General features: G+C 40.2%; 2 protein-coding genes across 4 annotated transcripts in view; both read left to right on the forward strand.

The window, feature by feature from the left end:
• Positions 1–11,233: 11,233 nt before the first annotated feature.
• Positions 11,234–113,801, forward strand: TMEM45A (transmembrane protein 45A). 3 transcript variants are annotated; one of them, XM_029214873.1, is made up of 6 exons: positions 11,234–11,546; positions 75,383–75,574; positions 76,733–76,945; positions 78,300–78,484; positions 98,115–98,260; positions 113,379–113,801. In XM_029214873.1, the coding sequence occupies exons 2-6, from the start codon at positions 75,385–75,387 to the stop codon at positions 113,470–113,472; spliced, it is 828 nt and encodes a 275-aa protein (XP_029070706.1). In that variant the 5' UTR covers positions 11,234–11,546; positions 75,383–75,384; the 3' UTR covers positions 113,473–113,801. The 3 variants fall into 3 exon arrangements, with proteins under 3 accessions (XP_029070706.1, XP_029070708.1, XP_029070707.1); XM_029214875.1 differs by lacking the exon at positions 113,379–113,801 and adding an exon at positions 112,823–113,044 and having other exon boundaries at positions 11,368–11,546; XM_029214874.1 differs by lacking the exon at positions 11,234–11,546 and having other exon boundaries at positions 75,381–75,574.
• A 13,927-nt stretch (positions 113,802–127,728) lies between these two features.
• The window catches only part of ADGRG7 (adhesion G protein-coupled receptor G7), an 88,017-nt gene continuing 86,610 nt past the window's right edge, over positions 127,729–129,135 (forward strand). Inside the window, 1 exon segment of the mRNA XM_029213702.1 lies at positions 127,729–127,859. Coding sequence (XP_029069535.1) covers positions 127,729–127,859 — 131 coding nt within the window.

Genomic DNA, 129,135 nt, shown 5'->3' on the forward strand with positions numbered 1-129,135 from the left:
GTCCTGTGAAAAATGCCCATGGTAGTTTGACAGGGATTGCATTGAATCTGTAGATTGCTTTGGGTAGTAGAGTCATTTTCACAATGTTGATTCTTCCAATCCAAGAACATGGTATATCTCTCCATCTATTCGTATCATCTTTAATTTCTTTCATCAGTGTCTTATAATTTTCTGCATACAGGTCTTTTGTCTTCTTAGGTAGGTTTATTCCTAGATATTTTATTCTTTTTGTTGCAATGGTAAATGGGAGTGTTTTCTTGATTTCACTTTCAGATTTTTCATCATTAGTGTATAGGAATGCCAGAGATTTCTGTGCATTAATTTTGTATCCTGCTACTTTACCAAATTCATTGATTAGCTCTAGCAGTTTTCTGGTAGCATCTTTAGGATTCTCTATGTATAGTATCATGTCATCTGCAAACAGTGACAGCTTTACTTCTTCTTTCCCAATTTGGATTCCTTTTATTTCCTTTTCTTCTCTGATTGCTGTGGCTAAAACTTCCAAAACTATGTTGAATAAGAGTGGTGAGAGTGGGCAACCTTGTCTTGTTCCTGATCTTAGTGGAAATGCTTTCAGTTTTTCACCATTGAGGACGATGTTGGCTGTGGGTTTGTCATATATGGCCTTTATTATGTTGAGGAAAGTTCTCTCTATGCCTACTTTCTGCAGGGTTTTTATCATAAATGGGTGTTGAATTTTGTCAAAAGCTTTCTCTGCACCTATTGAGATGATCATACGGTTTTTCTCCTTCAGTTTGTTAAAATAGTGTATGACGTTGATTGATTTGCGTATATTGAAGAATCCTTTCATTCCTGGAATAAACCCCACTTGATCATGGTGTATGATCCTTTTAATGTGCTGTTGGATTCTGTTTGCTAGTATTTTGTTGAGGATTTTTGCATCTATGTTCATTAATGATATTGGCCTGTAATTTTTTCTTGTGACATCCTTGTCTGGTTTTGGTATCAGGGTGATGGTGGCCACATAGAATGAGTTTAGGGGTGTTCCTCCCTCTGCTATATTTTGGAAGAGTTTTAGAAGGATAGGTGTTAGCTATTCTCTAAATGTTTATAGAATTCGCCTGTGAAGCCATCTGGTCCTGGGCTTCTGTTTGCTGGAAGATTTTAAATCACAGTTTCAATTTCAGTGCTTGTGATTGGTCTGTTCATATTTTCTATTTCTTCCTGATTCAGTCTTGGCAGGTTGTGTATTTCTAAGAATTTGTCCATTTCTTCCAGGTTGTCCATTTTATTGGCATAGAGTTGCTTGTAGTAATCTCTCATGATCTTTTGTATTTCTGCAGTGTCAGTTGTTATTTCTCCTTTTTCATTTCTAATTCTATTGATTTGAGTCTTCTCCCTTTTTTTCTTGATGAGTCTGGCTAATGGTTTATCAATTTTGTTTATCTTCTCAAAGAACCAGCTTTCAGTTTTATTGATCTTTGCTATCGTTTGCTTCATTTCTTTTTCATGTATTTCTGATCTGATTTTTATGATTTCTTTACTTCTGCTAACTTTGGGGGTTTTTTTGTTCTTCTTTCTCTAATTGCTTTAGGTGCAAAGCTAGGTTGTTTATTCGAGATGTTTCCTGTTTCTTAAGGTAGGATTGTATTGCTATATACTTCCCTCTTAGAACTGCTTTTGCTGCATGCCATAGATTTTGGGTCATCGTGTCTCCATTGTCATTTGTTTCTAGGTATTTTTTCATTTCCTCTTTGATTTCTTCAGTGATTACTTCGTTATTAAGTAGTGTATTGTTTAGCCTCCATGTGTTTGTATTTTTTACAGATCTTTTCCTGTAATTGATATCTAGTCTCATAGTGTTGTGGTCAGAAAAGATAATTGATATGATTTCAATTTTCTTAAATTTACCAAGGCTTGATTTGTGACCCAAGATATGATCTATCCTGGAGAATGTTCCACGAGCATTAGAGAAAAATGTGTATTCTGTTGTTTTTGGATGGAATGTCTTATAAATATCAATTAAGTCCATCTTGTTTAATGTATCATTTAAAGCTTGTGTTTCCTTATTTATTTTCATTTTGGATGATCTGTCCATTGGCGAAAGTGGGGTGTTAAAGTCCCCTACTATGAATGTGTTACTGTCGATTTCCCCTTTTATGGCTGTTAGTATTTGCCGTATGTATTGAGGTGCTCCTATGTTGGGTGCATAAATATTTACAATTGTTATATCTTCTTCTTGGATCGATCCCTTGATCATTATGTAGTGTCCTTTTTTGTCTCTTCTAATAGTCTTTATTTTAAAGTCTATTTTGTCTGATATGAGAATTGCTACTCCAGCTTTCTTTTGCTTTCCATTTGCATGAAATATCTTTTTCCATCCCCTTACTTTCAGTCTGTATGTGTCTCTAGGTCTGAAGTGGGTCTCTTGTAGACAGCATGGGTCTTGTTTTTGTATCCATCCAGCCAAACTCTGTCTTTTGGTGGGAGCATTTAGTCCATTTACATTTAAGGTAATTATCGATATGTATGTTCCTATTCCCATTTTATTAATTGTTTTGGGTTCGTTATTGTAGGTCTTTTCCTTCTCTTGTGTTTCTTGCCTAGAGAAGTTCCTTTAGCAGTTGTTATAGAGCTGGTTTGGTAGTGCTGAACTCTCTCAACTTTTGCTTGTCTGTAAAGGTTTTAATTTCTCCAAGAAATCTGAATGAGATCCTTGCTGGGTAGAGTAATGTTGGTTCCAGGTTTTTCTCCTTCATCACTTTAAATACGTCCTGCCAGTCCCTTCTGGCTGGCAGAGTTTTCTCTGAAAGATCAGCCATTACCCTTATGGGGATTCCCTTGTGTGTTATTTGTTGTTTTTCCCTTGCTGCTTTTAATATGTTTTCTTTGTATTTAATTTTTGACAGTTTGATTAATATGTGTCTTGGGGTATTTCTCCTTGGATTTATCCTGTATGGGACTCTCTGTGATTCCTGGACTTGATCAACTATTTCCTTTTCCATATTAGGGAAGTTGTCAACTATAATCTCTTCAAATAGTTTCTCAGTCCCTTTCTTTTTCTCTTCTTCTTCTGGAACCTCTACAATTTGAATGTTGGTGCGTTTAATATTGTCCCAGAGGTCTCTGAGACTGTCCTCAGTTCTTTTCATTCTTTTTTTCTTATTCTGCTCTGCAGTAGTTATTTCCACTATTTTATCTTCCAGGTCACTTATCCGTCCTTCTGCCTCAGTTATTCTGCTATTGATCCCATCTAGAGTATTTTTAATGTCATTTATTGTGTTGTTCATCATTGTTTGTTTCATCTTTAGTTCTTCTAGGTCCTTGTTAAATGTTTCTTGCATTTTGTCTATTCTATTTCCAAGATTTTGGATCATCTTTACTATCATTATTCTGAATTCTTTTACAGGTAGACTGCCTATTTCCTCTTCATTGTTAGGTCTGGTGGGGTTTTATCTTGCTCCTTCATCTGCTGTGTGTTTTTGTGTCTTCTCATTTTGATTATGTTACTGTGTTTGGGGTCTCCTTTTTGCAGGCTGCAGTTTTGTAGTTCCCATTGTTTTTGGTGTCTGTCCCCAGTGGCTAAGGTGGTTCAGTGGGTTGTGTAGGCTTCCTGGTGGAGGGGACTAGTGCCTGTGTTCTAGTGCATGAGGCTGGATCTTGTCTTTCTGGTGGGCAGGTCCACGCCTGGTGGTGTGTTTTGGGGTGTCTGTGGACTTATTATGATTTTAGGCAGCCTCTCTGCTAATGGGTGGGGTTGTGTTCCTGTCTTGCTAGTTGTTTGGCATAGGGTGTCCAGCACTGTAGCTTGCTGGTCGTTGAGTGAAGCTGGGTGCTGGTGTTGAGATGGAGATCTCTGGGAGATTTTCACCGTTTGATATTATGTGGAGCTGGGAGGTCTCTTGTGGACCAATGTCCTGAGGTTGGCTCTCCCACCTCAGAGGCACAGCACTAACTCCTGGCTGTAGCACCAAGAGCCTTTCATCCACACGGCTCAGAATAAAAGGGAGAAAAATTAGAAAGAAAGAATTAGTAGAAGTATAAAGAAAGAAAGAAAGAAAGGAGGGAGGGAAGGAGGGAGGGAGGGAGGGAGGAGGGAAGGAAGGAAAAAAGAAAGAAGATCAAGTAAAATAAAATAAAGTAAGATAGTATATAATAAAGTTATTAAAATAAAAAAATAATTATTAAGAGAAAAAAAAAACGGACGGATAGAGCGCTAGGACAAATGGTGGAAGCAAAGTTATACAGACAAAATCTCACATAGAAGCATACACATACACACTCAGAAAAAGAGGAAACGGGGAAAATATCATAAATCTTGCTCTCAAAGTCCACCTCCTCAATTTGTGATGATTCGTTGTCTAAAGGAGGGAAGGAAGGAAGGAAAGAACGAAGATAAAGTAAAATAAAATAATTAAAATAAAAAGTAATTATTAAGAAAAAAATTTAAAAAAAAACAAAAAACGGACAGAGAGAACCCTTGGACAAATGGTGGAAGCAAAGCTATACAGACACAATCTCACACAGAAGCATACACATACACACTCACAAAAAGAGGAAAAGGGGAAAAAATCGTAAATCTTGCTCTCAAAGTCCACCTCCTTAATTTGGGATGATTCGTTGTCTATTCATGTATTCCACAGATGCAGGGTACATCAAATTGATTGTGGAGCTTTAATCCGCTGTTTCTGAGGCCGCTGGGAGAGATTTCCCTTTCTCTTCCTTGTTCTCACAGCTCCAAGGGGCACAGCTTTGGATTTGGACCCGCCTCTGCGTGTAGGTCACCGGAGGGCGTCTGTTCTTCGCTCAGACAGGATGGGGTTAAAGGAGCAGCTGATTCGGGGGCTCTGGCTCACTCAGGCTGGCAGGGAGGGAGGGGCACGCGGGGCGAGCCTGCGGCGGAAGAGGCCGGAGTGACGTTGCACCTGCCTGAGGCGCGCCGTCCGTTTTCCCGGGGGAGTTGTCCCTGGATCCCGGGACCCTTGCCGAGGCGGGCTGCACAGGCTCTCCGGAAGGGGGGTGTGGATAGTGACCTGTGCTTGCACACAGGCTTCTTGGTGGCGGCAGCAGCAGCCTTAGCGTCTCATGCCTGTCTCTGGGGTCCGCGCTTTTAGCCGCGGCTCCCGCCCATCTGTGGAGCTCCTTTTAGCGGCGCTCTTAATCCCCTCTCCTCACGCACCAGGAAACAAACAGGGAAGAAAACGTCTCTTGCCTCTTCGGCAGGTCCAGACTTTTCCCTGGACTCCCTCCCGGCCAGCCGTGGCACACTAACCCCCTGCAGGCTGTGTTCACACCGCCAACCCCAGTCCTCTCCCTGCGCTCTGACTGAAGCCCGAGCCTCAGCTCGCAGCCCCGCCAGCCCCGGCGGGTGAGCAGACAAGCCTCTCGGCTGGTGAGTGCAGGTCGGCCCTGATCCTCTGTGCGGGAATCTCCCCGCTTTGCCCCTGCACCCCTGTTGCTGTGCTCTCCGCCACGGCTCCGAAGCTTTCCCCATCCGCCACCCGCAGTCTCCGCCCGCGAAGGGGCTTCCTAGTGTGTGGAAACCATTCCTCCTTCACAGCTCCCTCCCACTGGAGCAGGTCCCGTCCCTATCCTTTTGTCTCTGTTTATTCTTTTTTCTTTTGCCCTACGCAGGTACGTGGGGAGTTTCTTGTCTTTGGGGAGGTCTGAGGGCTTCTTCCAGCGTTCAGTAGGTGTTCTGTAGGAGTTGTTCCACTTGTATTTCTGGTGTATCTGTGGGGGGGAAGGTGATCTCTGCGTCTTACTCTTCCGCCATCTTCCCGGAAGCCCTCCATTTGTATTATTTTTTTATTCCACGTATAAGTGATATCATGTAGTATTTATCTTTCTCTGTCTGACATTTCACTAAGCATAATATTCTCTAGGTCCATCCACATTGCTGCAAATGACAATATTTCATTTTTTTATGGCTAATATTCCATTGTATATGTACATACCACGTCTTCTTAAGCCAGTCTTTTCTAGATGACTGCCAGGGCTGGGAAGGCAGCCGATTTCATTGTGTTAAAGCTCTCGTGACTGATGTTGTTAGCCTGCCTCCCCTCTCCTGCAAATAAGGTCCTTTCTCATACTGAGCTGCAATCTTCCTTTTGGAAGCTGCAATCTTCCACATGGAACTTGGTCTTTTTCTTTCGCTCTAGTCCCCTGCAGCATAGGTCTAGTCCCTCTCCTGAAGGGTGTCACTACAGTTCCTAGAGGAGAATGCTCATGACTTTCTCTGCCCCATGGTCCATCCCGTGGGGTTCCTCAGGTGAACTTTCTGTGTCATCCATTATTCCTCACAGAACCTGAGTTCCACAGCCACATCACCCTAAATGCCTTCACTTGAACCTCGCTAGGTTGTAAATTTTCTGTTTAAATTATGGTATCCATAGTAATAAAAATGTAAGTGAAAATAAGAGGCCATTTAAAACTCAGACTTGCAAATGTTTAAAAAAATTAATTCTCAGAGCTTGGGGAGGGTGAGATACCATATTAAAAGTAAAAACTTGTTCGATTTTTCTTGAAATCATTTGTGTCACAAGAACAATGAAACTATTAGTAATGTAATCTCTTGGTCCATTCATGTAGCTTCAAATGGCATTATTTCATTCTTTTTAATGGCTGAGTAATATTCCACTGTATATATGTACCACATCTTCTTTATCCATTCATCTGTCAATGGACATTTAGGTTGTTTCCATGTCTTGGGTATTGTAAATAATGCTGCTCTGAACATAGGAGTGCATGTATCTTTTCAGATTACAGTTTAATTATAATTATATTATATAATTATCATTTTGTAAGTATATAATTATATTATATATACTTATATAATTATATACTTATATAATATAATTTAATTATTATATTATATAATTACAAATATAATTATATTTAATTTAATTATAACCAGGAGTGGGGTTGCTGGATCATATGGCAACTCTATTTTTAGTTTTTTGAGGAATCTCCATACTGGTTTCTTTTTTGTTTGTTTGTTTTTGGTTTTTTAATTAAAAAAATTTTTTTGGCCATGCTGTGCAGCTTGTGGGATCCTGGTTCCCTGACCAAGGATTGAACCCAGACCCTGGCAGTGAAAATGCCGAGTCCTAACCACTGAACTACCAGGGAATTTCCCTGTTTTCCATAGTGGCTGCATGCACCAATTTACATTCCCACCAACAGTGTGAGAGAGTTCCCTTTTTCCACACCCTCTCCAGCATTTATTATTTGTAGACTTTTTAGTGATGGCCATTCTTACTGGCGTGAGGTGGTACCTCATTGTGGTTTTGATTTGCATTTCTCTAATAATTAGCGATGATGAGCATCTTTTCCTGTGCCTATTGGCCATCTTTATTCCTGACCACTGATTTAAAGCTGACTTGAATGCCTTTGAGGATCAAAGTGGAGTCACTGATCACTTCTTCTAAAGTAAGGGGTAAAATTTGCACCATCTTTTCTAATTGGATAACTCCTATTTTAGGGAAAAATATTAGTAATGAGTCATTTATACCTAGGGGAAGCTTCTCGAAGTAGGATAGGTAGTCTTGTTTTTGAGAGATGTACATGGTCTACAAGTAACACTATTGGCTTGGTGGTGTTTGGTTAAACACTTGTATGTCTCTTATGAGCATTCTTAAGATGCAAGTCACTGTGTTTTGGAGACAGAGGCAAGTTAATGCCTGGCTTCCTGTTCAAGAAGTACAGTCTTGGGGATGCACATAGTGTCCTTGGAAAGACCAGGGTTGTTGACAGCTGTTGGGAATGCTCAGGGGAGTCTGCATTTTTAATTAAAATTTTTATTTTGAGATAGTTATAGATTCATATACAGCTGTAAGAAATAAAACAGAGAGACCTGGACTCTTTAACCAGTTTCCCCCAATGGTAACATTTTGCATTATTATTTGCAAATATATTATAGTACAATATCCCAACTTTATCCCATGGATACAGTCAAACTACAGAACTCTTCCAACACAAGGATCCTCTATTTTGCCCTTTTATAGTCACACTCATTTCCCTTCCACCCCACCATCTCCATAACCCCTGGCAATCACTAATCTGTTTTCCATTCCCATAATTTTGTCATTTCAAGGATGTTATATAAATAGAATCACAAAGTATGTACGAAAGGCATCTAGTTTTTCACATTAAGTATAATGCTAGCTGTGGGTTTTTTGTACCTGCTCTTGTGGAAGTTCTCTTCTCTTTTTCTATTTTTCCGAGCATTTTTATGACGCTGAATTTTGTTGAATGTGCTTATTCTATGTTGATTTATATGTTTGTGTTTTTTCTTTAGTTTGTTAATGTCATGGTTTATATTGATTGATTTTTGAATATTAAACAAGGACTGCATCCCTGGGGAAAAAAAACCATTTGCTCATGGTGTATAACGATTTTTACATATTGCTGAATTCTATTTGCTGATATTTTTGCACCTATATTCATAAGGGATATTTGTTTGTAGTTTTCTTTTTTATTCTGTGTTTCTCTGGTTTTGCATCAGAGCAATACTGTCTTCACAAAGTCAATTGGAAAGTGTTCTCTCCTATTTTCTGGAAGAGATTATGTAGAATTGGTGTTAATTCTTCCTTAAACGTTTGGTAGAGCTCTCCAGTGAAACCATCTGGGCCTGGAGTTTTCTTTTTTAGGAGTATTTGAATTTGAATTAAATTTCCTTAATAGTTACAGGGCTATTCAAATTATTTATTTCCTATTGGGTGAGTTGTGGTAATTTGTGTTTTTCAAGGAACTTGTCCCTTTCATTTAAGGCAAATTTATGTGTGTAGAGTTGTTTGGAGTATTCCCTTACTTTCTCTTTGATGCCTGCAAGGTCTATAACGAGATCCCTTGTTTTGTACCTGACACTGGTAATTGGTGTCTTCTCTCTTTACTTTCTTTGTCAGTCATGCTAGCAGTTTGTCTATTATATTGATCTTTTCAAAGAACTAGCCCTTTGTTTTCACCTTATTATAGCAAGGGTGGAAGTCTAGGACCCCATTTGGCCTTTGCTGATGTGGATGTGGGGGAAGCCACAGTTTCTTCTGGGGTGTTTGGCTGGAGCATAGCCATTACTGTCTAAACTTATTTTGTCCTTCTAGGCTCCTGCTTCCTGGTTTTTTGGCTAACAACAAAAGACAACAGGCTTTTGCTGGGCTCCAAGTCTGGATCAGTGAGACAAAGAGAAAATCCAGGGAACTCACCATCATGGCATTCCTTGGGTCCCTAGATTCCTAGCCCATCTGCCTCTTCTTTCAACCTTTCAGAGTCTTCTTATGTTTGTTTATATGTAAAGTCAGGATTTTTGGTGGTATTATACTAGCAGGAGAAACAGGGAAAATTATATCTACTCCATATTCTTGAAAGCAGAAGTCTCCAGAAATCTTTTTTTAGTAGATTTTTGAGGAAGCAGTTCCAATGGTCAACAATATCAGATACTTGTCAATGGTAATGAATGTAGAAGCTTGATCATGTACCTTGACTATCAGCCCATTGTTGAGTAACTCTTGGGTTAAAAGTGTACCATTATCAGATTACGGATGTCCCAGAAAGCCAACCTCATGATTAATTTCAAGGGCCAAACTTCCTTTGTGGGTTTCCTTGACTGCCAGAGGGATTGAGTGTTGTGAATCCACTTACGTATTTTTTTACTTGGTGAGTGGGGCTCTGAATTTTTGGAGGGATTGTGGAGGTGAGATGACATGGATTCAGGGCTATAGAGACTGAGGTGTCTGACTAGCCCATTGTGGCAGACAGACTCTAAGGCGGACCCCCATGACCTCCACCTCCTGGTTTTCAGAAACTGCAGGAGAATGAGACTAGAATCTAGGAGGCAAGGGCAGCTGCTAGCTGATATCTAGAAAGAAACTGGGGACACAGACCTACAGCTGCAAAGAAATGAATCCTGCCAACAACCTGAGGGAGCTTGGAAGTAGATTCTTCCCCCTTCCAGCCTCCAGATGAGGATGCATCCTGACAGACACTGTGAGTGCAGCCTTGTGAGACCCTGAGCAGAGGATCCAGTTAAGCCATGCCTGGACTTCCGACCCTTAGAAACTGCAATAGTAAATGTGTGGTGTTTCAAGCTACTACATTTGTGGTAATCTGTTACATAGCAATAGATAACAAATAGACTGACCAAGAGGACATTATCTATGAAGTGAAAGCTTTGGACATCAGAAGGTAGAGGCACTCACAATAAACTCTGACTCACCTATTCCTGGCAAAGGGCAGGTACGTTTATGTACCCATGTTGCGAACAAATATTGGAAACCTCAGTGGCATGCTGGGAGAGGCTGCTCTGTGTCTTGGTAGCCTCATCTGAAAGTGGAGATAATTTTAATATGTACTTCATAAGGTGGTTGTAAGTATAGGGGCTGGCCTAGTTCATGGTGTGTGGCTCAATGAAGGTAGCTGTTGCTTTCTTAATGTTTCAATGAGCTCACATTTCTGTCAACACCCTCAAATTATAATGGTGATTGATTTGCAGACACTCTCCCAACTAATCAATCTTTCAAAGGTTTCCCCAGGATCAAAGCATCGTTTGGTCTACATTCTCACAGAACAAAGCAACATTTCTTGTTTTCCTACAGCCACCACCCAACAAAAATTCCAAACAAACCAAGTCTTCCAAGTCACTCCTCTAATCAGCCCTGGGCTTCTCTGCAGAAAGAACGACTTTTCTAGTTAATGAGGACTTCGGTGAAGGGTTTAAGTTTTTTCTTCCAACAAAAGAATACTGTCCCCATGAAACAGGCTCTTGAATTTCATTATTCGCTCCCTGGATAAAGAGGGGAGACTGAAGTTCTGAGACATGGCCTGAAGGCCCTTTGGGGGCGTGGGCATCCCTGAGCCCCAGTCCCTTTAACTCGGAAATGCTGGGGATTTAAGCCAGCGCGGGGCGCGCATTAATTTCAGCCCATGAACAGATTGAAATCATCCTGTTTAAACAAACCAGCCTAACTGCTGGAAAGGATCGGTATAACAGGGGCCAGGACAGGGGCAAGCCCTGGGTGAGGAGGACCTGTCTCCGGCCGGGCCGCTCCCACGCCCGCAGCGGCCGCCGAGTGCCACATCAGCGCCCTGGCTGTACTTCCAGGTTCCTCTTGAGGATGGAGCGAGATGGCCTGGCGGGCGGGGGGCGGGCCCAAGGACCGAGGGAGTGGCGGGCCGGCCGGCCAATAGGCGGCAAGCGAGGAGCCCCGGAGACCAATGAGCTGGAGCTTCTGCTAGCCGTGGCCGCCGAGGCTCGTGCCCCGCCGGGGAACCAGATGAGGCACATCTGGACAGCTGCGCTGAGGAACTGTGCGGCCCCTTCGCGGGCCCGACGTCAGCTGAGCACGTCCCCCACGTCCTCTCCTTTGAGCCACTTATTTATTCACTTTTCCAAAGAAGCAACCAGGAATCCAAGTTTAAAACTTTTTTCGCCCTAATGCGAGACGGGGCCAGATCCCATCCAACACACAGTTTAACTTTCATGGGGCTCTGGGATCAAAAGGACAGAAACAGCAACAGCAAAAGCCCAGCCGCTGTCTGATTTAAAACTGGCAAAGTGGGAAAAATAGCGTTGAGTAAGACCGATTTGGGTAAGTTTTGGGTACGTGCTGGGTATCTTATTTCTCCCGCTGTGATCTCTACCCTGCGTCTTTTTGCTGTTCTCACTAAGCCTTCTCATCAGGGAGAGAAAAATATCGCTTGCTGCCACAAACTGCACAGAACCTCGTTTCCTTTTCTTCTGCTTTGCTAACATTTTAATGTAATTTAATTAAATTTAATTTTGGGGTTATCTGTATGCTATTTAAAAATTTTCTGGGAACAGAAATAACTTATCCTGTAAAAAGCCTCTCCTAACTTCAAAGTTGAATCTATTGATACATTTATTTTTCTATTTTCTTTCTGTGAGAACAGGTATACATTTGTAAAGCTGGAATTTTTATCCATCCCCCCTCCCTGTTTTTTTTTAAAGTATTTATTTATTTATTTGGTTGCGCTTGGTCTTCGTTTCGGGAGGCTGGCTCCTTAGTTGCAGCATGTGAACTCTTAGTTATGGCATGCATGTGGGATCTAGTTCCCTGAGCAGGCATCGAACCCAGGCCCCCTGCATTGGGAGCATGGGGTCTTAACCACTGCACTACCACGGAAGTCCCCCCCCCCCCGTTTCGTCAGAAGATTGAAAAGTTATCTGGCTTATTCAGAATTAACAAAACTTTTGCTTCCTTTAATGGGATATTTAATATTAAATTATTTAAATCCTGAATTATATAGGTAATTACTGTTTCACTTACATGTGAATGTAGCTCAGTGTCTTTTCTATATTCTCCTGTCCTTAGTGGTAGGCCCAAATTCCTTGATGATTGTTAAAAAACCACACTAAACGTGATAGACCACTGTGTGCATCAATAAGCTTATAATTATATTATTACCCCCATAATTCTATCAGAGTAATATTCAGAATGCTGTTAGATGTTTGTGCTTGCACATAATTCTGGTATATATTTCAGGACTTTAAAATGGAAATGATGGCAAATACTGAGCTAGGTGAATGGCCAGAGGCCCATTCCATCCCAAACATCTATAATTGTCTCTGTTTAAGCAATGTTTTAGATTTGAGACTTTATCATATGTTATTTACTCTTGTGGCAGTTGTGGCCAGAATTGATCTTTAATTTTTGACTTAGAAAGCAGTAGGTGCCACAATTGCAAGTTGCAAAGTGTGTTTTTGATTCAGAAAGGCACTGCACACTGTGAGTGGAAGAGGTGAAGTGGTTTTCAGGGATGTAGGGTTAGAAGGAACAGTGTTGCAGAGAATCAGTATAAAGAGCCAGCTGGCCTGGTTCAATTTAAAACCCTGCCGTTTGACCTTGGGTATGTTACTCAGCCCATCATACCTCAGTTCCCTCCTTTGTACGTGCTGATAATAGCACCTATCTCATGGGATTGTCTTGAAAACTAGGTGAGTTAACGCGCGTTAAACCCTTGGTTCTGGCACAGAGTTAGTCTTTGCTGTTGTGCACACTCTCCATTGCCGTCCTTTTTGGCTTCCCCTGCTGCACTTGTTTTCCCAGCCAGCATTTTGACTTCTACACTAGCAACTAGTGTTTACTGAGTGCAGACCCCTTGTTAATTGGGCATTGTATATGGCTGTAAAGGAGAGAGAGTTTGGAGAGGGGAATGAGGTAGAATTTATCAAGTGCCTTAGAAAGACCTAGAGGGCTCTGAGAAAGAGGATCTTTCCCTCTGGGAAAGAGGATGGTTTCAAGAAAGGGTTGGCATTTCTGGAAGAGGATTTTGCCAAATGGCTTTGGTTGAGGGGAAAGGGATCATAGAACAGAAGGTGGCAGGCACTCCAGGAGGAAGGGAAAGCATGGGCAAAAATGCACTGAGGCTGAAAAGTGTGAATTTCTCCTGGGGGGATGTTGGGTTGTGATGCGGGATAATCTGTGAGAGCTTAGTAGGTAGAAAGGTTGGAAAAGTGGGAGGGGTAGGAGAGGGCGGCATGGAGAGCCTCTCTGTGGGGAAGGAGAGGCTTGGGAAGTAAGATTGGTAGGGGGTCACAAGCTGAACTTGCAGCAGTTACATAGTTGGAGGTGTTTCTGGAATGATCCATCTCTCAGTTTCTCCCCCTTGCCCAGCATACCCTTCCTGATCTGCTCCACTGCTTCAGTGACCCCCACCTCAGGGCCTTGCAGGACTGACCAGTGAGTCTCAGCTCCACTTTTTGGACTCACTCTGTGGTGGCTGTCTTGGAGCTCTGCTGAAGTGGTCTGGCATCCTGGACTATTACCGAGGCTACATTTCAGAAACAGGTCATGCCCTAAAGTCTTTGACATGGATGTGATTGTTGCACCTGCACCCCTCCCCAACCCCTACACACACACAGTGTGTGCCAAAAAGCTCTTTTTCATGCTGCTCAGAGAATCGAGCATTCACATGCTAATACTTATAACTTTAGGATGCACAAGTATTAAAGTAGATGAGACCTGTAGTATGCACCTAAGTGACAAGTCAGTTTGGAGAGCTCTGCTTTCTCTTCCTCGAGAGCACTGTGCTGTGTCAGAGAGAACCTGAGTCTGGCCCTGATGCTGCCGTGGACCACCTGCATGTCCTTGGGCAAGACATTGAGCCATTATGGCCCTCTCTGTGCCATCATCTGTAAAATGATCTCTAAGATCCCTCTTCCGTTGGATGATCTTTTATTTCTTTTCCCTGGGACAGTCTGTTGCTTCTAGAAGGTTATTTGATCCATCTGTGAGTAATGGATTTTCTGAACACTTAATATATGACAGACATTGTTCTGAGTGCTTTACCTGCCTTAACTCATATAGCCTCTCAGTAATCCTGTGAGGGTTGGTACCTATTAGTTGAGGTGACAGAGGCATGGGCGGATTAAGAAACTTGCCCAAGGTCACACTGTACAAATGACAGACACAGACCCAGACGGTGTAACTCCAGAGCCCAAGCCTTCACCACTAGCCTATGCTGCCTTGGGTGCAATACAGCAGGGCTGCTCTTCTTGTTTGTGGCGGTGGTAGTCAAGAAGTCCATGGAGGGAGAATCACTGGAGGGGGAGGGACCATTTGGAGGAGTGGGGTTGGTAAAAATTCCCTGTAGGGACCATAATACCAACTTGAGTCTTGTCTATGGGCTGCGTTGCACATGCAGACAGGAGATGTGTTACTTGTTTATTAGATGGAGCTCATTACAGATAATCATTCTGTCTTTTCATCTTGATTGAACAGAACCACCATAGACCCTGGACTTACGGTAGACATTCAGTAATGTCAGTTGAATGACTGAATCCTTTGAGAAACTGGAACAGAGTGTATGTGTCAAAAGTAATGGTTTCCCCTTTATTTACCTGCCTTCTTTCCATTTTACTACTTTCTCCAGAGGTAATCTTTGCTAATAGTTTGGTCTGTATCCTTCCAGTCCTTCTCCAAGAATCTACTCACAGGTGTAGATCTAAACGTAAATATAATTTAAAAATATAAATGGAACTACAGTAGTTTTATTTAAAAATAATAGAGAAACTATGAAATGTTCCAAGGCTTGTGGAAGAATGGGGCAGATGCCAGGTACACTTTCTATTCCTATTTCTTGGGCAGCCTGGTTTCTTGTCTTATTTCTGGAGATGCTGTGGTTTGGGGATAAGAATGTCTCATGGTGAAGGTTAACGAAGGACTATTTTAGGTGTCTTATTATTAGTCATACCCAGTCTGGATTCGATATTTTGGGGGGAATTCATTCTTAAAAATTTTAATATGTTTAATCAACTTTAACATATTACTTGAAAAACAGTTTAATTTGCTTTCTGTCTCCTTACCTTAAGGTAGTCACTCTTTTCAGTATAGCACACTGACTGAGCACATGGATTTTTGAGTCAGATGAAGGGTTTCAACCCTAGATCTGCTTCTTACTAGTGTGCCTTGAGCAAGTCACTTTCTCTAGGCTTTATTATTTATAAAATGGGAATATCAAAGGCATTAAATGAGAAAATCAATATAAGGCATTTAGCATGGTGTCTGCGTCATAGTAAAGCCTATACATGTAAGCAATTCATTTTTTTTTTACTGTGGTAAAATAAACATAACATAAAATTTGGCATTATAACCATTTCTAAGTGTATAGTTCAGTGACATCAAGTATATTCACATTATGGTGCAACCAGAACTTTAAAAAAAATTAATTATTTAATTAATTAGTTTGGCTGCCTTGGGTCTTCGTTGCTGCGCGGGGACTTTCTCTAGTTGCGGCGAGCGGGGGCTACTCTTCGTTGCGGTGTGTGGGCTTCTCATTGTGGTGGCTTTTCTTGTTGCCGAGCATGGGCTATAGACGCGTGGGCTTCAGTAGTTGTGGCATGCGGGCTGTACAGCGCAGGCTCAGTAGTTGTGGCGCACGGGCTTAGTTGCTCCGCAGCATGTGGGGTCTTCCCGGACCAGGGCTCGAACCCATGTCCCCTGCATTGGCAGGCGGATTCTTAACCACTGTGCCACCAGGGAAGTCCCTCCAGAACTTTTTCATCAAGCTGAAACTCTTTATTCATTAAACAATAACTCTCTGTTACCTTCCTCTCCCCTCCCCGCAGCCTCTGGGAACAACCGTTCTGTATTCTGTGTTTATGAATTTGACTACTCTAGTTACCTCTTATAAGTGGAATTATACAGTATTTGTCCTTTTATGACTGGCTTGTTTCACTTAGCATAATGTCTTCAAGGTTCATCCATATTGTAGTAAGTGTCATAATTTCATTGCTTTTTAAGGCTGAATAATTTTCCATTGTATGTATATACCACATTTTGTTTATCCCAAACAAAATGTTGATGGGTATTTGGGTTATTTCCCTCTGTGAAGTTAACCTTTTGTGTCCATTTGTCTAGGCCACAGTATCCAGATATTTGGTCAAACATTATTCTAGATATTTTTGTAAAGGTATTTTTAGATGAAATTAACATTTAGATTAGTAGACTTTGAGTAAAGCAGATTAGCTTCCATAATGTAGGTGGGTCTCATCCAGTCATTTGAAGGCCTTCATAGAACAAGACTGGTCTCCCTTGAAGCGGGAATTCTGTCAGTAGACTGCCTTAAGACTTGAACTGCAGCATCAACTCTTCCCTGGGTTTCCAGTTTGTTAGCTTATCCTGAAGCTTTTGGATTTACCAGCCTCCACAGTCATGTGAGCCAATTCCTGAAATAAATCTCTCTCTCTCTTTCTTCATATATATTTACCTATATATCTATATCCTATTGGTTATATTTCTCTGGAGAACCCTGACTAATACTACATCTTTTGCCTGTTGTGAATAATGCTGCTATGAACATTGGTGTAGAAATATCTATTGGGGTTCCTGCTTTCAATTATTTTGGGTATAAACCCAGAAGTGGAATTACTTCTGGATCATAAAGTAATTCAATTTTTTATTTTTTGAGGACCTGCCATACTGTTTTCCACAGCAGCTGCACCGTTTTATTTTATTTTTAAAAATAAATTTTATTTATTTATTTATGGCTGCGTTGGGTCTTTGTTGCTGTGCGTGGGCTTTCTCTAGTTGCGGCTAGTGGGGGCTACTCTTCGTTGCGATGTGTGGGCTTCTCATTGTCATGTCTTCTCTTGTTGCGGAGCACGGGCTCTAGGTACGCGGGCTTCAGTAGTTGTGGCTCACAGGCTCTATAGCGCAGGCTCAGTAGTTGTGGCGCACTGCTTAGTTGCTCCGCAGCATGTGGGATCTTCCTGGACCAGGGCTCGAATCCGTGTTCCCTGCATTGGCAGGCGGATTCTTAACCACTGCTCCACCAGGGAAGCCCTGCACCATTTTATATTCTTATCAGCAATGCACAAGGATTCCGATTTCTCTACATCCTTGCTAACACTTGTTGTTCTGGGTTTTTTTGTTTGTTTGTTTTTATTTTTAATAACAGCCATCCTCATGGATATGAAGTGATATCTTATTGTGTCTTTGATTTGTGTTTCTGATTAGTGATGTTGAGCACCCTTTCATGTGCTTATTGACCATTTGTATATCTTCTTTGGAGAAATGTCTGTTTAAGTTCTTTGCTCATTTTTAAGTCAGGTTTTGTTTTGTTATTGAGTTGTAGGTGTTCTTTATATATTCTTGATGTTATCTATTTATTGGGTATATGATTTACAGATATTTTCTCCCATTCCCTGGGATGCCTTTTCACTCTGTTGGTATTGTCCTTTGATGTAGTCCAATTAATGTATTTTTTCTTTTGTTGCCTGTGCTTTTGGTGTCATATCCAAGAATCATTGCCAAATCAAGTGTCATGAAGATTTTCTTCTATGTTTTCTTCTAAGAGATTTATAGTTTTAGTTCTGATGTTTGGGTCTTTGATACATTTTGAATTAATTTTTGTATATGATGGAGGTAAGGGTCCGACTTTATTGTTTTGTATGTGGCTATCTAAGCAGTTCACTTATTAATCATTATAATGTTCTCTATATAAACACCATTAGAATACATATAGACATAGTATTAAAATATTGATTCATCCTTGACTTATTTTTCAAACTATGTCTAAAGTGCTAATTTTTTCCTCATAGAATTACTCAAAATTTCTACTTCTTATAACTTTTACTCTCTCCAAGAAAGAAAGATTTTTGCTATGGTTAAAGGGCATTGATTGCTGATAGCTTTCCTTCCTCTCTTTCCACCTTCCTCCCTTTCTTCCTTCCTCCCTCCCTTTCTCTCTCTCTTCCCTTCTTTCTCTCTCTCTCTTCCTTCCTTCCTTCCTTTCTTCTTTCTTTCTTTCTTTCCTTCTTTCATTTTTTGTTTGTTTCTTTTTTCCTAACCCTTCTAATTTTTTTGGCTTTAGAATTAAAAAAGTAATCTATATGAGCTGAAATAATTGAAACAGTGTATAGAGTCAAAAGTAATGTTTTCCCCTTTTCTTACCTGCTTTCTTCCCATCTCGCTACTGTCCCCGAGGTACCTTTGTTAGTAGTTTGGCCTGTATCCTTCTAGACCTTCTCCAAGAATCCACTCACAGGTATAGATCTAAACATAAATATAATTTTAAAATATAAATGAGACCATATTATATTCATTGTTCTGCCTTTGTTTTTTTTTTTAGCTCCACACATACATAAGCATATACATGTATAATATACAATTCTCAACCTGTCACCTGAGATGTATAGATTTTTGTGGCATATCTTGTCATGGAGAACAGTAGGTGAAGCTCAAATGGAAGAATGTTCTTTTTCTATAGAAGACCAAGCCACTTAAAGTAAGAGTGGCATTGGGCTAAGCTTCTCAAATCAGACTGCTTGCACTGTTCCTTGTGGCCTCATTCCCATAAAAACTCACTTCTTTAAGCTGAAAGGTGAACTCTTTCTCACCAAATTATGTAGAGCTCCCATTAACTTCACTGTTTTCAGAGCCAAAATTCCCTCGTGGCTGTGTCATTTCCTGGTAGGAACTTAGGTGTTTAGGAGGCATTTGAATTCCCTCCTAATGACCTGAAATCCTACTTAGTCTGTTTTCTGACTTGAGTCAACAACTAGGAGGCCAAATAGACCCAGTTTCTTGTGTAGAGACACTGTGTTTATCTCTGGCCCAGAGTCTACCACCAAATACATTTTCAGCAAAAAGTATTATATTTCATTTGTCATAAATTTAATAGAAGAAAAAGAAACCAAAGTGAAATTTAGGCGATTTTTGAACTTTGGGTAAGTATTTCTTCAGAAAAAGATATATTAGTTCCTAAAATATTCTTCTACAGACAAAATGATAGATTAAAATATCAAAATATTGGGATTAATAACTACTCTCATAAAATTCAAATGGCATCCTTCATATCCAAGTAGCCCTATATTAAATTACTATCCTTACACTTTAAATTAAAAAAGTATAAAGTTCTGAATTTCACTTTGATATGTCTAGGTATGGATCTTAAAAAAAAATATTTTTTAACATCCTGTTTTCTCTTGATGTGTCCTTTCCATTTGAAGACCCAAGTCTTTCTTTAGCTCAGAGAGCTTTTCTCCAATTATTTGATTCTTGCTTCCTCTCTCTGTAAGCCAGGAATAATTCAGACTAATGATTGTCAAAAACTCTTAAAGGAAGAGAGGAAAAGCCAAAATAGAGAGAGGTATGGTAGTAAGGAGCATATTTAGGACAGTTTTAGTGACACTGTATGTTTAATAAATAATGAAAATTCAATAACATTAAAAATGTTAGTGAAGAAGAAAAAAATCATGAAAAATACTCACACCAAAATCATGTCACAGCTGAACCTTGGGGATAAAGGTCCGAGGAAGAGAGGGTAATAAGGGGGAGAGAGAAAGTTGAGTTGAGGAAGAATGGGGGAACTGGGGTCAGAGACCTAGATGCTCCTTACCTTTAAGCCGGCAGGAAGGAGAACTGAACCCCAGCTTCTCCATCTCTGGTGTTGCTTTTCCTCCTCCTGCTCTGCCTTCGGTTTGTATGCACTAAGGGCATGAAGACAGACTGTGGAAGAGCACAGTGATCTGGTTTTTTTTCTTGCTGCTTGTGTGACTTTTCGGACAGGTTGTTTCCACTGTGGGGAGAAGAGGGATGAATCAATACCTCATCCTCCTGGGGCAAGTTGGGAACCTCTGTATGGACACTAAGCCTCATTTTCCTCATCAGAAAATCAGGCCTGTCTCTCCCTACTTCTAAGAGAGGAGTCATGAAGTACTGTATGTGATAGGGTTTTGTGAACTTTACTGTGCTCCACGGAGGATAGAGATTATGTAACCGTCATCATGCTTTAAAGCTCTTTCTTCCCAGAAGAATACACAAAAAACTAATGGCTGAGTGACCATTTATGAGATGTCAGCCTCTTCTCGGGGTTCTTCTCATCTTATCTTCATGGACACCTTATGGGGTAGAGGCTCTTATTATTCCCATTTTATAGATGAGGTAACTGAGGCCCAGAGAGGTTAAGTAACTCTTCCAAGATCACACAGTGATGAAGTCAGGACTTAAACATAGGATAACCTCATTTCAGTGTCTGAACGCTTAACATTTATGCCATGTGTAATACACTCAGGAGTGAAGCAGCTGCTGTTGATGGCAACTTTTCAGAGGGTTGGTGAGTAGTCGAGTCTAGTGCTGGTCAGCAGAGGTAGAGGTCTTTCTGTGTGCACCAGATTCCTTGTCCTGATCTGCCAGATTCCTCTTACCATCCTTTGTAATCCTGGGAGGGTGAACACTTTGTATCCTCTGTGCCTGATACACCCTAGTTCCGGCATCCATCACCCCTGGCCTGAATTACTGCCACAGTGTATTAGACTATCTGTGGTAAAGGATCAGTTTGGTTTTGGTTTTATTTTTTTTCCCTCGGTCCAGTGAAGCTTGACATTTTTGTAAAAATATGAAAACTCCTATTTGGATGTTGCAGCAATGTCGTATTACTCTAAAATGTTTTAAAGTTTCTAAACGTTTACTGTCAGTTTCTGTGATTATCTTGTTGCAGATGGTAAACAGTTTGCTTACTAGTGTTGGTCCACAGACTGTGGCTTCACTAGCATTGTCCTAGGGTTCTCCTTGCTTTCACTCTTGCCCCCTGTAAAGCAACCAGGATGTGCCACAAAGCAACCAGGATGATTCTTTAAAAATACACATAAGGTCCCATCATTCCCCTGCTTAAACCCTGCAATGGCTTCCCACTGCATTTAACATAAAGTCCAGATATTTACCATGGGCTGAAAGGTAATCTGGCTCTGCCTACATTCTCCCATCTCCATCTCCGCCTTGCCCACTCTTCCCCCAATGCTAATGAAATGTAGTCAGACTTTGGATAAAAAAGTAGGTTCAGGTAGAGAACACATAATGATTTGAGATGTGAGATACGCTTTGTTTTGTTCTTTCGTCTACAAGCTCAAGCTTGCACTCGTGCTTCCCTCACTTCCTCCAGGAGCGAGAACTTTGCCACTAGCTTCAAAATGAGTGAGATGGCCTATACCAAGTCCCAGAGAAGATTTGTGAGGAACTCTGCTCGAGTAATGTAACCTACTGCTCCTCTGATAGACTCAGCCTCATGATATCCATATTCTGTTCACACCTTATACGAGCGTGTTAGGCTGTTTGTTTCCTTCCTCAGAACATGGGACTGATATGGGTCAGGATGGTACAGGGGTCATTCCAATTGCTCTTGAGATTGGAGAATAAAAGATTGATAGTGTGATTGTTGTTACTGTTGATGAAAATTCATTGGTGGGGAGCATGACTTTATTCAGTGAGCTGAGGGGAAGCACACATCCTGGCAAAACAGTTTCTTGGTTGGTTTGACTTTGGCCCTGAACACTGGCCATCCAGAGGCCCTCTGTGTGGAGGCAGTCAAGATTCTCTCCCCATCTCACCATTGCTTTCCAGTCTCCAAATGGAGCACTACTGTTTCAATGAATGAGTAGGAAGCAGCTCCAAAATTGCTCATGTAGCCATGGAGAGTCATGGTTTATACAGAGCATGCTTTTGTAGCTGAAAGCTATAACAGCTGTTGTGAACATCATTTCAAGCTGAACTCCCAATATTCTCCTTGCCTTTTTAACCCATTGCCAATTCTAATGATTTCCCAACTTTCAGAAGAGGAATTTTATTGTCTTTTGTTAATGAATTGTCATGGTAATGAAAACAACTGTCAAATTTTAGCGGCAAGAAATTTATATTCAGTAGATCTGGGGATGTGAAGTAGGAATGTTCATTTTATCAAGCATCCTGGGAGATTCTCAGGCAGGTGGCTCAAGGACCTTATTTTGAAAAACACGGGTTAAAGTATTGATAGTATCTTTTCTGTGTAATACTGGTATTTAGTGCTAAGTTGGCTGAATTTTAAAGAAGTTCTGTTTTTGCCCAAGATAGAATAACAGGGCCAGATTTATTCTTTTGCCTGAAATAACCTGAAATAATATCAGATAAAATATATGAAACAATATACGGTTTTTGAAACGCTGGACATCAGGCAGTGGGAAGGCAACGATCCCCAAGAAATCACAAACAAAAGAAGTGAGGGCTTGAGAATGAACCGATAGCTAGTGGAAAGCAGCCACATAGCACAGGGAGATCAGCTCAGTGCTTTGTGACCACTTAGAGGGGTGGGATAAGGGAGGGTGGGAGGGAGGGAGACACAAGAGGGAAGAGATATGGGGACATGTGTATATGTATAGCTGATTCACTTTGTTATACAGCAGAAACTAACCCACCATTGTAAAGCAATTATACGCCAATAAAGATGTTTAAAAAAAAAAAAGTGGTGAGTGCTTGGACTGCTCCAGCTGGCTGCCAGATAGAGGTTCCAGGCTGAGCCGCAGGTGGAACTCCTACTTCCTGAGGTGAGGAGGTGATGCTAAGAGCCCAGGGAAACCAAGGTGGCTGGAGTTCTCATGACAGAGCTCTAGAACCAAGAGAGCTGCACAGAGAGAGGGCACTGGAGGTCTGCAGAAAGGCCCCTCAAGGATTCATCAGAGCAAGTGAGGCAACTACAGGAGGCTGGAGGGAAGGGGGAAGGGGGAAGGGGTGCAAAGATGGGGGAGGGGACGGGGAGGGGGTGGAGAGCAGTGCCCTGCACTCACAGAAGTCTGGGAATATTGCTTATTCCCTCCAACCGGACTGGAAAACTCATAGTTCACGAAGTATTGGGCAGAACATTCAGGAAGATCTGGCCTCAGTAATGGGGAATAATTAACCCTACACTGAGCACTGCTCCAGGCGTGCCTAACAAATCATAAAAAAGCAATACCCGGGGTTCCCTGGTGGCGCAGTGGTTGAGAGTCCGCCTGCCGATGCAGGGGACGCAGTTTCGTGCCCCGGTTCGGGACGATCCCACATGCCGCGGAGCGCCTCGGCCCGTGAGCCATGGCTGCTGGGCCTGTGTGTCCGGAGCCTGTGCTCCGCAACAGGAGAGACCACAACAGTGAGAGGCCCGCGTACCACAAAAAAAAAAAAAAAAAAAAAAGTAAAGCAGTTGTGTTTAAAATGGAAATACACTGTCCTTGACTGTCCTGGAGGTGTATTTCCATACACATTTTTGTACCATTAAAAAGTCAAATAGTCGAGGCCTTCAGAGTAACATTTTGTACATAACAAGCCGGAGTCTGCCAAACCATTGTCTGTGTTGATATTTACCTTGGCTTCTGAGATAGCAGTTCCTCTTTGATGTCTATTATTGTTTTTTTGAAATACTTTTCCTGTGTTTGATAACTCCAGCTTCTGCATTGGATTATGGTAAGGTAAACTCAGCCAAGTGCATCATGTATCCATCCCAAGGGTTGGAGCTGGGAGTAGGGGACAGTGAATGGAGGGTGAGGTGGGGCTAATTCTCTGAGGCCAATGGATGACTCGGAATCAAATGCCTTAGAGAGCAGTAAGGGCCAAACCAGGGAGGCCAAGATCTGCTGACAGGTCTAAGGGGTGGGTTAAGCCAGGGTCTAGAACCAGAAGCCTTTGAAATTCAACAGGAGTGTACAGGGATTGAAGTCACCAATGTCATGTTAGGACTGTGAGCAAGGCTGAAGATTCAGACCTCTACTTCTCACCAGCAGTTTGAGGTTGGGTCAGAGAGGTTACTCTGGGGTCATGCATGAGCTTAATGCTCTGGGGGTCCATAACTGAGCTCCAAGCTTTGAGCCTGGGCTGTCTATTCTCCTCTGAGAATTAGATAGTTTTAAATTTGGTCACCAGGTGTGTTTCTCTGATTCGTCACTGCCCTGAAGTTCAGCCTGACACCATATCTTCTGGATATCTCTTCTTAGACGCTTTGCTGCTTGAAAAAACAAGTTATCTTCAGTTTGGCTGGTGCTAAGCACCTTGCAATCCTCTCCCATTCTGCTGGTGCTGATATATGGCTTTTCTTCATACAACTTATAAACCTCTTGGATGCTGGAAAAGTATATGTTTCTTAAAATGTTGTATCTCAGATCAATTTGTAGGAAAGCTCCTACTTGAAGATGACAACAAGATACCATTACTCTCATTTGATGGAAATGTTACTTTCTTTGAAGGATTGGGACTAAATGGTCAGTCTTTGAAAAAATTGGAAGTCAGTTTGTCTTTTTTAGATTTTTTTTGACATGGACCATTTTTAAAGTCTTTATTGAATTTGTTACCGTATTGCTTCTGTTTTTTGTTTGGGTTTTTTGGCCGCAAGGCATGTGGGACCTTAGCTCCCCGACCAAGGATTGAACCCACACCCCCTGCATTGGAAGGTGAAGTCCCAACCACTGGACCGCCAGGGAAGTCTCAAGTCAGTTTGTCTTTTAAAATTTTTATTTATTTATATATTTTTTACGCGGGCCTCTCACTGTCGCGGCCTCTCCCGTTGTGGAGCACAGGCTCCAGATGCACAGGCTCAGCAGTTGTGGCTCACGGGCCCAGCCACTCCGCGGCATGTGGGATCCTCCCAGACCAGGGCTCAAACCCGTGTCCCTCGCATTGGCAGGCAGATTCTCAACCACTGCGCCACCAGGGAAGCCCCACAGTTTGTCTTTTAAAGCAGGGGTCTTAAAAGTCACGTTTTCGCCTAGAAAAGAGGATTTTGATCAGAGGTCTTCAAAAACTTTACTTTTATTCCTAATGTCGACTGTACTATGGATTGGGTTACTGCAGCTGGGGTGCAGGGATGCATACTGGTAAGTATTCTCATAGTCACTATGATGGTTCTTGTGGCAGAAACGATTCACTTGCAGTATTCAATAATGAAAATAATAACAACAGCAGCAGCAGTGCTAGATGGAGTAAGTTTATCACTTTCAGTTCCTTCAAATCAGCATTGATTGGAGGAGGTTCTGTTCCTCTCTGGTGTTTTCCAGTGAGAGAGATAGGTATGAAAGACATTAAGAGAGCATGGGTGATGGGACTTCCCTGGTGGTCCAGTGGTAAAGAATCTGCCTTACAATGCAGGGGATGCAGGTTCGATCTCTGGTCAGGGAACTAAGATCCCACATGCCCCGGGGCAGCTAAGCCTGTGCCCCACAACTGCTGAGCCTGCGTACTGCAGACTACAGAGCCCATGAGCTCTGGAACCCGAGTGCCACAACTACAGAGCCCACCCACCCTGGAGCCTGTGCACCACAGCTAGAGAAGACAAAACCTGCTACCACAACTAGAGACAAGCCCGCGCGCCACAACGAAAGATCCTGCATGCCTCAATGAAGATCCCACATGCCGCAACTAAGACCTGATGCAGCCAAAAAAAAAGTAAAGTAAATAAATCTTAAAAAAAAAAAAAAAAGAGTATGGTTGAGGCTTTCTGCCTTTACCTGATGAGCTTAGGACCACATTCTGTATTCCTGCACGTATCTGGGACTTTCAGCCCACCAGGAAGATGCAATCAAGGACAAAGGTTATGGTTTCTGGTGAGAAATGCACAGAAAAGCTAGGTATAATATAACGATTGTTAATTGTGGTAGGCGGTGCTGGTTTTGTTTTGGCATTATTTTTAATTATTTTTGCTTGTGTGCTAATGAGTTAGAGAGGGTGGAATGAGTGGATGAAACAACTGAGCCCTGAAAAGCAGTTACATTCTGATTGGTTCTCAGATGGAAGTTTATTTTTCCATGAGAAGAGAATCAGCTTGACAATGGGAAACCCTTGAAGGGGGCAGGAGCCTTTGACTTTGCTTCAGTCTCAGTCCTGCTTCCATCTCCCCACTTTTGTCTCTGCCCTCTACTCTCATTCCTCTTCCCCCCAAACCCACGATGGCCCTTCTGTCGGCAACTTTCTCCTGAACCTCATTTTCCCAGAAATTGCACGGGATTCAGAAGAGGCTATGGTGGGATATTTTCCCTCCTCTTTTCTGTGGATCTTATTTTTTGGATTGGAAATCTAATTTACATGCCACTCTAGAGCTCCTTCTTCAAGATTATTTTATGAAATGAAGACAACCCATTCTTTTCCTGTCTTGAAAGGAGTTTTTAAAAAGTTAGAAATGGAGAAAGGTCAACTGAGGGGATGTTTGGATTTTGAAGTATCCTGACACTGGCATGAAACCAGTTCTTGTGAAAACAAAAGGTTTGGGCTGTCCTGAAAACACACCCACACCTATACTCAGACAGTACAGTGGTCCTACGTTTTATGGTATACAGTGTTGACTCTTAAACTGAGCACAGTGAAGCCTCTGGATTTTCCTTTTGGTGCAGTATCAGTCACTGATGGTGCTGAATCATGAAGCACACGGCCAGGCTTGGGGATGGAGTATTGTTAATGAGGGAACTTAGGCCTGAGAAAGTAAAATTTCATGAGAAGCTGCGGGAGTATCATCTCTCCTTCATTGTTTGGCACTTCATCACTTTACTTTTCCATGTTTTAGTTAACAAATGATATTGAGAAGTATCTTCTCCTTCACCATCTCCAAACCAAAGTCCATCTTTTTGTCTTTTTCCTGTGGGTATGATTTGAGAAGCAATCCATCAGGGACAATTCTGAGTCTATGTTGAATAAAAAAGCAAGAATAAAGGTGAATGATTATTTTTTCCTGGTGTTCTAAGTCATTGGAGAAATGATAAGCAAGTTAGCTTACATCACTGAGCATCTTACTCTTATAGAAAGGACCATTAGACTAGTGATTGGAGAAAGCAGTGGCATCCTTGGCAGAAAGACTCTGGTTTAAATGAGCTTCTCCACTGGCCTTCCTTTGGGCTCACTTCCACCTCTAGTCCATGTCATCAGTAACCACATTTCTAAAATTAATTTATTAGAGGGGCCATTTGGTTCACAGGATGAGTGGATTTTGATTGGGTGTGGTGGTGGTGGTAGATGGAAAGGGAAGGACCTGATTATTATTCCACTGAGGGCCTGAACAACATGAAGAGGGAAGGCCAGCTAAGAAGCAGAAAGAGAAAAGAGAAGCAACTGAGCCAATCTTCTAAAAACCTTTGTTGGAAATCTGCTTGAAGACTAATTTACTGCCCTTAGTCATATGGTTGAGTCATATTTTTTGTAACTAGTTCTTATAAAACCCAACCATTTCCAAGCTGATGACCAAAGAATTCTCTTCCAACTTGTTAGGGTAGAGAGATCTCTTCTTTAACCAAAATTACAGAAAATCTTCTGCCACCAAGCACTCAGATTTCTTACTGGGTCCACCCCTGCAAGATCAATTTTTCCAGATCAATCCAGTTGGTTAGGTTAACTGGGGCCCAGTCAATCTTAAATAAGTACCAATTACAGGGGCAGAAAGCTTTTTTTTTTTTAATTGAAGTAAAGTTGATTTACAATGTTGTGTTAGTTTCTGGTGTACAGCAAAGTGATTCAGTTTTATATATATATATATATATATATATATATATATATATATATATATACACACACACACACACCTATACAGGTATATCTCTATCTCTATATACCTATACAGTAGGACCTTGCTGTTTATCTATTTTATATATAGTAGTTTGTAGTTGGTATCTGCTAATCCCCAAGTCCTAATTTATCCCTCCTCTCCCTTTCCCCTTTGGTAACCATAAGTTTGTTTTCTATGTCTGTGAGTCTGTTTCTGTTTTGTAAATAAGTTCGTTTGTGTCATATTTTAGATTCCACATATAAGTAATATCATATGGTACTTATCTTTCTTTTTCTGACATTTCTTTTAGTATGATAATTTCTAGGTCCACCCATGTTGTGGCAAATGGCATTATTTCATTCTTTTTTATGGCTGAGTTATAGTCCATTGTGTATATATACCACATCTTCTTTATCCATTCGTCTGTTGATGGACATTTAGGCTGTGACTTAGCTATTGTAAATAGTGCTGCTATGAACATTGGAGTACATGTATCCTGTTGAACTATAGGTTTTTCCAGATATATGCTCAGGATTGGATTGCAGGATCACGTGGTAACTCTGTTTTTAGTTTTTTACGGAAGCTTCATACCATTCGCCATAGTGGCTGCACCAATTTACATTACCATCAACAATGTAGGAGGGTTCCCTTTTCTTCATATCCTCTCCAGCATTAGTTATTTGTAGACTTTTTAATGATGGCCATTCTGACCAGTATGAGGTGGTACTTCATTGTAGTTTTGATTTGCATTTCTCTAATAATTAGTGATGTTGAGCATCTTTTCTTGTGCCTATTGGCCATCTGAATGTCTTCTTTGGAGAAATGTCTATTTAGTCTCAGGGGCAGAAAGCTTTTTAATCTCCCAGGGGAACAGACACGTTTGTGGAAGTCCAGTTCAGGACTTTATCAGATGGCAGGAATTACTCTTCTCTCCAAGTGATACTAGAATAAAGTGACCCTTCATAGAGTCATAGAGCTTCCCAGGGCATTCTGCCCAGGATGAATGATGTCCAAGAGCATCTAATTCCACTGTAGCTTCCCTACAGGTCTCTCAACAACCAGAAGACAAATTCTTTATCTCAGGGTCAGCTTCATCGTTGTGCCTTGTATAATTGCATGGGGCCCAGTTTTATTTTTTTGAATTTTATTTAATTTAATTTTTTATACAGCAGGTTCTTATTAGTTATCCATTTTATACGTATTAGTGTATATATGTCAATCCCAATCTCCCAATTCATCCCACCACCACCCCTCCCCCTGCCACTTTCCCCCCTTGGTGTCCATACGTTTGTTCTCTACATCTATGTCTCTATTTCTGCCCTGCAAACTGGTTCATCTGTACCATGTTTCTAGGTTCCACACATATGCGTTAATATTCGATATTTGTATTTCTCTTTCTGACTTACTTCACTCTGTATGACAGTCTCTAGATCCATCCTCGTCTCTACAAATGACCCAATTTCGTTCCTCTTTACGGCTGAGTAATATTCCATCGTATATATGTACCACGTCTTCTTTATCCATTCGTCTGTCGATGGGCATTTAGGTTGCTTCCATGACCTGGCTGAAATGAACATTGGGGTGCATGCGTCTTTTTGAATTATGGTTTTCTCTGAGTATATGCCCAGTAGTGGAATTGCTGGGGCATATGGTAATTCTATTCTTAGTTTTTAAGGAACCTCCATACTGTTCTCCATAGTGGCTGTATCAATTTACATTCCCACCAACAGTGCAAGAGGGTTCCCTTTTCTCCACACCCTCTCCAGAATTTATTGTTTGTAGATTTTCTGATGATGCCCATTCTGACTCGTATGAGGTGATACCTCATTGTAGTTTTGATTTGCATTTCTCTAATAATTAGTGATGTTGAGCAGCTTTTCATGTGCTTCTTGGCCATCTGCATGTCTTCTTTGGAGAAATGTCTGTTTAGGTCTTCTACCCATTTTTTGATTGGGTTGTTTGTTTTTTCATATTGAGCTGCATGAGCTGTTTATATATTTTGGAAATTAATCCTTTGTCTGTTGATTCATTTGCAAATATTTTCTCCCCCTGCCCCATTCTGAAGGTTGTCTTTTCGTCTTGTTTGTATTTTCCTTTGCTGTGCAAAACCTTTTAAGTTACATTAGATCCCATTTGTTTATTTTTGTTTTTCCGTTACTCTAGGAGGTGGATCAAAAAAGATCTTGCTGTGATTTATGTCAAAGAGTGTTCTTCCTATGTTTTCCTCTAAGAGTTTTATAGTGTCCAGTCTTAACATTTAGGTCTCTGATCCATTTTGAGTTTATTTTTGTGTATGGTGTTAGGAAGTGTTCTAATTTCATTCTTCTACATGTAGCTGTCCAGTTTTCCCAGCACAACTTATTGAAGAGACTGTCTTTTCTCCATTATATATCTTTGCCTCCTTTGTCATAGATCAGTTGACCATAGGTGTGTGGGTTTATCTCTAGGCTTTCTATCCTGTTCCATTGATCTATATTTCTGTTTTTGTGCCAGTACCATATTGTTTTGATTACTGTAGTTTTGTAGTACAGTCTGAAGTCAGGGAGTCTGATTCCCCCAGCTCCGTTTCTTTCCCTCAAGACTGCTTTGGCTATTCAAGGTCTTTTGTGTCTCCATACAAATTTTAAGAGTTTTTGTTCTACTTCTGTAAAAAATGCCATTGGTGATTTGATAGGGATTGCATTGAATCTGTAGATTTCTTTGGGTAGTATAGTCATTTTCACAATATTGATTCTTCCAATCCAAGAATGTGGTATATCTCTCCATCTATTTGTATCATCTTTAATTTCTTTCATCAGTATGTTATAGTTTTCTGCATACATGTCTTTTGTCTCCCTAGTATTTTATTCTTTTTGTTGCAATGGTAAATGGGAGTGTTTCCTTAATTTCTTTCAGATTTTTCATCATTAGTGTATGATAATGCAAGAGAGTTCTGTGCATTAATTTTCTATCCTGCTACTTTACCAAATTCATTGATTAGCTCTTGTAGTTTTCTGGTGGCATCTTTAGGATTCTCTAAGTATAGTATCACGTCATCTGCAAACAGTGACAGTTTTACTTCCTCTTTTCCAATTTGAATTCCTTTTATTTCTTTTTCTTCTCTGAGTGCCGTGGCTAGGACTTACAAAACTATGTTGAATAATAGTGGTGAGAGTTGACATCCTTTTCTTGTTCATGATCTTAGAGGAAATGGCTTCAGTTTCTCACCATTGAGAATGATATTTGCTGTGGGTTTGTCATATATGGCCTTTATTATGTTGAGATAGGTTCCCTCTATGCTCACTTTCTGGAGCATTTTTGTCATAAATGGGTATTGAATTTTGTCAAAAGCTTTTTCTGCATCTATTGAGATGATCATATGGATTTTATTTTTCAATTTGTTAATATGGTGTATCACATTGATTGATTTGTATATACTGAAGAATCCTTGCCTCCCTGGGATAACCCCAATTGATCATGATATATGATCCTTTTAATGTGCTGTTGGATTCTGTTTGCTAGTATTTTGTTGAGGATTTTTGCATCTATATTCATCAGGGTTATTGGTCTGTCATTTTCTTTTTGTGTAGTATCTTTGTCTGGTTTTGGTATCAGGGTGATGGTGACCTCATAGAATGAGTTTGGGAGTGTTCCTTCCTCTGCAATTTTTTGGAAGAGTTTGAGAAGGATAGGTGTTAGCTCTTCTCTAACTGTTTGAGAATTCACCCATGAAGCCATGTGGTCCTAGACTTTTGTTTGTTGGAAGATTTTTAATCACAGTTTCAATTTCATTACTTGTGATTGGTCTGTTCATATTTTCTATTTCTTTCTGGTTCATTCTTGGAAGGTTATACTTTTCTAAGAATTTGTCCATTTCTTCCACGTTGTCCATTTTATTGGCATAGAGTTGCTTGTAGTAACCTCTTAGGATGCTTTGTATTTCAGCGGTGTCTGTTGTAACTTCTCGTTTCATTTCTAATTTTATTGATTTGAGCCCTCTCCCTCTTTTTCTTTATGAGCCTGGCTAATGGTTTATCAATTTTGGTTATCTTCTCAAAGAACCAGCTTTTAGTTTTATTGATCTTTTCTATTGTTTTCTTTGTTTCTATTTCATTTATTTCTGCTCTGATCTTTATGATTTCTTTCCTTCTACTAACTTTGGGTTTTGTTTGTTCTTCTTTCTCTAGTTGCTTTAGGTGTAAGTTAGATTGTTTAATAGAGATTTTTCTTGTTTCTTGAGGTAGGCTTGTATTGATATAAACTTCCCTCTTAGAACTGCTTTTGCTGCATCCCGTAGGTTTTGGATCATCGTGTTTTCATTGTAATTTGTCTCTAGGTATTTTTTGATTTCCTCTTTGATTTCTTCAGTGATCTCTTGACTATTTAGTAAAGTATTGTTTAGCCTCCATGTGTTTGTGTATTTTATGTTTTTCCCCCTGTAATTGATTTCTAATCTCATAGCGTTGTGGTCAGAAAAGATGCTTGATATGATTTCAATTATCTTAAATTTACTGAGGCTTGATTTGTGACCCAAGATGTGATGTATCCTGGAGAATGTTACGTGTACACTTGAGAAGAATGTTCCATGTACACTTGAGAAGAAAACAGTAATATGCTGTTTTTGGATGGAATGTCCTATAAATATCAATTAAATCTATCTGGTCTACTGTGTTCTTTAAAGTTTGTGTTTCCTTATTAATTTTCTGTTTGGACGATTTGTCCATTGGTGTAAGTGCGGTGTTAAAGTCCCCCACTATTTTTGTGTTACTGTTGATTTCTTCTTTTATAGCTGTTAGCAGTTGCCTTATGTACTGAGGTGCTCCTATGTTGGGTGCACATATATTTATAATTCTTATATCTTTTTCTTGGATTGATCCCTTGATCATTATGTATTGTCCTTCCTTGTCTCTTGTAACATTCTTTATTTTAAAGTCTATTTTATCTGATGTGAATATTGCTACTCCAGCCTTCTTTTGATTTCCATTTGCATGGAATATCTTTTTCCATCCCCTCATTCTCAGTCTGTAGTGTCCCTTGGTCGGAAGTGGGTCTCTTGTAGACAGCATATATATGGGTCCTGTTTTTTTATCCATTCAGCGGGCCTGTGTCTTTTGGTTGGAGAATTTAATCCATTCACGTTTAAGGTAATTATTGATATGTATGTTCCTATTACCATTTTCTTAGTTGTTTTGGGTTTGTTTTTGTAGGTCCTTTTCTTCTCTTGTGTTTCCCACTTAGAGAAGTTCCTTTAGCATTTGTTGTAGAGCTGGTTGGGTGGTGCTGTATTCTCTTAGTTTCTGCTGGTCTATAAAACTTTTGATTTCTCCATTGAATCTGAATGATATCCTTGCCAGGTAGAGTAGTCTTTGTTGTTGGTTCTTCCCTTTCATCACTTTAATTATATCATGCCACTCCCTTTTGTCTTGTAGACTTTCTGCTGAGAAATCAGCTGTTAACCTTATAGGAGTTCCCTTGTATGTTATTTGTCATTTTTCCCTTGCTGCTTTCAATAATTTTTCTTTGTCTTTAATTTTTGCCACTTTTATTTCTATGTGTCTCGGCATGTTTCTCCTTGGGTTTATCCTGCCTGGGACTCTCTGTGCTTCCTGGACTTGGGTGGCTATTTCCTTTCCCATATTAGGGAAGTTTTTGACTATAACCTCTTCAAATATTTTCTCAGGTCCTTTCTCTCTCTCTCTTCTTCTCTGGGCCCCTTATAATGCAAATGTTGTTGTGTTTAATGTTGCCCCAGAGGTCTCTTAGGCTGTCTTCATTTCTTTTCATTCTTTTTTCTTTATTCTGTTCCACAGCAGTGAATTCCACCTTTCTGTCTTCCAGGTCACTTATCTGTTCTTCTGCCTCAGTTATTCTGCTACTGATTTCTTGTAGTGTATTTTTCATTTCAGCTATTGTATTGTTCATTTCTGTTTGTTTGTTCTTTAATTCTTCTAGGTGTTTGTTCTTTAATTCTTCTAGGTCTTTGTTAAACATTTCTTGCATCTTTTCGATCTTTGCCTCCATTCTTTTTCCAAGGTCCTGGATCATCTTCACTATCATTATTCTGAATTCTTTTTCTGGAAGGTTGCCTATCACTACTTCATTTAGTTGTCTTTTGGGGGTTTTATTTTGTTCCTTCACTTGGTACATAGCCCTCTGCCTTTTCATCTTGTCTATCTTTCTCTGAATTTTGTTTTTGTTCCACAGGCTGCAGGATTGTAGTTTTTCTTGCTTCTGCTGTCTGCCCTCTGGTGGATTATGCTATCTAAGAGGTTTGTGCACGTTTCCTGATGGGAGGGACTGGTGGTGGGTAGAGCTGGATGTTACTATGAGAGCAGAGCTCAGTAAAACTTTAATCCGCTTCTCTGCTTATAGGTGGGGCTGGGTTCCCTCCCTGTTGTTTGTTTGGCCTGAGGCAGCCCAACACTGGATCCTAGCTGGCTCTTTGGTGGAGCTAATGGTGGACTCTGGGAGAGCCCACACCAAAGAGTACTTCCCAGAACTTCTGCTGCCAGTGTCCTTGTCCCCACAGTGAGCCACAGCCACCCCCCACTTCTGTAGGAGACCCTCCAACACTAGCAGGTAGGTCTGGTTCAACCTGCTATGGGGTCAGTGCTCCTCCCCCTGGGTCCTGATGTGCACAGTAGTTTGTGTGTGCCCTCCAAGAGTGGAATCTCTGTTTCCCCCAGTCCTGTCGAAGTCCTGCAGTCAAATACCACTAGACATCAAAGTCTGATTCTCTAGGAATTCCTCCTCCCACTGCCAGACCCCAGGTTGGGAAGCCTGATGTGGGGCTCAGAACCTTCATTCCAGTGGGTTCTGTGTTATAAGTGTTCTCCAGTTTGTAAGTCACCCACCCAGCAGTTATGGGATTTGATTTTATTGTGATTGTGCCCCTCCTACCGTCTCATTGTGGCTTCTCCTTTGTCTTTGCATGTGGGGTATCTTTTTTGGTGAGTTCCAGTGTCTTCCTGTCGTTGATTGTGCAGCAGTTAGTTGTGATTCCGGTGCCCTCACAAGAGGGAGTGAGCACACGTCCTTCTACTCCGCCATCTTGAACCAATCTCCAGGGCCCAGTTTAGATGGGAGGGCCTCATTCTTGGTTTAATGCTCTACTGTCACTGTTGTGGAAGTCCCAGCAATTTGTAAACAAGGGACCCCACATTTTCATTTTGCTCTTGGCCGTACAAATCGTGTAGCTGGTTCTGCCTGTATGCTCCAGGGTCACTCAAGTGTAACACAAGTGAGAAAATAAAATCAAGGACCCGTTTCACCACCTTTCTCCAAGCTTATGTATCCAGACGAGCACCTAATGAAACTGCTGCCCATTCTTTGATCTTAATTGATTGCATATTTAACCTCCTTTAAGAGGAGGTTCTCAGAGGTCTCTTTTCACCTTCTAGAACCATTTCCATACTGATTTAGAACCTCTCGTTAAAAGAATGATTCAGGTCTTTGCAACATGTGGTACTCTTGTCCTTTGAAAAGAAGCATTTTCTACATCTCCTTGGTTTACTTTGTGTTATGGCACTTAAATAGCACAACCTCAATTTCATGTGTGCTTTTTACATACAGTCCAGTATGTCTTATTTTTTTAGGTAAGAACTAAGAAACATTCTTATTGGCTGGTGGGCCCAAATACTGAACCCAGCAGCAATGGTTGTAAATATTCATTCCTAAGTTTTCTTAATCTTCATAGGTGCAGCTAAGCACAGGTAAGGGGTGCACACACACTGCAGCATTTATCTACTCCCCTTGGGTGGGAATGGGTGTGAGTGGGTTGGCTTGGTAGGTTGACCCAGGAGAGAGAAGCAGCGTCATGGGTGGACCTAATCCCCAAGGAAGCCTTCGACTTTTACTGTGCTTCCACCCTGGCCACCTAAGCTAGATGGTTGAACAGTTTCATAGAAATGATTAGTCAGGAGGCAGACTTGGTGAGAATGGGAATAAAAGGATGTGACTCGTCTCAGGTACTGGAGAAACACCTGCAGACAGTGCCTGGGGAGTGCCTCCATGATTGCAAAAGACAGTGTCTTCTGCTGAGCAGAGAGCATGCTTAGTGGGCTGACAGCCTTACATGTCTGATGACATTAATTACAGGGTATTATGGGCCAGGTTTCTGTAAGTTGGGTGGAGGTGGAGGCCACTGGCAATGTACACAATGCCCAGGGAGAAACATGTGAGTGGGAGGAATAAAAGGAATTTCTCTGGGGCTGTTGCAAGGCTGATGCTGGTGAAAGATGCTTAACTTTCTTGAGCATTAAAGCAGCATCTGCCCGTGTTGTCTGCTACTGAGCGGCATGTCTCTGATACTCATGAGCCATGGGGAATGCTGGTAAAGGTAAAAGTGTGGTAAATTTTAATATTGTGTTTTTCTACTAGTTGCTTTTGGTGTGCACATGGATGTGTGTATGTGTGTAAAACTGACTGAAAGGTGTCAGATTACAGCCTGTTGATTTTTTTATTCTGTTGGCAAATTTTCAGCATTAACTAAGACATGAAGGCTTCATTTTAGCTTCTTATTTCGTAACCCTTCTGCCTCAAATCTAAGGTGCTCGATCTACTCAGATCAAAGATGATGAGTGACTAGGAAAGGAGAATTGGTTTGAAACAGTCAAAGGTTAGTTCACCATTTCTAGAGTAACTTTTAGTGTGAAAGAGCAAGAACTTTTCATTCATATTGACCTAGTTTGACTGTACTGTGTATGTGTGATATTGTGCAAATAACTTAATCTTTCTAAACTTTGGTTTCCTTGTTTGTAAAATGGGGTTAATAATACCAGCTTCCTAGAGTGGTAAGGATTTAATGAAATAATGTTAGCAAAGAGCCTAGTGTAGTATCTGTCTCCCGGTAGAAACTCAATAATATTTAGTTACCTTTAGTTTATCAACTCTTCCTCTAACCCTCCTTCCCTAGCATTGGAGTCATGGCCTGCCATTCTTAACTCTCGTAGTCATAGTGTTTCCACAGCCTGCTTATTGTAGGTTGTGGCTGATTGAGACAAAGCTAAGACTAGCCTAATTCTAATGATTCTATGGACATTTCATTTCATTTTATGTTAGGATCTAGCATTGTAGTTAGATAGGCAGAGTAGATGTGTGAAAGAATGTGTCTTAAATGCTGAATTCTACTTCACTTGATTTGTGACATTTTCCCCTTTTGGGCTCTATAGGAATCTGGCAGCTAAAGCATAGGTCCTGGTATCCACTCTTTCCATCCATCCATCCATCCATCCATCTAGCCATCCATCTAGCCATTCATCCATCCATCCGTTCATTCATTTATCTATCCAACATTTAGGTACCAAACCACTATATGCCAAGCACAGTTCTAAGAGCCAGAGATTAAACAGTAAAGAAAAACAAAAAAATCCTGCATTCATGGAGCTTTTATTCTAGTGAGGGGCGATGCAATCAACAGAATAAGTCAGTAAAGTCTGTAGTATTTTAGATGGGGAATTATTATGGGGAAAGTAAAGCAAGAAAAGGGGATGGGGTGTTGAGGCACTTTGGGGTTTTCAATAGGGTGATCAGGGAAGGCCTCACTGAGAAAGTTTTTGAGCAAAGGCTTAGAGGAGATAAGGGGGAAGAGCATTTCAAACAGGAGAAGCAGCAATTGCAAAGGCTGGAAGGTGGAGGTAAGTCTGGTGTGCAAGGAGAAGCAGGGAGGCCAGTGTGGCTGGTGGAGGAGAGGATGAGGAGAGGAGGCTGGAGGAATGACAGGGTCTAAATCACGTAGGGCTACGAAGGCTCTTGTGAAGACTTGGGCCCAACCTACATTTCAACAGAATAACACTGGCTCCTATGTTGAGAACCATCTGAAAGGGCAAAGGTGGAAGCAGAGTCCAGTTAGACCACTGTAATAATCCAGACCTGTACCAGAGTGGCCACAGGGGAGGGGGTGAGGAGTGGACAGGTCCTGGGCATATTTTGGAGGTAGAGCCAACAGGATTTTCAAATGGTTTAGTTGTGAGAAGTGAGAGAACAAGTGGAATCAAGGATGACTCTACATTTTGGAGGGTGAGTAACCAGAAAGATGAAGTGGTCACTGAGTGAGGAAAACTAGAGCAGATCTGTTCAGGGATGTTAAGAGATCTGTTTTGGAAGGTTTTGGATTTGAGGTGTATATTAGACATCTGAGTGAAGATGCTGAGTGGGAAGCTGGATATAGGAGTCTAGAGTGAAGGTGGGAAGGCTGGGCTAAAGATAAAAATCTTGGAGTGGTGGACACGTGACATAATATTTAACACCATGAAGCAGAATGTGAGCCCCCAGTACTGAGGGTATATAGAAAAGAAAAGAGTTCTAAAAACTGAGCCCTAGGACATTCTAATTTTATGGAGCTGTGAGATTAGGAGAAAGCAGAAAAGACAGAGGGACCAGTGAAGAGGAAAAACAAGGGAAGAATATTTTCCAGCAGGGAGGCACTGATAGCTCTGTGAATTTCTGCTAGTGGCTCAAGTAAGTTGAGGACAGAATAAACTATTGGGGGTCTTTTGTGACCTTGACAAAAGAGCTAGAATCAGGTAGGACCAGTAAAGAAGGGACAGATTGAAGTGGGGAAAGGTGAAGTTAGAGACTATAAAATTGCTGCCAATCTTCCTCACTCCCAATCCAGAAGAACCAAACCCCTCAACTTCCCATTTTTCTCATTCATCTTTATTTATTTTTTTTGTCACCTCTATTAATCTTCGTAAGCGACCTTAAATTCTTTTGGAATGAGCTGGAAAGTAAGCAAGATGGCGTGCTCCCCCCAAATAGGTTTGTCTCCCGCCTCTGTTGGGGTACAGGGCTTGTTATTACTTCCCTTCACGTCTGATGGTAGAAGTGTGGCCACCTGCCTGGTCCTGAGAGAGGGCGTGCCCCCAGGCACAGCTGTGCACACTGCCTTACACAGGCCCTTCTAGGAGGATGCATCCGGGGCATGATCGTGGGGGGTACGTTGGAGCTTGCTCTCGTTGCCTGTTGGTGAGGCCCCAGGAGTAACTGTGTTTTTGCACCTGTCTTGTTACAGGCTCAGAGAAAGGCAAATAGAACTCTTGAATTTGGGATAAACTAGAGGGATTTCAGAGGAGAGCAACAGAGTGAGCAACATGATGGTGAAAGGAGGAAAGAAAATCGGTATACATGAGAAAGCTTCTCAGCTGTGGCTGTCGCCCTTTAGGGCTATGAAGATTCCTGTAGGCCTACATTTCAGAAGTGACTGTGGAATTTGGCAGGTGTTTCAGGGAGGCTCCTTTTCCGGGCCAGGGCCAGAGGATGACTCAGCTGGCTTGGACATAGTTGGCTTTTGTTGAGGTACCAGGAGAGTTCTCCTGCAGGGTACTGGACACAATTCCCAGTAAACAGGAGTGTCTGCTGACTCCTCCACTTCCCCCCTGTTGATTTGCTTCACCATTTTTGGCTTCACCATTTTTGGCTTATGAAAACAAGAATGCTTTGGGAGCACAGAATATGATTTTGGGGTTTTCCTTTAGGACTGTGTTAGGATGCTAGTAGATGCCAGACATGGGACAAATTGGTGGGGGCCCCTCTTTGCTGCCCCTGCTGGGTTCTGGAAAGTGATACTGTCTGTTCTGCTGTTTATGTGACCTTATACATTGGGCACCTACTGGCAGTTCCTTTTTTATAGATAGATTTATTTTTGTAGAGGAATTTTAGGTTCACAGCAAAATAGAGCAGAAAGTCCAGTGAGTTCCCATACACACCCACCCTCCATACATGCACAGCTTTCCCGCTGCAGAGAGGTGCAGTTTGACACACCTAAATTGACACATTATTATTGCTCAGAGTTCCTAGTTTATGTTGCAGTTCACTCTTGGTGGTGTACATTCTATGGGTTTTGGCAAATGTATAATGACATGTATCTACCATTATAGTATCATGTGTAATAGTTTCACTGCCCTAAAAATCCTTGGTGCTCTGCCTGTTCAACCTGTCCACCTTTTTAATCCCCGGCAACCACTGATCCTGTTACTGTCTCCATGGTTTTGTCTTTTCTAGAATATCACATAATATATATATCACCATATAGTAAGTATCCTCTTCAGATTGGCTTCTTTCACTTAGTAATATGGATTTAAGTTTGTTCCATGTCTTTTTGTGGCCTGATAGCTCATTTCTTTTTATCACTGAATAATATTCCATTATATGGATGTGTTACACTTAATTATCCATTCATCTACTGAAGGACATCTTGGTTGTTTCCAAGTTTTGACAATTATGAGTAAAGCTATTCTAAACATTCATGTGCAGGTTTTTGTGTGAACATGTTTTCAACTCCTTTGGGTAAATACCAAGGAGCATGATTGCTGGATCATATGGTGAGAGTATAATTAATTTTTGTGGGGTTTTTTTCATTTTTGGCCGTGTTGTGTGGCATGCGGGATCTTAGTTCCCTGACTAGGGATCAAACCCGTGTCCCCTGCATTGGGAGCACGGAGTCTTAACCACTGGACAACCAGGGAAGTCCCAAGAGTATGATTCATTTCTAAAGAAGCTGCCAGATGGTCTTCCAAAGTATCTGTACCATAGTGCTTTCCCATCAGCAATGAATAGGAGTTCCTGTTGCTCCACATTGTCACCAGCATTTGCTATTGTCAGTGTTCCAGAGATTAACCATTCTAATAGGTGTGTAGTGGTACCTCACTGTTGTTTTAATTTACAATTCGCTAACGACATGATATTGAGCTTCTTTTCATATGCTTATTTGCCATCTGTATATCTTCTTTGATGAGGTGTCTGTTCAGGTCTTCCATCCACCCACGTTTAAATTTGGTGTTTGTTTTGTTTTCCTTTCTTTTTTATTGAGATAAAATTGACATATAACATTGTATTAGTTTAAGTTGTACAAGATAATGATTATGTATATATATCGATATATGTATATATTGAGAAATGATTACCACAATAAGTTTCGTTAACATGAATCATCACACTCTGTTACGATTTTTGTGTGTGTGTGTAATGAGAACTTTTAAGATCCACTCTCTTAGCAACTTTCTAATACATGCTATAGTATTATTAACTATAGTCACCATGCAGAATATTACATCTCCAGGTCTTATTTATCTTATAACTGGAAATTTGTACCTTTTGACCACCTTTACTTATTTTATCCCTCCTCTCCCACCAGCCTGTGGCAACCACCAATCTGTTCTCTGTATCTATGAATGTGGGGTTTTTTAGATTGCACGTGTAATTGAAATCATATTTGTCTTTCTCTCTCTGACTTATGTCTCTTAGTATAATGCCCTCAAGGTCCATCCATATTGTCGCAAATGGCAGGATTTCCTTCTTTTTTATGGTTGAATAATATTCCATTGTGTGTGTGTGTGTGTGTGTGTGTGTGTGTGTGTGTATCACATTTTCTTTACCCATTCACCTGTCAGTTGTCACTTAGGATGTTTCCACATCTTGGCTACAGTAAATAATACTGCAGTGAATGTGGGAGTGTATATATTATTTTGAGATAGTGATCTTGTTTCCTTTGGATAAATGCCCAGAAGTGGAATTGCTGTATCATATGGTAATTTTATTTCTAAATTTTTGAGGAACCTCCATACTGTTTTCCATAGTAGCTGTACCAATTTATATTCCCAAGAACAGCGCACAAGAATTCCTGTACTTCACATCCTTGCTAACGCTTCTTATTTCTTGCCTTTTTGATAATAGCCATTCTAACAGGTGTAAGGTGTTATCTCATTACAGTTTTGATTTGCATTTTCCAGTGACTAATGATGTTGAGTACCTTTTCATGTAACTGTTGGCCATTTGTACGTTTTCTTTGGAGAAATGCCTATTTCAGTTCCTCTGCCCATTTTTAAATTGGATTGCTATTTTTTTGTTATTGAATTGTACAAGTTCTTTATATATTTTTGATGTTAACTCCTTTTCAGATATATGATTTGCATATATTTTCTCCCATTCCATAGGTTGCCTTTTTATTCTGTTAATGTTTTCATTTGCTGTACAGAAGTTTTTTAGTTTAATATAGTTCCAGTTACTTTTGCATATTAACTTTGTATCTTAAAATCTTGCTATAAATGCTTATTACTTCCAGTTTTTGTTGATTCTTTTTGGATTTTCTACATAGATGATCATATCACCTGTGAACAAAGACAGTTTTGTTTCTTCCTTTGCAATGTATATTCTTTTATTTTCCTTTCTCATCTTACTGTATTAGTTAAGATTTCCAGTACAGTGTTGAAAAGTAGAGGGAGTACCTTTGCCTTTTCCTGATCTTAGCAAGAGAGCTTCTCGTTTCTCATCATCAAGTATGATGTTAGCTATAGATTTTGGTAAATAGTCTTTGTCTAGTTGAGGAAGTCACCTCTATTCGTAGTTTGCTGAGAGATTTTTTTGTTTTTTAACATGAATCGGTGTTGGATTTTGTCAAATGCTATTTCTGTATCCATTGATATGATCATGTGAATTTTCCTCTGTAGCCTATTGTTGTGATGGATCACATTAATTGATTTTCAAATATTGAAACAGCTTTTCACACCTGGGATAAATCCCACTTGCTTGTGATGTATAATTATTTTTTATACATTGTTGGATTTGATTTGCTAATATTTTTGCTGAGGAGTTTTGCATCTATGTTTATAAGATATATTGGTCTGTAATTTTTGTTTTCCTGCCGTGTCTTTGTCACATTTTGATGTTAGGATACTGCTGGCCTCATAAAATAAGTTAGGAGCACTCCCTTTGCTTCTATCTCCTGGCAGAGATTATAGAGAATTGGTATGATTTCTTCCTTATATATTTCATAGAATTCATCAGTGAACCCACGTGGGCTTTCTGTTTTGAAAGATGACTAATTTTCTATTCAATTTCTTTAATAGATTTTGGGCTATTCAGATTGTCTATATCTTCTTATGTGAGTTTGGTAGATTGTGTCTTTCAAGGAATTGGTCCATTTCATATAGGTTATTCTAGAATTTGTGGGTATAGAGTTGTTCATAGTGTTCCTTTATTATCCTTTTAATGTTCATGGGATCTGTAATGATGTCCCCTCTTTCATACCTGATATTAGTTATTTGTGTCTTCTCTCTTTTCTCCTTAGTTAGCCTGGCTAGAGGCTTATCGATTTTATTGATCTTTTCAAAGAACAGGTTTTTGGTTTTGTTGATTTTCTGTATTGGTTTTGTTTTCAACTTTATTAATTTCTGTCCTAATTCTTATTATTTCTTTTCTTCTGCTTACTTTGGATTTAATTTGCTCTATTTTGTTTTTCTAGTTTTCTAAGGTGGAAGCTTGGGTTATTCATTTTAGATCTTTCTTCTTTTTAAATATAAGCGTTTAATGTTTTAAATTTCCCACTAAGCACTACTTTTGCTGCATCCTACAAATTTTCATAAGTTGTATTTTCACTTTCATTTCATTTTAATTTAATATTAAAAAATTCTTATGAGTTTTTTTCTTTGTCCCTTGTGTTATTTAGAAGAATGTTGTTTAATCTTCATGTATTTGGGTGTTTTCCAGTTATCTTTATGTTACTGATTTCTAGTTAAATTTCATTGTAGTCTGAGAGGATATATTGCATGATTTCTGTTGTTTTAAATTTGTTAAGGTGTGTTTTATGGCCCAGAATGTGATCTATCTTGGTTATTGTTTCATTTGAGTTTGAGAAGAATGTTGTTCGAGGAAGTAGTTTATTGATGTCAATTATATTCAGTTGGTTGATGGTGCTGTTGAGTTCAACTATGCCCTTACTGATATTTTGCCTGCTGAATCTGTCCATTTCTGGTAGACGGTGTTAAAGTCTCCAGATGGATTCATCTATTTCTTTTTGCAGTTCTATCAGTTTTTGCTCGTGTAATTTGATGCTCTGTTGTTAGGCGCATATTCATTAAACATTTTTATGTCTTCTTGGAGAATTGACCCCTTTATCATTATGCAATGCCCCTCCCTATTCCTGATAATTTTCCTTGCTCTGAAGTCTGCTATGTCTGAAATTAATATAACTACTCCTTCTCTCTCTCTCTCTCTTTTTGGCCACACCATGTGGCTTGTGGGATCTTAACTCCCTGAGCAAGGATCAAACTCTCCTGGTCTCTTTTGATTAGTGTTAACATAATATGACTTTCTCCATCCTTTTACTTTTACTCTGTATGTACCTTTATATTTAAAGTGAGTTTCTTGTAGACAACATATAGTTGCATCTTTTTAAAATTCCTGATCTACTCTGACAATTTTATCTTTTAATTGATACATTTTGATCATTGACATTTAAAGTGATTATTGATATAGTCAGATTAATATCCACCGTATTTGTTACTGTTTTCCATTCATTGCCCTTGTTCTCTGTCCCTACTTTTGTCTTTCTCTCTTTCTCTCCCTTTTGTGGTTTTACCTGTAATGGCTTTTTACATAACCACCTGTATTCCTCCCCCCACTTCGCCCCCGTGGCACACACACTCCAAAGGAACCTCCAACTCTGTGCAGCTTGATGTGAGCTGTTGCGGGGCCTCTCGTTCTAGTTTTTTCCCTGCATCCATTGGAGAAGCAAGCAGACACAGGCTGCCAACCTGGCTTCATCCTTTTGGATAACTGCAGCTTCTGCCTTCATCATTCCCTGTCTCTAAAAGAGTGGGAGCAGAGTATATCATCACTAAGAAAAATCTCTCACTTTTCCTGTCTTATTCTAAGAGGTGAAGGGATAAGTGGAAGTAAAAAAATTAAGGTCTTCAGGGTGGCACTTCCAGGCTGGGACGTGAAGCAACTTTTGCAGTATCAGGGTGGGATTCACATCAAGGAGATTTCCTGATTCTTCTTTGGCCCATGGTGGATGATGAGTGGGTGAACATTTTATTAGCTTTCAGGATGGAAGATATTTGTTTTCCAGTCATTTCCAAATGTTGAAGAACACCTTTAGAAGCTGGGGGCAAAGTTTAGAGAGTGGAACTCTGTGAAGGGCTTGGATGTCTTTTAACTTGGGATTTAGAAGAGCTTAAATTTCTCTGGCATGTGCTTAGTGCTCTACTGGCAATATTATGCAGATGGAGTACAGGTGACATCTGCATCTCTGGCTGAGGTTGGGTGTGGGGGGGATTAGCTTTAGTTTCCTCTTTTTGGTATCAGCCCCACCCTGGCATGATTTATTTGGATCTCAGATGTTAGCTGCTTCTTCTTCTCAATGGCGCGCTATTTTATTTATTTATTTATTTATCTTTTTGGCATTAGCTGCCTCTTGGCTAGAGCTGTTAGAATACCACACTCACTTCAGCACGTACACACAGACCCTTGGGGCTATTGACTCCATATCACTTTTTGCCAGCTGGGTCTGGCCTTCTCCTGCCCACTCAGGCCACAGCAAGGTGCTGCCAGCCAGAGCCACTCTGATAGGCGGGACTGGTGTGGCACCTGTTCGGAGTGACCAGAACCTCCTTGCCACAGTTAGCTCCTGCCTTGCCCCTGTACCCTGGCTCCAGGATACCCCTAAGCCCATTTACCATGACTATGAAGAGTATTTCTGACCAGCTTAGTAATGTGGGGAGAGGTGTTTGTTGTTGATTGTTTATTGTTTCTGGTTGAGTAGGAGTTCAATAGAAGCCATGCTTTGCTAACACCTCTAGTCCTCTCTCACGTAGCATTGTGGTTCTCTGGTTATATACCTGCCCAGCAATGTTCAACCTTGTGTTCAGATCTACCCTTGAAAAGACAAAGGCAGGGAGTTCCCTGGTGGCCTAGTGGTTAGGATTCCGGGCTTTCACTGCTGTGGCCCGGGTTCAACCCCTGGTGGGGGAACTGAGATCCTGCAGGCTGCGCGGTGCAGCCAAAAAAAAAAAAGGCAAACAGTGGCAGGTGAGTACACGAGATATTGCACCCAGCTCCTTGACAATCATGCCCTCTTCCCCCTCACATTCCAGCTTGTCCATGAGGCTATAATAATGGTATGCATGAGAAATTCCATGAGATTTTTGGTTCCTAAGAACTAATTTCTCCCTGGGCCATACCGTGCTAAGAGTGGAGGGGGTGGGTGCCAGGCAGTGGTTGTAGGGCTGACTCTGGCCCCTGACCTGCCTCTCAGGATTAGGAAATATGGGCTATTTGGGGGATAAAGGGTCACTTGCCTTGATTTGTTTGTTTTTCAGGAGTGTGCCTTTGCTGAGAACCTGGGCCTTACTCTTACGGGTTATTGTTATTTAGTTATTTTTAATGGTACAACACCCTAGTGTTCCGTCTTCCATCTGAACTCACAGAAACACTCACACAAATAGGATGATCTTGGTCTGTATGTTTGAGAGCTTGAAATTCTTGTCCTAGCTACTGTCGTGTCTTCAACCCTCTACCCACTTGGCCCTGTCACAATGAAATAGTTTTTAAACATCTTAAGTCTCCAGTGTTACTCATTCATCTCACACAGTCTAACTCAACGCTTCTCAACATTTATCATGGCACAGAACACCTAGAACATGACACCATGTAGGTGAAAGTGCTCATTCCTAGGCAACAGGCCAGAGGAGGTCTGGCTTCCATAGGCTTTGGCCCCTCTTACACTCACCTGGCTGCGCCTGGGCCTGAGTGCATTTATATTTTCCTCTGGCACAACTGTACCCACCAGGGGCACACCAGCATGCTGCATCAAAGGTTAGAGGCTCTGGCCCAAGACCTAGTGTAGACCACAGTCTCAGTGCAGTCAACATCTATAAACATCTTTCAAGGTATCCTCAGAGGGTGAACATTCTTGCCCAGGGTATTGTGAGTTAGGGAGAACTAAGTTCCTGTGGTCCTGCCCTTTGCTCAGTGCAGTTTGCCACCATCTGCCCTTCCGGGAGGTAGATGGATACCAACACTGCCTGTCCCCTGTCCCTTCCAGGTCAGTGGGCCTGGGCTCCTTGGCTCTGTGGCCACATTCTGGTGCTTAGCATGCTTCTTCCTACACTACATTCTTAAGTATTTTACAATTTCCACGTATTCCTGCCCCCTGGGAGCTAACATGGAGGCTAGTCCCAGGTGTGCTACATCTTCTGCACAGCTTAGAACATTGTTTCTTATGAAATGGTTGAAGGCATCCCAGGGTGCTCTGCTGATGCTGTCTGCTCCTGTCACTGTGACCCATATCCTGACAACTGGTCTGATGGGATGCGGATATTGCAAGAGCACACTAGCTCTCTTTTAGTTCTTTGGACTATGTGGTACCAGGTATTTCTTCTTACACTCAAAGAGGGCTATAAGCGTGCTCATCAATCCATCCATTCATTTATTTACTTATTTAACAATCCATTCAACAAATGCTGGGCAATGAGGATGTAAAGATAAGAGACATAGTTCTTGCTTTCCAGAAGCTCACAGTCCAGTGAGGGAGACCCTAGATGTGTAATGATGGTATACATGAAAAACTCCGTGACAGTGCCTTGGGAACACAGAAAAGGGGACCCTCACACTTGGAAAGTGGGTCAGGGAGTTTCCTTGGCCAAGGTGAGATGACGGCTGAGTTGAGTTTTTTTCTGTCTCTTTCTTCCTCCTTTTTTCTTGAATTGAGTCATGCAGGATATGTGTTATTGGTTGAAGGAAAAAAGGGTTCCAGGCAGCAGAAAAACTGTACAGAGCTAAGGAGGCATGTTAGAGAGCTTGACATATCTGGGGAACTTTAAATGCCACCATTTTGCTTGGTCATAGAGTTTAATGGAAGGCAACAATGGGATAAGAGTCCCTCTAAAGTACATCTGGAGGAGGAAGTGGACACTCCCATGTTAGCCTGCGATGGTCAGACTATACTTTAGAAATAAGAGTGTCTATGAGATTCAAAATAATATCTTATAGGAACCCTTGGATGTCGCACCTGGAGGAGAGAGAGGTTAGACAACCGTGTGGCATGACTAGACTTGTTAGGTATGGCTTCTGTGAGTGAGGCAGCACAGTTGCGTAAGGGAGATTGGCTCTCAATCTTGCTTCTTTCACTCAAAAGAGAAGATGATGTTGGGACAGTTATAAGACATCTCCAAACCAATGTCCTCATTTATGACTGTTCTCATAATATTTACCTCATCAGGGTTGATATGAGAATTAAATTATGTAATTTATTGATACATGAAAGAACTTAACGTAGTAAATACCCAAAAAGGTTCGTTTCTCTTCCCTTTCTTTTCCTCTCTCTTTTTTCTCCATCTTTCTGCCCTTCCCACACTCCCTTTTTCATGAATTGACTTTTTATTAAGTAAGGAGTACATGTCAAGCATCCTGCAAGGATCTATATTGTCCACTACAGCAGCCACTAGTCACACGTGGTTACAGAACACTTGGCATGTGGCTGGTCCCAACTGAGATGTGCTGTGAGTGTGAAATACAGAAGTTGAGGACTTAGTACAAAAAAGGGAATGTAAGCTATCTCATTAATAATTTTTTCTATAGATCATATGTTTAAATGATAGCATTTTGGATATATGTGGTTACATAAAAATATAATGAAAAATTAATTTCACCAGTTTCTTCTTACTTTGAAAAATGGGGCTACAGAAAACTTAAAATTACATATGTGGCTTACATTTTATTTCTATGGGACAGCACTGTGTGGGCTTTTGGGGACTCAATGGTGAAAAGAAAAACTGACTTTGCAGTACTTATAGTCTAGTGGGGGAAAGTAGAAAACCACCACCGACAACAAAAACAGTAAAAGGAAATAACTAAATGGAAAAACAACAAATAAAAAATTTCACATTGTAATAAATACGGTGAAGAAAAGTTTCTATGCAAGGAAAACTGAAGGACCCAATTTAGATTGACTGGTCACGGAGGCCTCTCTGAGGGAGAGATGTTTGTGCTGGGCCTCCAGGGAGGCCTTCCTACATGGCATTTCCAGGCAAAGGTGGGAACACGGCATTCCAGCCAGAGGAAACAGACTGCCAGTCAGTATTTACCGAGTCTACCAACCCCCCAGCATGTGGTCGGCAATGGGGAAAAACTGCGGGGCTACCAGACACAGGGTGACCCCATGACTCCTTTGAGCTTCTGGTCTGGAAAGGAGACAGAAGAGGCAGGTACATCAGTGTACAGGGCTGGGACAACTACCAGCTCTGGTAGTGTCTTTCCTCCTCTCTCTCCCAGCCTCAGACCATCGTGGACCACAGTCTTGGCTATGCAGGTCCGTAGGGCCGGTCAGTTCTTCCTTCTTGGTGGGGAACACTCACATTCGGCTCTTTTTCCCTGTTCCCACTGCCCTGTCCTGACTCAGACTCATCTCAGAAATGATGTCTGCAATAACCTCTTAACCAGTTTCCTTGCCTCCAGACTCTTTTTTTTTTTAAGAAGATGTTGGGGGTAGGAGTTTATTTATTTATTTATTTTTGCTGTGTTGGGTCTTTGTTTCTGTGCGAGGGCTTTCTCTAGTTGTGGCAAGCAGGGGCCACTCTTCATTGTGGTGCGCGGGCCTCTCACTATCGCGGCCTCTCCTGTTGCGGAGCACAGGCTCCAGACGTGCAGGCTCAGTAGTTGTGGCTCACGGGCCTAGTTGCTCCGCAGCATGTGGGATCCTCCCAGACCAGGGCTTGAACCCGGGTCCCCTGCATTAGCAGGCAGATTCTCAACCACTGCGCCACCAGGGAAGCCCCCAGCCTCTTGATTTAATATCTTTAATATCTTCTGTGCATTGGTGCCAAATTAATCTTCCTGAAATACTATTTACTATGCAACTTCCTTGCTTCAAAGCTTTTACTAGCTTCCTGATACTGGCAGAGGAGCAGCGTGACCAGAGCTGCGGCACCTCTCTCTCACTTTTAACCCTTTATCTTTCCTTCCCCGGGTAATGACAGTTCCCAGAGAAGCAGGGCCCACAGCAGGAAGAGCAGCCTCTTCAGATGGTCTTGAGTAAATTTTGAAGCCTCACCTCTGGCCATCTTCCATAATTCCATAAGGGCAGGAGCATATTAGTAAGAGCATGGGTTCCAGAGTCAGCCAGACCAGTTCAAATCCCAGCTCTGCCATTTAACTTGCTGTGAGAACCCTTTCAATAAGTTATTAATCTTTTCTAAGCCTTACTTTCCTCCTATTAATACTAGGAACCTAATAGTAATTTGTACCCCATTTGAAGCCGTGGATGTACTGATTAACAGTGATGTCTCCTTTCATCCTGTATCCCTAGCGCCAGTTAGCAGCCTCTTTTCACCTGGTAATGGACTGTGGTCCGACTTCTGTGCAGCTGTGATGTGGGCTGGAAACACTGGATGGAGACAGTGAATAGTGATGTCAAGAAGATGGATGGACCTCAAGAGACCATCCAGTGTGGGACCTCTGAGGTGCCCCAGTGTGTCCAAGTAGGTCCAGAGGAGTTAGTCAAAAAGCATATATATATATGCTTTTGGGGGTATTATCCACACAAGGAATCACTGAACAGAGACTTCACCTTCCTTTTCATTTATCTCTTTGGAAGATGTAGTATTTAGCAGGTAGCAGGTTGTCAACAAGAAAGGAATATAATATCTATTCCAGAATTAGTGCACCATAAATATTTGTAAAGTGAGAATACATGAAAGCTAATAAAGAAGTAAGTTTTCAACAACGCCTTTATGGAGATCAAAATGTCTATAAATTACCCCATCTAAATTACTGTAGTATTTGACTACAGGAAAAGAAACAAAACACCAAGAGAAATTCAGAAAATATCTTGTATATTAGGCCCTTAATCTATATTTGCTAAATCTGTTGAAAGGAACAACAAGAATAATATAGTGCCCATCACATATGACCACTTTTATGACAGTTTTTACTTTGGGTTCCAAGACTTTCCTCTCTTATTCTACTTGCTCAGAACCAATTTGCAGAAGAAACAGTGATTCAGTGGCTCTGATGTCAGAATGCTGGGAATCATGAAGTGGTTGGATGAAGCATTGGAAATCCTCCTCGACCAATGGTTCCAAACTTGTCATATGAGACTGACCCATTTTTAACATCATGGATTTCTAGCATTCCTCCCAACTGCATCCCACAATTTGATTGTGGCTATACTTTTACAATCTATTGATTGAGGAAAAAAAGATAGCCATACCAATTCAGGTGGCCTCTTATAATGGAACCTTGGCCCAGGGATCCTCAGCTTACTTGATGGGACCACCAACATTTTAGACCAAATTTCTCATCGTATAAATGAGGCATAGGGCATTTTTGATTAAGAAATAGAAAAGGTGTAATTCGGAAAAGCATAGGATGTTTAAAAAGAGATCTGGAAATATTCAGAAGTCACAACCGAATCAACTTGGGATCTCTTACTTAGAGAAACATGCTAAATGGATTTCATTCTTGGGGAGACAAAAACCCAGAAATTTCATTCTTGGGTTTTTTCCTCTTATTTTCATGTGGTGCTTCACCATTTCTTCATTAGCTTCATGGGTATTCCTTGAGAAATCTCCACACTGAGCTGTTGCAATATTCTTGACTCCATGGAAATACCTTCATGTGTTGCCAGATAAAACACAGGATACCCACTGAAATTTGAATTCCAAATAAGGATGCAATAGATGGAACATACTTAGGCTATAAAAATTGTTCATCTGGAATTCAAATTTCACTGGTATCCTGTACTTTATTGTTGTTGATGACTGTGGTAAGTAGACCTACCTACCTAGGTGCTGAAGGGCAGGAACTGAAAACCCGGGTGACAGTCTTGCAAAGCTGTCAACACTGGTTATTGACATGTTTTCTGGGGACCTTTCAGGTTTCTGTCCAAAGAAGGCTCGTGTATGGTTTTCTCAGGGAGGCTTACTGTACTACACAGACACGCAACCCAACTCAGACACCGGCAGTCCAGGCAGCAGCTGCTCGTTCCTCTTTATTCCCTTTGTTCATTCTCGTTTACCTTGAGATTTTGACATGAACTTGCATATCTGACCTTTTGGGAGGTGGGGGCAGAAGCAAAGACGGAGATTTTTTTTTTTTCCTGAAATAATGGCTTTAAGTGTAAGATCAGGGGACAGGGGAGGAGGCAGGAGGGTAGGCGACTTCAGCCACTCAGACCCTCCCATTTTCCTGTACAAGAGTCACAGCATTTCCCATGGAGCATAGCGAGCTACAAAACTCTGCTTTTTCTTGTCTGAACTTGAATTTACAGGAGGCTGGAGTTTAGATGCCTATTTCTGTCTCATTTTTCCCTCACACCATTTTTCTTTCCCTCTATAAAGTAGATGCAAAAGAAAAACTGGCATTGGACCATTTTTCTTTTCATTAATTTAATTTATAAAATGGGATATCCTACGGTTTTTCTTCACTCCAATTGTAAAATCAGTGAATTTATTCCAAAAACATGCAGAATACTATGATAAAGCCAAAGAAACAGTTCATTTGATGGTTATTCACATTGAAATCCTGTCACCTAAGGGCAGACCTGTGAAAAGAATGACTTTCACAACAGACCCTAATGGTCAGAGAGGTTTTCTTTTCTAGGAGGTTGGAAAGAAAGCTCTGCAAATCAGGCCACTTGTTGGATGAGATTTTGTTTTCTGCCCAGAAATGGGCTTTTGAAGGTTAATTTTACAAAGTTCTATGATGGTGAATGCCAGTGTCTGCCCCACCCATAAAGTGAGACCTCAAATGTTTGGTTGGTAGGAGGTAAATATTTGGAATCAGAGGGTATGAAGAAATAAAAAAACAGAGAAGTTAGTGGTAGGCTCTAACAGTTGACAGAAGAAATCAAGCACTAGAAGACAGTAGCACATGAGTTGGCTTAAAGGTTGGGCATTGCTTTAATTCATGCATCAAACATTTCTGAGTGCAAGCTTGGTGCTTGGATGAGTACGGATCTCCTGGCTAGTGAGAAGAGATTGAGAGTAAAAGTATAAGAAATGTGCTGTGGTAAAGGGATGTGCAGGTGCAGTGGGACCAGAAAGTGTGCAGTCTAAATCAGACTGGAAGTTCAAGGTCAAGGGAAGAGTCACCTCCAAGGCCAGCTCCTTCGAGCTTTAACTTCTCCCTTATGGATCACAGCCTCAGATTTCTCAGGATAGCCTTGATTTTCCATATGCTGTACTGTCATCAAGACCTGTGACAAAAAAAACAAAAACAAAAACAGGTCTCTTTCATTTCTTTTGGCTTGGCTCTTTCATTTCTTTTTATCTTTCCCAACTTTTAAGTAGAAAATGTCAAGACACAAAATAGTATGATATACCCATTAGCCAGTTTCAACAGTTACTAACTCATGGCCAATTTTGTTTTATCTGTTTCCTTACTCATTTCTCCTCTCTCCCAGATAATTTTGGTATTAGAATTCTCCAGAGAAAAAGAACAGAAAGGATGTGTGTGTGTGTGTGTGTATGAATATATGGAAAAAGAGAGAGACTGATTTAGTTTAAGGAGTTGATTCTTGAGATTATGGGGGCTGGCAAGTCTGAAATCTGTAGGGCAGGCCAGCAGGCTAAAGACTGAGGGAAGAGATGGTGTTGCAGTTTCTATTGGGAAGAAAATCTGGAAGCAGAATTACTTCTTCCTTGGAGAAACTCAGTCTTTCCTCTTGAGGCCCTCAGCTGACTGAGCACATCACCTCCCTGCCCCGTGCTCCCCCCACTGCCCACCCCCCCACTGGCCTGTGGAGGGTAATCTGCTTTTCTCCATGTTGACTAATTTAAATGTTGATCACATCTAAAAAATACCTTCACAGCAACCTCTAGACTGGTGTTTGACCAAAAACTGAGTAGCATGAGCTTAGCCAATTTGACACACAAAATTGACCATCACAATTTGGAAGCTAATCCTCATCATCATATTATTTGGTCCATAATATTTTAGTATATATCTTTTAAAAATAAAGATTAAGAAAAAAGCCTTAAATACAATACGATTTTCACCCCTATAAAATTAAAAGTCTTGAACTATTTTTGTGTGAATTAGGATCTAAATAAAGCTCATACATTGCAATTATAGATAGGACTCAGGAGTCTTTGTTAATACACAAGTTCTCTCTCTGTTTGTTTTCCTTACAGTTTATTTGTTGAGGAAGTCAGTTTGTCCTGTAGAATTTTGCATCATTTGGTTTTACTGGTTGCATCCCTATGATGTCATTTAACATGCTCCTCTGCCTCTACGTTTGCTGTAAATTAAGAATTACGTAGAGAGGTTGGATCACACCTAGGTTCACCTTTTTTTTGCAAGAATACTTCAGGTGCATCTTGTCGCGTTGTCTTTCTTTGTTATCAGTCGTCTTTGTTCATCATTGCCTGCATTTATTAGTTCATCAGGGCTTGTAAAATTCTAAACTCTATCATTTCTTCTGTATTTATTAGCTAAAATATTTATATAAAGAGGAATTTCCCCTCATGAACTATTTGGGTACAGTTCTTCCTAATTCTTTTTCCCAGTGTTTTCCCAGGTGGAGTTAATATACTTCTAGGAGTCTGCTGACATGTTCTTGAGGGGTGGGGAAGAAGGTCTGCAAGCTTTCTACTATAGTCATCTAACTGCATTTTCATCTCAGCAATTACTGAGAAATATTATAAGCCTATTCTACATCACCTGGGTGAGCAGCTTGCATCAGAATTCAGCCAAACATCTCAGTACTGAAGCTTACATTTTTGTACAATACTTAAGATCATGATGGGGCATGTAGCACTGATTTAATTATCAAGGGTTGATGAATAAAGAAGATGGGCTTAATATGCTAGACAACGTTCTGGTGGATTTTAGTTTGAATAGAGAGCTGAGTCAGTTTGTGGGGGGGACACAGTAATATACATCTTCTGGACCAAAAAGTGTATGTGCTGTAGCTGTCAGTTTCAGAGTTATGTGTGAAAGGCCACTTATTTTAAAAGAAATAATTGTCTATTTGATTTGCATTAATTTATTTGATTTGTGTTGGTTTTGCTTCTATTTAATTTGTAAATTTTTTTTATTTTTGTAGTTGTCCAAGTACATATTTTTACTATTTAAGAAAGTTCATAAAAGCAATTTGTCAACATACTGGCTCTAAAAGAATTTTTTTCCTTTTAAAATGTCTGTACCTTACAGACAGTTTGAGAAACAGTGCTTTATCCCATTCTGGCTTTCCTAGGGCTATTAGCTAATCCCACCTCTAGTGTAATTTGTCTTGTTAAGGAGTGAGTTCTTTTATGAGCTCTTCAGGGGTTCTCTCGTGCAGCCAGGAGTGAGAAGTAGACAACACTAAGCCCTTGAGTCTCCCTCAGTGACGGGACCTGAGAGTCTAAAGAGGCTTCTTTTGCTCCTGTTCCCTTCTCCCCCCCACCATCTGTTGGTGATTTTTAAAGTTTTTATTTTTATTACTGTTAGAGGCCCTCCTTCCGACTGGCACTCCTAAGGGGGTATGGCAGGCTGAATAACGCCCCCCTCTCAAAGATGTCCAGGTTCTAATCTCCAGAAACTGAGAATGTGTTGCCCTACATGTGTAGGGAAGGCAAAACTAGACTTCTACACATTTTATGTTTTCAGCTGGGATTTTTAAACAAAAAGGCAGATTAACAGGAGGAAAAACTAACAGTCTTTTTTTTTTTCTTTTTTTTTAAGCACATGCAACACCCATCATGTGGGAGAAACCTCAATGAAAAATAACTCAAAGCAGCAGCTTAGAATTCTGGCTTATAGAGCATCATCAACAAAGAACAATAAATTTATAGAGAAATGATAGGACAAAGGAAAGCAGTTTAGGTTTCCAAGGGCGGCGCACTGTGGGAAGATAAACATCTGGGAACTAATGACAAAGATTTGTTTGACAGATTCCTCTTGCCACCTCTGGGCTGATAAGAATAAGTCTCCAGTGAAAGAAGAATGTATATCCTGCCTCTAGGAAGTAATGAGGAGGGCAGAGAGCTTTTCCTACATTTGCTGCTTCTTAATTGCCTTCAGCTCAAAATTATTTTTATGTCAAAGAGGCATATTTTGGGGTGACGTATTCTGGTTTCCTTTAGTTCCCAATTTGAAATTTTATTTTTAGAAAGTGTCACATATTAGAAGGTGAGTTTGGTTAGAAGTTGTGAGATAGACCAGCAAAGGGGGAGAAAAACATAGATAGGAACAAGCAGAAAAGGATGAAACACCGTTTTTCTCTCTACAATCATCACCCCCATTTTTACCAAAGATAGTCATAATAAGACTAATTGGTTTGCCAAATAAGTCTAATTTCATTAAACTTGGTCTGATTATTTACATAAATGCAGCAAGAATAGAGATTGATCATGTAAGCTTTCTTCAGTCTGTTTTGCTAGAATTTTTGATAAAGAATATGAGATTATTCTGGAAGCCAAGCCAAGGACTCACTTGCAATGCCTATAGATTTAGGTAAATTCCTCTCTTCCTGAGGTCTAAGATGTCATGAGGTTCTGGATCTGCTAGCAAATGACTTTCCATACTCGTTGGTTAGGCTGGGAACCCTATAAACAAGATTTACCGGGTAGTTTTCTGAAGGGAGGTTTTATTGGCTCCATAAAGTCAACCTTAGTTTCTTAAAACCGTCTGGTTATGTCCGAGTCTATGAACATCATTCTCAAATGTAACATTCCAGTCAAAGTCTTGGTAACATAACCAATATTTCCCACTGTGTTCTGTTCTAAGGAAAACAGATTCTCACTGAGTCTATGCAAATAACTATATTGCCATGAAAATAAGAATACTCAATAAGAACTTCTGAATTCTTGAGAGATCCGGTAGTGAGAAAATTCTGTTTACAAAGATATAATTTACCAAGTTGCTGTTAAGTTATAAATAGTTTGATAGAAAAGAGAAAAAGTTTTTCTTAAATCTGGAAAAACAAAACATTAATGAACTGGCAATGTTTCAAAGAAAAAATTCAGAAAATTATAATTCTCATCAGTTCATTCAGTTCTATGTAATTGTTCTGCTTGACCTTGGGTTAGCAGTTTTATGAATCAATCAGTTTCTCCATAACAATTCTGGAAATTCTTACTTAGTTCAATGGTATGATCTTAGAGTTATCAGAAACCTGTATTCTAGAGTACTTGTCAAGGTCTTTTCCATAAATCTCTTTAAAGACACAGCAATTTTGGATCATAGCTGCGTGTTAAAGCTTTCAGGAAAGCATCAGAATAATACAGTAATTTTCTGTGAATGCCAGAAGACTTAAACATGGCCACGGTTAAAGTTCTGATGAGAATTCATTATAATTTAATTGACAAGGAAATTAGGTTATTTGTGAGACATACAACATTTTAAGATGATAGCTGGAATTACGACTGATAACATACTAGGAATGTCAGATTTTATATGATTTCTGGACTACTTATAATAGTAACATACACCCATATAATATATTATAGGTATATATTGTATAATATATTATACAATATAATCTAAAGAAGGTTTCGTATCACTTCTTATTTCCATGTAATTTAACATATCAAATAAGCCTAATTAGTTTAACACTTCTCTTTTGAGAGAACAAATCCTTCCAGATTTTACAGGGGGCCTCTGGAAAATCCCAAAGTTAGGTTCAAATCAAAAAGACTTCATTTAGAGTTTGGTTTTGAGAAGTTTGTAAAAAATGTCAAGATGTTTAGAACACTTGATTTAATAGGATCAGAGGTCACTGTAAAATAATAGTTACCCATTTAACCACAGTGACAATAAAAATATTTCAAAGGCAAATACAGAAAGTTACATGTTATAAAAAAACCTTAGCTCTCTTAATATTGACTCAGTTTTTCTTCAGTAATCGAACATCTGATAAAGACAACATGAAGCACAGAAAATATATATATTTTTAACATCTTTATTGGAGTATAATTGCTTTACAATGGTGTGTTAGTTTCTGCTTTATAACAAAGTGAACCAGCTATACATATACATATGTCCCCATATCTCTTCCCTCTTGCATCTCCCTCACTCCCACCCTCCCTATCCCACCCCTCTAGGTGATCACAAAGCACTGAGCTGATCTCCCTGTGCTATGCGGCTGCTTCCCACTAGCTATCTATTTTACATTTGGTACTGTATATATATGTCCACGCCATTCTCTAACTTCGTCCCAGCTTACCCTGCCCCCTCCCTGTGTCCTCAAGTCCATTCTCTATGTCTGCGTCTTTCTTCCTTTCTTGCCCCTAGGTTCTTCAGAACCTTTTTTTTTTTTTAGATTCCATATATATGTGTTAGCATATGGTATTTATTTTTCTTTCTGACTTACTTCACTCTGTATGACAGACTCTAGGTCCATCCACCTCACTACAGATATCGCAATTTTGTTTCTTTTTATGGCTGAGTAATATTCCATTATATATATGTGCCACATCTTCTTTATCCATTCATCTGTCGATGGACACTTAGATTGCTTCCATGTCCTGGCTATTGTAAATAGAGCTGCAATGAACATTGTGGTACATGACTCTTTTTGAATTACGGTTTTCTCAGGGTATATGCCCAGTAGTGGTGTTGCTGGGTCATATGGTAGTTCTACTTTTAGTTTTTTAAGGAACCTCCATACTGTTCTCTGTAGTGGCTGTATCAACTTACATTCCCACCGACAGTGCAAGAGGGTTCACTTTTCTCCACACCCTCTCCAGCATTTATTGTTTGTAGATTTTTTGATGATGGCCATTCTGACCTGTGTGAGGTGATACCTCATTGTAGTTTTGATTTGCATTTCTCTCATCATTAGTGATGTTGAGCATCCTTTCATGTGTTTGTTGGCAATCTGTATGTCTTCTTTGGAGAAATGTCTATTTAGATCTTCTGTCCATTTCTGGATTGGGTTGTTTGTTTTTTTGATATTGAGCTGCATAAGCTGCTTGTATATTTTGGAGATTAATCCTTTGTCAGTTGCTTTGTTTGCAAATATTTTCTCCCATTCTGAGGGTTATATTTTTGTCTTGTTTATGGTTTCCTTTCCTGCAAAAGCTTTGAAGTTTCATTAGGTCCCATTTGTTTATTTTTGTTTTTATTTCCATTTCTCTAGGAGGTGGGTCAGAAAGGATCTTGCTGTGATTTATGTCATAGAGTGTTCTGCCTATGTTTTCCTCTAAGAGTTTATAGTGTCTGGCCTTGCATTTAGGTCTTTAATCCATTTTGAATAGGTGCACATCATCTGTTTGGACTTGTTTTGATACGGTAGTTAACAGCTAAGCTTGTTACATTTCTCTTTTTCCCAAGAGAAAAGAAAAAAAAATCTTTTTATGTTAAGGGGTTTTGACCAAGGGTCTTGTAAACCAGTACTTCTTATTTGGAAAGGGGCTCTGATTTAGCCCCTCAGGGGATATTTATCAATATATGTAGATATCTTTGACTGTCACAACAGGTGGAAGAGTGCTGCCAGAATCTAGTAGGTAGAGGCCAGGGATGTTGCTAAACATTTTGGAAAGCACAGTCCAGCCTCACACAACAAAGAATTACGGGCATGAAATGTTAATAGTGCCGCTGTAGAGAAATTTTGCCCTAGACTAGTGTTTCTAGTTTTTAATGTGCATATGAATCACATGGGGATCTGGCTAAAATGATTCTGATTTGACCTCATGTCCCCAAAGGACAGAACTGGGCTACAGAGTGTTCTCTGTAGACAGACATCCAGATATCATTATGGATAGAGCTCTTGATAACAGCAACTCCTTCTGTAGAAGGTGTGATGCAAATGAACGTGTCAACACTATTGATTCAGGTGTGGTCACTGCATTTTGGCTGTACATTGCTTAGTAAGTGAACCTAGGCCACGGGGTGCCTGCACCTCTGCCCTGAAGCAGAGTGACATAGCTTTCTCTTCTGGGCAGGGAGTGGGTAGTAGAATACCGAGTTTGGAAGTCACATTTTTGTGGAAGCAGTTTGTCAAGACAGATGAATGTTCTGGATCTTCCCTGGGACATCCAAGAGATTCAAGTTGGCTATGAGGCAAGGCTAACGGAGAGTGAGATTTGAATGTCACCAGAATGAGGTATTGAAGGAGCTGGAGGAGTCCCCTTTGCTGGACATCTTTAAATAGAAATTAGGTTCTTATATTGTGGAAGGGTTTAAGGGGTCTGATGCATATCTCTGTTATATCCTTTTTTTTTTTCTCAAACCATTCAGTTGCTTCTTATTGTCCATGGAATAAAGTTTAAACGTATTAACCTGGCATTTAAGGTTCTCTATTTTCTGGCTTTAAAGACCCTCTTAGTTTTTTTGTTTGTTTTGTGTAGTTTTTTGGGGTTTTTTTGTGGTATGCGGGCCTCTCACTGTTGTGGCCTCTCCCGTTGCGGAGCACAGACTCCGGACGCGCAGGCTCAGCGGCCATAGCTCATGGGCCCAGCCGCTCCGCAGCATGTGGGAATCTTCCCGGACTGAGACACGAACCCGTGTCCCCTGCATTGGCAGGCAGACTCTCAACCACTGCGCCACCAGGGAAGCCCTGTTTTGTGTGTTTTTAAGAAAAGTTAAAAAAAAAAATCTCAAAAGTAACAACCTAGGAATAGAGGGGGAACTTCCTCAATTTGATTCAGAATATCTACACAAAACCTACAGTTAGCATCATACTTAATGATGAAAGACTGGATGCGATCTCATTAAGACTGGGAACAAGGCAAGGCTGTCCCCTTTCACCACTAGTATTCAACATTATACTGGAAGTTCTAACTAATGCAATAATATAAGAAAAAGAAATACAAAGTATACAGGTTGGGAAGGAAAAAAAAACTGTCTTTGTTAGCAGATGATATGATTGTCTACGTAGAAAATCCCAAAGAATCAACAACAACAACAAACTCCTGGAACTAGTAAGTGATTATAGTTGCAAGATATAAGGTTAATATATAGAAGTCAACTGTTCTCCTATATGCCAGCAATAAACACCTGGAGTTTGAAATTAAAAGCATAACACTTTTTACCTTACTACCAAAGAAAAAAGAAATACAAGTTTAAGAAAATATGTTCAGGACGGAGCCTGCGTTTCCACAGAGCTGAAACTCCCGGCTCGGGGTCTGTTCCCTCCGCTGTCATGGAACTGCCCCGGAGCCCGAGGGGAGGGCAGCCTCACTGAGGCTGCCGGCTCTGGAGGGGCCCCAGTGGTGAAGCCGCGACAGTCGTGCGGACGGCGGGCCGGGTTATGGAAGTTTTCAGTTCTTATGTCTTCAGGATAGAGACGAGGGGAAGATGGCGGAAGAGTAAGACGCGGAGATCACCTTACTCCTCACAGATACACCAGAAATACATCTACACGTGGAACAACTCCTACAGAACACCTACTGAACGCTGGCCGAAGACCTCAGACCTCCCAAAAGGCAAGAAACTCCCCACGTACCTGGGTAGGGCAAAAGAAAAAACCGAGACAAAGAATAGGGACGGGACCTGCACCAGTGGGAGGGAGCCGTGAAGGAGGAAAGGTTACCACACACTAGGAAGCCCCTTCACAGGCGGAGACTGCGGATGGCGGAGGAGGGGGAGCTCTGGAGCTGCGGAGGAGAGCACAGTAACAGGGGTGCGGAGGACAAAGCGGGGAGATTCTCGCACAGAGGATCAGTGCTAACCAGTACTCACCAGCCCGAGAGGCTTGTCTGCTCACTCGCCAGGGCGGGTGGGGCTGGGAGCTGAGGCTTGGGCTTCGGTCAGAGCGCAGGGAGAGGGCTGGGGTTGGCGGTGGGAACACAGCCTGAAGGGGGTTAGTGCACCACGGCTGGCCGGGAGGGAGTCCGGGGAAAAGTCTGGACCTGCCGAAGAGGCAAGAGATTTTTTCTTCCCTCTTTGTTTCCTGGTGCGCGAGGAGAGGGGATTAAGAGTGCTGCTTAAAGGAGCTCCAGAGACGGGCGCGAGCCGCAGCTAAAAGCGCGGACCACAGAGACGGGCAGGAAACGCTAAGGCTGCTGCTGCCGCCACCAAGAAGCCTGTGTGTGAGCACAGGTCACTACCCACACACCCCTTCCGGGGAGCCTGTGCAGCCCTCCACTGCCAGGGTCCTGGGATCCAGGGACAACTTCCCCGGGAGAACGCATGGCGCCCCTCAGGCTGGTGCAACGTCATGCTGGCCTCTGCCACTGCAGGCTCGCCCCGCATCTGCACCCCTCCCTCCCCCTGGCCTGAGTGAGCCAGAGCCCCCGAATTAGCGGTTTCTTTAACCCTTTCCTGTCTGAGCGAAGAACAGACGCCCTCCGGCGACCTACGCACAGAGGTGGGGCCAAATCCAAAGCTGAGCGCCTGGGAGCTGTGAGAACAAAGAAGAGAAAGGGAAATCTCTCCCAGCGGCCTCAGAAGCAGCGGATTAAATCTCCACAATCAACTTGATGTACCCTGCATCTGTGGAATACATGAATAGACAACGAATCATCCCAAATTGAGGAGGTGGACTTTGAGAGCAAGATTTATTAATTTTTCCCATTTTCCTCTTTTTGTAAGTGTGTATGTGTATGCTTCTGTGTGAGATTTTGTCTGTATAGCTTTGCTTCCACCATTTGTCCTACGATTCTATCCGTTTATTTTTTTTCTTTGAAAAAAAATTTTTTTCTTAATATTTTTTATTTTAATAACTTTATTTTATTTTATCTTACTTTATTTTATCTTCTTTCTCTCTTTCTTTCCTTCATTCCTCCCTCCCTCCCTCCTTTCTTTCTTTCTTTCTTTCTCTTTCTTTCTACTTTTTCTCCCTTTTATTCTGAGCTGTGTGGATGAAAGGCTCTTGGTGCTGCAGCCAGGAGTCAGTGCTGTGCCTCTGAGGTGGGAGAGCCAACTTCAAGACACTGGTCCACAAGAGACCTCCCAGCTCCACATAATATCAAATGGCGAAAATCTCCCAGAGATCTCCATTTCAACCAGCACCCAGCTTCACTCAACGACCAGCAAGCTACAGTGCTGGACACCCTATGCCAAACAACTAGCAAGACAGGAACACAACCCCACCCATTAGCAGAGAGGCTGCCTAAAATCATAATAAGTCCAGAGACACCCCAAAACACACCACCAGATGTGAAACTGCCCACCAGAAAAACAAGATCCAGCCTCATCCACCAGAACACAGGCACTAGTACCCTCCACCAGGAAGCCTACACAACCCACTGAAAAAGCTTTAGCCACTGGGGATAGACACCAAAAACAACGGGAACTACAAAACTGCAGCCTGCCAAAAGGAGACCCCAAACACAGTAAAATTAGCAAAATGAGAAGACAGAAAAACAACAGATGAAGGAGCAAGATAAAAACCCGCCAGACCTAACAAATGAAGAGGAAATAGGCAGTCTACCTGAAAAGGAATTTAGAATAATGATAGTAAAGATGATCCAAAATCTTGGAAATAGAATAGACAAAATGCAAGAAACATTTAACAAGGACCTAGAAGACCTAAAGATGAAACAAGCAATGATGAACAACACAATAAATGACATTAAAAATACTCTAGATGGGATCAATAGCAGAATAACTGAGGCAGAAGGACGGATAAGTGACCTGGAAGATAAAATAGTGGAAATAACTACTGCAGAGCAGAATAAAGAATGAAAAGAATTGAGGACAGTCTCAGAGACCTCTGGGACAACATTAAACGCACCAACATTTGAATTATAGGGGTTACAGAAGAAGAAGAGAAAAAGAAAGAGACTGAGAAAATATTTGAAGAGATTATAGTTGAAAACTTCCCTAATATGGGAAAGTAAATAGTTAATCAAGTTATGCCAAGACACATATTAATCAAACTCTCAAAAATTAAATACAAAGAAAACATATTAAAAGCATATTATTATATTCCTTTGTATTATAATAAAGAAAGAATAATAATATAATATAATATAATATAGTAATATTATATATATAAAATATAAAAAATATAAAAATAAATATAATAAATATAATAAATATATATATAAATATATAAATATAAAAATGAATAAAATGAATAAAATAAATATAAAAATAAATATAAAAATATAAAATATATATATTTTATATATATAAAAAAGACTGTTAATAAAAAAGTGTTACTTTTTAAAAATAAAAATATAAAAATAAATAAATAAATAAATAAATAAAATATATAATAAAGAAATAATATATATTATTTCTTTGTATTAAAATACAAAGAAAACATATTAAAAGCAGCAAGGGAAAAACAGCAAATAACACACAAGGGAATCCCCATAAGGTTAACGGCTGATCTTTCAGAGGAAACTCTGCCAGCCAGAAGGGACTGGCAGGACATATTTAAAGTGATGAAGGAGAAAAACCTGCAACCAACATTACTCTACCCAGCAAGGGTCACATTCAGATTTGTTGGAGAAATTAAAACCTTTAGAGACAAGCAAAAGCTGAGAGAGTTCAGCACCACCAAACCAGCTTTACAACAAATGCTAAAGGAACTTCTCTAGGCAAGCAACACAAGAGAAGGAAAAGACCTACAATAACGAACCCAAAACAATTAAGAAAATGGGAATAGGAACATACATATCGATAATTACCTTAAATGTAAATGGACTAAATGCTCCCACCAAAAGACACAGATTGGCTGAATGGATACAAAAACAAGACCCTTATATATGCTGTCTACAAGAGACCCACTTCAGACCTAGAGACACATACAGACTGAAAGTAAGGGGATGGAAAAAGATATTCCATGCAAATGGAAGCCAAAAGAAAGCTGGAGTAGCAATTCTCATATCAGACAAAATAGACTTTAAAATAAAGACTATTAGAAGAGACAAAAAAGGACACTACATAATGATCAAGGGATCGATCCAAGAAGAAGATATAACAATTGTAAATATTTATGCACCCAACATAGGAGCACCTCAATACATAAGGCAAATACAGCCATAAAAGGGGAAATCGACAGTAACACATTCATAGTAGGGGACTTTAACACCCCACTTTCACCAATGGACAGATCATCCAAAATGAAAATAAATAAGGAAACACAAGTTTTAAATGATGCATTACACAAGATGGACTTAATTGATATTTATAGGACATTCCATCCAAAAACAATAGAGTACACATTTTTCCCTAGTGCTCATGGAACATTCTCCAGGATAGATCATATCTTGGGTCACAAATCAAGCCTTGGTAAATTTAAGAAAATTGAAATTGTATCAAGTATCTTTTCCGACCACAACGCTATGAGACTAGATATCAATTACAGGAAAAGATCTGTAAAAAATACAAACACAATACACTACTTAATAACGAAGTGATCACTTAATATATCAAAGAGGAAATAAAAAATACCTAGAAACAAGTGACAATGGAGACACAATGACCCAAAACCTATGGGATGCAGCAAAAGCAGTTCTAAGAGGAAAGTTTATAGTAATACAATCCTACCTTAAGAAACAGGAAACATCTCGAATAAACAACCTAACCTTGCACCTAAAGCAATTAGAGAAAGAAGATCAAAAAATCCCCAAAGTTAGCAGAAGGAAAGAAATCATAAATATCAGATCAGAAATAAATGAAAAAGAAATGATGGAAATGATAGCAAAGATCAATAAAATTAAAAGCTGGTTCTTTGAGAAGATAAACAAAATTGATAAACCATTAGCCAGACTCATCAAGAAAAAAAGGGATAAGACTCAAATCAATAGAATTAGAAATGAAAAAGGAGAAGTAACAACTGACACTGCAGAAATACAAAAGATCATGAGAGATTACTACAAGCAACTCTATGCCAATAAAATGGACAACCTGGAAGAAATGGACAAATTCTTAGAAATGCACCACCTGCCAAGACTGAATCAGGAAGAAATAGAAAATATGAATGGACCAATCACATGCACTGAAATTGAAACTGTGATTAAAAATCTTCCATCAAACAAAAGCCCAGGACCAGATGGCTTCACAGGCGAATTCTATCAAACATTTAGAGAATGGCTAACACCTATCCTTCTAAAACTCTTCCAAAATATAGCAGAGGGAGGAACACTCCCAAACTCATTCTACGAGGCCACCATCACCCTGATACCAAAACCAGACAAGGATGTCACAAGGAAAGAAAACTACAGGCCAATATCACTGATGAACATAGATGCAAAAATCCTCAACAAAATGCTAGCAAACAGAATCCAACAGCACATTAAAAGGATTGTACACCATGATAAAGTGGGGTTTATTCCAGGAATGCAAGGATTCCTCAGTATGTGCAAAGCAATCAATGTGATAAACCATATTAACAAATTGAAGGATAAAAACCATATGATCATCTCAATAGATGCACAGAAAGCTTTTGACAAAATTCAACACCCATTTATGATAAAAACCCTGCAGAAAGTAGGCATAGAGGGAACTTTCCTCAACATAATAAAGGCCATATATGACAAACCCACAGCCAGCATTGTCCTCAATGGTGAAAAACTGAAAGCATTTCCACTAAGGTCCGGAACAAGACAAGGTTGCCTACTGTCACCACTCTTCTTCAACATAGTTTTGGAAGTTTTAGCCACAGCAATCAGAGACGAAAAAGAAATGAAAGGAATCCAAATCAGAAAAGAAGAAGTAAAGCTGTCACTGTTTGCAGATGACATGATACTATACATAGAGAATCCTAAATATGCTACCAGAAAACTACGAGAGCTAATCAATGAATTTGGTAAAGTAGCAGGATACAAAATTAATGCACAGAAATCTCTGGCATTCCTATACACTAATGATGAAGAATCTGAAAGTGAAATCAAGAAAACACTCCCATTTACCACTGCAACAAAACGAATAAATAATCTAGGAATAAACCTACCTAAGGAGACAAAAGACCTGTATGCAGAAAATTATAAGACACTGATGAAAGAAATTAAAGATGATACAAATAGATGGGGAGATATACCATGTTCTTGGATTGGAAGAATCAACATTGTGAAAATGACTCTACTACCCAAAGCAATCTACAGATTCAATGCAATCCTTATCAAACTACCACTGGCATTTTTAACAGAACCAGAACAAAAAATTTCACAATTTGTATGGAAACACAAAAGACCCCGAATAGCCAAAGCAATCTTGAGAACAAAAAATGGAGCTGGAGGTATCAGGCTCCCTGACTTCATACTATACTACAAAGCTACAGTAATCAAGACAGTATGGTACTGGCACAAAAACAGAAAGATAGATCAATGGAACAGGATAGAAAGCCCAGAGATAAACCCAGGCACATATGGTCACCTTATCTTTGATAAAGGAGGCAGGAATGTACAGTGGAGAAAGGACAGCCTCTTCAATAAGTGGTGCTGGGAAAACTGGACAGGTACATGTAAAAGTATGAGATTAGATCACTCCCTAACACCATACACAAAAATAAGCTCAAAATGGATTAAAGACCTAAATGTAAGACCAGAAACTTTGAAACTCTTAGAGGAAAACATAGGCAGGACACTCTATGACATAAATCACAGCAAGATCCTTTTTGACCCACCTCCTAGAGAAATGGAAATAAAAACAAAAATAAACAAATGGGACCTAATGAAACTTCAAAGCTTTTGCACAGCAAAGGAAACCATAAACAAGACCAAAAGACAGCCCTCAGAATGGGAGAAAATATTTGCAAATGAAGTAACTGAAAAAGGATTAATCTCCAAAATTTACAAGCAGCTCATGCAGCTCAATAACAATAAAACAAACAACCCAATCCAAAAATGGGCAGAATTCGTAAATAGACATTTCTCCAAAGAAGATATACAGACTGCCAACAAACACATGAGAGAATGCTCACATCATTAATCATTAGAGAAATGCAAATCAAAACTACAATGAGATATCATCTCACACCAGTCAGAATGGCCATCATCAAAAAATCTAGAAACAGTAAATGCTGGAGAGGGTGTGGAGAAAAGGATACACTCTTGCACTGCTGATGGGAATGTGAATTGGTACAGCCACTATGGAGAACAGTATGGAGGTTCCTTAAAAAACTACAAATAGAACTACCATATGACCCAGCAATCCCACTACTGGGCATATACCCTGAGAAAACCATAATTCAAAAAGTGTCATGTACCAAAATATCCATTGCAGCTCTATTTACAATAGCCCGGAGATGGAAACAACCTAAGTGTCATCATTGGATGAATGGATAAAGAAGATGTGGCACATATATACAATGGAATATTACTCAGCCATAAAAAGAAAGGAGATTGAGCTATTTGTAATGAGGTGGATAGACCTAGAGTCTGTCATACAGAGTGAAGTAAGTCAGAGAGAAAAAGACAAATACTGTATGCTAACACATATATATGGAATTTAAGAAGAAAAAAAATATCATGAAGAACCCAGGGGTAAGACAGGAATAAAGACACAGACCTACTAGAGAATGGACTTGAGGATGTGGGGAGGGTGAAGGGTAAGCTGTGACAAAGCGAGAGAGAGGCATGGACATATATATACTACCAAACGTAAGGTAGATAGCTAGTGGGAAGGAGCTGCATAGCACAGGGATATCAGCTCGGTGCTTTGTGACCGCCTGGAGGGGTGGGTTAGGGAGTGTGGGAGGGAGGGAGACGGAAGAGGGAAGAGATATGGGAACATATGTATGTGTATATCTGATTCACTTTGTTATGAAGCAGAAACTAACACACCATTATAAAGCAATTATACTCCAATAAAGATGTAAAAAAAAAGTTACAAACTGCTTTCCAATGGGGCTGTACCATTTTGTGTTCCCACCTGCATTGTATGAGGTCCAGTTGTCCACATTCTTGCCAACATGTGATATTGTCTTTTAAACTTTGGCTGTTCTAGTGGATATGTATTGGTATTTGTTATTTTAATTAGCATTTCTCAAATGAATAATGATATTGAACATCTTTTCCTGTGCTTCTTTGCCAGTTGCATATAAAAGTTTTAATTTTTGACAGATGACTAGACCTTTGTCAGATGAAGTCATTGCAGGCTACTCAGGCCAGCTTTCTTCTTTATTGGCAGCCCTGTGCATTCTGACTTTGACTACAGTAGTAGTAAATAAATAGCCTTGCTACGGGCAAAGCTTTACCTCCTTTACATGTGCTAAGAACTCAATGATAGACAGTCACAGAAGGAGGAACCCTTTCCCTGTAGTGTTTAACCTCCTCAAATGTACTTGATGAAGACTATTTGATGGGACTATTCAGAAATCTTTTCTAGTCTCTGCCCTTATCTATGAGGAGGCCACATTTAAACCTGAGCGTCTTAGTGCCCCTTTGCTTGTCTCCACATACTCTAAGCCTTTGGCTCTCAAAACTCAAGAATACATAAAAAATAACTTGTGAGTTCTTGTTAAAAATGCAGACTTCTGGGGCTTCCCTGGTGGCGCAGTGATTACGAATCTGCCTGCCAATGGAGGAGACACGGGTTCGAGCCCTGGTCCGGGAAGATCCCACATGCCGCGGAGCAAGTAAGCCTGTGCGCCACAACTACTGAGCCTGTGCTCTAGAGCCCGTGTGCCACCACTACTGAAACCCGTGCGCCTGGAGCCCGTGCTCCACAACAAGAGAAGCCACCGCAATGAGAAGCCCGCGCACCTCAGCGAAGAGTAGCCCCTGCTTGCCGAAACTAGAGAAAGCCTGCACGCAGCAACAAAGACCCAACACAGCCAAAAATAAAATAGTAAATAATAAAAATAAATACTGGGCCTCCCCCTGCCGATTGATTTAGTAGATATGAATGAGCCCAGGAATCTGCATTTAATTAGCCTCTCCAGCTATTTCTTTTCTTTCTTTTTTTTTTAAAATGAAAGCTTCTTTCTTTATTTATTTTTGGCTGTGTTGGGTCTTTGTTTCTGTGTGAGGGCTTTCTCTAGTTGTGGCGAGCGGGGGCCACTCTTCATCGCAGTGCGCGGGCCTCTCACTGTCACAGCCTCTCTTGTTGTGGAGCACAAGCTCCAGACGCGAAGGCTCAGTAGTTGTGGCTCATGGGCCTAGTTGCTCTGCGGCATGTGGGATCTTCCCAGACCAGGGCTCGAACCCGTGTCGCCTGCATTGGCAGGCAGATTCTCAACCACTGCGCCACCAGGGAAGCCCTCTCCACCTATTTCTGATCCTGGTTGCCACCGAGGCCAGGGTTTCAGGGAGGTGGGGTCCCAGGCAGGAGCTCATCATTTATTAGCTATTTATTGAGTGCTTACTAGGTGTGAAATATTATAGGGGATATGGCCCTTGTTCACCAAGAGTTTACATTGAGGGGGGAAATAAGACTTGAATGCAGATAAGGTAACAGCTGCTTGCTCTCCAGGTTAGAGTTAGACTGTTGTTTCTTTCTTGCTCACATTTCACTTTGTGCAAGCCTCACGTTGGTTTAGAATAATTTTTTCTAACTTATTTATTCACTTTTCTCTCTATCAGATTGTGTATTCCTTGAGGGCAAGTGAGCTTCACTGTTGACCTAAAGCATTTTTTTCAATCATCTTTTCTTATTCCTATAACTTTGATTTTGGCAATGACTTCAACCTTAGTACCTTGCTTGAGGCACTGTATGTTACAAAATGGTTTATCTTATCAATGATGCTTTATTATGTTACTGCTGCCGTAACCATTCCCTTTGTCGTCTATCCATCTTGATGGCCTGGAAGAGAGGTAGCAAAGATCAGACATGCTCCATTGGCTTTTGTTTTCACAGCAGGTGGGACATGACTGTGGTCATGTGGGTGAGATGTCAAGGTGAGTCTCGGGAAGTACTTTACGGCACAACATTTGGACTGGAAGTTAGGATGTTCAAAAGGGGGTGGTCCTTAGATTCACATTTATGCAGGCATTGTGACATTCTGAAGACTTATTTGCTCAAGTTCAAGCTGGAAAGATATGAGCACATAGGTTAAGTCTCCAAGGAGGAAGAGTGGGCAGTTTTAGATTTAGACCAGTCGGTATCTACTTTTCCTTCTTGAGACTGGAACGATTGTAAATTCTCTTCTGGGAGAAGAGAATTGCATTTGACTTGACACTGAGGAAAGTGTGACGGTAAGGATAATTTAACTAAGAATAGTCTTTCAAAACAGTTGAAATTTTGGAGAGAAAGAACTGGTATGGAATGATGGAGAATCAAAAAAATTTAAAGCTATATATGCTTGTATACACTTTGCTTTGAGAATTAAGGCAAATGGTAAAGTGAGCTCAAGAAATAGCTCTAATTTGTTTAATGTATTGGAATATATAAATGTCTTGAAATATGAGTCACCAATTAAGATTTAGGGATACTTTATTTTGGTACTGGCTCAAGACGAATTTTTAGTTTAAGTTTTTCTCCATGGTATTCATTTTATATTGAAGTTAGATATTTGGTTGAGATTCCAAGTAAATTGTAGGATTTCTTTCTCTGGGCTATTTTGAGTTCTCTCCTCTTTCTGTACACAGGTCTGGTTTTTGGTTTAAGTGGCTTTGGTTAATGGGAATTAACACCTAACACCTGATTTAGATCTTGAGATTTGCCCAATATTATCCCCAAGTGCTAGAGTTTAAAAATATTTTTGGGTGGTGAGTGAGTGTGTGTATATGGCAGTGGTCAGAAAAAAGGAGCCAATGAGGGTTTTAGGAGTTGCTTCTTGTCTTAGCCCAGAGGGTGATGGTTGGTGTCATTAGGAGCAGAGGGTTTTTTTAGATGGGGAGGAATAAACATTTTTAGGATGAATGGCAGCTGGAAGCCAGTGATTGAATCTTGAAGCCCACCATTTTAGGCCTGCCTGAACCTCTTTCCCCACGAGATTACAAATGGTGCGATTAAGCAGGGAGGATGTTGAGGAAGGACCTTTCGGTTTGCTATCCTGGTGATCTTCCCTCGGGTTTCTGCTAGCTGTCTGGCAGGTATGTTCTGCTTTGTGGAAGAGGAAAGCCCTGTGTTCTCCTTCCAAGGGCAATGTGTCTGCTTTTTTGATTGAGATCTAATTAAACTCTGGACTACTATTTTTTCATAAGCAGTGAGTTGTACCCGTAGGCAATAGAAAAACAGGTAACAAAAGACAAATATACAGAGAGTGGTGTTCTAGAAGTTGAGTGAAGTGATGTTTGAGGATTTGAGTGATTTTTTTCTCTCCACAGTGGAAGTGAAATCAAGTGAATGCCATTTTGTTGCCAGGAGCAACTGGGTCTGCTTGGTCCCTTAGCCAGGCAAATACAACAAGCTGCTTTGACTTCATTTTGTTTGGGTCTTTTAAACAGAGAAAGATTGGAAGCATCAGAGTGTTTCAGATTAAAAGGCTAAAGATACAGAAGTTCTATAACTGATATAAGAACAAGGAGTCATTTCTTTTTTTAAAAAAAATTTATTTACTTTTATTTGTTGCAGTGCATGGGCCTCTCATTGCAGTGGCTTCTCTTGTTGCAGAGCACGGGCTCTAGAGCGCAGGCTCAGCAGTTGTGGTGCATGGGCTTAGCTGCTCCATGGCATGTGGCATCCTCCCAGACCAGGGCTCAAACCCGTGTCCCCTGCACTGGCAGGCAGATTCTTAACCACTGCACCACCAGGGAAGCCCGAGGAGTCATTTCTTATCCCACTCTGCTCATCTCAGAATCTTTCAACTATTCCCCATTGCCTCCGTATCACATCCCAATGGGCTGTGTTGAGATATATTGGTCCATTCAGCCTTTGGGGCAGCAGGAACCTGTTAACTGGTCATAGAGGTGGATTTGGCCTAGAGCTGCACAATTCAGAAATTTTCATGTTATCTCCAAGACAGGTAATATGTTTCACGTGTGTGTTCAAAGTATTTATTAGGTAAAAGTAAACATTTAAAAGCAAGCACAGTTTTGGTAACTCTGTTTTGGAATTTTCTTCCTTTTTTTCATATACCAGAAGCCTTAAAAAACAAACAAACAAACAAACAAAAAACAGGACCAGGCTCCTAACCTCTGAGAAACCTCAAGTACCTGCTTCACAGGCTTTCACAATATAGTGAAATTTCACAGGCTAATGGAGAAGGCGGACTTCCAGTAACTAATCACACAAAGAATTCATTGAAGTAAGAACTGGGTGCTTTGAGAAGGTATGAGAGCGGTCCTCTCCTATCTGGGACATCAGGGAGGATTTCCCCAAGCAGATAAAACTGAAGAGGCTAGGGGAAGTCAGCCAAGTTTGGGGCAGGAGAGGGTTGACATAAGGAAGCAGAGGCAGTAAGTATCAATAACCAATTAGTTTTCAGGGACATAGGTGGACTTTAGGATGACTTTCACATTTTGGGTTTGGGCAAGTGGGTGAATGGTGGTAACTGGAGGAAAAATTATTTTCTGGTAATGGATGGGTAGTTGATTAGTTCAATGGAGGTGTTGTATAAATATCTGATCTTGTGTTATAAGAAGGGCTTAGTTACTCTTGTTACGTTAGAACTTCACAGTGTATAAGGCACTATATAGGTTCAGCGGGGAATAGAAGAATAGATTTATGGTTTCTGCTTTCAAGGAGCTTTTTTTTTTTTTTTTTTTTTTTGCGGTACGCAGGCCTCTCACTGTTGTGGCCTCTCCCATTGTGGAGCACAGGCTCCGGACGCGCAGGCTCAGCGGCCATGGCTCACGGGCCCAGTCGCTCTGCAGCACGTGGGATCCTCCTGTACTGGGGCACGAACCCATGTCCCCTGCATCGGCAGGCGGAGTCTCAACCACTGCGCCACCAGGGAAGCCCAAGGAGCTTATTCTTTAACTGCAGTCAAGGAGTTAAATAACCCCTGAAGATTCTAGTAACACTCTAAGACAACAGCAGGAGAAATGTTATAGGCAGCACACAAATGATTGCTAAGTGAATTGTATAGGTGCTTCTTGCTTTTCTGCAATTGGTATCCAAGTAGAATTGCTCATCTGGTTTTACTCTTGTTTTACTTTCATAGTTTGAGATGGGTTGAGGATAGCATGAGCTTGTTTAATAATACTGTGGGTTATTTGCTTTGGAATAACTCATTTTAACTTTAAATTTGTCTCATTTTACAGAAGAGGAAACTAAGGCATGAGAGGTTAAATAACTTTCCCAAAGTCATGTAGCTGGTAAATGGTAAAGTTGGGATTCAGATCTAGTCAACCTGAATCCAACGTCCCCTCTCCTCAGTTTTTAAAAAATCCTATTCTTTTTATTTTTGATTTTTACTAAATATATCCCCTATCTCCTAATTTTAGACATATATATTGTTTCTAATTTGGTGCCTGTATTTCTGGTTAGACCTTTAGGATAAAGTCCTGGAAGTGGATTTCCTGTACCAAGGAATGTAAAATTTTTAAGGTTCCTTAGAACGTATCAAATTCTTTTCCAGAAAAGTTCAAAAAATTTACAGTCGAGATGTACTTTTCAATCCCATGTAGAAGCATTTTTCAATTTCACGTGGTTGTCTAAGCCAAGACAAATAAGAGGACTCAGTAACACTATGATAAAGATGGTTAGGATAATGAATCACAGAATCTGTTAGAGCAGGAAGGAACTCCAGGTGTCATCTAGGCCACCTCTTTCTTTATTAATTAAGAGCCAAGGCTCAGAGAGCTTAAGGGACATAGTCCAAACCATACGTCTAACAGAGTCAGAGTTAGGATAAGAAGCTGCTCTTAGCACTGTGTGATACATTGAGTCAGAGTCTCTTGATGGTATGGATGATTCAGGGGTGTGCTGAAATGTCCATTTGGAGTCTCAATTGGAGATTTAACAGACTTCTAGTGTTTGAGTCAGCTTCATAGTTCCCCCTTGAAACTTCACAGTTGTGTCAGAGGGATATGGAAGTAACTCAGAGGGATCTGCCCCAAACTGAGAGGTCCAGTACCCACCCAAGGAGATAAAGAACTCTTCTGGGCCAGGGGGAACCCTGAAATCCCCTTTCATGAGTTCTCCTGCATCTGGCCTACTCTGATCCACAGGGATGATTCTGAACTCTCTTTTCGTTATTCTGTAGATGGTACAATATGTTTGAAGAAAGGGCTGCTCACATAATTCAAAACTCATATAATTCAAAACTGGTTTTCTATAGCACTGACCAAAAAAGAAGGAAGATATTTCTGTTTTTTATTGCTCGATCATGTAGCAATAGTGTAAACAGAATTTACAAATTGATTTGGCTTGGTATCCCTCTGGATAGGCTGGGTTAAGCTGTTAAACCTCAACATTTTAATGACTTAACACAATAAAGGGTTGCTTCTTGCAAAAATCTGATGCAGGCTGGTTGACTGTCTTCTATGTTGCCGATATGCCATGCCAAGGTTGCCAAAGCATGGGAAAAGAGAGTTAAAGGAGCCATATAGTCTCTTAACTGACTCAGCCTGGAAGTGACAAATGCCACAGTCCATTGGCCAGAACTAGAAGCGTGGTTCTGACTCAAATGGAGAAGGGGCTGGGAAAAGTGCATGGAAGAGTATACAAATACTTGATGAGCCCTAATGGTCTCTTCCACACACTTGATGCTTGATACTTTGAAATTACCTGCTTAAAATTTTTTGTAGGCAATTTCATATCATTTCAAGTTTTAAGCATAAAGGTAAAACTTTCCTGTTACTTTCTTTCAAATATGCTTAAAGTGTAAGTGTTCGTTGAGTACACACTATCATTTTTAATAGATCTTTTGAGCCCCCTGTTAAAAACAATGAAACGTTTCAAAAATAGTTGTGAGATTTAGGTAAGTCATTTCACTTCTCTAAACCTGAATCCCAATTGAAAATGTGACTTAGCCCCTCATTCATGGGTATGTTGTGAAAATTAGATTAGAGATCACATGTAAAACACTTGACACAGTGCCTAGAACAAGGTAAGTGTTCAACGAATGTGGATTTTTCCTCTTTTTGGTATTGTTGATATTGTAATGGATCTACCACTGTCGACAGTGATACTGGATCCTCTGACTCAGAGGTGTATCCATCATCATTAGAAGATAGTGTACTTTACAGGAATAAGCGATGTTTTGGCCACATTCTGGAAATGAAATGTCTTCATCTTCTATATGTTCTTATTTTGGTAGTCATGGGGAATTTCAAAGGCCATGCTCTCCCTGGAACCTTCTTCTTTATCTTGGGGATTTGGTGGACAACAAAGTGCATTCTGAAATATGCCTTCAAAAAGCACAAGAGGACTTCCTACCTTGATTCCAAAGTATTATTCCATCGAGTAGAAATTTTGGAGGGAATCATAATAGCTGGAATGGCTTTAACTGGTGAGTGACCCTTTTCTGTGTTCTGTCTGCTTTTTGGGGTATTTTCACATGCAAAGAGAAGATTCAATATCAAAACAAGAAATTGCTAAAATAAAATTTTTATTCAAAAACACCCAAATACATATTATAATTGTAATTTCCATCTGATATAATTTACTAGAAGGTGATACTTCATGTTTATACAAAGGGCTATTCCCTAATGAGTTAGTCATAGCAATTAACTTGCCTGCCCATTCAAGGTGAATTTCCTTTATAGAATTAGTTGGAGCCTTCAAAATAATTTTATATCAATTATTCTGATGCCTGAAAGAGTAAACTCTATCAGAAACCATTTTTCAAAATGACACCAAAATAATCAAATGATTATGGGAAGGCTTCAATAATAAATCATTGCCGATAGGCTGTCCAGACGGTCAGGCTGAAGAAAACTTATCTCCTGTGCTCATCCTCTTTGTGTGATTACTAAATTAGAGAGGGAGGTTGGGCCAGATGATTGTAAGGCCTTTCCATTGGCTCTATGATTCTGTAAAAATGTTCTGTGTTTTTAAAGTTTTAAAGAGAGGAATTTCGTTGCCAAATTCTATAGATTAATAAATAAAGCAGCATCTTCAAGAAAGCTTAAATGTTTGTGTAACTGACTGGACTCTATGCTGTATCTGTCTGTGCTTTCTCAGTTATCCTTAATTGGGGAGAAGCTGAACTCTAGCATTTTAATCCTGAACCAAGCACAACTCCCTACCCAAAGACATAGTGTGTAAGAAGGAAGTAATCAGATGCCATAGAACTAATCTCACAAATCTAAATCCAAAATTACTCAGGATTTATCTAGTCATTAAATTAAAATAGGAACTAAGTCCGTCAGTGGAACTGATCAGGGAACTCAGTGGAAATAAGATCATTAGCTTTGAAGATCTGAAATAGCTGTTTGACTAAATTGGCTATCTTTGACTAACAGTGATTATCCAAACCAGTATTTGATGCTCTAAAACCAGCCTAAAGAACCAGTGCTCAGCTGTTAGGGAACAGCCCCGAAAGATGAATCAATGTCATAAAAGGACACTATATTGGAGTAAGCAGTAGGCTGATCCTTCTGCATCTTCCTGCTTTCTCAATAAAGTTACGGAAAGATTGCTTAAAGTGTGATATGTCCCTCCGTAGGCATGCTTGGAGAACAGTTTATTCCTGGAGGACCGCACCTGACCTTATATGACTACAAAGAGGGCCAGTGGGTCCAACTCCTGGGCTGGCATCATTTTACCATGTACTTCTTCTTTGGGCTGCTGGGTGTGACAAACATCTTATGTTCCACCATCAGGTCACTTCCTGCCTCCTTTACCAAGTTAATGTTAGCAAATGCCTTATTTGTGGAGGGTAAGTATGAGTATTTTCATATACCTTTCACTATTATTGGACATTTATCTAGCCCTTTACAATAATACTCCTTTAGTGTCCTGGTGCAGCCTTGATCCACAGGGCCATCTGTTTGGGCCATGGTGAGCTATTGAGATGTCCTAGACAGGATGCCCAAGATTTTCCTTCCCTACTGACTCATTTAGTATAGCTGGACAAATGCAATCATTCAATGTGTTTTATTCACTTTTCACATCTGTCTTAAAGAACCACCTACCATGGTTATTTATCTCTGGTTTATCCTGGAGATTATTATTATTTCCATCTTTAACATGTGAAACTGAGCTCAGAGTAGTGAAGCATATATATCCTCAAACGAAGAGACCACTCACAGCAGAGTAGCTTCCATACCTACAAACTAGCCTTTTTAATATTGATATAGTAAAACTCCACCATTACATGATAAGCAGGGTCCAAAAAATTCAGTCACAGAAAAATGAGGTCCTAACATTTTTTTGTTCAGTTGGCCTCCCTGTTACTCTATAAGGAAACACTGAAAACAAGTATTTAATGATTTGTTTTCATTTATTTCATATGTAAAGTATAGATTGATCATAGAACTGAAAAAGCCCCCATTTATCAGGAGGCAGTCATTTCCTAACATCCACCTTGCCTCCCACGTCTAAAGGTAAGAGCTTTTGCCAAACGCTCTTTGAAAACAAGAGCTAGATAAAAGTTGGGCACCAACAATTAAGCATGATTCTCATTATCTCAGGATGTTACCATATTTTGAATGAACATCCTTTCCTCCTCATCCAAATGAAAAGAACGAAGCTGAAGCCGGAATCTGTCCATGGGATTAAAAAATGTAGCTAGCTACTACTTCCTGGAAGCTTCCAGAGAATCTTGTCATACCCATCAAAGTGCACTTTTATGATTTTTGTGTATATCTGCTGCCTCCAGTGGACTGAATTCCTTAAGGCGAGGCTTTGTCTCATTCCTCTGCCTATTCACCCTAACTCCTGCTGCCCTACCCTCATCATGCTTATTATTCATCCTTTTGCATAAAGGTGCTTTGAAATATAGTTGGTTGAAAATGTCATAACATATTGGAGGAGAGAATAAAGGTTGGGGAAGGGAAAAGGAGATTTCAAAGGTTCCATCCTAAAGAGGTAGTGGTGACTCCAAAAATGGTAGAGGTTTCCATTATTGTGGGAAGCAGTGGGCACCTGATATTTTGGACAAAGAAATGTGTGTGTTTGTAAAGTTGTGTGGAGAGAGAGAGAGAGAGAGAGAGAGAGAGAGAGAGAGAGAGAGAGAGAAACAGTAGGTAGTTTCATTAAAAAAGACAAACTATTTTTTCTCCCTGTATCAGGTTTTGTCTTCTACAATCACACTCATGGTCGGGAGATGCTGGACATCTTTGTGCACAAGCTTCTGGTCTTGGTCATCTTTTTGACAGGCCTGATTGCCTTCTTGGAGCTGTTCATACTGACCAATATAACTGTGGAACTTCTGCGGATAAGCTTTTTCCTACTTCAGGGAAGCTGGTTCTGGCAGGTGAGTTGGGCCTCCAATTAATGTACCTGGTATCGCCACTGATAACCTTCTCTCTTTGATTGGTGGGTGTTTTGCTCTAGAACCCAGAGGCTTCTTTCTGATGTGTTGCTGGTAGTGAGAATGTGGACCTTTGAGAGGTGATGTTTCTTTGAGTGGCCCGGTGGCCCTGGTGGGAGCGGTGATAGAGCAGCAGGGAAGGAGGTTGGGTGTGTACATTTTCGTCACACACCTGAGTATCCATTTTGTAGGAACTCTGAGCCAGTGCTTTTAGCTGGAAGCAGTTCCTGATGCTAAAGCAGCTTAAAGCCTAATGGGTAATAAGCTCAAGAAACATATGGAAGGCAGGAAAGGGAGGAAATTATTATGTATTGAGAAACAACTATGTGCCCGCCACTGTACGGGACTTTTACACGCACATTGTTTCATTTTGTCCTCATGATGACTTGGACGTTAGGTATTATCATCCCCAATTTACTGACAAAGAAGACTCAGAGAGACCAAGTTACTTTCCCAGGATCACGCAGTAATGGAGCTAGCACCTAAGTGTGGGTCTGTCTGGCTCCAAATCCCAGGCACTTTCCATTTTACTGTTGACTCCCTAACGTTGGAGTGTTGAAAACATGTATTCCAATCAGTGAACATATACTTTATAGAGACTGATAAATCATAATCCAACATACATATATAGATGTAAAGAAAGTCTGGGATGAAAGGTGAATGTGGTTTAATCAGGGAATATTTCTTAGAGATTTTTAGTCACTAAAGTGCAGGGATTTGGGATGAGGAGGTTGTTCCAAGGATGTGCATTTCAGCGAGGAGTGGTAAGAAAGCACTGGTAGGCAAGAGGATGAGAAACATCATGGTCAAAGCATCATGGCTAGGAAAGATGTGATATTTAAGCTTGTGGGGGAATAGAAAGGCTGTTGGAACAGAGGCTAGTAAAGAGAGGACTAGATTCAGGGCTTATTTTTAATTTAATTTAATTAACTTATTTATTTTTGGCTGTGTTGGGTCTCCGTTTCTGTGCGAGGGCTTTTTCTAGTTGTGGCTAGCGGGGGCCACTCTTCATTGCAGTGCGCGGGCCTCTCACTGTCGCGGCCTCTCTTGTTGCGGAGCACAGGCTCCAGACGCGCAGGCTCAGTAGTTGTGGCTCACGGGCCTAATTGCTCTGCAGCATGTGGGATCTTCCCAGACCAGGGCTCGAACCCGTGTCCCCTGTATTGGCAGGCAGATTCTCAACCACTGCGCCACCAGGGAAGCCCAGGGCTTATTTTGAAGGAAAAATGGTATAGAAAAAATAACAAATACCTTATCATGTGATAAAATTGATAATTGGTGAATTTAACCAGTTGGTATACAGAAGTTGTTCTGTGAGATTATTTATCATCCGCTGGGAATGGCATGTAAAACATGATTATGTATTCTATATCTCTTGATCGGAATGTTTTGCTATGTACATGTATTGCCAATTCAAAACTAAAAATAAATTTTAAAAAATTTAAAAGTGATAACTTCCGGTCAAGATGACACAGTGAGTTTATGCTTCCGTGTATCTCCTCTGCTTCAAACATATAACAATGACACATAAACTATCAAAAATACCTATAAAATAAAAAAGAAATCAAAAGAAGAGAAAAGTAAATGAAAGTAAGAGACTAAAAAATACATAGTTGCAATTAAACAACACAAGCAAAAATAGGGCAAGCCACCTGTGGTCCAGACACAGAATAGAAATGCAGAGCCAGAGTAGAGCTGGGCTGCAGGCCTGAGGGCTCCAGGTCTAGGGTAGACATGGCAGTTGGTTCTTTGGCTCCAGGGGAGCTAAAAGGAAATTGAAGGGTTCCTCTTGATGTGGGGATAAAACCAGGTTCTTGGAACTCTTTTTAGTTATATGTTTACATATTCTCTACTCCTAATTGCTTTCCATCCATTTGATCTTTCACTTTCTGATAAAGGTCTGTTAAAATTTTATCTTATAGTTATGGATTTGTTAACTTCTCCTTATTTTCAATTTTTTCTTTAATGTCATGAGGCTGTATTCTGCTTCTCCCCTTCTAGTTTTTTGAGTTGAATGTTCACTTATTTTCAGTTTTTCTTGTTTTTAAATAAATACACCTAAGGCTGTAGAATTTCTTCTATATACTACTGTAGCTACCTCCCGTGAGATTTGGTGTGTGGTAGCTTTCACTCTTGGGCAACTTGTTTTTTTTTTAACATCTTTATTGGAGTATAATTGCTTTACAATGGTGTGTTAGTTTCTGCTTTATAACAAAGTGAATCAGTTATACATATACATATGTTCCCATATCTCTTCCCTATTGCGTCTCCCTCCCTCCCACCCTCCCTATCACACCCCTCTAGGTGGTCACAAACCACAGAGCTGATCTCTCTGTGCTGTGCGGCTGCTTCCCACTAGCTATCTATTTTATGTTTGGTAGTGTATATATGTTCATGCCAGTCTCTCATTTGTCACAGCTTACCCTTCCCCCTCCCAATATCCTCAAGTCCATTCTCTAGTAGGTCTGTGTCTTTATTCTCTTGGGCAATTTTGAATGTTGCATTTTCTATGTGCTTTCCTTTTTAATTTATGAGTTATTTAGGAGTGCACTTTTCAGTTTCCAAAAATATTTTTTCTTTTTATTATTTATTTTCAATTCAATTGCTTTGTATGTGTTCTCTTTGAAATGTGTTGGGACTTCCTTTGGGACATAGCCCAATGTCAGTGGTAGTAAATGTTCCATGTATCTGAAAAGAAAGTATATTCTGTCTTTGCTGTGTTGAAGATTCTACATATATTTACTAAATCAAGTTTCTTAAAGAGCTAAATATTCAAATAAAGAAGTTAGAAAGTAAGAAAGAAGGGGAGGGCTTCCCCGGTGGTGCAGTGGTTAAGAAACTGCCTGCCAATATAGGGGACACGGATTTGAACCCTGATCCGGGAAGATCCCACATGCCGCGGAGCAACTAAGCCTGTGCGCCACAACTACTGAGCCTGCACTCTAGAGCCCACGAGCCACAACTACTGAAGCCCACGCACCTAGAGCCCGAGCTCTGCAATAAGAGAAGCCACTGTAATGAGAAGCCCGCGTGCCGCAACTAGAGAAAGCCGCGTGCAGCAACAAAGACCCAATGCAGCCAAGAATAACTAAAAAATAAACTTATATAAAAAAAAAAGTAAAAAGGGGAAACCCAAAGAGAGTTGAAGAAAGGAATAATAAAGGTAAGAGCAGAATTAATGAAACTAATTTGAGTTCCATTAATAATTAATGATTAATTAAATATCTGAGGGAGGAAGCTGTGGGGTGTCACAACTGAGAATAGGTTGGCTTAATTTTGTCCCTTTTGGCAGATGAATAAATAATCTTTTCACATTTCCCCAGGAGCTTTTCTAAGGAAGAGATATGAGGTTAAAGTCTTGGGGCATAAATCTGAGATTATTTAAAAAATTTTCCAGCCATCATTATGTCTAGACTAGTATCTTTCTTTACCTGGCAGCCAGACTAAGTAACGTTTGGGACTTAAAGGAAAATGAACATTTCGTACCAATGCAAACACACACACTGGCAGGAAATGAAGCTTTAGCCATAGTACATCTCCTCCCCCGCCCCCTCCCTGTTAGATTCCTCTGAAACAAAAATGTTTCAGGGGCTTAGGTGAATTTATTATGCTTCCATGTTTTGTTGCTATGAATGTTTATGCCCCAAACTCTATCTCAAGCTAATACTATTACATTGTGATTTCCTTTTCACCATATTTTTTTCTCTCGCTACTTCTCCATACATGGTTAATATTAAGCACAATACTAGTGCTTAAACAATATATAGACAGATTAGAGAAAAGGTACACCTAGATTCTTGGAACCATAAGTATGGTGAACTGAATGAGGCAAATGCTCACAGTGGCCATTTTTAAAATAACTCATCTATAAATAATTAGGTAGTAGACAAACCTGGAGGGAATTCCCCTCCCAACCTATTAAAAATGGTCTCTTTCCTAAACCACATTACAGCCAAATATATTTTCTCAAAAACCAAACCATGATGCAATTTAAAAAAGAAAAAAAAATCCCTTGGGTCCCTTTATTCCATGAATCGTGTTTTCTGAGTCTGTGTGTGGGACAATATTTCTAAAGCTCACTTTAGAAAGCTCGCTTTGTCATTCTCAAATTCCCACCCTTTGTGGTCAGAGCCATGGCTCAGAGAGAATCAGGAAATGAGGAAGACACACCTGCTGCCTTTGCTTCTCAAGATGTTGGACAATTGCTTCAGCTGTATCTCCCAGCTCCACTAATTGCACCAGCAACTCCCATGATCCCCAGATCTCTAAGCCCAAACTAAAACCCAGCCTTGTCTTACCTTTAAGAATGATAAAAGTTCATTTGAAAATGACAAAAAGACCCAACTAAGCAGCAGTGGTCTGAGGTCTGATATGGTAGATCAAACACTTGTTTGGGCTTATAGTGTTGAAATAAGTGACTGGAAAATAAGAAAGAAAACACTAGGAAAGTCGAACTAACATATAGGTAATGGGCCCTGGCTGGATGCCTATTACAGAAGATAATTATTTACATTTTAAATGTGATACTAATGAAGCTTAAACTAGTCTAAAACAGATGTTCAGGAGTGACATACAAGATACAGCAAGAAAAAAATTCTTTTTCAGACCTTTTTTTTCTTGGAATTTTATATTAGGAAGGAAATTAGGACAGCAGATGAAAGAATAGTGACTAACTTTTACATTTAAAGGAAGATTTAATGGGTTGTGGCATTATCTGGCCTTAATTTTCAACTTTCCTAATTTACTTGGGTTTAGCCTGAAGTGACTTTCCAAACGTTTCTATGGCTTTCAGTATAATCACATCTGTTAACTCTGTTCACAGGCTTCACAGTGGCCTTCAGTCAAATATTTAGCGTTCAGTATATTAGGCTATGAGGATCCCAGTGAGATTAGCAGTAGAGGGTGCTCAAAGTTTCTCTTTTCCTGGTGTAAAACAGTAAATGCTTTGGTAAAATTGATGATGACTGAGAGATTTCATTTTGGAAGCTCCAAAAAAGGGTTGTGACTATGGCATGGAGGGAGAAGTCTGTGAGCCTCCAGGTCAAGCAGACCTGGGTCTGAATTCTGGATCTACCATATTAATCACATGACCATAGACTAGCTATTCTGTGAGCTTAAGTTTCCTCAAATAAAAAATAGAAATGATGTCTCATGAGACTGTTGCTTGAATGAAATATTCCAACCTGAAAATACCTCATGCCTTGAGGAGATATTGTTAATTCCATAGGAAGAGGGTTGAGAAAACTTCCAGAAGAAGGTAAACTTGTGTTGGGGTTTGAAAGATGGTTGAGAGTCACCAGTGTGTCCAGGCTTGAGCTTTAGGACAGTTGATACTCTTCTGCTTATTTCAGCCTTAGCTCCTTCCTGTATTAGTGTCCTAGGGCTGCAGTCACAAATTCCCACAAGCAGGAAGACTTAAAACAATGGAAATTTATGCTTCACTGTTCTGGGAGATGGAACTAAGAATCAAGGTGGCAGCAGGTTGATTCTGTCTTGGGGGCCCAAAGGGAGAATTTGTCCCATGCTACCCTCCTAGTCAGTTGCCAGCAATCCTTGACTTGGCAGCATGACTCCAATCTCTGCCTCCATAGTCACACCTGTGTGTTTCTGTGCACCTGTGTCTTCATATGGACTTCTTATAAGGACACCCATCATTAGATTCAGGGCCAGTTCTGATCCAATATGACCTCATCTCATCTGGATGACATCTACAAATAACTTATTTCCAAATGAGGTCACATTCACAGGTATCTGGGGTTAGGGTTTCAACATGCCCTTTTACAGGGCACCATTTAGCCCACAACAACTGCTAAGTCTTCCCTCTGGGAGCTGGAGCAAATCACTCCCCAATCAGGGGTAGAAGGGTGGTGTGGACGGCGTTGAAGGAACATAGGTGACACTGATAGGTGGGAACTGGAGAGCTAGTCCATTGTGCATTAAACTCAACCTTCCTAAAAGGCCCTTTCTTGACCCAGAATTTCTCTGTCATCCTCCCTGAATTGATGAGAGAGGAGGACATGAGAGGCAGATTCTCATGGTCCTGGCACCCTAACTAAAATGGCTGGGCCCCCTGAACTGAGAATTGACTACATGACTTCTTGTAGGAAACTTGTCAGTTTCCTTCTTGTCATTTCCAAACAGTGAGCACAGAGGAGCCAGCAAGTCTTGCTTTCTTACAGGGCCTTCAGAGACCTGGGCTCTGGTCACTGTGGTCTCCACAGTGAGCTTTCCTAACAGTATATAAAGGGGTATTGCAAAACACGGATATGTCCAAACAGCAGGCAAACTAGCTGGGTGGCATTTTCCTCCTGGAGTTTCTGGATACTGTAGGTTCAGATCTCTAATCTGATGACTGATCTATCTTTTGCCAGTGGTGTTAACTCCTCATTCCTTTAGAACGTTACCATGTCCTAATTCAGAATCCCCAGCCCTTGGTGGGTGAGACACAGCAGCAATGACGCAAATACTTTTGTAACTGTTTGGAGATGGAAGGGCAGGCTCGTGCGTTACTTAGTTTTCTTATCTCTAAAATAGAGACAACAAAGGGATTCTGTCTCCTGGGATGTAGAGGAGGGCAGGAAGGAGTTATTACACAGTACCTTGCTAATTTCCACTCATGATATTTTGGAAAACTTTATGAATGTGACATTGGTTAATAAATAAAATGCATAGCACCAGAGTAAAAATAAAGACCTCTGGATTGCTCCACTTGGTCAGGCAACTACCAACCTGAATGATGAATTGATGGAGAGCACGTGTTGTGGCTCATGCTTTGGAAAAAAAATAGAAATATTTCTATTTTTAGAAATAAGCTGAGACTGCAGACTTTTGTGTGAAGTTCCCTAATTTTTTAAATGTTGAAAACTAATTCAACTTATTTTAAAAAGTGTGCAGGCCAGGTAAAGCATGTCTGTGATGCAGATGTGGCCCAGGGTCTGCCAGTCTCTAATCTGTGTTTTAAGGGTAAGACAGTAGTACCATGTCTTCATGGGACCAACTACCATCTCAGTACTGATTGTTCAAACCGTATCAGAACTGCTGAGATGACTCACATGGACCCTGTTGTCCAGGCCACTGTCCTTCATACTGCTCCACTGAGAAAGGCTAAATGATGAAAGAGAGTGTGGGGTAGAAGAAAGAACACACAGAGTTTTGCAGCCAGACGGTCATGATTTGGAACCCTGTCTTAGTCATTTGACCATTTTGCAATGTTGGGGAAGTTACTGAAGTCTCTGAGTTCCAGTTTTACCCTCTGTAATATGGGGATAATGATACCTTCTTCCTGGGGTTGTTGTGAGAATGAGAATTACTGTGAAGTTTATGTGTATGAGTGTGGTTAAAGTGCCTGACACATGGCAGTACATCTACCAAGTGGTACAAATGGCAGTTCTCCTTCCAACTAAAGGGAATCCTTTAAAATGGGAAACAGGAACAAGTGATTAAGGCACAAATCTTAGCTTTCCCCGATTTATTCACATTACTTGAAATTTCAAACAGAAACGGTTTCACTCAATATTATAAACTAAATCCTTTTTTTTTCCCCTGTAAGATTTCATTTATTAGATGTATGATCAGGAGCAAATCACTAAACCACCTAATTTTCTCATCTGGTTAAAGAGGATAACAATACATTAACTTGGGATAATAGCACATTATTGGGACTTCCCTGGTGGCACAGTGGTTAAGAATCCACCTGCCAATGCAGGGAACACGGGTTGGAGCCCTGGTCCGGGATGATCCTACACGCCACGGAGCAACTAAGCCCATGCGCCACAACTACTGAGCCTGCGCGCTAGAGCCCACGAGCCACAACTACTGAAACCTGCGCGCCTAGAGCCCGTGCTCCACAACGAGAGAAGGCACCGCAGTGAGAATCCGGCACACCTCAATGAAGAGTAGCCCCTACTCACCGCAACTAGAGAAAGCCTGCACGCAGCAATGAAGACCCAACGCAGCCTTAAAAAAAAAAAAAAAGACCACATTATTGAAGGGCCATAGTAAGGAAACCTCCTAAGCACTGTAACTGACACATAGTTAGCTAATATGATAGACATTTGTACAATTATCCATGTAATTATCTTGGTTTTGTATTTCACTTGGATCTTGAAACCTGACATCTGTTCCTCTATCTACCTATCATCTATGTATCTTAATTTTTTATTGGAGTAAAATTCTTATAACATAGAATTAACCTTCCTTCCTTCCTTCCTTCCTTCCTTCCTTCCTTCCTTCCTCCCTCCCTCCCTCCCTCCCTCCCTTTTCCAGTTTTATTAAGGAATAATTGATGTACAGCCCTGTATAAATTTAGAGTGTACAGCATAATGATTTCACTTACCTAATGAAATGATTACCAAAATAAGTTTAGTGAACATCCATCATCTCATGTACAAACAAAATTAAAGACAAAGAAAAAAATTCTTTTTCCTGTGATAAGAAATTTTAGAATTTACTCTAACTTTCATATATAACATACAGCAGTGATAATTCTATTGATCATATTGTACATTATATTACTTATTTATTGTATAACTGGAGGTTTGTACCTTTTGAGTGCCTTTATCCAATACCTCTTCCTTCCACCTTCCACTTCTGGTAACCACAAATCTGATCTCTTTTTCTAAGAGTTTGTTTGTTTTTGAAGTATAATTGAAAAATAAACATAAAAATTTTAATTGTTAGTCCCTCATGCACAACATAGTGATTTGATATTTCTATACATTTCAAAATGATCACCACAGTACTCTAGTTGCCATCTGTCATCATACAAAGCTATTACATAATTATTGACTATTCCCAACACTGTACATTTCATACCTGTGACTCATTTATTTTGTGACTGGAAGCTTGTACATTTTAATCTCCCTCACTGATTTCTCTCATCCCCCCCCCACCTCTCTCCTCTCTGGCAACATTTTATGCATTTTAAAGTGTATACTTCAGCAGCGTTTAGTACATTCACAGTGTTGTGCAACTATCACCTCTATTTAGTTCTAAAACATTTTCATCACCCCAAAAGGAAACCACGGATCCATTAACCAGTCATTTCCTTTTCCTCTCCTCCCAGTCCCTGGTTACAACTCTGCTTTCTGTCGCTATGGATTTACCTATTCTGGATATTTCATGTAAACAGAATCATGCAATATGTTACCTTTGGTGTCTAGTTTCTTTCTGTAACATAATGTTTTCAAGGTTCATCCATGTTGTATTATATATTAATATGTCACTTTTTATGGCTGAATAATATTCTGTTGTATGGAAATACCACATGGTGCTAATTCATCATCAGCTGACGGACATTTGGATTGTTCTTAACTTTTGGCTCTTGTGAATAATGCTGCTATGAACATTTGTGTAGAAGTTTTTGTTTGAATACCTGCTTTCAATTATTTTGGGTATGTTTAGTACCTAGAATGAAATGGCCAAGTCATGTGATAATTCTATATTTAACTTTTTGAGACACTGTCAAATTGTTTTCCACATAGCTGTACCATTTTACATTCTCACCAGCAATGTATAATGATTCCAATTTCACCATATCCTTACCAGCACTTGTTACTTATTATTATTATTACCATCCTAGGAGGTGTGAAGTGGTATCTCATAGTGGTTTTGATTTGCATTTCTCTAATAACTAATGATGTTCATAATTTTTTCTTGAGCTTATCGACCATTTATACACTTTCTTTTGGGAAATGAGTCTTCTATTCCTTTGCCCATTAAATTTTTTTTAGCTTTTTGTTGAGATTTAGGAGTTCTTTATATATTCTTAATATCAATTCCTTACCAGATATATGATTTGCAAGGATTTTCTCCTATGCTGTGATTGTCTTTTCATTTTCCTGATCATGTCATTTGATGCAAAAAAGCTTTTTTTATTAATAGCTCAGCTTTTTTTAAATTATTTTTTTACATCTTTATTGGAGTATAATTGCTTTACAATGGTTTGTTAGTTTCTGCTTTATAACAAAGTGAATCAGTTATACATATACATATGTTCCCATATCTCTTCCCTCTTGCATCTCCCTCCCTCCTACACTCCCTATCCCACCCCTCCAGGCGGTCACAAAGCACCAAGCTGATCTCCCTGTGCTATGCGGCTGCTTCCCACTAGCTATCTACCTTACGTTTGGTAGTATATATATGTCCATGCCTCTCTCTCGCTTTGTCACAGCTTACCCTACCCCCTCCCCATATCCTCAAGTCCATTCTCTACTAAGTCTGTGTCTTTATTCCTGTCTTACCCCTAGGTTCTTCATGACGTTTTTTTTTTTAATTCCATATATATGTGTTAGCATATGGTATTTGTCTTTCTCTTTCTGACTTACTTCACTCTGTATGACAGACTCTAAGTCTATCCACCTTATTACAAATAGCTCAATTTCGCTTCCTTTTATGGCTGAGTAATATTCCATTGAATATATGTGCCACATCTTCTTTATCCATTCATCCGATGATTGACACTTAGGTTGTGTTTCCATCTCTGGGCTATTGTAAATAAAGCTGCAATGAATATTTTGGTACATGATTCTTTTTGAATTATGGTTTTCTCAGGGTATATGCCCAGTAGTGGGATTGCTGGGTCATATGGTAGTTCTATTTGTAGATTTTTAAGGAACCTCCATACTGTTCTCCATAGTGGCTGAACCAATTCACATTCCCACCAGCAGTGCAAGAGTGTTCCCTTTTCTCCACACCCTCTCCAGCATTTATTGTTTCCAGATTTTTTGATGATGGCCATTCTGACTGGTGTGAGATGATATCTCATTGTAGTTTTGATTTGCATTTCTCTAATGATTAATGATGTTGAGCATTCTTTCATGTGTTTGTTGGCAATCTGTATATCTTCTTTGGAGAAATGTCTATTTACGTCTTCTGCCCATTTTTGGATTGGGTTGTTTGTTTTTTTGTTATTGAACTGCATGAACTGCTTATAAATTTTGGAGATTAATCCTTTGTCAGTTGCTTGGTTTGCAAATATTTTTTCCCATTCTGAGGGTTGTCTTTTGGTCTTGTTTATGGTTTCCTTTGCTGTGCAAAAGCTTTGAAGTTTCATTAGGTCCTATATTTTAATTTTTGTTTTTATTTCCATTTCTCTAGGAGGTGGGTCAAAAAGGATCTTGCTGTGATTTATGTCATAGAGTGTTCTGCCTACGTTTTCCTCGAAGAGTTTGATACTTTCTGGCCTTACATTTAGGTCTTTAATCCATTTTGAGCTTATTTTTGTGTATGGTGTTAGGGAGTGATCTAATCTCATACTTTTACATGTACCTGTCCAGTTTTCCCAGCACCACTTATTGAAGAGGCTGTCCTTTCTCCACTGTACATTCCTGCCTCCTTTATCAAAAATAAGGTGACCATATGTGCGTGGGTTTATCTCTGGGCTTTCTATCCTGTTCCATTTATCGATCTTTCTGTTTTTGTGCCAGTACCATACTGTCTTGATTACTCTAGCTTTGTAGTATAGTCTGAAGTCAGGGAGCCTGATTCCTCCAGCTCCATTTTTCGTTCTCAAGATTGCTTTGGCTATTCGGGGTCTTTTGTGTTTTCATACAAATTGTGAAATTTTTTGTTCTAGTTCTGTTAAAAATACCAGTGGTAGTTTGATAAGGATTGCATTGAAACTGTAGATTGCTTTGGGTAGTAGAGTCATTTCACAATGTTGATTCTTCCAATCCAAGAACATGGTATATCTCTCCATCTATTTGTATCATCTTTAATTTCTTTCATCAGTGTCTTATAATTTTCTGCATATAGGTCTTTTGTCTCCTTAGGTAGGTTTATTCCTAAATATTTTATTATATTTGTTGCAATGGTAAATGGGAGTGTTTTCTTGATTTCACTTTCAGATTTTTCATCATTAGTGTATAGGAATGCCAGAGATTTCTGTGCATTAATTTTATATCCTGCTACTTTACCAAATTCATTGATTAGCTCTAGTAGTTTTCTGGTAGCATCTTTAGGATTCTCTATGTATAGTATCATGTCATCTGCAAACAGTGACAGCTTTACTTCTTCTTTTCCGATTTGGATTCCTTTTATTTCCTTTTCTTCTCTGATTGCTGTGGCTAAAACTTCCAAAACTATGTTGAATAAGAGTGGTGAGAGTGGGCAGCCTTGTCTTGTTCCTGACCTTAGTGGAAATGCTTTCAGTTTTTCACCATTGAGGACAATGTTGGCTGTGGGTTTGTCATATATGGCCTTTATTATGTTGAGGAAAGTTCCCTCTATGCCTACTTTCTGCAGGGTTTTTATCATAAATGGGTGTTGAATTTTGTCAAAAGCTTTCTGTGCATCTATTGAGATGATCATATGGTTTTTCTCCTTCAATTTGTTAATATGGTGTATCACATTGATTGATTTGCATATATTGAAGAATCTTTACATTCCTGGAATAAACCCTACTTGATCATGGTGTAAGATCGTTTTAATGTGCTCTTGGATTCTGTTTGCTAGCATTTTGTTGAGGATTTTTGCATCTATGTTCATCAGTGATATTGGCCTGTAGTTTTCTTTCCTTGTGACATCCTTGTCTGGTTTTGGTATCAGGGTGATGGTGGCCTCGTAGAATGAGTTTGGGAGTGTTCCTCCCTCTGCTATATTTTGGAAGAGTTTGAGAAGGATAGGTGTTAGCTCTTCTCTAAATGTTTGATAGAATTCACCTGTGAAGCCATCTGGTCCTGGGCTTTTGTTTGTTGGAAGATATTTAATCACAGTTTCAATTTCAGTGCTTGTGTTTGCTCTGTTCATGTTTTCTATTTCTTCCTGATTCAGTCTTGGCAGGTTGTGTATTTCTAAGAATTTGTCCATTTCTTCCAGGTTGTCCATTTTATTGGCATAGAGTTGCTTGCAGTAATCTCTCATGATCTTTTGTATTTCTGCAGTGTCAGTTGTTACTTCTCCTTTCTCATTTCTAATTCTACTGATTTGAGTCTTCTCCCTTTTTTTCTTAATGAGTCTGGCTAATGGCTGATCAATTTTGTTTATCTTCTCAAAGAACCAGCTTTTAGTTTTATTGGTCTTTGCTATCATTTCCTTCATTTCTTTTTCATTTATTTCTGATCTGATATTTATGATTTCTTTCCTAACTTTGGGGTTTTTTTGTTCTTCTTTCTCTAATTGCTTTAGGTGCAAGGTTAGGTTGTTTATTCGAGATGTTTCCTGTTTCTTAAGGTAGGATTGTATTGCTATAAACTTTCCTCTTAGAACTGCTTTTGCTGCATCCCATAGATTTTGGGTCATCGTGTCTCCATTGTCATTTGTTTCTAGGTATTTTTTAATTTCCTTTTTGATTTCTTCAGTGATCACTTCATTATTCAGTAGTGTATTGTTTAGCCTCCATGTGTTTGTATTTTTTACAGATCTTTTCCTGTAATTGATATCTAGTCTCATAGCGTTGTAGTCAGAAAATATACTTGATACAATTTCGATTTTCTTAAATTTACCAAGGCTTGATTTGTGACCCAAGATATGATCTATTCTGGAGAATGTTCCATGAACACTTGAGAAAATGTGTATTCTGTTGTTTGTGGATGGAATGTCCTATAAATATCAATTAAGTCCATCTTGTTTAATGTATCATTTAAAGCTTGTGTTTCCTTATTTATTTTCATTTTGGATGATCTGTCCATTGGTGAAAGTGTGGTGTTAACGTCCCCTACTATGAATGTGTTACTGTCGATTTCCCCTTTTATGGCTGTTAGTATTTGCCTTATGGATTGAGGTGCTCCTATGTTGGGTGCATAAATATTTACAATTGTTATATCTTCTTCTTGGATTGATCCCTTGATCATTATGTAGTGTCCTTCTTTGTCTCTTCTAATAGTCTTTATTTTAAAGTCTATTCTGTCTGATATGAGAATTGTTACTCCACCTTTCTTTTGGTTTACATTTGCATGAAATATCTTTTTCCATCCCCTTACTTTCAGTCTGTATGTGTCTCTGGTCTGAAGTGGGTCTCTTGTAGACAGTATATATATGGGTCTTGTTTTTGTATCCATTCAGCCAATCTGTGTCTTTCGGTGGGAGCATTTAGTCCATTTACATTTAAGGTAATTATTGATATGTATGTTCTTATTCCCATTTTCTTAATTGTTTTGGGTTCGTTATTGTAGGTCTTTTCCTTCTCTTGTGTTTCTTGCCTAGAGAAGTTCCTTTAGCAGTTGTTGTCAAGCTGGTTTGGTGGTGCTGAACTCTCTCAGCTTATGCTTGTCTGTAAAGGTTTTAATTACTCCATCAAATCTGAATGAGATCCTTGCTGGTAGAGTAATATTGGTTGCACGTTTTTCTCCTTCATCACTTTAAATATGTCCTCTAGTCCCTTCTGGCTTGCAGAGTTTCTGCTGAAAGCTCAGCTGTGAACCTTATGTGGATTCTCTTATGTGTTACTTGTTGTTTTTCCCTTGCTGCTTTTAATATGTTTTCTTTGTATTTAATTTTTGACAGTATGATAAATATGTGTCTTGGTGTATTTCTCCTTGGATTTATCCTGTATGGGACTCTCTGTGCTTCCTGGACTTCATTAACTACTTCCTTTCCCATATTAGGGAAGTTTTCAACTATAATCTCTTCACATATTTTCTCAGTCCCTTTCTTTTTCTCTTCTTCTTCTGGAACCCCTACAATTCGAATGTTGGTGCGTTTAATGTTGTCCCAGAGGTCTGTGAGACTGTCCTCAGTTCTTTTCATTCTTTTTTCCTTATTCTGCTCTGCAGTAGTTATTTCCACTATTTTATCTTCCAGGTCACTTATCCGTCCTTCTGCCTCAGTTATTCTGCTATTGATCCCATCTAGAGTATTTTTAATGTCATTTATTTTGTTGTTCATCATTGTTTGTTTCATCTTTAGTTCTTCTAGTTCCTTGTTAAATATTTCTTGCATTTTGTCTATTCTATTTCCAAGATTCTGGATCATCTTTACTATTATTTTTCTGAATTCTTTTCCAGGTAGACTTCCTATTTCCTCTTAATTGTTAGGTCTGGTGGGTTTTTATCTTGCTCATTCATCTGCTGTGTGTTTTTTTGCCTCTCATTTTGCTTATCTTACTGTGTTTGGGGTCTCCTTTTTGTAGGCTGCAGTTTCATAGTTCCCATTGTTTTTGGTGTCTGTCCCCAGTGGCTAAGGTGGTTCAGTGGGTTGTGTAGGCTTCCTGGTGGAGGGTACTAGTGCCTGTGTTCTGGTGGATGAGGCTGGATCTTGTCTTTCTGGTGGGTAGGTCCACGTCTGGTAGTGTGTTTTGGGGTGTCTGTGGACTTATTATGATTTTAGGCAGCCTCTCTGCTAATGGGTGTGGTTGTGTTCCTGTCTTGCTAGTTGTTTGGCATAGGGTGTCCAGCACTGTAGCTTGCTGGTCGTTGAGTGAAGCTGGGTGCTGGTGTTAAGATGGAGGTCTCTGGGAGATTTTCGCCGTTTGATAGTATGTGCAGCTGGGAGGTCTCTTGTGGACCAGTGTCCTGAAGTTGGCTCTCCCACCTCAGAGGCACAGCACTGACTCCTGGCTGCAGCACCAAGAGCGTTTCATCTGCACAGCTCAGAATAAATTGGAGAAAAATTAGAAAGAAAGAATTAGTAGAAGTAGAAATAAAGAAAGAAAGAAAAGGGAGGGAGGGAGGGAGGGAGGAAGGAAGGAAGGAGTGAAGGAAAAAAAGAAAGAAGATAAAGTAAAATAAAATAAAGTTATTAAAATAAAAAAATTTTTAAGAAAAAAGATTATAAAAAAAACAATGGTCTGATAGAACCGTAGGACAAATGGTGGAAGCAAAGCTATATAGACAAAATCTCACACAGAAGCATACACATACACACTCACAAAAAGAGGAAAAGGGGAAAAAATAATAAATCTTGCTCTCAAAGTCCACCTCCTCAGTTTGGGATGATTCGTTATCTATTCATGTATTCCACAGATGCAGGATACATCAAGTTGATTGTGGAGCTTTAATCCGCTGCTTTTGAGGCTGCTGGGAGAGATTTCCGTTTCTCTTCTTTGTTCTCACAGCTCCCAGGCGCTCAGCTTTGGATTTGGCCCCGCCTCTTCGTGTAGGTCGCTGGAGGGCGTCTGTTCTTTGCTCAGACAGGACGGGGTTAAAGGAGACGCTGCTTCCGGGACCCTGACTTACTCAGGCCGGAGGGAGGGAGGGGCACGGAATGGAGTGCGAGCCTGTGGCGGCAGAGGCCGGCGTGACGTTGCACCAGGTGCGCTGTGCGTTCTCCCGGGGAAGTTGTCCCTGGATCCCGGGACCCTGGCAATGGTGGGCTGCACAGGCTCCCCGGAAGGGGTGAGTGGATAGTGACCTGTGCTCGCACACAGGCTTTTAGGTGGCGGCAGCAGCAGCCTTAGCGTCTCCTGCCCGTCTCTGGGGTCCGTGCTTTTAGCCACGGCTCGCGCCCGTCTCTGGAGCTCCTTTAAGCAGCGCTCTTAATCCCCTCTCCTCACGCACCAGGAAACAAAGAGGGAAGAAAAAATCTCTTGCCTCTTCGGCAGGTCCAGACTTTTCCCCAGACTCCCTCCCGGCCAGCCGTGGTGCACTAACCCCGTTCAGGCTGTGTTCCCACGGCCAGCCCCAGCCCTCTCCCTGCGCTCCGACCGAAGCCCAAGCCTCAGCTCCCAGCCCCGCCTGCTCCGGAAGGTGAGCAGACAAGCCTCTCGGGTTGGTGAGTGCCGGTCGGCCCTGATCCTCTGTGCGGGAATCTCTCCGCTTTGCCCTTCGCACCTCTGTTGCTGTGCTCTCCCCCGCGGCTCTGTAGCTTCCCCCTCCGCCACCCGCAGTCTCCGCCCGCGAAGGGGCTTCCTAGTGTATGGAAACCTTTACTCCTTCACAGCTCCCTCCCTCTGGTGCAGGTCCCATCCCTATTCTTTTGTCTCTGTTTATTCTTTTTTCTTTTGCCCTACCCAGGTACGTGGAGGGTTTCTTGCCTTTTGGGAGGTCTGAGGTCTTCTGCCAGCGTTCAGTAGGTGTTCTGTAGGAGTTGTTCCACGTGTAGATGTATTTCTGGTGTATCTGTGGGGAGGAAGGTGATCTCCACGTCTTACTCTTCCGCCATCTTCCCGGAAACCTCTGAGCTTTGTTTTTATTTATTTATTCATTTTTGGCTGTGTCAGGTTTTCGTTGCTGCGCACGGGCTTTCTCTAGTTGCGGTGAGCAGGCGCTACTCTTCATTGTGGTGTGTGGACTTCTCATTTCGGTGGCTTCTCTTGTTGTGGAGCACAGGCTCTAGGCACAGGGGCTTCAGTAGTTATGGCATATGGGTTCAGTAGTTGTCACATGCAGGCTCTAGAGCGCAGGCTCAGCAGTTATGGCACACGGGCTTTGTTGCTTCGTGGCATGTGCGAGCTTCCTGGACCAGGGCTCGAACCCGTGTCCCCTGCATTGGCAGACGGATTCTTAACCACTGCGCCACCAGGGAAGCCCCCACCAAAACTTTTAATTTTGATGTGTTTTTGGTGTCATGTATAAGAAATCAGCACTAAATCCCAGGTCATGAAGGTGTTTCCTTAGTTTTCTTCTAAGAGTTAGGATTTTAGTTCTCATGTTTAGGTTTTTGATCCATTTTGTGTTAATTTTTGAATGTGGTGTAATGTAAGAGTCCAAATTCTTTTTTTTTTTGCTTGTGGATATCTAGTTTCCCCAGCACCATTTGTTGAAGATACTTTAGTTTCCCCATTGAATGGCCTTGGCACTCTTTTCAAAAACCAGTTTACTACAGGTGTATGGGCTTATTTCTGGACTCTCAATTCTATTTCATTGATCTGTATGTCTACCATTATGTTAGTACCACAATGTTTTGATTACTGTAGTTTTTGTAGTAAGTTTTGAAATCAGGAAGTGTAAGTCTTACAACTTTGCTTTTCTTCTTCAAGGTTGTTTTGGCTATTCTGGGTCCCTTGTAATTCCATATAAATTTTAGGATCAGCTTTCTATTTCTGCAAAAAAGACTACTGGGATTTTGCTAGGGATCATACTGAATCTGTAGATTGCTTTGGGTGTTATTGCCATCTCTCTCTCTCTCTTTTTTTTTAACGTGCCTATGAAAAAGGAATTTTTTAAAACTTTTATTATGGTAAATCTTAAATATATACAAAAGCAGTGGTAGTTATCAATTTATCATCCAGTGTATTGGTCAGGGTTCTCCAGAGAAACAGAACCAAATATATATATATATATTTTTTATATATAATATATAATTGTATCTATATCTATAATATATCTATATCTATAGAGAGAGGAAAGAGACAGAGAGATTTATTTTAAGGAATTGATTCCCATAATTGTGGAGGCTGAGAAGTCCCATGATCTGCCACCTGCAGTCTACAGACCCAGGAAAGCTGGTGCGGTAGGTCCAGTCCTGAAAGCAGAGAGCTGATGGTACAAGTTGTAGTTTGAGGCAGAAGACCAACGTTCCAGCTCAGTGGTGAGGCAGAGCCAATTCTCCTTCCCTCTGCTTTTTGCCCTCTTCAGCCCTCAATGGATTGTATGATGCCCACACGCACTGTGGAGGAGGATCTGCTTTACTTAGATTTTTACAGATTCAAGTGCTAATCTCATCTGGAAATACCCTTACAAACACACCCCAAAATCATGTTTACCCAAGTATCTGTATATCCTATGACCCAGTCAAGTTGACATGTGAAATTAACCATCACATTTAACACTTTTCAACATGCCCGATCTTGTTAGATCTAGAGGTCTGATCAGATTCATGTTCTGTTTTTTTATTGCCATCTTAACAATATTAAATGCTCCAGTTCATGAACATGAGGTATACTTCCATTTATTTAGATCTTCTTTGATCACTTTCAACAATGTTTTGTAGTTTGCAAGGTACAAGTCTTGAACCTCCTTAATTAAATTTATTCCTAAGTATCTCATTCTTTTCGATGCTATTGTAAGTGGAATTGTTTTCCTAACTTAATTTTTTGATTGTTCATTGCATGTTTTATGTGTTGATTTTGTATCCTGCAAGTGTGCTAAATTAATTTATTAGCTCTAATAGTTTTTTTGTGGATTCTTCAGAATTTTCTGTATATATAAGATCATGTCATTTGTGAATATAGTTTTACTTCTTCCTTTGCAATCTGGATGCTCTTTGTCTGTTTTTCTTGACTAATTGCTCTGGCTGAATTTCTAGTACAATGTTGAATGGAATTTGTAAAATAAGACACCCTTGTCTTGTTCCTGATCTTAGGAGACAAGCTTTCAGTTTTTATCATTGAATATAATGTTACCCGTGGGCTTTATTTTAAAACCATTTTTTTAAACTCTGATTTTGAAATAACTGAGTTAAACTGCACAGCTTAGAAACCTAACACATCATCTGAAAGTCCACCAATCCCCAGAGATGATTACTTATTCATATTTTGAAAATTGATCTGTAAATATCCTTAACATTTTTTCCAAAAATATGATCTAGTAGATACTGTCTATATTACTAAAACAGGCAGCAGATATCTTATCTGTAGCATCTCAGGGAATGGGAGTTATCTGTTATCATTAATCTTGAAATGAAACATTTTGAAATGTACCATCTTTGGGAATATGGCTGGTATTTTTTAATGTGTGTTCTTTGTTTTAAATTACAGATTGGGTTTGTCCTTTATCCCCCCAGTGGAGGTCCTGCATGGGATTCAGTGGATCATGACAACATTATGTTTCTCACCATATGCTTTTGTTGGCATTATGCAATAGCCATTATCATCATTGGAGCAATTTATGCCTTTGTCACCTGGTAAGTTAGTGATTTTTGTTCATGGAAGTTCTATTTTTTGGTATATGATCATCAAGACTTGATATTACCAAAATTTGAGTTCAAAGAGGTATTTCATTCCTTAGCATTCCACAAAACAGGGCAATATAGCAGAAAATTATCTGCAAACACAAACATTTCCAATAAAAAGAATAAATGCTGGTTTTAGGGGCAGGACAGGAATAAAGACGCAGACATAGAGAATGGACTTGAGGACATGGGGAGGGGGAAGGGTAAGCTGGGGCAAAGTGAGGGAGTAACATTGACATATACACACTACGAAATGTAAAGCAGATAGCTAGTGGAAAGCGGCTGCATAGCACAGGGAGATCAGCTCAGTGCTTTGTGACCACCTAGAGGGGTGGGGTAGGGAGGGTGGGAGGAAGATGCAAGAGGGAGGGGATATGGGGATATCTGTATACGTATAGCTGATTCACTTTGTTATACAGCAGAAACTAATACAACATTGTAAAGCAATTATACTCAAATAAAGATGTTAAAAAAAGAAAATAAAAAATAGAATGAATGAGAAAACTAAAAAAAAAAAAAGAATAAATGCTGGTTTAAAGTTGGAATAGCTAAAAAGTGTCTCTGCTGTGCTCCTAACCTATGCATTACCCTTCAGCACACTCTTCTGTGCCTCCATGTCTTTGCATATGCTGTTTTCTTATCCAAATGGTCCTCCCCACACCTGCAGTGAGCCCTCAATTTGCCCATGTTTACATCAGTTATAGCACTTCCCAAGCTTGGTGTCATTTTTGACCAACATATATGTCTCCCATTAAATTTGAGTATCTGGTTAATTTGACATTTCCTGTAATATTTCTAACAGTAAGATTCAGTTGAACTGTACATGTTTTTACAAGGACTTTGATACAATGTTTTACGATGGGTGAGGAGCGATATAACAGATTGCTAAGAATCCATGTTCCTAGCTCTGCTGCTTGTCAGCTGTATGACTTTGGGTAAACTATTTAACCACATTAAATATCAGTTTTGTCATTTACAAAATGGAGATAATAATAGTACCTAAATGAGATCATGTATTTAAAGTGCCTACAACATAATAGGAGCTCAAGGAAGATTCTTCTTGTGTTTGTTTGTTGTTGTTTTTTTCAGTTTCCTGTGATAGATTTCTTTTTAAATTGAAGTGCAATTGACATACAACATTATACTAGTTTTAGGTGTACAACATAATGATTCAACTTTTGTATAATTGCAAAATGACCGCCACAATAAGTCTAGTTATACCATCTGTTACCATACAAAGTTACAAAAAATTTTTTCTGTGATGAGAACTTTCAAGATTTACTTTATTAGCAACTTTCAAATCTGCAATACAATATTACTGATTATAGTCACCATGCTGTATATAATATCCCCATGACTTTTTAATTTTATTTATTTTTCTCATTCTTTAAAGAAACTTTTAATTTTATATTGGAGTACAGTTGATTAACAATGTTGTATTAGTTTCAGGTGTACAACAAAGTGATTCAGTTATACATTTACATGTGTCTATTCTTTTTCAAATTCTTTTTGCATTTAGTTTGTTACAGAATATTGAGCAGAGTTCCCTGTGCTATACAGTAGGTCCTTGTTGATTATCCATTTTAAATATAGTGGTCCCAAGCTCCCTAAATATCTCTCCCTCCTACCCTTCCCCCCTGGTAACCATAAGTTCATTCTCTAAGTCTGTGAGTCTGCTTCTGATTTGTATATAAGTTGGTTTGTATCATTTTTTAGATTCTGCAGAGAAGCAGTCATATGATATTTCTCTTTGTCTATCTGACTTACTTCACTCAGTATGACAATCTGTAGGTCCATCCATGTTGCTGCAAATGGCATTATTTCATTCTTTTTAATGGCTGAGTAATATTCCATTGTATATATGTACCACATCTTCTTTATCCATTCTTTTGTCGATGGACATTTAGGTTGCTTCCATTTCTTGGCTATTGTAAACAGTGCTGCAATGAACATTGGGGTGCATGTATTCTTTCAAACCATGTTTTTCTCTGGGTATATGCCCAGGAGTGGGATTGCAGAATCATATGGTAGCTCTATTTTTAGTTTTTTAAGGAACCTCTATACTGTTCTCCATAGTGGCTGCACCAGTTTACATTCCCACCAACAGTGTAGGGGGGTTCCCTTCTCTCCACACACTCTCCAGCATTTACTGTTTGTGGATTTTTTGATGATAGCCATTCTGACTGGTGTGAGGTGATATGATCATCTCAGTATTTGCAGAAAAAGCTTTTGACAAAATTCAACACCCATTTATGATAAAAACTCTCCAGAAAGTGGGCATAGAGAGAACATACCTCAACATAATAAAGGCCATATATGACAAACCTACAGCTAACATCATACTCAATGGTGAAAAGCTAAAAACATTTCCTCTAAGATCAGGAACAAGACAAGGGTGTTCATTCTTGTCACTTTTATTCAACATAGTTTTGGAAGTCCTAGCTACAGCAATCAGAGAAGAAAAAGAAATAAAAGGAATCCAAATGGGAAAAGAAGTTAAACTGTCACTGTTGGCAGATGACATGATACTATACATAGAAAATCCTAAAGATGCTACCAGAAAACTACTAGAGTTCATCAACGAATTTGGTGAAGTTGCAGGTTACAAAATTAATACACAGAAATCTGTTGCATTTCTATACACTAACAACAAAACATCAGAAAGAGAAATTCAAGAAACAACTCCATTTACCATCACTTCAAAAAGAATAAAATACCTAAGAATAACCATACCTAAGGAGACAAAAGACCTGTGCTCTGAAAACTATAAGACTTATTTATTTTATAACTGGAGGTTTGTACCTCTTGATCCCCTTCACCCATTTTTGCCCACCTCCCCCCATTCTGGCAACCATCAATCTGTTCCCTGTATCTATGTGTTTTGTTTTGTTTGTTCATTTGTTTGTTAGATCTCACAGGTAAGTGAAATCATATGGTATTGTCTTTCTCTATCTGCCTTATTTCACTTAATGTAATACCCTCAATGTCCATTTCATTCTTTTTTATGGCTGAGTAGTATTCCATTATTTACATATAAATATAAAATATTTATATTATATATATTATATATATATATATATATATAAACATATATGTATAAACATCTCCTTTATCCATTCTTCCATTGATAGACCCTTAAGTTGTTTCCGTATCCTGGTTATTATAAATATGCTGCAGTGAACCTAGGGGTGCCTTTATCTTTTTGTATTAGTGTTTTCATTTTCTTCAGATAAATACCCAGAAGTGGAATTGCTGGCTTATATGGTAGTTCTATTTTTAATTTTTTCTTTTTTTTTTTTTTTTTTTTTTGCGGTATGTGGGCCTCTCACTGTTGTGGCCTCTCCCATTGCAGAGCACAGGCTCTGGACACGCAGGCTCAGCAGCCATGGCTCACGGGCCTAGCTGCTCTGCAGCATGTGGGATCTTCCTGGACCGGGGCACAAACCCGTGTCCCCTGCATTGGCAGGCAGACTCTCAACCACTGCGCCACCAGGGATGCCCTGTTTTTAATTTTTTGAGGAAGCTCCATGCTGTTTTCCACAGTGGCTGTACCAATTTACATTTCCACCAACAGTGCATGCGGGTTCTCTTTTCTTCATATCCTGGCCAACACTTGCTATTTCTTATCCTTTTGATAATAGCCATTCTGCAGGTATGAGGTGATACCTCACTGGTGTTTTGATTTGAACTTCCCTAATGATTAGTGATATTGAACATTGTTTCATGTGCCTTTTAGTTATCTGTATGTCTTCTTTGGAAAAATGTCTATTCAAATTCTCTGCCTATTTTATTTTGTTTTATTTATTTTTAACATCTTTATTGGAGTATAATTACTTTACAGTGGTGTGTTAGTGTCTGCTTTATAACAAAGTGAATCAGTTATATACATACATATGTTCCCATATCTCTTCCCTCTTGCGTCTCCCTCCCTCCCACCCTCCCTATCCCACCTCTCTAGGTGGTCACAAAGCACTGAGCTGATCTCCCTGTGCCATGCGGCTGCTTCCCACTAGCTATCTATTTTACATTTGGTAGTGTATATATGTCCATGCCACTCTCTCACTTTGTCACAGCTTATCCTTCCCCCTCCCCATATCTTCAAGTCCATTCTCTAGTAGGTCTGTGTCTTTATTCCCGTCTTACCCCTAGGTTCTTCATGACCTTTTTTTTTTTCCTTAGATTCCATATATAAGTGTTAGCATACGGTATTTGTTTTTCTCTTTCTGACTTACTTCACTCTGTATGACAGCCTCTAGGTCCATCCACCTCACTACAAATAGCTCCATTTCGTTTCTTTTTATGGCTGAGTAATATTCCATTGTATATATGTCCCACATCTTCTTTATCCATTCATCTGATGATGGGCACTTAGGTTGTTTCCATCTCCGGGCTATTGTAAATAGAGCTGCAATGAACATTTTGGTACATGACTCTTTCTGAATTTTGGTTTTCTCAGGGTATATGCCCAGTAGTGGGATTGCTGGGTCATATGGTAGTTCTATTTGTAGTTTTTTAAGGAACCTCCATACTGTTCTCCATAGTGGCTGAACCAATTCACATTCCCACCAGCAGTGCAAGAGTGTTCCCTTTTCTCCACACCCTCTCCAGCATTTATTGTTTCTAGATTTTTTGATGATGGCCATTCTGACTGGTGTGAGGTGATATCTCATTGTAGTTTTGATTTGCATTTCTCTAATGATTAATGATGTTGAGCATTTTTGGATTGGGTTGTTTGTTTTTTTGTTATTGAGCTGCATGAGCTGCTTGTACATTTTGGAGATTAATCCTTTGTCAGTTGTTTCATTTGCAAATATTTTCTCCCATTCTGAGGGTTGTCTTTTGGTCCTGTTCATGGTTTCCTTTGCTGTGCAAAAGCTTTGAAGTTTCATTAGGTCCCATTTGTTTATTTTTGTTTTTATTTCCATTTCTCTAGGAGGTGGGTCAAAAAGGATCTTGCTGTGATTTATGTCATAGAGTGTTCTGCCTATGTTTTCCTCTAAGAGTTTGATAGTTTCTGACCTTACATTTAGATCTTTAATCCATTTTGAGCTTATTTTTGTGTATGGTGTTAGGGAGTGTTCTACTCTCATACTTTTACATGTACCTGTCCATTTTTCCCAGCATCACTTATTGAAGAAGCTGTCTTTTCTCCACTGTATATTCTTGCCTCCTTTATCAAAGATAAGGTTACCATATGTACGTGGGTTTATCTCTGGGCTTTCTATCCTTTCCATTGATCTATCTTTCTGATTTTGTGTCAGTGCCATACTGTCTTGATTACTGTAGCTTTGTAGTATAGTCTGAAGTCAGGGAGCTTGATTCCTCCAGCTCCATTTTTCGTTCTCAAGATTGCTTTGGCTATTTGGGGTCTTTTGTGTTTCCATACAAATTGTGAATTTTTTTGTTCTGGTTCTGTGAAAAATGCCAGTGGTAGTTTGATAGGGATTGCATTGAATCTGTAGATTGCTTTGGGTAGTAGAGTTATTTCACAATGTTGATTCTTCCAATCCAAGAACATGGTATATCTCTCCATCTATTTGTATCATCTTTAATTTCTTTCATCAGTGTCTTATAATTTTCTGCATACAAGTCTTTTGTCTCCTTAGGTAGGTTTATTCCTAAATATTTTATTCTTTTTGTTGCAATGGTAAATGGGAGTGTTTTCTTGATTTCACTTTCAGATTTTTCATCATTAGTGTATAGGAATGCCAGAGATTTCTGTGCATTAATATTGTATCCTGCTACTTTACCAAATTCATTGATTAGCTCTAGTAGTTTTCTGGTAGCATCTTTGGGAAAGCCCTGCAGAAAGTAGGCATAGAGGGAACTTTCCTCAACATAATAAAGGCCATATATGACAAACCCACAGCCAACATTGTCCTCAATGGTGAAAAACTGAAAGCATTTCCACTGAGTTCAGGAACAAGACAAGGTTGCCCACTCTCACCACTCTTATTCAACATAGTTTTGGAAGATTTAGCCACAGCAATCAGAGAAGAAAAGGAAATAAAAGAAATCCAAATCGGAAAAGAAGAAGTAAAGCTGTCACTGTTTGCAGTTGACATGATACTCTACATAGAGAATCCCAAAGATGCTATTTGCCTATTTTTAAATTGGATTTTTTTTGTTGTGGTGGTTATTGGGTTGTCTGAGTTCTTTATATATTTTGGATATTAACCTTTTATCAGGTATGATTTAGGGATATCTTCTTCCATCAGAAAGTTTCCTTTTTATTTTGTTGATGTTTTCCTTCACTGTGCAGAAGCTTTCTAGTTGGTGTAATCCTATTTGTTTAGGTTTGCTTCTACTGCCTTTGGAGTCAGATCCCCAGAATTTCACCAAGAGTGATGTCAAGGAGCTTACCACCCATGTTTTCTTCTCAGATTTTTATTTTTATTCTTATTTTATTTTTAATCTTACAGTCAAGACTTTAATCCATTTTGAGTTAATTTTCGTGTATGGTGTAAGATAGTGGTCCAGTTTCATTCTTTTGTGTGTGGATGTCCAGTTTTCCCAGCACCATTTTTTTTTTAACATCTTTATTGGGGTATAATTGCTTTACCATGGTGTGTTAGTTTCTGCTCCATAACAAATTGAATCAGTTATACATATACATATGTTCCCATATCTCTTCCCTCTTGCATCTCCCTCCCTCCCACCCTCCCCATCCCACCCCTCCAGGTGGTCACAAAGCACCGAGCTGATATCCCTGTGCCATGCGGCTGCTTCCCACTAGCTATCTACCTTACGTTTGTTAGTGTGTATGTGTCCATGACTCTCTCTCGCCCTGTCACAGCTCACCCTTCCCCCTTCCCATATCCTCAAGTCCGTTCTCCAGTAGGTCTGTGTCTTTATTCCTGTTTTACCCCTAGGTTCTTCATGACATTTTTTTTCTTCTTAAATTCCATATATATGTGTTAGCATACAGTATTTGTCTTTTTCTTTCTGACTTACTTCACTCTGTATGACAGACTCTAGGTCTATCCACCTCATTACAAATAGCTCAATTTCATTTCTTTTTTGGCTGAGTAATATTCCATTGTATATATGTCCCACATCTTCTTTATCCATTCATCTGATGATGGGCACTTAGGTTGTTTCCATCTCCGGGCTATTGTAAATAGAGCTGCAATGAACATTTTGGTACATGACTCTTTCTGAATTTTGGTTTTCTCAGGGTATATGCCCAGTAGTGGGATTGCTGGGTCATATGGTAGTTCTATTTGTAGTTTTTTAAGGAACCTCCATACTGTTCTCCATAGTGGCTGAACCAATTCACATTCCCACCAGCAGTGCAAGACTGTTCCCTTTTCTCCACACCCTCTCCAGCATTTATTGTTTCTAGATTTTTTGATGATGGCCATTCTGACTGGTGTGAGGTGATATCTCATTGTAGTTTTGATTTGCATTTCTCTAATGATTAATGATGTTGAGCATTCTTTCATGTGTTTGTTGGCAGTCTGTATATCTTCTTTGGAGAAATGTCTATTTAGGTCTTCTGCCGATTTTTGGATTGGGTTGTTTGTTTTTTTGTTATTGAGCTGCATGAGCTGCTTGTAAATTTTGGAGATTAATCCTTTGTCAGTTGTTTCATTTGCAAATATTTTCTCCCATTCTGAGGGTTGTCTTTTGGTCCTGTTTATGGTTTCCTTTGCTGTGCAAAAGCTTTGAAGTTTCATTAGGTCCCATTTGTTTATTTTTGTTTTTATTTCCATTACTCTAGGAGGTGGGTCAGAAAGGATCTTGCTGTGATTTATGTCATAGAGTGTTCTGCCTATGTTTTCCTCTAAGAGTTTGATAGTTTCTGGCCTTACATTTAGGTCTCTAATCCATTTTGAGCCTATTTTTGTGTATGGTGTTAGGGAGTGATCTAATCTCATACTTTTACATGTATCTGTCCAGTTTTCCCAGCACCACTTATTGAAGAGGCTGTCCTTTCTCCACTGTACATTCCTGCCACCTTTATCAAAGATAAGGTGTCCATATGTGCGTGGGTTTATCTCTGGGCTTTCTATCCTGTTCCATTGATCTATCTTTCTGTTTTTGTGCCAGTACCATAGTGTCTTGATTACTGTAGCCCCAGCACCATTTTTGAAGAGACTGGCCTTTCCCCATTTTGTGTTCTTGCTTCCTTTATCACAAATTAATGGACCATATATGTGTGTTATTTTTAGGCTCTTTACTCTCTGCCATTGATCTATGGGTCTGTTTTTATGCCAATATCTATACTACAGCTCTGTAGTATAGTCTGAAATCAGAGTGTATGATGCTTTCAGCTTTGTTCTTCTTTTTCAAGAGTGCTTTGGCTATTCAGGATCTTTTGTGATTCCATACAAATTTTAGGATTGTTTGTTCTATTTCTGTGAGAAATGCCTTTGGAATTTGGTAGGGATTGCATTGAATCTGCAGATTGTTTTGGGTAATATGGACATTTTAACAGTATTAATTCTTCCAATTCATAAGCATGGAATATCTTTCCATTTATTTTTGTCTTCTTCAGTTACTTTCATCAGTGTCTTACAGTTTTCAGTGTATAGGTCTTTCATCTCCTTGGTTAAATTTGTTCATAGATATTTTATTGTTTTTGATGCAATTGTTAATGGGATTTTTTTTCTTTCTCTTTCTGATAGTTCATTGTTAGTGTATAAAAGTGCAACATGTTTGCATATTGATTTTGTACCCTGCAACTTTACTAAATTTATTTATTAGTTCTAACAGTTTTTTGTTGGTGTCTTTAGGGTTTTCTATACATAGTATCATGTCATCTGCAAATAGTAACAGTTTTACTTCTTCCTTTTCAATTTGGATGCCTTTTTTTTTTCTTGCCTAAATGCTCTGGCTAGGACTTATAATATTGTTTTGACTAAAAGTGGTGAGAGTGAACATCATTGTTTTGGTCCTGATTTTAAGGAAAAAACTTTCATGATTTCATCACTGAGTATGATGTTACCTGTAAGCATGTAATATATGGCCTTTATTATGTTAAGGTACATTCTTTTTATATCCACTTGTTGAGAGTTTTTATCACAAATGATGTTGAATTTTGTCAAATGCTTTTTATGCATCTATTGAGATAATCATATGATTTTAATCCTTCTTTTTGTTAATGTGACATATCACATTGATTGATTTGTGGTTGTTGAACCATCCTTGCATCCCTGGAATAAATCCCACTTGATCAGGGTGTATGATCCTTTTAACGTATTCTTGAGTTCAGTTTGCTAATATTTTGTTGAAGATTTTTGTACCTATGTTCATCAGTGATATTGGTCTGTAATTTTCTTTTTTGTGTGTGATGTCTTTGTGTGATTTTGGTATCAGGGTAATGTTGGCCTTGTGAAGTGAGTTTGGGAGCATTCCCTCCTCTTCAGTTTTTTGGAAGAGTTTGAGAAGGATAGCTATTAAATCTTTTTTGAATATTTGGTACAATTTACCAGTGAAGCCATCTGGTCCTGGACTTTTCTTTGTTGGGAGTTTTTTGATTACTGTTTTAATCTCCTCACTAGTAATTAGTCTATTCAGATTTTCTATTTCTTGATGATTCAGTCTTAGAAGATTGTATGTTTCTAGGAGTTTATCCATTACTTCCAGGTTATTCAATTTGTGGTGTATAATAGTTCATAGTAGTCTCTTTTGGTATAATTGTAATTTCTCCTCTTTTATTTCTGATTTTATTTATTTGAGCCTTCTCTTTCTCTTAGTGAGTCTAGCTAAAGTTTTGTCTATTTTGTTTATCTTTTCAAAGAACCAGCTCCTTGTTTCATCAATCTTTTCTATTTGTCTTTTAGTCTCTATTTCATTTATTTCTGCTCTGTTCTTTATTATTTCCTTCCTTTTAGTAACTTTGGGCTTTGTTTACTCTTCTTTTTTTAGTTCTCTTAGGTGTAAAAGTTAGGTTGTTTATTTGAGATTTTTCTTGTTTCTTGAGGTAGGCCTGTATTGCTATAAACTTCCATCTTAGAACTGCTTTTGTTGCATTGCATAGATTTTGGTATGTTGTATTTCCATTTTCACTTGTCTCCAGGTATTTTTATTTATTTATTTATTTATTTATTTTTGCGGTACGCGGGCCTCTCACTGTTGCAGCTTCTCGCGTTGCGGAGCACAGGCTCCGGATGCACAGGCTCAGCGGCCATGGCTCACGGGCCCAGCCGCTCCACGGCATGTGGGACCCTTCCGGACCAGGGCTCAAACCCATGTCCCCTGCAACGGCAGGCGGACTCTCAACCACTGTGCCACCAGGGAAGCCCTCTCCAGGTATTTTTAAATTTCTCCTTTAATTCCTAACACTGTTGCTAGCAGGTTAGAAAGCGACTGCAAAAATGGTGGCTGCTAGTGCCGGTGCTAACAAAATAGATGGGGCAGAAAGCAAAAATGGTACCTGCCAGTGCTTCCATTCCTGGAGAGAGTCCTAACAGATCTCTCCCTTGCTGGCAGATGCTTTAAAATTAACAAATGTATCACATTCACATATGGTCTAGGCACTTTTCAAACTGTGGCTTTTGTGCTGGATTGCCAGGTGGGTGAGTCTGCATGCAGGTCCTTTAAGAGTGGAATCTCCATTCCTTACAGCCCTTTGGTTTTTCTGGATGTCAGCCCTGTTGGTTTTCAAAGCCAGATGTTTTGGGGGCTCATCTCACCAGTGCAAGTCCCAAGTGTTGGGGTGACTGATGTAGGGCACAAATTCTTGCTCCTCAGGGAAAAGCTCTGTATCTTTGAGATCCCTTCCGATTGTGGGTCTCCACACCAGGGGTGGGGTTTTCGGTGAGACTGTGTCTCTGCCTCTTTTACCCATCTCAGTGTGGACCTCTTGTCCTTTGCTGTGGAGGAGCTGTTTGGCTAGTTTTCAGGTATTTTTTTTTATAGGGAATTGTTCCTTAAATAGCTGTAGATTTGCTGTGTCCATGGAAGGAGGTGAATTCAGGACCTTCCTAGGCTGCTCCCTTGAACCACCTCCCCCACCCACCCTTGTTCTTTTTATTATTCTTCTCGTTCTTGTTCTCCTCCTTCTTCTGTATCAAAAAATGTATAATGTGTAGACCCTATGGGGAGAGAGACACAATTTAAATACAGTACAATAAATGGAAACAGTGTAAGAACAAAGCACTATTGGAGCCCAGAGGAGGCCTCCTCACAATTGAGAATTAAGCTGCAGTTTGAAGGATGAGTAGGAGTAGAAAGGAGTGAACATGGTTCCTTTTTATTTCCATTAGCATAATAGCTAATGCCAAACCAGAGTTGGCCTGGCTGATCCCAACTACTAATCATGCAGACTCCAATCCTTCAGACTTTAGCACTGATTGAAATGTTGTATATCTGCAGCCTTCATTATATAGCCATGAGCTATGTGTGGTTATTGAGCACTTGACATGGGCCTAGTGCCACACTAAGTTTAATTAATTTAAATATCCATATATGCATAGTGACTACCATATTGGATTGTACACATCTAGCAGGTGCTCTAGATCCCTAAATTACAGTAGCTGGTTCTAGGCCCAGTGGGGTCTCAGCTTCTGCCCCAGCTAGCTTTCTAGTCCTCTCTGTAGACATTTGCCCAGGTCACCTCTCCTGCTCTGTGCTTCTTTGAGCTTCACTGCTATAGGAGCTTTGGCGCTGTGTCTCTGCATAAGGAAACCATTTTCTTGTCTAGTTCCAAAATGTCTCTGGTAGGCTTTGGGTCAGCCCACTTTGATCTGTAGTTACTCCTTCTAGGGGTCTAAGTGCTGTGGGTGCTGGGAAATTCTACTTTCTCATTGACTGATTTCTATTAGTCCTATTCATTTCCCTCAAAGCACGTGCATGGGCTGGTAGTTTAGGCTCGCTCAGCCATTGAGTGAAACTTGGCTTCTTCCTCCGCTGTTTTAGGCTGACTTCTGGGCCTCATCTCCTTAGGGGCTGGGCAGCTTCCAAGAATAATGGCAGCATTCAAGGAGACTCTCTACCCCATGTCAGTTCCCTTCCAGAGCCAAAAGAAGGCTATTTTCTCTTCCTGATTCAAAAACCTTCAGCTCCCTAATGAATCTCTTATCCACCTATAGTTTTCTAGAAACCGGAAACTCCGTTTACTTTTTCAACTGCCTCTCCTTCCCCAGCACCTTTCACTTTTTGACCATGTAGTTGCCTCTACCTGGCATATCCAAATTAAATGCTCATCTCTTCTATGAAAACTTCTGTGATTGTTCTAGCCTTTGCTTATCTCCCTTCATGAGTGTTTACAGTACTTTAGTCTCTACCACACATCACAACAATTGTGATCTATCTTGTGATAGTCTTACCTGCTAACTTGATTGTGTCACCTGGAAGAAAAGACCTTTTTCATATTTCTCACAGCTCTTGGCATACTGTCAAACATGTAGTAGGTACTCAAGACACTTATTTGCTGTTTCAGAAATACTCGGAAATAGGGTTCAATTGTTTGGAAATCATGTTTTATATGCTTTTAAGTTTTGCTCTCATATTGCTTTTGAAATATAAAAACAAGAACTTGTGTTCTGATATATTTTGATATAAACTTAAGCAGTAGCTTAAAGAATATCACGAAGATTGAATACTGACTTTCAGTGAGGTCATATGCAAGATAATTCAAGTGGACTGTAGTGGATTGTAATTCAGGCACAGGTGATGGGTTTTGAGGACATTCTATCTGCATTTATTTGACAAAGCACAAAGATCACCAAGGAACCAAAACTGGGTTATGGAACTACTGCCCCCAAAATCTCTGAAAAATGAAGCTGTACTTCCCAGCTTTCCAGAATAACAGTTTAAAGATTGCTTCATCTGGTCCCATGCCTGAAGTTCTCATCATGACAGCTCATAGGAGAGACCTATCTGTTGGGAAATCTTATTATGTGTTTTACTGTATTTCATACTTAAACACCACTGTGGTACAGAACTATTTCAAAAGCCCCTCTGAATGGACAGAGAAATATTACCCATTTTCAGGTTGGTTTTCCAAGCAAATGATTCTTGTGAGCCATTTTGAAGAACAAAATAGAAATGACCAAATTCCACGCATATGGTAGTTTGCTTTCTGGATGTTTGATTTCCAGATTGACTCTGGAAGTATACCCAAAGTCTCAGCTCTGCTCTTGTATTAACTGAAGAGAACATATGGGAGCAAAAGCCCAGACACACCCTCACTTTAGTTCTCTGGACTTGCATCATTCCAGGAACTAGCAGTTATTTGCACTTCCTCTTTATTACTCCATCCCTCAATCTGTCCCCAGTAGCCATTTCTGCATGTGCCAATACCAAGGGCTTCAGGGTGCAGATAGAGCCTGAATTTGCCTTAGCTTGGTGGTTTGTAACAACAGCAGATAAAACCCAGAGAGGAGGAGTGAGGAAGTGCAGGAGTCACTAGGGTCTGTGTTAATAGTTAATTTGTAATCAGTAGCCAGTTCTTTGCTTTATTTTCCGCAAGAGTCATCAGGAATGAACCTAATGAATTAATTAATTAATCCCTTTCAGTTAGCACATATTCAGGTTGTGCAATGTGGAGATAACTGTGTGGCTTTAAAAAATGACACATTGGGACTTCCCTGGTGGTCCAGTGGCTAAGACTCCATGCTCCCAATTCAGGGGGCCCGGGCTGGATCTCAGGTCAGGGAACTAGATCCTGCATGCTGCAACTAAAGATCCCACATGCTGCAACTAAAGATCCTGCATGCTGCAATGAAGACCCCACGTGCCGCAACTAATACCCAGCGCAGCCAAATAAATAAACAAACAAATAAATAAATAAATATTTTTAAAAAATGACACACTGTCTCAGTCATCAACTTACTTAAAACTATTAGCCTTTCGTGAGAACAGTGCCTTGAAGAGTTGAGGACATTGGGAACAATGTCAATGGTCAACTAATTATCGAGGCAAATGATTTTGAGTACTTTTTCTTGACTCTTGCCGAGTCAATAGTTGTTACTGATACTGCTCAGTTGTTGTATGTTGGAGGACTTAATGCTGAGTTGAAAGTGACTGAAGAATTACCTCTGAGGAGGTGAGTGATATGAACTCCTGGCAGATTGCTCCACAGCCCAGTGAATCATCAAATATGTCATGAGCCACTGTTGTGTACCAGACATTGTTCTAGACTCTGGCAGAGTTAGGGCAGTAAATAAGATGAAGTCTCTGCTCCTAGGAAGTTCATACTCTAGTGGGATCCAGAGCACAAGTAAAAGCACTGTATATTGAGAGGGGCGGGCCAGACCTTCATTGGAAGGAGAGAGGCAGAAAACAAGTGTAAAGATACAGATAGGCTGGTGACGTTTTTCATAAAACGGGAATGATTTTGATGATTTGGTTTATCAGTTTGTTTGCATATCCCTGTGTATTTCTGGAAGTTAACTATGTTTTATTGACATGGTCACAGCACAATGTCTTCACAAATATCATGCACAGGAAAGGCTTTGCCTAGTTCTTATTTCATCAGAGAAAGTGGAGAGCCTGCTGAGTTCCTGCCACTAAGAAGCTTCACATCTTCCAATGTCAAAAATTGTAATTCCTTCTGACCTACAGATTCTCTTAATCTATGAAAACAGTTACAAGAATGGAGGTCACTTCTTTCAACTTCTTAATTCATCATGGACCATCACATGCGGTTGAGCAGCCTGTGGCCAGCACAAAAGCACCCCTCTGAAGACATGAATAGAGGCTGCAGTACAGCCCGGACTTGACGTGGGGCTCAACATGGGGCAGGAGATGCCTTCATGCACTTCCTTCCTAGGAGAGGGCTCCTTTTTGGACCACACAGCTGAGCTTGGTTTCATCTGGGATTACTACAGCCCAGAGATTCTCTTGCTTGTTTTAGAAATGATTAAAGTTATAAATTTTGAATATGATGCAGACAATCATATTACACATTTAAGAGCTTTATTGTATCTGTTTGCTTATATGCTGCTTTAATCTACAAAATATTTGCAGGTAGCTCCAAAGCCAAATAAAAGTGATTTTCTTTCTGGGGGTGCCTCTTCCATCTGCACAGATAATTTGGAGTTTGCTGTATTATAGATACATATAGTTTTGGGTTTTAATTTTAAACAGCATAATACGAGATGACTTTCATTCTCCTCAGGTTGGTTAAATCTCGATTTAAGAGGTTCTGCCCCTCAGAAGTTGGACTCCTGAAAAATGCTGAACGAGAACAAGAATCAGAAGAAGAGATGTGACTTTGAGCGTCCAGTCTTTCTAGCTGAAATTTCTCTTTTTTTAAATTTTATTATTTTTAATCACAGTTTTGCCTTTTCACATTTTGTTTGGAGAACAACTGGTTGAGAATGATTCTTGGTGTCATGGTATTTGGGGCTTGGAGTGGCTCTCCCCAGGTCATCTAAAGTGTGATGCCCACACTGAAAAATATTGTTTTATTTGCCTTATAGATATATATGCTCAGGGTTCCTGGGCTTACTACCATTTGTAACTCATTATAGATGGAATTTCACTTGTTTATCTTGTTGCTGCAATGAGAAATAAATGAATGCATGGACCTTCATTCAAACACCTCAGATCTTTGTTTTTGTTATTCAACTGCACCCCACCTTTATGTCATGAAGAAGAAGCTGTGTGACACTGAAATTCCTTTTTGTGAGAAATCTCTTTCTGTAGCACCTGCGTTCTCCCCTGGGAAAAGCAAGCCGGAAGTCATCCTGTGATGTACTCTCTCAGAGGAGATAAAAGGGCTGATCCACAGTTACAGAAGGGCACGTGGTTGGTAAAGCCATGAAAATTTGGGAAAGGAGAGTCATGATGTTATCCAAAGAGTAAAAAAAATCATCTCAGCATAGTATGGCCACCATGCCATCCGCTCTGCTAAAATAATTGAAGGGTTAAAACAAGGAAAATCCTTTAATGGAATACCTAGGTAAAAAGTCAGAGCCCTTCTCTCATCGGTGACCTAAGTAGCCTCCAATGGAGAGTCAGGAAATCTTTTCTCATTCTGGCTTTACTATTCACCAGCCTCTAGGGTTTTAACATTTACCATGTCCTTCTCTCTGACGTTAGGGAATTGAATTGGATGAATCAATTTCCGGCTGTCACATTTTATGAATCTAGGGTCTCTGAGACAAAATCGAAGTTAATTTAGTACCACATTAGTCAGAAAGGCCAGTCTCTGCTGTGACAGGAAAGAAAAGGAGTACTGCAGGAGTCTGTGATGGTTGACTTGAATATGAAGGAAAAGAGGCAGTGTAGTGGGTAGCTGGAGGTGTCACATGGGCAATTAAAACCTGAAGCTCCCTGGCTTTCCAGAAGCACTGACAAATCCAGGAAGCTGCCCCAGTCTGGTCTTATCACATGACACTGAAGAGGGAGGTGAGTGGATTCTTTAGGCCAATGAATTGGATACATTTCTTTTTTTTAATGTAAGGGTTGAAAAGAGCAGATGTGGGTGCCTACATGTTTATCTTGAACAATGCAATAGACCTTAATACATTTCTGGCATATGAAATGCCCACATGCTGTGGTCCCCAGGTGATCATGGCATTCTGCGCCATGTGTGTCCTGTATTTTAGGGTTCTTTTCCTTAGCCCAGCAAGTTTCTATGATTTTGACAAGTTTGTATTTCAGAAGAGTGAGCTGTCAACTGCAGGTTACGTGAAAACGGCATTGCTGGTATCTAGGCCTGAGCAGGAACTCTAGGAATAATTAGCATGAACCAGATTAAGACTGGAATTTTGAAAACTGTAAGTGTAAATATACTAGCAGTCTTTATGAGAGAGCAGAAATGTCCATTCCTGCAGTCTCTGCACACAGAGAACACAAGTGAGATGCAACCCAGTGAGTTCTCAGAGGAGGAACTTCTGGTTCAGGTCTAAGTCCATAGTTTGGGGGTATCTGCCTCTAGTCCCTGAAATGAGCAATAAATTGAGCACCATTATTATAATTTTTTGGAAGCCTTCACCAAGGAAGGGATGGAGGAAGGGTGCCCTCCCTTACTTTTGCTTGTATTTTATCTCAACTCTTCCAAAAACCTGGGGTCTCAATTCCTGAGTTTTTGCCAAACCCCTTCATGGGTATCCCATGCTTGATTTGCCATAACCAAGGTAAAGAGACTCTTTTTTTTTTTTTTTTTTTTTTTTTTTACGGTACGCGGGCCTCTCACTGTTGTGGCCTCTCCCGCTGCGGAGCATAGGCTCCGGACGCGCAGGCTCAGCGGCCATGGCTCACGGGGCCAGCCGCTGCGCGGCATGTGGGATCTTCCTGGACCGCGGCACGAACCCGCGTCCCCTGCATCGGCAGGTGGACTCTCAACCACTGCGCCACCAGGGAAGCCCAAAGAGACTCTTTAAAAAGACTCAACGCAATATAACCATGGCTGTTAATGTGATAATACCTCTTCAGTGATTTCTGTGATCTCTAACTGCCTTTGCTTGGGAAACTGCAGCCTCTGATGGCACTACCAGCTCATTGTTGAAGTGGGAGATCAGGTTCAGGTTATGACCGTCTTGGTGTCCTCCTCATCATCTTGTCACTTTAGGGCTCATTAATCAAGGTTGTATTGATTGTATGTTGGATGTGGATTAATAATGTGGTTTAGGAGTCACCGGGGCTACAGGAACAGTGAAAATAAAAGCTGAGAAGTGACAAGTTCTTCCCAGTACATGGAGTCAATAGATTAAAAAGCATGAAAGAAAAGTCTGTATACATGGAGAATAGATCCAGAAATTCTATATTCTTTCTAATGTGAATTCCAGATGGGAAGATTGAGAGAATAGAGGACATGCATGAAATAATAGAAAAGAATTTCCCCTAAATAAATGGCAGTGAAGGGAGATTTTTGCTTTAAGCTTGGAGAGGTGCTTCAAGAGATGTGCAGTGAATACAGTGATTGGGTTTCTGGACCAAACTGGTAAAAATGAAAAAGTATAAGCCATTCTTATACCTTTAAGTTCATGTGATGGATATTATTATTCTATTTTTAAGTCTAGCAAATTTTAATACTCAATTTTAAGGAGACTTTAATGTTTGGGTCACAGCTTTAAACTTAGATAATTAGATTTCCCTTTAAACTTCTTCACTATATTTATGAATTAAATATTTTTTTATATTCTTAAGTACTTCAATTAACCAACAAATCTTCTCAAGTTGTTATTATTACAAACCTAATTTCTTAAACTTATAAATGTGGTGAAACTTAAGTTTTCTTAAATATTCCAATACTGTATAAACTTAGTGAGATTTCAACTGAAACTCGCAAGTGTAAATTTGTTAGTCAATTGCACACTTATAAATTGAACTTACAAGACTAATCTGCATAGATGAAATTATAATATTTGTAAAATTATAAATACCTAAAATGCTACACATGCATCATTCCTTAAGGCACAAATATCAACATTATGATTTTGATGCTCTTAAACATTTCTGTACTTAGCTCGAGTCTTTCCATGTTAAAATAGGCTTACTGTTAAGGAAATGTTGTTTATGACAGACAATGTCAGGGAACACCTAGTCTGCTTGTTGAGATATTGGACCCAGATATTGAATGGGACAGGATTCTTGACAGTGACCCTGATGGCATGTGCTGAATGCAGTTACTTATAGTCACTACGTCAAACCCTCCACACAGGCTGTCTCCCAGTCTTGCACAGCACAGGGAAGGTGCCTTCCCCAGCTGGAGTCATACTTAAAATTGCTTGTCTTTTCTGCCTACTCATGAAAACCTGCAATCCCCACCCAGGCTGTCATGTCATTTGATGGGATTTCATTATTCTTTAGCTCTTAAGATATTAACTATATTTCCTTCTAAGAGTAAAAATTTCTGAACTTGAGGTAATATTGCCCATTTTTTCCCATATATTTCCTATCTGATGAGACTGCTTCCTTTTTACAGATGTTAAGACGATAGCCTAATGAATTCTAGGTCACTCTCTTTTAAAGATAATTCAACAGCTCTGAGCTGGGCTGTCAGTATTTCTGAGCCTTTAACTCTTTAAAGCAGGGACAGCACAGCTGTGTTCAGTGCTGGTGTGAGTTTTGGGAGGAATTGATAAGATTAATGCAAAAGGTTAGAATGGAGGCAAGAAAGTGCCTCTTACCTGCTTCCTCTCATGATCTTGAGCTGTTCTGCCTGTTTTCAAGTGTCCTAAAGGGAGGGTTAAAGATCTTTACTAAGAAGCTGGGGGTGGAGCCCAATATAATCCCCCACTTGATAACTGGTATCTTAAGCCAAAATACATACAGGCTCTAAAATGCAGAAAGAAGCCCAGCCAAGTAATCAAGGGGCTTAGCAATTGAGGTTGGAACAACTCTCTCATCTGCTCAGAAACTGACTCAGGTTCCCTTGGCCTCTCAGATCAATTCTAAATTGACTAGCACTGCACCTGAATAAAATAAAATCACTTTGAATGTATTTCAATATAGAGTTATACTCTCATATTGTCTAACATAACCCCTGTACCAATCATGCTGACTGCTCTCTGTTCCCTAAAACTTGTTTATTTTAATTTCCATGTCTAAGTTGTATTAACCACACTCTCTTCCCTCCTCCTCTTTGCAGCCTAGGTTCTGGAGATTCTTTAAGGCCCAGTTCAAAGCTTTTCTGCTGCTTCATACCACACCTTCCTGTTTAGAAATTCCTAAACAGGAGCCCAGAGAGCGGATCATATGCTATTCAGTCCTCTAATTATCTCTGCACATACATGCTTCCTTCTTACTATATTATAATCTCCTAAAGGCAACCACACTTTTTTCGTCTCTATTGTAGCGCCTAAGGAATCCTTCTCAACCTGTAGCATTGAAAGGTGAGCTAGAGGAGTGGAAAGGAGAGAGAAAATTCAAAGGAAGATATCATTTAGAGAAAATAGGTCCTCAGAGGTTGTCTATGGGTGAAGACTCAGACCAGTTTGTGACTTGTCTAAGATCGTGCTGTCAATTAGTGGCCAAGCCCATGATGGGATAGATCAATAAATCTGACCCTGGGGCAGGGGTTGGGTGAGGGAGAGAGATGGCTCTTTCCACTTCAGAGGCTACATGACTGCACGGTGAATGGCTCAGTTCTTTCTTAAAGGGACCTGCCTTATTCTTAAGACCCTCTGTCCCCCAGCCCTGCTTTCCACACAAATGTCCCATTCAGAGGAAAAGACTTTGGCTTCTATTTGAATATCTCTGGTGATTTGATTCTGTTCAGAAATTGTCTTAGTCAGTTTGGGCTGACATAATAGAACACCGTAAGCTGGGCAGCTTAAACGACAAATGTTTATTTCTCACAATTCTGGAGTCTGGGAAGTCCAAGATCATGGTGCCAGCAGATCTGGTGTCTGGTAAAGGCCCACGTCCTGGTGGGAGAAACAGATGATCTCTCTCCAGTCTCTGTTTTATAAAGGCGTTAAGCCCATCATGAAGGCTCCACCCTGATGACCTAATTGCCTCCCAAAGACCTCACCTCCGAATATACCATCACGCGGGAGATTAGAGTTTCAACACGTGAATTTTGGAGGTACACAAACATTTGGCCCATAGCAAAAATCCAGGAGAGGAATCGCCAGGACAGGGATGACCAGGACACTCTATTCTTCCCAGCTGATACCTTCGCCACTCCCCACACCCCTGAGAAATGTGTCTACATTTACTTCATATCTGATATGCCCACATTATGGCTGAATGGCGGAGTACTGAAGTTACTGTGTAATAGGCTTAACAGCAGAAAAAAAACAACAGTAATGATGCTACCCTCTAGTGGTAAAGCATGGAAACACAATTCATAAGCCAAAGTACCAGGTTCATATCTCAAAAGAAGCTTCCTTAACCCAAAGTCAGACCATAAGCATTGTTACAGGAAGAGTTTGGGTTATTTAAAAATATCTTAGATTTTAATTTATTAGTACTCTAACCCATTATGATGGGTTGAATTGTGTCTCCCCAAGTTCATATGTTGAAGTCCTAACCTCCAGTACCTCAGAATGTGACCTTGTTTGGAAATAGGGCTGTTGTAGACATAATTAATTAAGATGAGGTCATACTGGAGTAGGGTGGCCCCCAATCCAGTAGGGCTTACGTCCTTAGTAAAAAGAGGAAATTTTGACAAAGATACACACATAGGGAGAATGCCATGTGAATAGGAAGGCACAGACCAGGGTGATATGTCTACAAGTCAAGAAATGCCAAAGATGCCAGCAAACCACCGGAAGCTAGGAGAGAGGGTTAGAACAGATTCTTCTCCAGCACCTTCAGAGGGAGGGAGCATGACCCCACCAATAACTTGATCTTGGACTTCAAAGCTTCCAGAACTGTGAGACAATACATTTCTCAGTTAAGCCACTCAGTTTATTGGTACTTTGTTACAGCAGCCATAGAAAACTAATACATTCATTACTCTAACAATAACTTTAAGTTTAATGTTTTAGACTTCAAAATAAGGCATGTATTTGAACTGTAAAATGGCATGCTGAAGGTTATATGGAAATGCCAGTGATGAAGATATTATCTCTAAGTTTTATTACCAACCATAAAACATGTTGTCCTTATTGAGAAGCTGCTGACAACCTGGTTTGGTTATACATTTATGCTCTTTCCACTTCAGAGGCTTTATGGCCCGCTCAGGTTGGCAAGTTTCCTTAACTGTTTTTTTGTCCAACATTTCTCAGGAAGGTAGAGTTTACACTTATAGAGTAAATCATTTATGAACTAGTAACTTCTGCATTGTTACTTTTGGTGTGCTCTAACTTTTTTTGTTTTGTTTTGTTTTTTGGTTTTTTTTGCGTTACGCGGACCTCTCACTGTCGTGGCCTCTCCCGTTGCGGAGCACAGGCTCCGGACACGCAGGCTCAGAGGCCATGGATCACAGGCCCAGCTGCTCCGCGGCATGTGGGATCCTCCCAGACCGGGTCACGAACCCACGTCCCCTGCATCAGCAGGCGGACTCTCAACCACTGCGCCACCAGGGAAGCCCGCTCTAACTTTTTATATGCTTGCTCTCTAGCTAGGTAACAAACTCCTTGAGTATCATATAATATTGTTAAGCTTTCTGGGGATTATGGTCCTTATCTGGAAAATGCATGGTGTTTATTACAAGATGCCCCCTGTATTAGCCAAGGTTCTCCAGAAACAAAACCAATAAGATATATATATATATAGGCAGATAAATAGATAGATAGGTAGATAGATAGATAGAGAGAGAGAGTTGATTTACAATGTTGTGTTAGTTTCAGGTATACAGCAAAGTGATTCAGTTATACATACATATATTATTTCTTTACCTTCTCTTCCACTATAGGTTATTACAAGATACTGAGTACAGTTCCCTGTGCTATACAGTAGGTCCTTGTTGGTTATCTATTTTATATGTAGTAATGCATATATTTTAATCCCAAACTCCTAATTTATCCCATATATATATATGTAATTTATGCATTTTAAAGAACTGACTCATTGTGGAGGTTGTCAAGCCCAAAATCTGCAGGGTGTGCTCCAAAGCTTTTCAGAAGGCTGGCTGGGAAGGCAGGCTGGAAAGAGTTGATGCTGCAGTTTGAGTCCAAAGGCAGTCTGCTGGCAGAATTCCCTCTTCAGTGGAGTCAGTGTTTTTATATTAAGGCCTTCAACTGGTTGGATGAGGGTAATCTGCTTTACTCAAAGTCTACAGATGAAAACATTAATCTCATCTCAAAGATACCTTCACAGAAACATCTAGAATAATGTTTGACCAATAACAGGGTGCCAGGGTCTAGCTTAGTTGACACATAACATTAAACTTCACAGCCCCCAGTGAATTCTGCCTCCTTGAATTCGTGCCTTTTTGTAGCTCCCTCCAACATTGAATCTGGACAGGCCTTATGATTTTCTTTGACCAGTGGAATGTGCTAAGGGCATAATGTAGCAAATTATGGTCTTAGACTTTAAGAGGCCTTTCAGCTTACACCGTTGCCATCTTAGAACCCAGCCTGAATGTGAAGGAGGCAAGGCTATTCTGTTGGGAAATCTTCAAGGAGGAAGAGGCCATTGAGAAGCACAGACCGTGAGGTAGAGAGAGGTCCAGTCAACTTGGCCTTTCTGGTCACCTCAGCTGAGATCCCAGACATGTGAGAAAGGCCATCTTGGATCCTTGAAGCTCCTGTCAAACTTCCAGATGACTTGGCTAAATGATCATGTGGAGAAAAGCCGTCGCTGCTGAGTCCTGCCCAAATTACCTGGTTATGAGCAAATAAATGGTGGTTGTGTTTTCAATCACAAAGCTTTGGAGTGACCTATTATACAAAAATAGATAACTGATGTCTGTGCCAATGATTTCTGTAAAATAATTATACTAAATGGAGAGATTTAGGATCTAGAATATTTTCTTGTTAAGGTATAAATCATAGTGCTTTTTGATGCAGGACATTGAAAATATCAACTCATCTTGCCTCAGCTAAGCTTAAGATTTCATATTACTATTTTCAGAAGGACTAGTGTTACATGGGACTAGTATTTCTTGGCTGAAGCTCTTGTCTAGTTGCTATAAATTCTGGATTTGCCTTTCACCTGAATCAGGGTTTCTAGAAGGAAAAGAATAAAATCAAACTATTTCCCACACTGTGTTTCTTAACCTAACCCACAATGGACCATTTCTCTCTTCTTTCAATCCTGACCACGTACCTGTGCCCATTAGCTCAGATATGGGAGGTGAAAAAGAGGAGAAAAGAGGAAAAGAAATTTAAAAGGAACAAGTCAGAATAGATGAAGAGAGAAAGCGAGGTTCTCTGGAGCAAGATACAGAAGTAAATTTAAAACTAAGAAAGAATTTGAGGGTTCCTTTTCTTTCATCTTCTGGGGCACGGAGAGATTAGCTCAGGGTTACATTAATCAGAGTCCAGCATCTTGCACACGTACCTGAATTTCGTAGGCAACAAACTTCTACTAGTGTTAAGCAGTTACTTCCTTCTATGTATCCATCAGCCCTTGAGATCCCATCTGGAACATCTTGCTCTGGGCAGTGTAGGAGGCACCTGAAGAACAATGGCGTACAGAGCAGAGGAAAACCGGAAGGCACAAGGAAGAAAGGTGAGTGACTTGGTAACTTCCTCTTGGCCCGGAAAAACTTTTGGATACCTTTCTTCCTGTCCTCCCTTGACTGCCAGGTAGAAACAGAGGATGGTAGGGTTGTGTAGATATACAAACAGGTGAGTACAAGGGTTTCTCTGTTAGCAGTGGCTCAGACTCTTCACTAATTAAGGGGTAGCTAATGCCACTGGGAGGCTTTCCAATGGAGAAACTCAGAGGCTCATCTCTAAGGTATAACAGGTGGGGAAGTTGAGGCTGGACTTGGTCATCAATGCCATGGGAAGTAAGGTAAGCAGGTTTCTGTGTACTTAACTCTCTGATGGGGGTCACAGTCCAGATGGTAGGGAAATAAAAAGAATTTCAGAACTTCTTGACACTTCTGGGTATAAACTCATTAAAATCTGTTTAAATTGGGGCTTCCCTGGTGGCGCAGTGGTTGAGAGTCCGCCTGCTGATGCAGGGGACACGGGTTCGTGCCCCGGTCCGGGAAGATCCCACATGCCGCAGAGCAGCTGGGCCCGTGAGCCATGGCCACTGAGCCTGCGCATCCGGAGCCTGTGCTCCGCAACGGGAGAGGCCACAACAGTGAGAGGCCCGCGTACCGCAAAAAAAAAAAAAAAAAAAAATCTGTTTAAATAAATGAATAAGATAAAACAGAATGGTAGTTTCATATGTGACAAAAATACAGGCTCCTTATGAATTTTAGCATACTTATTTGAATATCTGGCAATCTTTAAAGCCATGAGATTTCCCATAAGCATTAACAAAGGAATGTCCTATTACATGAAAAAGCCATTTAATCTCTTGCCATTTGCTAATTTGCTGCAAAGGATTCACTCCCTTTGGGAGAATTACCCTAAAGGGTAATTCTCACCAAATGTCTGTGGGCATCACGTTGGGGGACTAATTAAAACACAGATTGTGGGGCCCCACCCACAGAGTTTCAGATTCAGTACGTTTCCTGTTTTATTTAATGGATTATAGTATTTTATAAGCATCATTTATTTTGATGCTCAAATTGTCCCCCATTTGGTAGTGGGGGGTCACTTCATGCTGGAGTCTGTGTCCATTTAATATGTACCCGTCATTCCTCGAACACTTTTTTGCTTTCTGGTATAAGATACTCTAGGCTCATCTTGGAGTTTCCCTGCCCCAGTCTTGGAATTAGCCATTTTCCCAAGAAGCCATATTCCTTTTAGTGGAAAATTGTTTTTAGATCAGAATCTGAGCTTTAGGTGTGCTTATTGCTAATGGGGTATAAATACTTCCAGGCCCTATGAGTAGCTAGAGCTAGACAATATATGTATGTAAATGTGTTATTTATATCATAAATATGCAACATATACATTTTTGTGTATTAACATACTTTGCACCTATGTTTATTTCTATACTATTTATATATAAAATATACTTATTGATTATATATTATTAAAAATATATTTAAAATCCATGAGTTTGTATTGATATATACATCCAATTCCAATTCAATGCTATAGTTTTTTTTAAGACACAATGGAAATAATTTAGGTCAAGTATTAGAAATAAAAAGTAATATTGGGCTTCCCTGGTGGCGCAGTGGTTGGGGGTCCGCCTGCTGATGCAGGGGACGTGGGTTTGTGTCCCGGTCCGGGAGGATCCCACATGCTGCGGAGGGGCTGGGCCTGTGGGCCATGGCCACTGAGCCTGCGCGTCCGGAGCCTGTGCTCCGGCAGTGGGAGAGGCCACAGCAGTGAGAGGCCCGCGTAGCGCAAAAAAAAAAAGTAATATCATACACCTTCTTTGAAACACTTGTCTTTGTTGTAGTCAAAAGTTTTCCTCTTTTGGATAAGAAGTTCAGGACTGCATTTACACATTTTTCTGACAGCCACTTTCCCTGCAGGATATTGCTTCTTTCAGAATTGATTGCATGTAACTTTGTTTCTTTCTCCACATTTCTGATTACTTGTTTTGAAATTCTTATGGAAGTCAAGTTTCTCCCTTTCCACAGTTGTAACTCCCTTTTAGAGTAAGGAACTTGGCTCTGATTATTCTTAAATGTTTAGCTGTTTGATCATCCAGTATGTAACCAATCTTTGATCTTTACCCCCACCTCCACCCACATGTAGACACCTTTCTCTTCCTGCCTGGGGTATGACTCCCTATTCCAGGCTGCTACCCCATGTGGATACCCTTCTCACTAACTATGGCTCTGACTTCCCACACCAACCAGTCCACCCATGAAGATGTCTTCCTGACCCCTCTCGGTCTCTGAAGGACTGCCCTCCTCTCTCTGCTGTAGCTTTAATTTCCCACATGGGGCTATCTCTCACCTGGACACCTTCCTCACCCCTTGCTTCTGAAGCCTCATGCCAGGCTGCCTCTCCCTATCACATGGATGCCTTATTCACCCTGCTTGGGGTCTGACATCTCATGCCAGGCTCTCCCCCGCCTTTTACCCTCCCCCATTGTGGATCCCCTCCTTACCCCGCTGGATTCTAAATCTGCGCTGGGCTTCCTCAACTATGACTTTAGGACTGAAATTTTCAGGAACAAAAGGCCTCAGATAGGTTGTTTAAAATATGAAGAAACAGAGATTCAAAAGCTTATGTAGCTTGTCCTGGGTCACAGAGCAAATGAGACAAAGTCAGTACAAATCCAGGTCTCCCTGAGTGTAAGCTATGTGAGAGCAGGGACCTTGCCTCTCTTGTTCACCATTTTATCCCCAGCATGTAGCGTGACGTCTGCATGAGTAGAATCAATGAATAAATGAATTATTCCCTGTCTAGTTCTTTTCCTTTCCTTCTTTGTCATCTTAATATGTGTGTGTATATAAATTGATGACTTTATATATTTGTCTATAACCAATTGAAATCCATGCTGTTATATAAATGTCAATATCTAAATTTCTGTGCCTAGGGATTTCTTCTGTTTTATGAATTTCTAGAGTTCCTAGCTGGATAGTTGGCCTATAGATAAAGATATGAAAGCACTAAAAAGCTATGGCCACTGTAACATCCCAGAATTCCAGCACTTCTGTCAGGTGTGGAAGAAAAAATGTCTGAGCACCACCAAAGTCAGTTTTCAGTCACCAGTGTACAACCCCTTCAAAATATCTGGGCGCTTCCCTGGTGGTGCAGTGGTTGAGAGTCCGCCTGCCGATGCAGGGGACACAGGTTCGTGCCCCGGTCCAGGAAGATCCCACATGCCGTGGAGCAGCTGGGCCCGTGAGCCATGGCCGCTGAGCCTGTGCGTCCGGAGCCTGTGTTCCACAACGGGAGAGGCCCATGTACCGCAAAAAAAAAAAAAAAAAATCTGGAACCCTACACGAGATGAATACCATTACCACATGGCAAACGTGAGCCCATGGTCAGTGCCTATAGTCATACAGTTCAATTACGACCATTCTGCAGATATTCGTGCAAGACAGTGTTTCCAAAGCATACTCCTAAGAATGCTATTTCTGAGAGATTCTTCTCGAGAAGAGGGTTCTGTGGTCAGATAATGCTGGCAACTTGGTAATTCACAAGGTGTTTGAACATTGAAAGGCTCTGAGAAATCCTAGAATTGAAGAAAGCTGTTACCTTTATGTCACCTAGTGTCACCCAGATTTCCTTAACCACAGAGCTCCTGTTGAGAGCAATACCACCCAAGTCTCTTTTCTTCATTCGTGCAGTGGGTATCAGTATCTGTTCCATGGGGTTATTGTACATATTTATAAATGAGATACAGATATGTAAAGTGCATAGCATAGTGCTTGGTATTCTTTTTCTTACATTTGCTATTTATTGAAAATTATTCCCTTTATTATTGAAGAAATAATAGATATATTTATTACTGTAATAATTGAAAAAATAATAAAGGCATAAGGTGAAAACTTCAAATCATAAAAGGGGTGTAAGATGAAAACTACATTTCTCATCAGATCCCTCAGATTCCCAAGAGGAATTTTTTTATGTACACTTCCAGACATTTTCTGTGCATGTACATGTAGACATATCAGAAACAGATATTTTTTAAACTATTCACAGTAAATGAGATAATGGATTCACCTTCATCTGTTTTGTGTTTTGGCAGCATTGCCTCTAAGTTTTTCCATTTTGGGATACACTGGTATGTTTTTCTGAAACCCCTGGGTGAGGTAAAGTTTAGAGCCTATGTGTGTGTCCCCTGCAAGCTTTGTTTTGATGAAGTGAGTGTTGTAGAGAACAGGGAAAAATACATAGTTGTTTGGGGGTTGAAAAAATTCAGCTTAAATGTGTCCTCTTTTGTAAAACCTATCTGAATCTACCAGGAACAGAACTCTAACTGCGGAGGTGGATATGCATGCATTCATTCATTCTTGCAGTTGAGAGTGGAGAAGGGGTAGGGAAGAAGGACATGGGCCCCTGGGCAGGAGAGGGTCAGAGCTGCAGCTGCAGAGACACCAGCTGACAGTGACTCAGATGGTGGATTGGTTTGCTACAGCTGCTGTAACAAAGTACTACAGCTGAGTGGCTTAAACAACAGAAATTTCTTGTTAAGCAGTTCTGGAGATTAGAAGGCCCAAATCAAGGCATTTGGCAGCATTGGTTCCTTCTGAGGCCTTGGAGGGAAGGATCTGTTCACATCCTCTTTCCTTGGCTTGTAGACGGCTGTCTTCTCCCCATGTCTCTTCACATCCTCTTCTCTCTATGCATATCTGTGTCCAGATTTCCTCTTTGTATAAGGACATCGGTCATATTGGGTTAGGAACAGCTCTAATGACCTCACTTTGACTTGATTACCTCCTGTAATGACCCTATCTCCAAATAAGGTCATATTCTAGGTACTACTTCACCATATGAATTTTTAGGGGAGCACAGTTCAGCCCATAACAGATGGGCCGTAATGCTGGCTTCAGTGCTTTTCAAAATTCATGTGCCAGTAATGCCCACTCAACAACTGTAGCTGTCAAAGTATGGGCTTCTTAAAGATGTGCAAGTACTGGAATCATGCGTGGGCATCACTGTTTGACCTCAGTGGACAGCCTGGAGTGCCTGCTGGTCTACCTCTGCTAGAGCCTCCTAACAAAGCACAGGAAGCTGAAACATAGGTGATCCCCAGGTCCACTGTCTTCCTGACTTCTCTCTTTTTTTTTTTTCTTTTTTGTTCCCTTCCCCACTTCCTTGCTTCTCAGGACATTTACACTTTGACCCGGTTAGCTATTCCCTCCCTTTCTCCTTTATTGCCCTGAATTATCTTCCTTCCACGTAACCCCAATCACTTTTTTCATGTTCTCATTCAGTGAAGCATGAGGAAATTGCAAGCGGACTGTGTACCTTTTATTAGGTGATTTGAACTGCTTCCTGCCTGATTAACCTCAAAAATCTTAAAAAATGAGGACATCTGACTGATAGAACCCTGAGAGAAGGAATTATTTTTTTAGAAGAGTTTTTGATTAAAGTTCTTGGCTCAAGAAGAAAAGAAGCACAGTGGATTTGTGGTTTGGATTCCCCATGGCTTCCTGCCATGCGTGTAACCTCAAGGTGCTGGTGGCCACTGTGTGTGGGCTGCTGACCACCATCATTTGGGGATTGGGCATCTGGAAGAGTGTAATCAGGATCCAGAGAGGTAATGTCATCCTGCTGTGTTTAATTCAGAGCAAGAGAAGGTATTGAGCCTCGGTCCCTGCCACCTGATATACCAGTACTGGAAAGTGCCATGTCTAGGCTGAGACTGCCCGCCATTTATGAAATATAAAAGACAAGGGTCAATTGATGGCTAGCATACGGTTGTATATACATGAATACATGCGTGTAACATGTGTGTGTGTGTGTGTTAAGTGTGCAGGGTGACGAACAACAGTTGAATTGGCCTGTTCATGCTCTTTTAACACCTGACTGAATGAATAGCCAAGTAATAATTTAAATCATTAATAGCACATGTTTGGGCTTGTTTAGCTAAATCCAGGGAAGGAAAATAGTTATGGACACACACACACACACACACACACACACATTATTAAACATGCAGAATGAAATTTCATTTCAAGAAGAAAGTTTAGGAATGTTTTCATTAGGATTGTAAAAAAAATGATCTTATGTTTTGCACACAAAGTTCCCACTTTTCAGGTGTAGAAAACTAGTTAAAAATTAAGGTCATTTAGAAAACAATTTTCCTGGTTAGTCAACTATTTGTTAGTCACCTGCTATGTGGCAGAGCTGAGCCTGAGAAGGGGGGGTGAAGGCGGGCAATGGTGTGCAAACAATGATGTTAAAGGAAAGCCCCAGAAACTCAGAACAGAGACTTTCCATAATACTAATGCTGGTTCCTTTGTGCCATGGGGTTTTCCATAAAGGGATCCAAAACTGCATGTGCTGAGCACTCCCTTTTGTAAAAAAAAAAAAGAGACAGAGAGACAGTTTCTAATGAAACTGAGTAAGTAAGTGTAAATAATGACAGTCAGGAAAGGGCAGGAGAGATGGTCTGCCCCCAGAGAAGGTAACTGCAGAGGACAGAAGGTTGGGGGAGCACAAGCCATGCCTGCAAAGATCCACTGTCAAGGACAAAAGGAGTCAAATATGTTGGCTGCAGATGGAGTGGTAGCTGAGAATAGATCTGGTTTTTCCCCAAAGAACATATTTAGAGAATACTGTATTAATAGGATTTAGAGAGCAAGCAAGAAAAAATTTATCAGAATAAAAGCAGTAAAATTTAAACTTGGAGAAAATGTGGTTTTGTTTATTTAAGGTTTGTAGAATAATTTGAGGTTTAAAAAAATTATGAACTATAGGTTTCACCCTATTAAGGCTGCTAAATTTACAAGACCTTATTTAAAGGGTATACTTTTAAGAACCTTCCTTCCTTCCTTCCTTCCTTCCTTCCTTCCTTCCTTCCTTCCTTCCTTCCTTCCTTCCTTCCTT

The sequence above is a fragment of the Monodon monoceros genome, unplaced genomic scaffold, assembly GCF_005190385.1.
Source record: "Monodon monoceros isolate NGI ecotype Baffin Bay Population unplaced genomic scaffold, NGI_Narwhal_1 Super_Scaffold_11, whole genome shotgun sequence".
In the NCBI taxonomy this organism is placed as follows: Eukaryota; Metazoa; Chordata; class Mammalia; order Artiodactyla; family Monodontidae; genus Monodon; species Monodon monoceros.

Excerpts from the sequence above, each read along its gene's own strand:
- TMEM45A (XM_029214873.1), top strand. The coding sequence starts at position 75,385 with ATGGGGAATTTCAAAGGCCATGCTCTCCCTGGAACCTTCTTCTTTATC. Across the intron at positions 78,485-98,114 it reads AGGGAAGCTGGTTCTGGCAG|ATTGGGTTTGTCCTTTATCC; the intron begins GTGAGTTGGGCC and ends TTTAAATTACAG. Across the intron at positions 98,261-113,378 it reads ATTTATGCCTTTGTCACCTG|GTTGGTTAAATCTCGATTTA; the intron begins GTAAGTTAGTGA and ends CATTCTCCTCAG.